Raw genomic sequence first — 144,179 nt, forward strand, 5'->3', positions numbered from 1 at the left:
ATACAGTGGCTCAGAAGGCAGTATCACACATGATAGGATTAGACACATTGGCTCAGCAGACAGTATCACACATGATTGGATTAGATATAGGGCCCAGCAGACAGTATCAAACATGATAGGATTAGATACAGTGGCTCAGCAGACAGTATCACACATGATAGGATTAGATACAGTGGCTCAGCAGACAGTATCACATGATAGGATTAGATACAGTGGCGCAGCAGACAGTATCACACATGATTGGATTAGATACAGTAGCTCAGCAGACAGTATCACACATGATAGGATTAGATATAGGGCCCAGCAGACAGTATCACACATGATCGGATTAGATACAGGACTCAGCTCGCTGACATTGCGGCACCAGCGCTGGACCCAGGAAAGGTAAGAATAATAATTTTGCTTCTTTATGTGTTACTGATTATTTTTGTGTGTTTTTACAGGTTCGGTTGTTGGACTTCGGATACGAGGACTTCAATGACGGCGTTTTTTTATTCTCAATAAAATGGTTAATGAGGGTTGTGTTTTTTTATTTCAATAATTTATTTTTTCTATGTGCTTGTATCTTTTTAAACTTTATTATCACCGCCTTAGTGATTGACAACCTCCATTACTAAGACGGGGCTTAATGTTAGCAGGTGCAGAGGCCAACACTAACCCCCATTATTACCCCGGTATCTACCGCCAACAGGGTTACTGGGAAGAGCCGGGTACGAACCAGTACCCGACCATCTGTAGTAACGGGCAGGCACCGGGGTGGCAGCAGGCTGGTAGTATTAGGCTGGGGAAGGCCAAAAACAGTGGCACCTACCACCCTGGTAATGTTGCCTGCTGCTACTGTGTTGTATCTGGCTGGTTATGAAAATTGGGTGGGACCCCACAACGTTCTTTCCAATTATTTTTTATTTTATTTTTTTAAATGACGTGCGGTCCCCCCTATTTTTCATAACCAGCCAGATACAATAAAGCAGCAGCAGCCTAGCATCACCAGGGTGGGCAGGGCCACTGTTTTTGGCCTTTCCCCTCCTGATAATACCAGCCTGCGGCCACCCCAGTGGCCGACCATCACTACAGATGGTCAAGTACTGGATGGTACCCGGCTCTTACCAGCACCCCTGGTGGCGGTGTGTACCGGGGTAATAAAGGGGGTTAGTGTTCGCCTCATCACTGGCTAACACTAAGCCCCGCCTTAGCAATGGATGCTGTCAATCTGCCGGCAGCCATTACTAAGGCGGTAGTAATATAATTTTAAAAAAACACAAAGACATAGAAAAAATATTTTATTGAAATAAAAAAAAAACCCACACAACCCTCATTAACCATTTTATTAATAATAAAAAAAAAGCCGTCATCGAAGTAGTCCTGGAATCCGACCTAGTCCAACGACCGAACCTGTAAGAAAACACACCAAAAAACTGACTAATAATACGTGTTAGGCTTAGATACAGGACCCATGTGTGATACTGTCTGTGGGACCCTGTATCTAAGCCTACCACAAGGTAGGCTTAGATACAGGGTCCAGCAGACAGTAATCTTATACAGTATAAGATTACTGTCTGCTAGGGCCCTGTATCTAAACCTAGTGTGGTAGGCTTATATACAGGGCCCAGCAGACAGGATCACACAATCTGTGATCCTGTCTTATGGGCCCTCTAAGCCTGCTACATCGTAGGCTTAAAGGGGTTGTGCAGTCCCTAAACATTGATGGCCTATCCTCAGCATAGGCCATCAATAGCTGATATGTCGGGGTCCCGGGAGACAATCAGCTGTTTTGAAGGGGCCGCAGCGCTCGTACGAGAGCTACTTCCCCCTTCATTTCACTACTCGCTCACACTGTGAATCGCTGACACCGATTCACAGTGTGACTGGAATGAAGTGACCGGAATGAAGGGGAAGCAGCTCTCGTACAAACACTGCGGCCCCTTCAAAACAGCTGATTGGCGGGTCCCGGGAGTCGGACCCCGCCAGTCAGGGCTACTAATCTTACCTTCCTCTTCAGCCGCGGCGGTAGTTCTGTCGTCGCGGCGCATAGCGCTGTGACGTCATGAGCTGCGCACAGCGCTTGACGTCAGGACCTCCACTGCGATCCGGAACCAGGAAGGTAAGTACAGTCTGTTACTATAGTAACAGGGGCCCGCGACCCGAGTTACTATAGTAACTTTTTATTGATGTGGTGCGGGGGGCTGTGGGCCCCCCTGGCTTCGGGGTCCGGTCGCAATTGCGACCCCTATAGCTACGCCAGTGTCGGTACCTATACCCAAAACCCCGGAGATTTGTCTGTTGGGATTGTTGCAGGAGGAGAGTTGGCCATTTCATACTCGAATATTTCTCAGAGAAACTTTATTTCTGGCTAGGAAAGTTATAGCCTTGAGATGGATGGCGGATCGGCCTCCCTCGCTTGCACAATGGAAATCCCTGGTTAATAATGTCATCCCGTTTGAGAGAGTAGCCTACAGTAATAGGAAATGTATCCACAAGTTTGGGAAGATTTGGGATGGATGGCTCTCCTCCTCTACGACCATAGATCCGGGAAATACTATGCATTCCTTATTGAACAGACTGACCGTGGAGGGTGGGGAGGGATAGATCTGTTGGGATAATGTCCTTGAGTGCTGTACTTTATTCTTTTTGCACTGTTCTTATGTATGTATGTATATGGAATTATATCAACTTATGTCATGCAACTGATTTGCCGAAATGTTACCTGGAACTATTGCCTGAAATGTGCTCTGTGTTGTGTATAAGGTGATCTGAATGGTATGTAATCAATCAACTGATGTATGATATACTGTAATATTGTATTTTCTTTATTGCAAGCTTTGAGTTCAAAAAAGAAACAGCAGAGTACAGCGCTTGGCTGTTTCCATCATTCTCAAAGACTTTGAATGGAGCGCGGATGCATGCCTGACCGCCGCTCAATTTAAGCTCCTCCTCACTGCTCGTGTGCAGTGAGGAGGATCTAGGGGTTCCCAGCAATCAGAAAATTATCTATACTGTGGATAGGTGATAATTTATGATGCCAGGAAAAGCCCTTTAAAGGAAACACAAAAAGCCTGAGGCATGGTACAACCCTACACCTAGGTGTGGTCACTTTAACAGTTTGGCAGTTACTGGTTCCAGAGCCCAATATATAGGTTCAGCACCCCTTGTGATGTAATCAGTCACCACAAGGGCCACCTGTGACACCACCACCTGTTCTGGTGTCTTTAAGAGGAGCCATCAGGCAATCTCAGACATTGCCCTTTATGAGGTCATCACTGTGACATCACCACATGCACTGGTTTTCTACAACGGACCCACCAAGCTATTCCCATGACAACCCCCCGTTGAAGTCATAAGTGGAGACATCACATAGGGAAGTGACATTTGCCCACCCTTCCAATGCCACACTGGTGCCCACTACGAAGCCTGAAAGGGGAATCACCACAACTCCAGCATTAGCTATCCCTGCTCCCATGTACAGCCCCCCTGGCTGTCTGGCAGCTGTGGGTCTGGGTGCTTAGTCTAATGGTTCGGCACCTTTTGTGACATCACGGCCCACCTGTGACGTCACCAGATTCTTACTCTATTGGTAATTTTTCCCTATTGATTTGAATTGCAGCAAGATAAAATGTGATACAGCTATCTACAGTATAAACAGATTGTCTTCAAAATGACGGTGTGACTGGTATCGTTACATAGAGTGATGTAGAAATAGAGGTTCACTCACAACCAAGATATGTGGAATGTCAGATTATATCCAGCAAAATATGATAGCTGGATCATAATAAAGTGTTTGTAATACACGTTACATTACATATGGTGGCATCACGTACAGCCATTGGAGGTTAGGTGGAGGGTCTGGGTATAGCATGAGGCCATCCTAACCGCATCCCTGGTCACATATCTTGCATTTTCACACTTGTTATATATGTTAGGCTACTTTATCACAATAATTTTGTATTGAAAATTTATTTTACCAGGCCACTGGTTTGTAGGATTTAGAATGACAAAGGGAGATCCATTTTAAGCTTCACAAGTCTTCATCTTTGAGATGCTCAGTAGTTTCCTCCAAGCTTAAAGAGCTTGTTCAGGATTAGAAAACCTTAGCTGCTTTCATCCAAAAACTCAGCTTTATTGACTTCAGTAGAGTCTAGCTACAATACCAGAAACAACCTGTGGATGGGCGTGGCGCTATTTCTGGAAAAAAGCAGCAATGTTTTTCAAATCCTGTACAACCACTCGAATTCTTGCCCTTTATAAAACCCAATCACAGTATTATTTTAATCTAGTGTAGTGTACCTTTGTTTTGGGTTCGCTTTGGTTCACTTTTGGATTTGGATGTACATTGAGAACACTGTGTTCCCAATCCCAGCTATTGGATTGCTTGATGGCTCCAGATTTGATTGACTCCAGATCAGACAATCAGAATACATTTCTGGATCACCGACCCATCTCCAGTATCTAGTCTAATCTAGTACATAAAATGTATAAACGCGGCAACATGTGGTAGAGCGTTACATAGTGTCACTGCTCTTACAGTAAAGAACCCCTTCTATGATGATGGTGAAGCCTGCTTTCCTCTAGATGTAGAGAATGCCCCCTTGTGATAGTTACACTCCTGGGTATAAATAAATCATTAGATCTCTGTATTGACCTCTGATTTATTTATACATAAATTATAAGGTCACCCCTAAGCCGCCTTTTCTACAGTCTAAATAAGCCCAATTTTCACAATATTTCCGAGTAATGCAGTCCACTTATTCTATGTATTTCTTTGGTTGCCCGCTCCAACTTTGCTATAGCTTTCCTGTACACTACTGCTTTATAATAGTGTACACAGTATTCCATGCATGGAAGGAGGGTTAAAGCTTAAAATATGCAGTCATGCTCTTTAACCAATGATTCAGGACTTCCCAGATAAAGTATGTTTTGTATGTTTTCTCCAAATCACGTTTAAAATGGATGTCAGGTCTTCTATTGGAGAGCAGCACCGACTAGATCACAGGCTTCAATGCTCAGGGATATATAGTTTTCTAGGATTTGATTTAGTATTTTCTTGTAAAAATTGGTTAAACTGCTATCAGGACTCTGAGAAAGCCTGTGAGTCCTGCTATCCCCACCCATTTATAGAGAAAGCCTGTGAGTCCTGCTATCCCCACCCATTTATAGAGAAAGCCTGAGAGTCCTGCTTCCCCCACCCATTTATAGAGAAAGCCTGTGAGTCCTGCTATCCCCGCCCATTTATAGAAAGCCTGTGAGTCCTGCTATCCCCACCCATTTATAGAGAAAGCCTGAGAGTCCTGCTTCCCCCACCCACACACAATGATTGACCGCTCTACATGTATATAAACTCATACAGGAAAAGTAGCCAGTGTGTGGGCGGGGATAGCAGGACTCACAGGCTTTCACTATGTGGGCGGGGAAAGTAGGACACACAGGCTTTGTGTCCTGGCAGAAGTTATATAGCTTTTTGCATGAAAATACTGAATCAAATCATAGAAAACTAGATATCCCCGAGCTCAGCGTCTTCCCCTCTATATTATACTAGATCAGATAGGAGCCCAGACAGATCCACTTTAAAGCAAACAAAATGTTTTCACTCAAGCAAACAAAATGATTACATAAAAACTCATCCAGTTATGCAAAATTCTCTTTATTTACATAAAATACAGTCTCTCTATAAGATGTTGGATACATTGAAGTACAGTAATCATATTACTGCTAGAAATCAGTCAAATGATACGGAAACCATATAAAGTTTTAAAAGCAAATGCTAAAACTTCAGCCATTGGGGCCTATTTAATAACATGGCAATGATATGCTGCAACGTATAGCAAACTTTTGGCTATAGAGTGACTTATGAGTTGGTAAGGTCTATAGCCCATTATCTGCTTGCCACATTATATTAAACAAGCCTTGTTGGTCAGGAGGAGGTCTCTGCTCGCCAAGTCAAACTTTAAAGGGGCTGTACGAGACTTGGAAAAAAAAAAAAGTCTCTTTTGTTAAAAACAGCGCCACATTTGTCCATGGACTGTGTCTGGTACTGCAATCACAGGCCATAGACAAGAGCGGTGCTGTTCTAGAAAAAAAATAAAAATAAAAGATATTTGTTTTTTAAATCTCAAAACAACTCCTTTAAATAACGGCGAATCTAGCAAATATAGTCAGTCGAATAATTATTATGGCCATTTAGGTGAAAAAAACCTCTACCTGCAGCTGTCCCCTCCTGTCACATTGTGAGATTATAGAAGACGATAACATACTTGAACCACAGGGGCTTCTAGGCCTTGGGCACATATAGGATTTTTGACCACTGTGTTGTATTACAGATATAGCAAATGGGCCGCTATTCCCACAATGGGGCAGATTTACTAGAATGTGTAAGAAAAAAAATAAAAAATAATAATTTTACTGCATTTCACGTTAGAATTTTCTTTTAAAGAAAAGGTTTCGCAAAAAGGGGCTTGGCTTAAAATGCGCCCAAGATCAGGCACAAAATTCTGTCTCAAATTAAGCCAAAATCAAAGTTGATAGAAGAATAGTGTCTAGCAAGATGCACCAAATTTATCATACAGGATGCACCACTGTGATTTATTTGGTGCATCTACTGACTGCCCGGTCTAAATTTACACTCTCTAAACTTACAATTTAGTAAATCTGGCCCACTGTGTTTTAAATCTGTCACATGCCAATGGCTGAGCAAGTAAACTTAGTTATTCCAATGGAACGAAGGCCACACGTGCCGCTTATTGCTGAAGGGGTCTTGACAGGTCCTCTTCGTTCAGAGGCAGTTCTTAGACTCCTCAACCACATCTAAATGAAGAACCCCTTTAATTTTGACTTCTTGTTCAACTCCCTCAAATGTGTTGTATCCTTTGATGGTGCCTGCACTGTCACTCCTCCCATGGTGGTCGGACCAGACTTTTTCCGTCACAAATCAGACTTCTCGCCTTAGCGACAAAGTGCAGTGACCATTTCCCAAATTCTATATGACTTTTTGGAAGGTACAGACTATGGGTTGAACTTTGGCACTAGAGTGATCGTTCTCTTCCTTCTGGAGAAGAGATTTTTTTGCTAGGGTAACTGACCAACCTAGACAGGCCCATTTAGCATCCTGAACTATCAATTTCATGTGATTGTCAAAAACCAACCAAGCATAAAAGTTGTCATAGGTCTTCTAAAACCAGGCCAGATCTTAAAGGGATTGGACAAATTCTGTTGAAATGCCCTAATAGAGCATGCTAGCCTCAATCAGAACCCCCTATTTTGGCAATAACTTGGCTTTCGTCTCATTTGGACCGCCGAGATACGGCAGCGGCTTGTAAAATTAGGATAGCAGCTGATCCCTGGGATCCCCAATGATCGTCCCATCAGTATGAAAAAGGGTCGTCCAGATCCATAAACCCAATCTCTAGGGCCATTCTGGTCTTGGATTCCCACCTCTATCTAGTATTTAATCCCAAACCGGATCATACTGCAGATACATTTTGACTCATGATCTATGGCGTTTGCATTTTATCAAACCTCCTTTTCTTATTTTTAACTTTTTTACTGAGATATAAAAACGAAACCATAAAATAATTTTCTATATCGCCACCAATCTTGATATCAGATTATGAAGAGATTAGAAAGGACACTTCAGTTTACAAGGGTCAAGGTGATCGCCTTCTGTGAATATTGCACTTAACCTTTGTTCACTAACAACATTGCATACAAAATATCACAGCTTGGAGCCATCATGAGTACACGGATGAATGAAGGTAAGAGGATCTGGAGTAAACATCTCATACATTGAAAAGAAAGAAAAAAAACATACAAATATATATCGATCAAGTACGACAGACACCCACCGCTCTTGTACAGGAAGAGGTAGGGGGCGCTGTAAATATGTGCAAAACTATTTTTTTTTCTTTTTGGTCAGCTTTTCCTTACCCAACACCCTTTTATCGTATGAGGCAGCTACATAGTTACATAGGCAAACACCCCGCTGCAAGGCTGTAAAACATTATTTTTTTCATTGAGAGGGTGCTTTAATACTAGGACTTTAAAAAGTGCTGTTGGCACCATGGAGGACACTATTGCCTGGGCAGTGGTTCATAGGAACATGCTGGCACAGCAGTTTTCTAAAATTCTTATTGCTTATTGTCGAAACTATGGGGCAAGTCCTGGAGACCCTGGTTGGTTCATACTAGAGAGACTCCTGGATATGTTTTATACTCACCCCAACAAGCGAAGGAACAGCAATGGATTTGTAATGAGCCGTATCTGCTATGCTGTCACCACTTGGCTCTTATAATCACTGATGTATTAAAGAGGTTGTCCGCGTTTTAGAATACAATCCGATTTTGTGAAAAATGTCCCTCAAAATATGCTGATCACAGGCTGTCCTGCCGCTGGGACCCCCAGTGATCAACTACAATCTGCAAGGGAACCCAGCAACAAGTGTTCAATTCCACTGCAGTGCCCCCACAGGGGAAATGAAGCATTGCATAGTGCCAATTGAAGGTGTAATCAACAGGATCCTTCTATTAGCTCAGGACTCCCTAATAGGGTATTTGCAAATAGGTTTTCTAAGCCGGACAATCCCTTTAATGTTAGTTACCTACATAAATGGGCTTTTTAAGCAATGTCACGAAAGTGCATCACTGGTTTGGAGGTATCGAGACAGATTTATTAGCGAGTTGCTTTATCTGTAAATCCTTAATATATACTCTCCTTAGCATAATTTCTCCTGAAGCAGTCTGGAGCTGGCTTGACAATAGCAGCTGCAGGGAAACCCAAGTCCCTGCAATTGCAATCACTCAATGGCGCCCTACTCTATGGTGGTCTATAGCTAGTAGCCTGTAGGAAAGGAAAACTATACACCATCAGTGGTCTCTGACTTTTTCAGACTCTAGCTGCACTGCCAGTGTAAAGTATATCAGACAGAATTTGCAATTATTTAATATCAGATTCTAGGAACCTCAAAGGTGCCATTTAGAGCCGTGTCCCCCCAACCTACGGCTTTACAGCTGTTGCAAAAGAACAACTCCCAGCATGCACTGTCAGCTGGCAAGACACAGGTTAGGTAACACTCATTTAGAGTAAACCCGTCGCTACGTAAGAATATATTCTGTGAGCTGGACCAATTCAAGAGAATGCCGCCTGACTTTAATATGAAGCAGCGATGTTGGCATCACTGAAACACATTAAGTGCCTCAATGATGCTCCGTGCCAGTCGATTGGCAGGATGCCAACCGTATCCTTGTGATAGCATACATCCTCATGAATATTGAATGGCACACATAAGATTCTTACACTGTGTGAATCGGACATGTTCACTTTAAAGCATAAAAGCCAAGTGCACACCAATTTATAATGCTTCACATTAACACCAAATATGCCAACAACCTTATAAAACGCTATATAATTATATTCACAAAATATTATCACGTGTGCCATGACTATGTTACCGGAGTACAAACAGTTGTTTTCTGCATTCCCTTACAACACAGCGTCTGGCTCCACGGGGCAGGAAGTCTGGTGTGCGCTGGAAAATTCCTTCCCCTATTATATCCTATTTCAGATTTTTAAACTACATAACACTTTGGGGCGACTAACGTGGCACATTATGTGGCACCCACTAGGTAGGCAATCACTGGCTGCAAAGAAAGAATGCAACTTGAAAATAACGCAACTCTTGTTAGATTTGGATGTGAGCGGTCAGTGGTGGGCAATATCAATTCTTTCAGGGATCAAACTAGAGAATACTGGTCATGAAACAAGACCATTGACGGTCGATGCCTTGGTCAAACAAGAAACGGTCAATCATGGCTTGGTCAGGAATAGACATCAGTTGTGTACTGGTCAGGAAATAGACGTCCATACCGGACAGCCATACTTAGGTCAGGCAGGGGGCTAAAAATAAAGTATGGGTCAGAAAAGACATGCCTTGGTCAGAAACCAGTATTCATTGCGTATAGGTCAGGCAAGAGACCACTGGTTATGCCTAGGAAGTTAGAAAAAAAAGACCATTGACAGTCATGCCGGAGTTAGGCAAGGGGGTTACAGCTATGCATTGGGGACGGTCAGTCATACCTCAGTCAGGCACGAGAGTCCGTTTTGTTTGCGTCAGGCAGAAGACCACTGGTCATGCCTTATCGGCTAGAAATTCGACCATTGAAGATCAATCGTGGGTTATTTACGTATGGGTCAGACAAGAGACGGAGTCATGAATTCATCAGGAAGGTGAATTAGTTGTACATGGGACAGGCAAGACACCCCTGATCGTGTCTAAGTAAAGGGACCATTAATGGTCATACTTGGGTTGGGCAAGGTGAAGAACGTCATGTTTGGTGGTCAGACATTTCTGACAGTCATACCTTGATGAGGAAAGAGCATTAGTTAAGGATCGGTCAAGTAAAAGACCACTGGTCATGACTGGGTCAGAAAAGAGACCATGTCTGGGTTACTAAAAATATTATTGATGGTCATGCCTAGGTGAGGTAATAGTCATAGAAGGTCAGGAAGGAGAATCAGGAAAGAGACCACTGGTCATACATGGGTCAGACCAGAGACCAACGTCTCAAAATTCAGACAGAAAGTCACCAGTTGGTCAAAAGGGAGACCATCATGCGTAATGGCCACCAGATTGTTTAGGCCGCACCATGATTAAGACTACACATAGCCCATGATTAACCTACAGCTAGCTGGAACGGATACTACACCAGCCAATACCAGATAGCTTTTTAGTTGAAGACCGACCCTCTATATAGAGTAACCATTTTGCGTTCAACATAATCAGGTTAGTACAGCCAAATTATCATGGTCATAGGGCTTCTACGAGGGTCACGTCCACCCACCCATTGCCCACCACTGGCTCAAACACCTTCAATTAGTTCAGTCTATTCTGAATACACTGCTGTGTCATAAAAAAAGAAAAGAAAAATCCACCCTAAACGGCTAAGAGAGTCTCTCGGATAGACAAAGTGTTAAAAAGTACTCTCTACAGTATTCAAAAGCCAAATATATAGCAGAGCTTTGCACGTCAGTAGGATGCTGCAAAATATTCCACAAGGGATAAGGATATCTTTCACATTATTATTTTTTTTCTTAGCCGGCAGCTACTATCCACATTCAGTAAAAATTATTTTTGGCAGAGTCGGTGAATTATAACTACCAAGTCTGATCTGAGATCACATGGATGCAGAAGCTGCTGAGCTATAAAGTAATACCGGTATGTACAGATCTACAACTTGCATTTATGGCACAGATTCTGCTTTTTAACCAAGTTGATGGCAAAATACTGGTTAAAAAGTTTATATCTTCTATGATTTAGACAGTACAGCTTATTTTCCTGTTTTTTTTCAAACATTTTTTTCTAGGTTTTCCATTTTTTCCCCCTCTCTCATATAAAACAAAAGTACTACACGTAAATGGAACAAGGCAAACCAGAATTGGTTATACATATATAAATGTATGTCTGTACATAGGAAAAAAAAAAAATCCCAAAAATCTGAATCCTGTGCCTAAATAAAACTTTCTAAGAAAGCAGTGTGGATTAGTTACTGCTGAAAAGTATAAAAAAAAACAAAAAAAAAAAAACCCAAAAACATCATAGTAGTGCCATTTTGCTAACATTAGTAAAGATAGAGCATTGTAGAAAAAAAACCAAAAACAAACACAGGTCATTCATTGCACATTACTGCCACATTTTGGCCAGCATGGACACTAGAAATGCATATATGTTTGATGCTACATGATAGGCGGTCGCTGTTGTTGTACTGAAAGGTGAAGTCGAATTGCACGTCAATGATCACATGCAAGACCTCAGGTCAGGTGACGGGTTATAGCGCGCAGGACATACAGAAGTTCCGCCTGCATACGGGCCTCCATGAGGAGCAGGTTAACGTGGACCTGAAAAAACACAGAGGAGCAGACATTAGGAGACGGTTGCAAGGTTAACAGTGATATAACAAATCAATATAGGCATACGATACAGCATATGCATTTATTATGATGTACAATGGGAGCTATATAAATTGTGTACAGACAGCTCCCCCTAGTGGTGGCTGCAGGCAGGTAGAATTTTATTATTTAAAGTGGTTTTTCCGGGACTGTATAAGCCTTAGGATAGGCCATCAATATCTGATCGGTGGAGGTCCAACGCTCAGCACCCCTGCCAATCAGCTGCGTGCAATTCCGTACATTTGGTTATGGCAGTGCCTGGTACTGCAGCACATTCCCATTAATTTTAATGATACTGAGTTGCTGTGCGCTGCCATACCAGGCACAGTCACAACCAAATAGACAGCGCTGTTCATGGGTAAACAAAGAAGGGGACACAGAACTCCAGCTGTGGCGCTCCACCCCTTCACGCGGAGCCCTACCGATCAGAGGTTGATGGCCTATCCTAAGGCTATTACAGTCCGATCTCTGGCAGCCCTTTGGAAATGAATGGAACAATGGCCGAGCATGCGCAGTAGCAGGGCACTGGCGGCAGTCATTCCCAGGATCGGTGAGGATCCCAGTGGTCGGGCCCCCACCGATCAGACATTTATCACCGATCCTATGGAAAGTTGATTCATTGTGATTATGAGAAAAACCTTTTAACCATCATTTAGTTGTGTCCTCTATAAAGATATTTTATAAAACAGAATATTGGACCTCCAGAATAATATCTGGTCTAAATTGGGGAAAAATTATGAAAACGGTTTATCAGCAAAACTATCTTTGGTGCCCATTCCAACCAATCACAGCTTTAATTTTTCAAGAGCACTATAAGAAATGAAAGCTGCGCTGTGATTGGTTGATATAGGCAACAAAGATAGTTTTGCGGTTAGAAAGTTTTCATGAATCTCCCACAAAATGCAGATCATGCTCTGTACACTTAAGGAGGCCATATACATTAGATCAATGTCGGCCAAACCTGCCGATTTTGGCGGGATCGGTTGACCATCTAATGTGTATGTGCCTCCAGCCATTCCCCCGATGGTAGGTGTTGGGGGACATGAGGATCAGGCAGTTGGATTTCAACATGCTGATCATTTTGTTCTCAGGGGAGATAAGCCGCCACCAGAGACCACAGACCGACAAATTTGTTATCACTTACTCCAGAATTTGGCGTAAACTATGGTACAAATCTACGGATACTGATAGCAGTCAGAATTTAAATTTCTGGCACACGGACAGAGGCGTGCGCCTTTTAACAAATATGGTGCATTGTACACTTCATAAGTTATGAAATGCCAATCTTAATAAATTCACCCCTTTGGGTTTCAATTCCTCACCATGTTTAAGATCTCTGCTTGTTGTTCGTGAACAGGAACATCTTGCTTACATCAAGTGGTGGAAAACCTGGACAGACCTAAGACTTCTAACCGCTGAGGGTTTGCTACAATCGTCTAGACAATCCTCCGTGCGCTAAATAAATCAGCAGACAAAAAAAGTCTGTCCTGTCCTGAACATTTGCTACAATGTATCGGTGCCGGTAACATGTTAGACTGGAGTCCATGCTGTTTACCTCAGAGAACTGCCTAGACTAGTTACAATTACTCCTGGAATTTTCCTTAACCTTTGGGTGTAAAACAAAACAATTCCCACTTACTGACAGCAAGCAGAGGTCTTGAAAAACAATATATATATATTTTTTAAAACTGTATATTAAAACCAAAAAAAACACAGACGTCTTCATTATACAAGTATAACATCCTGAATTGTATTTTGTCTAGCATCAGAGACGAGGAAGGCCTCAGCTTCAAGCAAACCTACCTTTTCAGAGTGCTTGAACTGGCGCCAGTACCCGTCATACATGCGTTTGGTGGCTCGTTCAGGGTAACAGGTCACAGTTTTAATGTAAACCTTAAGGCTTCTCTCGAGTAACTGATTAACTTCCCCGTAATCATAGTCATCGTACCTGGGGAAAATCAGGTCAGATAGAAAATTAATGACTTTGCTAATTTCTTGAGTGTACAAGTTCTGTATATAGCAGCTCTAGACAACTTTATTAATCATTACACGGCATCTACCTGCACAAGACACCCGCTCCCCTAATCCGGTGCCTGGGAAACGGCATTTAATGCAGATCTGTTCATTACACAGTTTCCACTGATGACAACCAGCGGCGTACGGAGGTTCCTTGGTCCCACCAGAAGAAATGATTCGGAGGTCCCACATATGCACAGGGCAATTCATCAGGAAGATCTAATAGGTTATTTGTAAATCATCCCGTAAGAAATAGACCCCGGTGACAGGTGGTTGGCTTCAACGTCCCCTCCAAAGGGGGTTATATTTTACTGGGCCTTTGGGACCCATTATTGTGTCAGAGACTGGGCCCAACAGAGGATCCTCTGGTTCTCTAGTAGTCCAGTCCGACCCTTATGATAACTTTCCTTCCACTGCTGTGGAAAATTGCTCTCATTAAGAACACAAAGTTAATATCAGACCTCTTAAAGGGGGTGAGATAGGTGTATGAGGCCTTGTTTTTTTGGAGAATAAATTGTAGTTTTATTTAGACCTCATATTGGGGTAAAACTATACACAATACACACAAACAAGGCTTTATATGCATCTCCACGTCCCTGGTCTCTAGATGGGGGGAGAAGTAAATCTTTTTCTGGGGACTATTAGTCTCCTGGCACTATTTGGACCATTAACTTCCATTTATTGCAGCAGCCGTAAAGCACACACACCCTGCTGCACTGGAAGAAAGTGTGTGTCTCCAACACGGCCGCCCCCAGAGAAGTTTTTCGTTTAAATATCTACATTTAAGAAAGAAAGAATGTAAACATTATTTCTCTTTTACAGACCGAAATCTAATTAAAGGGGTTATGCGGGGACCAAAAATTATTAGTAGTGTAGTCACTGCAGTATGTGAGTATACTCTCTAATAAACATTCCGCTACAAAGTCGTGCAGATTTAGAGATTTTAATAGCGGTGGCGGGGTACCGGTAGCCTAGTTGCAGTCTTCTTTGATGACGATACGACTCTTCATCAGGTTACCAACCCCGCTGTACTCTATGTATAAGCAGTAGTTCATCGATTACATAGAGTACAGCGGGCCCGGTCACATGATGAAAAGTCGTATCGTCATCAAAGAAGACTGTGCAACTATTCTACCGGTACCCCGCCACCGCCATGAATATCTCAGAATCAGCGTGACGGGGGACAGGAATGTAGATTAGCAGGTGTATCACATACTGAAGTGACTACACTGCTAATAATTTTTGGTCCCCACATCACCCCTTTAATGAAACTTAAATGACATACACGAGACATTCCTGTTAACAGGATTTTAAACAAAATTTCAATTGGATCTGCAACATAAAAAAGCATAAAAAAAAAAAAAAAAAGCAGGAACTACAAACCTGATTCCAAACATACAGTGAACATAGTTAAACAAGGCTCTTCTCAACATGGTGGTGTCTACGTCCTCATGAGTGGCCATGGTGTTGTAGGTGAGATTATAGACCATGCGAAACTTGTCGTCTAGTAGATGGCCAATGTCCGAGTAAAGTCTGTTCACCAGTGAGAAACCGTGATCCTCCCAGGAGTAGTCCTGTGCCGCATAGACAATGAAATAAGAACACACACAAATAAGTCGTGGACTTTATAAAAAAACTTTTTGCTTTGAATTGAACTACAATGGTCCGCTACTATGGGGCGTAAACCGGGAATGAAAAACCTGTGTAGTCAGACCTTAAAGTCACGTGATACCCCCTTCCAGCTCCACCCTATTCTACTGTTTGTAACTTAGGAAGAATGAGCGGAGTAACACATGGCTGCAGGATAAAACTACAGTCTTTGTTTGTAGTCCGTAACCATAGAGACACATAGCACTGCATAGGAGTTGCATACACAAAACGGTAGGATATATTTAATAAGAGCAATTTGCAAAGTTGCTCCATTTTTTTTATTCTAAAATCATTGTAGGAATTAAAAAAACGGTTGTTGCATCTATATACCTTTAAAAAGGGACACAAACACGTAAGTGACATCTAGTATATTATTTTTTCATGTGTATCCCTATAAAAGTATTTGAGGGGGTGGGGTTATCTAAGAGGTGTGGTGATGTCACAGTAATGGGGCGGATTTATCTGGGAAGGACCGATTGTATCAATGCGCATCTCAAGTTCTAGACCGCATTGACTGTAAAGTATCTCTCTCCTGCTGTGAAGAGAGGGGTGAAGACCATCTCCACTAAGTAAACAAAAAATGATACAACACAAAAATTTTTTTACTTCAATTCTCTTGTTTTTTTAATTTTTTATGTAATTAAAAAAAAATTCAAATTCTGGAATTATAAAGTGACCCTCATAAGGTGACCCTAGTCTAATGCTGTCGTGTGTAGGCAGGATCCCCAATAAAATTCCAACAAAGCCTAGGAAAATATTTATTGGCCTTGACAGAAAAAGCTAAACAACTTCATTGGCCTATTCTTCAGAATATCTATAACCTCCATAGTATCGTGTGATGGATCTGTGAATTTTTAACTAGGGAAACCAGATGAGCGCATGAACTTTGCTTTGCTTGGAGCAGGACTCGTCTGCACTGTACTTTATTGCCATGTCTATTGCTGTGGAGTGTTGATTCTGGCTTAGTAAATGTCCTTATAGTCAAACTGGCTGTTATGTAGTCTTGTCCTATGGCAGACTGGATACAGGTGGGTGCTACCACAAGCTCCGTGCAAACTGTCTGGTCGTATTTCTTCCTTAATCTGTATAGTGGTCAAAGATCAATCTTTATGACACAAAGCTCCAAAATCCCTACATAGACATGCAATTAAAGCGTAACATTCTAACTGCCTGTAGCAACCACTAGAGGGAGCTTAGGTTACGGTGTTATTATTCAATGTATCAACAGTATGCAGTAAGCTCCCTCTAGTGGTGGCTGCAGGCAGTCAGAATTGTAGCCGAGACCACTATACAGATATATTAGGAAATTAATCAGCACAGAATTTTTAACTCATTTCGATAAAAAAATAAAACGAAATTATGGACAATCAATTTAAAGTTGGTCGTAGATATAAAATGTAATTTTGTCGATCCAACAGAGAAATGAACAGTCAGTCCAATGGTATATACAAACAAAATAATAATATTCAACTAAGGCTCTATTCGCAAGACAGGATCTTGTCGGCCGATAAAAACTGCCATTTTGGTCCGTTCAGTTTACGTTCCGAGCCGTGTTTCCGTTTGTAACGGCCAATTTTGACCCGTTTTGCATCAGTTTTTTTTCCCCAGTCTGCTTTAAAAACAGATGAATTTCATTTGTCAATATTTTTTGCCACACACATCCCTCTGTAGATAATGCCACACACATCCCTCTGTAGATAATGCCACACACATCCCTCTGTAGATAATGCCACACACATCCCTCTGTAGATAATGCCACACACATCCCTCTGTAGATAATGCCACACAGCACCCGGTAAATATTGCCACAGAGCCCCCCTCTAGGTAGTGTCACAGAGCCCCCCGCTAGGTAGTGCCACAGAGCCCCCCGCTAGGTAGTGCCACAGAGCCCCCCGCTAGGTAGTGCCACAGAGCCCCCCGCTAGGTAGTGCCACAGAGCCCCCCGCTAGGTAGTGCCACAGAGCCCCCGCTAGGTAGTGCCACAGAGCCCTCTAGGTAGTGCCACAGAGCCCCCCTCTAGGTAGTGCCACAGAGCCCCCTCTAGGTAGTGCCACAGAGCCCCCTCTAGGTAGTGCCACAGAGCCCCCTCTAGGTAGTGCCACAGAGCCCCCCTCTAGGTAGTGCCACAGAGCCCCCCTCTAGGTAGTGCCACAGAGCCCCCCTCTAGGTAGTGCCACAGAGCCCCCCTCTAGGTAGTGCCACAGAGCCCCCCTCTAGGTAGTGCCACAGAGCCCCCCTCTAGGTAGTGCCACAGAGCCCCCTTGTACATAGCACCCTGGTAGATGCCCCACCCTTGTAGATGGGACCCCCCTCCCTCCCTGTAGATAGCACCACTGTAGGGGACCGCTCCAGAAGTCCCTGACTTTACTGTCCATATATGGCCAGTGATGTCATGGACTTCTCCTGGAGCGGTCCCCTGCTTCTGAAGCGGAATCCCCGGCCACAGTGGCCCATCGGCCGGTGATTCTGCTCCAGGAGAAGTCCCTGACTTCACTGTCCATATATGGACCGTGACATCAGGCACTTCTCCTGGAGCAGAATTCCCGGCCACAGCTTCGGCAACGCTGTGGCCAGAGATTAGGGATTCCGCTCCCACAGGGAGCAAAAAAATCTTCTACTCCTCACATGCACTTCGCTCTGTGAGGAGGAGGAGAAAAGAGTGAACGGCAGAAAGCACGGCCCTCACTCGGATCACATCCAAGTGGCATCCGTGCTTTACTTGGCCCCATAGACTTCTATGGGAGCCGTGTGAATAGCCCCATTTGGGGTCTATTGTTCCTACTGCGGCCGTGTGACGGTTGAGAATCCCTGTCGTGTGAATAGGGCCTTAGTCAATGAGTCTGATTATTTTTATACCTGTAGTGCCCCCTTCAGGAGAACCGATAACAATAACATTCTGTCCATAGTCCAGAACTGTGCGCTATACTATGAATAGCTTCAGCTTAGATATATATTCCACTAGAACAGCTTATTTTATAAGACACTTTATTGAAGGTTGCTGTTAATGTATTGAACTTTTGTCAAAACTTTTGCTCAGTTAAATATAGATGGAAAAATTGTGTTGTAACGTTCAAATCTATAGGTTGGAATATTAATTATGAACATTATGGCACAGACTGCAAACAAAGCCTCTAATACAGGGGTCAGCAACCTTCGTCATTCCAGCTGTTGCGAAACTACAATTGCCAGGATGCCCGCCTTTGGCTGGAATAAGGCGGCTTTTGGCTGTCAGGGCATGTTGGGAGTTGAAGCTACGCAACACCTGGAGTAACAAAGATTGTTGATCCCTGCCCTAACATAAAGACCTAGATCTTCTGTGCTTTTTAATCTGAATAGGTCTAAAATTATGCGCTGATTAATTTCTTCTTTTAACGGTTGGAGCCTAATTTTTCTGATACAGTGCTCCAAATCCATAACAATTTGCCACCACTAGGTGGAGCTGGTGAGTTTACTGCATACTGTTTATACATTAAACTCAGTGAGCTCCTAGTCTTCCCCTAGTGGTGGCAGAATTTTATAATTTAACTATGTCTATGCAAGAGATTTGTGGATCTGCATCAGAAAAATGGAGCTCCAACCACTATAAAAATAGCTGAAAAAAATAAAAGCACAGAATTTAAGACCTAAAAGCACTTTAAAATTGTGAGGTCACACTTAAAATTAGCAGTCAATGTAGACTGCAAGGGTTAATGTATGTATAGATAATGCATGCGTACATGTGCTCGGAATGTAGGCAGATGTTCTTCTCCTCGTCTTGCAAAATCTTTATATCCAAATCCAGGGTCTTCTATATAACGGGAGGCATTTGCCATTGAAACCACATCGTCATCAAAAGCTGATGAGAAAAAGTTACAAAAAAAAAGTTTTTATACAAAATAAGGTTTAGCAAATGTCAGCAATTTTACTTTTCTGCTGCAGAATATTTCCCCGCACTGTAGAATTGAGGTCAGATTTCACAAAACATAGAAAACCCAGTAGACACATGCTCATATAACAACTAGTGCAATATGTGTGAACGCGGGTCGGATAGGGTCAAATTGACACGTGACAGATTTCACTGACAGCAAGCAGAGATCTTTAAGTGGCAGAACTTACATAATTCAATAAATCAGCTTTTTTCACATACAGCTGGAAAACACCCTTAAAGGGGTATTCCCATCCGCATCTATGTCTAGAACCCCCCGACTCGAGTCCTACCTTGTCCCCAGCTCCCTGGACACTGTCTGACAAGGTTTCCATAATTCTCATAGAAGTGAATGGGAGTTATGGAAATAGTGTAGAAAAGTGAGCTGTTTCCATAGCTCCCGACCACCTTGTCAAACAAGAGCTGGACAAGGTAGGACGTGGGTCAGGGGGTCCCGTTCGAGAGATAGGTGTGGGTTCCAGAGGTGGGACCCGCATCTATCGGACATTTATAGCACATCTTGTGGATAAGTCATATATGTCCAAGTTGGGAAAACCACTTTTAGTTTAATTCCAGATCATTCATAGGTGTGAATCTCCAGATCCATGAGATATGTGGTCCCCCTTCTTAAAGAGTATGTCGGCGTTTGAACTCCATTTTACATATTGAATTTTTTTAACATAAAAAGTTAAGTAACTTATTAAATACATTACTTAAGTTATACTAATCCTGAGTTACATCCTGTATTATACTCCAGAGCTGCATTCACAATTCTGCAGGTGAAGTCACTGTATACATACATTACTTATCTTATACTGATCCTGAGTCACCGCCTGTATTATACTCCAAAACTGCATCAACAATTTGTCGGCTTCAGAGCTGAAATGTCCCAACATCTCTGCACAGAGATGAAACTTGATGTGCATTCTGGGGAGCGTAGTATTTACACCTGACACTGTTCAGCAATCTGATGCACAAAAAGCTAACTGTCCCCTACATTATAGGAGCTCAGCTGGGGTGTGTGTCAACAAGCTTGCCGACTGTTTCCATTAAAAACCAGCAGAATTATGAATGCAGCTCTGGATCAGACTAACTCAGGATCAGTACAAGATAAGTAATGCAATGTGGTTACAAAGTCTCACCTTTTTATGCAGAGTATATTTATATGCGATTGGTAAAGTGGTGCTCATAGGTGGACAAATCCTTTATGGCGTTGGGTGCACTGATCAATTACATGTCACTGAAAGGTCAGCTTTATGGACTGGTGTCTAGGTAGGTGACGTGCGATTGAAGCTGATGTGAATGTGGTGTTTGCAGTAGCCGGGCAATTCCCTAGAGTTCTAACAACGTGTTACTAAGCAAATAACGTTCCTTTATCTATAGAGAGCGTCCTTTATTCCTGAAGGGGCAGGTGGCTACATTGTGTAACTAACTTCCATGGAGTTAATTACCTCCTGGCTGACTGCATCTGACCTTGGTGGCGATGCTCAGACAGCTCCTCCGAACCGTGCAGAACATAGCGCCATATGGCCTCCGCTAGCTGCTAACAATCACGAGGGATGCGTCATGCCCTCTGCTTCATTAACCAATCAAAACACTATTCTGCAGCGGTTCGCTAGAAGGAAGAATATAAGGTCTATTAAATGAAAAACTTCATCTATCCTTGAAATCACCACTAAATATATGTCAAGTTACGTAAAATTATATTAAGTTATACCTGTAACCTGGGTGACAGCCAATATGGGCACGGTTACAGCGACTGTCCTGGTAGTCACCCATTTTTCTTAGAATGTAAAGACTCCCAAGTTAAAGGGACTGCCTGCTCCTTGTTACAAGGGCACCCTGAAACGCAGCTGTTCCCAGGTGGTCCTAATGCCAAGACCCCTAACAATATAATCCGTTGGGAAGCGTGGCAATAAGTGTTCAATTCTCCTGCAGAACAACCACTGGGGAAGCATTACATGGTGCCCATTGAAATCCTTGCAATGCATGTGGAGACGATCGTTGTAGCCATAGGGTTTGATTGCCGGAGGTTCCATATAATGGACTTCCCTGTCAACTCATAAGGCACTAATACGGTATTTCAAAATGGGTTTTCTGAACTAGACATCTCCTTTATGCCATAAGATGCCCCCACTGATCCCATAATGCTGCATTCTTATGCAGATGCGCTCTGCAGGGGTCTGTCCCCCATGTTAGAAGGAGGTATCTTTTGGCAGGTGCGTCTCTCTGTATGGTCAGCGGTAGTACTGTGTGAATGCTACGGTTGATCGTGCGTGGTGGGGTCATTGTGATGCCCCCTCCTTGCGCAGGGGAGGGAGCTGCGCCCTTGTGTCAGCCCTGGACTTACGAGTCTGCTACATGTATATATTATAGGGTAACTAAACCTTCAACAAACCTCTGAAATGTCATAGTGTCATGTCAGAAGTTTTGATCAGTGGGGGTGCGAGCACTGAGACCCCGACCGATCGCTAGAATGAAGAGGCAGAAGCGCTCGGATGAGCGATGAGCCGCTTGGTTTGTGATCGGCTTTTCTCGGAAAGCCGATGTAGCGGTGTACGGACTCAATAGAAAGTCTATGGGCCTGTACACTGCTATATCGGCTTTCCGAGAAAAGCAGATCAGAGACGGAGTGGCTCAGCGCTTCTGACTCTTCGTTCTAGCGATTGGTGGGGGTCTCAGTGCTCGGACCCCCACCAATCTAAACCTCTGACACGTCACTATGACATGTCAGAAGTTTGTTGAACGTTCAGTTACCCGTTAAAGGCATTGTGCAGTTTCAGTAAACGAATGTTATTCTTGTATAATAAAAAGTTATACAATTTTCCAATATACTTTCTGTATTAATTCCTCACGGTTTTCAAGATCTCTGCTTGCGGTTATTCATTAGGAACATTCATTGTTTTCGTTCAGTGAATAAAATTCTGTCCATGGTCATGTGATGGACACACAGATGCACGGCTCGGTACAAGACACAGCACTGAGACACCTACTGTAACGAGGCGTGCAGCTGTGTGTGCATCACATGACCATGGACAGAATTTTATCCACTGGAAGTAAACAATGACTGTTCCCACTGAACCTGAAACATCAGTCAACAGTATAAATCTACATCAAAGGTTACATTTTCTTCTCCATTTATGTCTATTCTGCTGGTTATCAGAGAACAGTGGATTGTGGGAGCTCAGAAAAGTTACACAGTTACAGCTCATCCCTGAATTACATGTCTGACAGCGTGACAGTCTGTTTCCAAGGGCAACCAGATGAAGTTTTATTATGGACACGTACATCATAGTCTGGAGGGGGGAGGGAATATGGAACGGACTGATGGGCTGAGCCTGCCCCATACATCGCGGGTGTCAGCCGTATATTACAGCTGACACCTCGCTCTAATGACCAATCTCAGCCATTTGACTGCTTAGATGCCAGTCAATAGCGACCGCGGCATCTAAGCAGTTAGAGGATGGGCCCCGTCTTTCATCCCATCGCCCCCCGTGAGGTGCACGTGGGGTGCAGATAGGCTCTCAGTTGTCACGACAACCTAATTAAGGCACCAGGTCTGCCATGTTGACGTTCCTATTAAGCCCCGCTAGAGGAATGGCTTCATAGGAGACTGCAAGAAGCACAATACACGGCAATACAGAAGTTCAAGTCCCCAAGTAGGACTAAGAAAATAATTAAAGTTTTCAGGAATATAAACTCCGTTTCACAAAACAAGGAGGGGTCCAACTTCTTCTCTGCTTCGTTAGGCCAGGGCTACACCGAGACTTTTTGTATCGCTAATGATTGATTTTCACTCTTGAGTGACAGCTGCAGTCCACAAGATTGCGTGTAACTCCATGTATTCATTTGGACTGCAGCTGTCACTTAAGAGTTAAAATCAAGAAGAAGCGCTACAAATAGTCTAGGTGTAGCCGTGGCCTAAATGTGTAGATCCACTGCCACCGATGAACTTGATATCTGACTGGATCGGACAGGACTTCCCAGTCAGGTTGTTGTCATTACATTACGAGTAATTACAGTGGGAAATCTGTATTGCTGTCCTTGGAGGCAGCCGTCAATGTTCTCTGAGGTGTTGACGTTTCATGTGCATGAAATACGTATCAGCGATGTGATCAGTAAACAGTGCTCGGAGTGAGGGTGTTAGCAGTAACCAGTTCTATCCTGACAAGACGGCGCTGTCAGCCGTGATCTCCGACTCCAGATAATATGACGATGCCAGCTGAAAACGCTGAGGCTTGATATCACGCCCGTGTGCCAGCTTTCTTAAAGTGGGCTTAACCCATGAGGTTATTTTCTCTACGTAATCCATATTGATTAGAATGCAAGTTATTATATGTATAGAGGGGGTCTCTGGGATTACACAAATAGGATTAGGTCAGTGGGAATGCTATAGCGGGTGCCGAGATAGAAGTCAAACAAGGACCCTGGTGCCACATAAGAAGAAACCAGTATTGGAAATTGCACATGGTAGATGGAGGTGCCAGGAGCTTCAAGTTATGCCTCTAGATTAGGTTGTGCCCCCTTTGTTGCGTCGTAATTTAAGGGAAAGGGGAGGACAAGAATCAGTTAAGTATCACAGATGTCGAGGAGGTATTTGACGTCTATGGAGAGTAGATGTGCCTCCACAGAGATGCCTTCGTCCGGCCTACTACGCTACTTTCCACGCAGTACCACCTCGGTGCCCAGCATTTAATTTGCACCAGAATCCATGGTAACCAATGAAATGATGGCGGATCATGTCTGGATTTTGTCACGGAATCTGCGCTTCAATTCAGACAGCATTTACAGCGTGTGAACATGGCCTTGCGTTGCTATGAGAATTTAGGTGCTCGGCAGGTTCCTTGAGACTGTATTCTAAGTGCTATTTACAGACTACAGACTTTTTTTTATATGTTCGGCTGTAGCATGCAAACAGACAGGCAAGAAATTTACTTTCCACTGGCAACCCTGCAGTCAATTTGGTTCACGCCCACAGAAAACGGGAGCAAATCAAACAAAAACATTAGAGATCAGGGAATTAAATATGCCCAAAAAGATACAGATATCACTTCCCCTTGTACCTGTGTCCAGGAAGCCATTTTTAGCGGCTATGGAGCTACTATTTAGTCACAGGGTCACCCAAACGTCATAAAAATGCAGAATCTTTGCTTTCCCTTCCCTCCAAATCTTTTGATGATCAACAATAGCCAGTAATATCTCCATATAAAGTAACGCAAACATGGAATTTCCTTCACAATGTGCAAGTCCCCCAATGATTGAAGAACTTTAACTAGGAGTAATTATATTGTAAGCCCTCATTTTATGCATTGGGGAATACTTTAGAAGATTTTGTCTGTTATTGCTCAATACGAACTGCAGCCGACCTGACGTTACATTTAAAAAAATAAAGTTGTTGAACTAGAAATTCCAGAAATACAAGTTTTCTTTAGTAAATAATAAGCTAAAAATGAAAATCATTACATAAAAACGAGAATAGCAAATAGCGATTTTTCAAGTGTTGACTTTTGCTATGAGCAAATATTCGTTATTACCTACATAAAGTGACAGCCCTGGTATTTTTTACCAAGGGGTACTTAAAAAGATCATATAGTTTTATATAAATACAAGTTGAATAACAGAGTTTATGTTAAGTTCATTTCTTTTTTATTTTACGAGTATGTGAGCTCTCCACAGAAGTTATATGAAAAGGTAAAAACTGAAAGAAGCAGCTCTTCCTCGCCCCCAGCAAGAAGTCACAGCACTCATTTCAAAAAGCAATCAACAGCTGAGTGACAAACACAACGGTGACAAACAGAAACCATTGGCACCGGATCAGTCACCATTAAAATCAATGGTGAGGTAACAGAAACCTATGGTTTCCATTAGGGTTCCGTTCTGACGGAAAAGCTCTCACGGACCGCCAGAACGGAGCCCTGACGCAGATGTGAATGAAGCCTAACCTATGTGCACCAGAGAGTTCATCCCGTCAGATATAACATTTGGGCAGTTGCTCCTGGCACACAGCTGATTTTGTGGGGGGGGGGGGGGGTGCCTTATCTGGCCAGACATTTCCCCTGTACTAGAGAGGAATGGCCGTCCATAGCGGGAGCCATTGTTATAGATCGGCTTTCCGTTCTGGCTCAGAGGGAGGTGCCAAGCGGTGCAACCACCTCTATGACATCCTTATGGCCTATTAGTCCTAATGAAAGATAACCTTTAAAGGAAGACTGGATCTAAAGGCTATGTTACCTCGAATTTGCTGTGCAGATGAATGCAGTCTATTGTTCTCTATTATCAGCAACTTCAGACTGGGGAGTGGCTGACTGCAGTGTTATTCACTGGGATTAGCCTTTACGTTATATTAATATTTAACCATTCATAAAATACATAATCTGAAGTACAATGTCTATGGTGACAGAAGTGTCGCTGCAGAAATCCACGAAGATCTGGGTGGCTTCTGCTGATTCCAAATGATGAAAATCTGTCTTTGGGAGTTATAAATTCTGCAGGAAAGCTGCTGGTTTATTTTGAAGTCAATAGCATTTGCCCCCTGAGCCACCTCCTCTCCTCAATGTCTTAACTGCTTTATTTGACATAATACGTATAATGGTGACTGCTCCTTACATAACTTAATGTATAACCAGTTCAGGGTCAGTCACTAGAGGCTCCATGCTCCACCTCTCAGATCTCTATCTTGCATTATATTCAGTTAAACAGAGGAAACAGCCATTTTGTGAACTGCAACACAGTTTAATGAAAACGCTGCCTAGCATGACGAGCGCTTTAAATCTATGGACACCTTTGACATGGAAAACATGATTTTTATATAGGTTAGTGGTTACATGTAGATAAAAATCCACATGCTGGATGTGAAGTCTATGTCCAGGATGCTGCTGCCTTCACTAGCTCTCATGCATCAGCAGTTTCATCACTGTACTGCTTTCCCCTTCAAATACAGCTCCTGTGTGATCTCCTCTCCCTGTGCATACGCTGACACTAATGCTGCCTGTGTGTGAGATCTCAGATTCTGGCATGAGTGCTCTTCTCCCCTTGCTGCTGGTATCTATAACACTGAGAGAAGAGGGGGGGCAGAGCAAATGACATCAGCCCTGAGCCGACAGCAGCCAAGAGCTGTGTGCCACTTTTCCCACTGAGGTCAATAGAGAGATGGCGCACGGCTATTTTTTAGAATTTCTATATGGAAATAAGCAAACCCGGGTCACGAGATCCTCGTTCTCCTGATAAGGGAGTGTTCCCGGAGGTGGGACCAACACATATCAAGCATTTATAGATTGGAATACCCGTTTAACGCTAGATTTTATTTATGTACAAAAACTATTATGGCTTTTGCCACAAAACCTGCCATTAGGGACAGACCCCCAAATTTCCTAAAGTTCTGAGAGATGTGTAGTCATATATCGATACATACTCCGCTGTATATCACCGGATTACTAGGCAGAATTACCATTCAAAAAGCTGGGTATTCTTTTTAATTTATATTTAAATGAGTTCCCTGTCCATATGCCCTACTAGGATAAAAACTGAGGGGGCCCAAGAGACAATCGTGGCCCCTTCCGTTTGCTGATGGGTGGAGGTCCCGGGGACATCATTTTGTATTTCTGAAAACCCCTTTATATCTATTATCTTGCTGTACTTGCCTCCGGAGACAACTAAAAGACTTTCCTTCTTTTCTTTCTCAAAACGTGTGGCCATCTCCTCCTGGGAGGCTTCTTCCTCCTCTCGTTCTTCTTGAAGTTTCTTCATTCTTTCCATCAAAACTTCTATCTCACTTTCATAGTCAGTATTCTGTGAATGATTCAAAATTATGCGTTTATAGTGCATTCAAAAAATGAAATTACAACCCATTCACAGGAGGTTTGCGATTATGGACCTTTCTTCTAGGTCAGTCATTAGTAAGAATCCATCAGCTTCAACACATGACTCAGGTCACAAACAATGGAGAGGCGGTCATGCAGACTGAGATAAGCAGCCGCCAGTTGCATATGGCGCCGCTGATCTCTGGGAAAAAACAATAGGCCTGAGCAGGTTGATATAAAACCTATATGATTTTCTCTGCCCATCAACAATAAGGGGCCCAACTTCTGCATCCCTACAGTTGTGGGTTTTATAGGGAGACTGAACCTAAACCCTATCTCATCTATGCTAGACAGAGGAGTGTAGTCTATTGTTCCCTGTTATCAATCACATCAGGATTGGATTCGGCTGACTGTGGTGTAGAACGACCGACCATGCAAAAAAAACGTACGGAACCCTTAAGCAAATGAGACACACAAAAACTATTTGCACCGGATGTGTCACCGTTAAAATCAATGGTGATTCAAACAGAAACCTATGGTTTCCGTTCATGGGTTCCCCTGACGAAAAGCTCAGACGAAACCCATGAACGGAGTCCCGACGCAGATGTGAACGAAGCCTTAGAAAGGAATGTGGCGCATCTGACCCCAAGAGATATTGGGGGTTGCTTTTCAGAAACTGATGTGGGTATTTTCTATATACCAATTATATAGGCATTATATACTTACAGCCCAATATACACAGGAGCAAAAACAGCCTCACCTCACATCCTAAATGACATAGAACATATGTAGCCCCATACCATGACCATACGTTTTGACAGAATCAATAGCGCAGTCAACGGAACCCTTGCACAACTGAGACAAACGGGAACCATTAGCATCGGATCCGTCCCCATTGACACCAATGGTTTCCGTTTGTGTCAGTCAGGGCTCCAGCCCGACGGAAAGCTCCGACATTCTATCGGAATGGAGCCCTGGCGCAGATGTGAACGACGCCTAAGTAGTACAGGGACTGGCAGATGGTCAATGGATCCAATAGGTTTTATATCAACCTGATAGGGCCTATTGTTTTCCCAGAGATAAGTGGCGCCATATGCAACTAACAGCTGATTATCTTTATCTCGCTAATTTTTCGTCCCAGCCAAACGTGCTTGTTTATAGGGGGCTGTCGTTTGCATTATCATTTATAGTGATCATAAGGGGGAGTCTGGAGACGGTCACCTATAGGGAGAGTCTCTCAGTTCAGATGATCAAATATGAATAATAATTAGACCGTATGGTTATGATGCCAGCCATGTTTACAGCACGATTGGCAATGATTTACCCACCACACATTCCTTAAAATCTGTAGATGTTAGAGAGATTGGAATAGAAAATCAGATTTGGTTCTCTTCACTGACCTCAGTGCTGTTGCCCATCAGGCCCGTGTTCTCTATACTGTTATCGTTGGCAAGATCACAAACGCAAAGCTTGTTTTTCACCACTAAGTGCAGTCCATTCGAAGTTTCGGGGTCCCTATCTGGATTTATTCCGCTGCCGAACACAAAACTTGCCAACGCGTGGTAATGAGCCAGCAGTACCACGGCATGCACCAGCTCAGCCAGCGACCAGTTGTTCTCTCCTGTTTTCACCAATTTCTAAAAGGGGAGAAATGAGAGCAAAAATACATTTGGAACCTTATATCAGATGAATATCTCTTATAATTAACGGTTCACCTGTGTCAGACATGACCAGATAGGTTATCGGCCTTGTGCAGGTTTCCATTCACTGACAGAAATCACAAGTCTTGATAAAGTTATGTGCCTTTCTAATCTTTAATTCCATAAAACCACTTAGAAGGAGATGTTTGGATTTAGACTAGAAAAACATAGCTGTTGTTTTCCAGATACAGCGCCATCTTTGTCCATGGGATGTTTGTGGTATTGCAGCTCAGCCACATTAAAGCGGATGGGGTTGAGCTGCAATACCAGACACAGCCTATGGACAAGTGTGGCACTGTTCCTGGATAACAGCTGTCATTTTTCTTTCATCTCATATAAACTCTTTAGGATGACCCAACTAAACGCGTTGCCTTGTGATGCCCGTAATGAATAATTTTACGTATGGGCAGTGTGAATGGATTGATAGGGAGGAAGTGCCCATGTATTTATACCCATTATAGTGGTTTACACTTTGGGTAGAACCATCTCTTACTGGGCGCAGCTGGTACCATTACCTGTATGTGATCTTTGGTTATTAACCAAGGTCTGTGTGCGAGGAGCTTGTTGATTTCGTTTAGATTTTTTAGCCTCTGTGGCACATATTGCAACCCGTTCAGCCACTCCGAGGATCCTCCTGTGTTCAGGAACTCATCCACATGCATGTTTATCAAGTACACACATTGGTGCCGGGCGGCTGCCTGGAAAGGGGGGAGAAAAACGACGTGGACGGTTACATATTACACAGATTTCATGATCTAATGTGCAATAGGTACTAAAATATACTGAGCCGATGCGGGACACATTACAGAATACGCAGATTTTGCTGAATTTATTTTTGAATTATGCGGTCCACGACCCCCATAAACTCAATACACAATCAGGTTAGCTGCAGAAGGTGGCGTCAGGTTGTGACTTTGCCTAGACTTACTAGACCAGTCACACCGCATAGGAGACAATGGACACACTAGTGCATGATTACTACTGAAACGTATGGGGATAATAGAAAGTTGTGCTACCACCATCATACAGCTCAAGGGCCCATCTATCCGCAGCCTACACAGAGCGGCCTAGAATATCTTTACCACATCAATAGGCCATTTCCATTGACGCGTATGAGGTTAATATATGTGAATATTATGTATTCTAATGTCAGAATCCATTGATTATACAGCTATGCACAGAGTTCCATTAGGCACTGCCAATATGTCATAGGTCACTGCTACTGGGAGTCCCACAATCTGTGCCAATGCGGCCGACACGTAATATATGGCTGCCGCAACAGAAAAGCTGACCCCGAAAAGTGTGCGGCTAGTACCTAAAACATCTAGACCCCAGAGCTAAAGCATTTGGCAACATCTTAGTACATTTACAGATGGACAATAAACCATTCTCTGTCCCAGGATTTATTATTATATTGCGATAAAAAGCAACAGAAAGTAACAGAACTCTGAACACATGGCGAGGAGTACTTGCCATGATGGCGATGTAGTGCCTGTAATGGTAAGGCAGGGGTCCGTCCATACGTAGCATATAGAACTGTGTGCGGAGGAAGGACTCCAGGTATTGCGGGTGGAGGCTCATGACTCGTGTGATGTTGTCCAGGCGGCCGGAAGTGCTGTACTTCTCCACCAGTCGGTTGACAAGTGTAACCACATCATTGGTTTGGCCAAACTAATTGAGAAAGAACAATAAATTAAGACCCTGGAAAGCAGACACTTCCTTAGATAAACAGAAATACAGATTTATATTTAGAAGATTATTAATATTTTTTTTTTTTTTGGAGACGATTGCTGACATTAAAACACCACGACAATGTTATAGAGTGCAGAAAAGAACAAACACGGCTTCACTTCAACATAGATATATATGGGAATTCCATCTACTTCTCTCCATATATATCCATCTACTTCTCTTCATATATATCCGTCTACTTCTCTCCATATATATCCATCTACTTCTCTCCATATCTATCCATCTACTTCTCTCCATATATATCCATCTACATCTCTCCATATATATCCATCCGCATCTCTCCATATATATCCATCTGCTTCTCTCCATATATATCCATCTGCTTCTCTCCATATATATCCATCTACTTCTCTCCATATCTATCCATCTACATCTCTCCATATATATCCATCTACTTCTCTCCATATATATCCATCTACTTCTCTCCATATATATCCATCTACATCTCTCCATATATATCCATCTACATCTCTCCATATATATCCATCTACTTCTCTCCATATATATCCATCTACATCTCTCCATATATATCCATCTCCTTCTCTCCATATATATCCATCTACATCTCTCCATATATATCCATCTACATCTCTCCATATATATCCATCTACTTCTCTCCATATATATCCATCTACTTCTCTCCATATATATCCATCTACTTCTCTCCATATATATCCATCTACTTCTCTCCATATATATCCATCTACTTCTCTCCATATATATCCATCTACTTCTCTCCATATATATCCATCTACTTCTCTCCATATATATCCATCTACTTCTCTCCATATATATCCATCTACATCTCTCCATATATATCCATCTACTTCTCTCCATATATATCCATCTACTTCTCTCCATATATATCCATCTCCTTCTCTCCATATATATCCATCTCCTTCTCTCCATATATATCCATCTACTTCTCTCCATATATATCCATCTCCTTCTCTCCATATATAGCCATCTACTTCTCTCCATATATATCCATCTACATCTCTCCATATATATCCATCTACTTCTCTCCATATATATCCATCTACATCTCTCCATATATATCCATCTACTTCTCTCCATATATATCCATCTCCTTCTCTCCATATATATCCATCTACTTCTCTCCATATATATCCATCTACTTCTCTCCATATATATCCATCTACTTCTCTCCATATATATCCATCTACTTCTCTCCATATATATCCATCTACTTCTCTCCATATATATCCATCTACTTCTCTCCATATATATCCATCTACTTCTCTCCATATATATCCATCTACTTCTCTCCATATATATCCATCTACTTCTCTCCATATATATCCATCTCCTTCTCTCCATATATATCCATCTACTTCTCTCCATATATATCCATCTACATCTCTCCATATATATCCATCTACTTCTCTCCATATATATCCATCTACATCTCTCCATATATATCCATCTACTTCTCTCCATATATATCTGTCTACTTATCTTCGTATCTGTCTCTCTCTCAAATCTATCTTTTCCATATCTATCTTTCATCTCATATCTATCTCTTTCGATCTCATATTAATCTATCAATTTATCTCACGCCTCTCTCATATTTATTGAACAAAAATGCTGACAGACCAAATTTGTTCTGCACTGAACACAGGTAAGGTATGATTTAATATCAGTATAAAATTTCCTGTCAATTATATCCCGATGCCACATGAGCCAGATTCCAAATATTAGGTACACACGTAGAAAATACCTTTAAACTGGCATAATGGAAAGTGATAGATGCCAGATTATCAAATGTTCTGGATTATCAGACAACCAAAGAAAAAAATATATATAAAGCTTACTTGTAAGAGTAGAAAACATCTAAAAAAATCAGCCTTAAAAAAAAACAAAGCGCCAACACACACTATGACTATTTAAATCAGGGGAGTCTCGCAAATTGGTTATTTTTGCTCAGCCCATTACTGGGGAAAGGGGAGGGGGAAGGGAGTGAGATCAGGGGAAGAGCGAGGAAAAGGCCCGGAATATGCCTTTATCCTGCTATGCCACACAGACTGAAATCTACGCCCGCCACACCGATTTTCTGTTGGTAATTATAATAAATTTGTTGTCTGGACTAAGCTCCTCCAATTTTCTCGCCACTTTCGTAAAGTATCGAGAAAAGTAGAAAGTCACAGTTTAGCGCAAATATGGTGTGCGCTAAAATCTGCGACTCCCCCATTGAGTATGATGAACCTGTCCAAATTCTCTGCTTCCCTTCACTCATGTTCCGGCTACCTGCAACCACCACAATCCGGAAAACTCTGCCCCCATGCGAACAACTTTATCTGACATATCTCCAGTTCAGTGAACTTCCAAAAATACATACTGTATATACATAGGCGGAACTGATAACAGCGGCACATACTTTTTTGTGGTGGTTTTTGGACGGCATATGAAACACACACACACACACACATACACACACAATTTTTTGAAAGAATGCAAGCACATATATTCTCCACCCGGCTTCAGATGCCAGCTCAGCGCTGTGTTCATTTTACCAGACAAACCCGCTGACCCTCATCACAAAGAAACTGGAGAACATGAAAGAGATGGATGAGAAGACAAGCCACGAGACCTCCCTAGACAACTGCTGTGCTTAAAGGGGCCGATGGCCACAAAACCCCTATTCAATGCTGCATACCTAATTTCACAGCACCGCCCATTTCATAGACCCCCGACATTTTTAATATGAGCATTAAATTGAATAAGAAGATCCTATGACAGACTCGGAGATCTTAAGAAGAGCGCCAAAAATCCTTTTTCTACAGACTGACGGGGGCCAAGAGGCCTAGATCCCAAGTCCCAAACCAAACATTTCACATTACTCCAGTTCCACAAGTGCAGTAATTTTTTTTTCTCTGGATTTGGTTGGATTTTTCCTTAAACTGACTTATAATGGGGGGGGGGGGGGGGGTCAGGTTAATGTTTGGGTTCCTGTATTTTTGATGGCAAGACTAGTACTGCAGACTGCGCTATTAATGCAGTCAAAATACCGGGAACTCTCATAGAATGGCAAAAATGCCAATGTGAACAGGACTTGTCATGTCCCCACACCAGGGAGTGCAGGGAACTGTGGTGAAGTCAATGAGGAGGAAGGTCCTGGCAGGTCTGTACCTAGATATTCTTATAATATCTGAGGCCTCATGAACACGTCCGTGCCTGTAATCACGTCCCGTGAAGACATGGCCCGTAAAAACGAAAAGTAGGACATGCTCCATAATTCCCGGCACGGTTAAACGGCACGGACACCTATCCGTAGCGATACAGAAAGGTGTCCGCAGCCAATAGAACCGGGCGGGTCCATAATTGCAGACCATATTACGATCCGCAATTCCGGAGATTTTTTTACGGTCGTGTGCATGGGGCCTGACCTGGGAGTGGAGAGTACTGCACAACGGCGCAAGCAAGCAGAAGTCACTGGGCTATTTGGGATCTGAAAACGCTATGAGGTTTAGGGTCTGTACTTCTTTTGGGGTCACGTCTAGGGTCTGAATACTATTTGGTGTGTGAGGCCCGTATTCATATTGAGGTCTGAATTCATTTTAGGGTGTGATGAAAGGGTCATACACATTACATGTTATTTAAAATTCTGGTAATCTTCCGTATGTCACTGATCAAATGTAGGCAAGTACGCTTTAAATACTGCGGTATGAAAAAACACCAAACGGGCGCTAAATTCTCAATGAACAAAGCTGTGAACCATTCCAACCATTTTCCCGAAGAACTAAACATAGGGAGACAAACCAACAATATAGAATGCCAAACACCCGCATAAAGCCTGTGGCTGCAGACACCCCACTGCTCAGGTGTCTGCCCCAATATATCCTTGGGGCTCATATGCTGTTCACCTATGTGACTACACTGGACTAGCGTGATGTCCTGGGGGTCTTACAGACGCACACACAATAATAATTGCATTTGGTTTTCCTTCATGCTCATCCTTTTCCTGTTTCCTATATCCATTTCCTTCCTTATACTCACTAGTGGTCATTGTAAAGGTTAAAAACAACTTATACATATATAAAATAAAAAAAACAACAGTAAAATGAACAGGACCCGATAGATGCCAGATTATTGGACATCTATTGATATTTCTCTCTCGCTCCTCTCTCTCTCATATCTCTCTCTCTCTCTCTCTCATATCTCTCTCTCTCTCTCATATCTCTCTCTCTCTCTCTCATATCTCTCTCTCTCTCTCTCATATCTCTCTCTCTCTCTCTCATATCTCTCTCTCTCTCTCATATCTCTCTCTCTCTCTCATATCTCTCTCTCTCTCTATCTCTCTCTCTCTCTCATATCTCTCTCTCTCTCTCTCATATCTCTCTCTCTCTCTCTCTCATATCTCTCTCTCTCTCTCATATCTCTCTCTCTCTCTCATATCTCTCTCTCTCTCTCTCATATCTCTCTCTCTCTCTCATATCTCTCTCTCTCTCTCATATCTCTCTCTCTCTCTCATATCTCTCTCTCTCTCATATCTCTCTCTCTCTCATATCTCTCTCTCTCATATCTCTCTCTCTCATATCTCTCCATCTAATATCTCTCCATCTAATATCTATGTATCCCTCTCATATCTATCCCATATCTATCCATCTATGTAAACACACACACTCACACAAGACGACAACAACGACTGACAGACAACAGCTTACATATATGGTGTCTATAGATTACAGATTCCTGTAGGTGTTATAATTATGTTACACAATTAGATATAATTATTTTAGAATTGATTGATTTTATCATTTAAATTTGACTATATAATTTAGGGTTGGATCACATCTAGAAAGCAAGGCCATGATATTAAAATCAGATTGAGTCTCATTATTGTATATGAAGCGTTTGAACGTATTTACCTCTTTTTCGGGTATAAAGGCACTTGGTCCTCTTGATGGTTGGGATATTATGATTTTCTTATCCTAAAATAAAATGGACAAAACGGCTTATAAAAGACTGGATAAAATAAAATATCTAATCTGACCTCTATGAAGGGATTCAGGATGTTACGTTGTGGGGATAAAATTCATGTGCCACCATATAGTGATACAGGTTTAAAGCAGGATTAATGAAGTAAAGCACATTTCCCCTAAGGACTTGTTCACACAGTGAAAAACATTTCATCAGGTTCTCGGAAAACTGGGTGACAAACAGTATGGCTGTCATTTCTCCTGACACCTCTGTTTTACTAGAATACATGAAACTATACTATATACTATACTAGTACACATGAAACAATTCTGGTAGGACGGGTCTCTGCCATTCCTCTGTTGTTCCTCCTGGAAAGGCATATTAAATCAACAACTGGGTGTTACAACTCTCCTTGTCAATAGTGTGTGTCCCTACACCGTATTACGCTGTCCAATATGTCGCATCTTGCTGACAAGGGAAATGGTAAGACGCAGTTGTTAATTTATTCATACCTTTCCAGGAGTAATAACAGAGGAATGCGACAATGCAGAGTTCTAAGAAAAGAGGATTGTGACTTCATGGGCATATAATTTTTAACAACTGAAGAGGAAATTAAGTTTTTGGATAGAAATGCTCTTTAAAAGGACTGTTGTAAAATCAAGAAAAAGGGTTTATAAATAACAATAAACTCGCCAATAGGTGGCGATGATAAGGTCAGAAGCGGAGGCTGCCTTTACAAAAGGGTATGGAAATCCTAAATAGAAGATGTTTTGGTTAGTGCAAAACGGAACTAATTTTTTAACCACCATTTAGAAGGGAAACAATACACAAAGCTGGAATACACGTGAAGTACTGCTTTACATTAACACGTGGTGAAATAAAAATTGTGGAGCACCTTTTCTTATGTTCCTCTATTATTCCTCCTGGAAATGTATGACTAAATAGAGGTTACCATTTCCTTGTCAATAGGGTGTGTGACACACAACCTTTAACAAGGGTAATGGTATAGCCCAGTTGTCAATTTATTAATACATTTCCAGGAGGAACAGCAAAGGAACGACAGCACAAAGTTAGAAGAAAAGATGCCCCAGAATTGTTCTTTTTAGGGGAATACAAGTATTTACTATAACAGACATATCAGGAACGTGGACAGGTCCTCTTTAAAGGGGTTCTTCAGTAATTCAGTATCCGGCTACTCTCTTGCAGTAAGCAATCCGGTATCCCAGGAACATATCTTATTTAGTGATGTTCGTACACGTACAGGGAATGATTGGCACCCCCTCACCATGGTAGGTGTCAGGCTTGCAGGTGCATTACTGGAGAACTAACTCCAAGCAGGACATATTTCTACGTGGAGACAATCAGCATTCAGGTACATAAACTAGCTCTAATGACATGTTTAATAATACAAAAAAACAACAACATACATAAAGCAACTTTTTGGATCAAAAGTTCACACTTCCCTATTCTCAAAAATAAACTTGAAAAGTCCCACAATTGGGGATTTAAACGTTAAGTATAGAAAGCTCCAACCTATTTATTTCCGAATGCATCTATAGCACCGACATATTCTGTAGCGCTGTACACAGACTATAGTCTCTCACATCAGTCCCCGTCCCCATTGAGCCCCACAGTCTATTTTCGCAATGCGGGCAATTTGATAGGAAACCTATTAACCCTTCAGTATGGTATTGGGTTGTGGGAGGAAACACGTAAATGCAGGGATAACAAACAACTCCACGCAGCGGTGGCCCCTGGTCGGATTGGAACCCAGGACCCCAAGGAAACCGTGATAACCGTGCTGCCCACATGTATTGACATTATACTTGCTACAAACTACCACATCAAGACGATAAAAGAACGAAAAGATAAAACCGCGCACATTACTTGCCAAGTCTAATCCTTTGATTCATACGGATTATTTGTTGACCTGGCATATTCTATCCCATTCAGTCCTACTGAGTAAACAGCAGCCATACAATTTACATGGCCTTTGGTGAACTCGATTTGGCATGGGTGACTCGACTAAGAGGCTTATCGAGTGGCAGAGGGAACGCAGAACATCAAGAGGCTTGAATGTCAAGATCATGAAAAATGCATCTACAACATGACGGGTGGATACAAATCGGAAAACAACGGCAAATCCGTTGGGAAGGTCCAAAGTAAAAAAAATCCCAAATCACTGTCCAAGGGTTTTGGGCACCAAGCATCATAGTCACTTCATCCTAGAAGTCTGTGGGGGTCCCAGTGCCAGGACCCAACAATGTTACTTTCTGATCCTACTAGATGACAAGCCAGACAATAAATTTAAAGGGGCGCTCCAGGCAAAACTGATACACTGTGTAATGCCTAGTGGAGAGGCTGAGGGGGCGGTGCATGACACCATGCATCAGTTTTTCCAGGAATGTTCCTTTAAAGAGGACCTATCACCTGCCTCTTGAGTAAATAAATGTATTTCCCATGGAATAACAATTCTGGAGCAGCTTTTCTTGTGCCGTTCCGCTGTTATTCCGATTAGAAATGGGGCGTGTCCCTACAGTCTCATTTTGTCAGCACTGATTGGACAGTGGCAGTCTGTGTAGGGACACACCCCCATCTGGTAACACCCAGGTGTTAATTTATTCATAAATTTCCTAGATGAACAACGGAGGAACAAAACATAAGAGCTCTGGAGTTTGTGGAGTGTTTGAGCTTAAACCTACTCAGATTTCCATTACTAACATATATATATATATACAATATATACACACACACACACATTTAATTATTTTTTATTCACAGAAAAATGTGTAAAACACAAAAACACAATGCCCATATTCAACTGCTCTGATTCTACTGTCTGTTAGGTAGAAGGTAGACACGGGACAACTAAGTTCCACCCAGCATAGGACAGGCTTAAAGAAAATCCCAAAACAAAAATGACAATTAAAAAAATTAGGGAGGATTTATAAAAACTTTTTGTTGAAAAACCCGTTTAAATGTGTTGTAGGAGATGAGAAAAAAAAAAAAAAACTCAGAAACTGAAACAGCTCCACTTATGTACACAGGTAGCTCAGCCCCATTCAAGTGAAGGCAATACCAAACATGGCCAGAGACAAAAGTGGTGGCGCTGTTTCTTTCTGAAAATAAAAAAAAGTGTATTAGGGCCTGTTCACATAAGCGTTGCCTTTCTGTTCCGCAGTTCCGTCTGAGGTTTCCGTCGGGTGAACCCCGCAACGGAAAGTCAAACTGAAACTACAGCTTCTCTTTCAGTCACCATCAATATCAATGGTGACGGAAACATTGCTAATGGTTTCCGTTCGTCACCATTACGGCAGATTTCCGTTATAATGACGGGATCAATAGCGGAGTCGACAACGCTATTGATTCTGTCGGAAAAACAGAAACCTGCCAGAATGGTGATGAACGGAAACCATTAGCAATGTTTCCGTCACCATTAATACCAATAGTGACGGAAACGGAAGCTGTGGTTTCAGTTTGACTTTCCGTTGCGGGGTTCACCCGACGGAAACCTCAGACGGAACCGCGGAATAGAAAGCCAACACTGATGTGAACAGGCAAGGCTATGTTTACATCTGCGTCGGAGGCTCTGTTGGGTGCCTCCGTCTCAGGTCCGGCAGTTTGCCGGAAACTATTTCGCAGCATGCTGCGCTATCGTGTCCTGTAAAATCACGGACACCGCGACGGAAAGCCGGCGGAACCCATTGAAGTCAATGGATTCCGTCGGCAACCGGCGGTATCCGTTGTGTGTTGGAACCGTCTGTTCCGTTATTTCGTTGTTCGGCTCCTCTGACGGAGCAGAACAGAACGTAGGTTGTGAACGCAGCCAAATATATATATTTTTTTTATTGTTTAAAAGCATTCATTTTCATTTTGTCATGTAGATCTATATAAAAATATGTATATATAAAAAACATGACGGTGCTTCCCAGTACACAGGTTACGCCTGCCGCCCTCGGCGTTGCACCCCAGTCCATGTGCTATTGGACGATACGGACACACCTTCCTGTTTATACGTGAGAGAAAAGTGCAGCGACCTGGAATGACCTTTGGCCCAGAACAATCTCACAATCTGCAGATCAGGTCGTTAGCAAGCGCCGGAGATAATAATGTGGTAACAGCGAGCGGTATGTGAGCACCTGTCATACGGGAGCTGTGAACGTGTCGCTGATAACACCCTCACCACAATGACTTTCAGAATTCTCTGCGATACAGGCAAACAGCACGGCGACTTGCACCCATCATACTGCTTTATTACATTTATCAATAATGTCCTATGAACAAACACATGGGATTTGCCGGATTATTAAACGCTCTGGACTATTGAATGGCCCAAGTATATATAACCTTACTTTAAAGGGGTTGTCCACTACCGGACAGCTGATGACCTATCCACCGGATAGGTCATCAGCATATGATCTGTGGGGGTCGGACACCTGGGCCCCGCACCTACCAGCTGTTTCGGCTGCCTGCGGGCACCGGATGTCATTGCACAGTATGCAATATACGGACCCCAGAAGCAGTTGGCTCCGTACATTGCATAGCGGCCGTGCTATAGAACTGCATCTCTGCTCCTATTCACTTGAACAGGAACAGTACTGCAGCTCGGCCTCTATTTCGTGACCGGCGCGATCTGCTTCCGGCATGGACATCCGATGCCCGGAGGAAGCTAGATCGGCTGATCGGTGATCAGACCCCCCACAGATCATATACTGATGACCTATCCGCTGGATAGGTCATCAGTTGTCCGGTAGTGGACAACCCCTTTAAGGATTAATTCACACAGCCATATTACGGCTTCATTTAACCTTTGAGTTGTACAGAGCTGTATTGTGGCGCCCATACAAGTGTTTTCGCCCTTACTGCGCCTCTGTATCCCTCCAATTTCATACAGATTTCTTTATTTTTCGGATTCCGTGGAAATAATGGGGCAGATTTACTTGGACTGGCGTTTCATACGCCATCCTTAGTCTGATGCCAAAAGGTGTAAAATGCCCCTCTCAAAAAATGTGTTGCATCTTCTGCTGTCCGTGCGCCAGAAAAGTGAGATCTACACCAGCTATGAGCTGGTGACGACTTCAGTTATAACTTGCGCCAGGAGTAAATTATAGTGAATTTGTCAAATCGTGGGTGGCCACGCCCCTTCTGATAAGCCCCACCCACTGTATTAAAGTGCCGTGAGTGGAGGAAAAGGGCAAGAAGTCACAAATTATTGCGCTAATATGGAGTACAATATGGCTAATTCTCCCTGACCGCCCCTACAAACATGCAAGCTCGGCCAAATACTCATGTTTATTTCAATGGGGAGAGGGGAATAAGCTGCTGCCAGACACTCGTCAAAAGTCTCGCTGGAACAAAGGATCGGGCATGTTGAAATCCAACAAAGACACATAGTTGGATCCTTCTTTCCCCCGACAGCAGAGACCCCCATACACATTACATAATCGGCCGATCACGCCAAAATCGGCGGGTTCTTCTGACTTTGCTTTAATGTGTATGTAGAGAAACACTGGTCTACATGGGTGGTCTCTTCGAAGAAGAAGTCCAATATACATGGGAAGCGGGTGCTTTTCTCAAAGAAAAAAATAAATAAATCGTATTTCCCCCAATATTAAAGGGGATGCCCACAATAAGAGGGTGTAGACGTACTATCGAGCCCAATCCAGTGTAGTTCTTAGCGGTGGTGAAATACCGTGGACATAGATGAAAAAAAGGTTGATGGCCACTGGTTTTACTGGGTCTATTGCAGAGAAAACCAACATTAACATTGCAGTTTCTGTCGGTCATGGGGTTTTCAGGAGATCGACCCACCACCATTACTACCACTCAAGATCAGTTAGACGCTCATAAAGCCGTCGATGTAAGGTCGAGTTATCCAAACTATGGAAACCCTTAATAAAAAAGAAAGAAAAAAAAATAGGTAATTATCCGCATACTTCTGCACTGAAAGAATGTTTGCCTGTATTTTATCATAGAGGATTCTGGGAGTGGAAACTTCTACAGGCAGCTTAGATTACAGCGGCAATCAAGTGACAAGTCAGGGATTTTTTTTCTTCTCCCTACAAAGAGTTGCATTTTGCGGTGATTGGAGTGGTTGTGGTAACAGAGAAGCTTTCACAATATAGATACGAGCGAAGATCTGGCCTCAGCAATATTCCTCATGACATCACTGGAGAAATGGGAGGCCTAAGCCGCATTACTTCCATGACCTTGGCCTTGTTCTTGTCAGAATTAACAGATACAACTCAGTGGCTTCTGGGGGTAATAGATCTTCCAGAGTAGTTTAACCCTTAAAAGTAGAGCAGAGTGAAAGATTACACGGACGTGAACTGGAAAATTGACGTTCGAATGTGCCGCACGGGTTGAGTCAAAAGTCAAGAACCACCTGAACTAACAGGGGTCATAGCAACCAATCAGACCTTTATGTTTGTATGACCTCATATGCATTATATATTTTTTTGTATTATTTTTTTTAAGTATCTTGCTGCCTGGAAACCATCAACAGGCTGCTTTTAACAGATTGGTTATTCCTTTTATATGTATTTAGGATGCTATTGTGAATGGAGTGTAAATCAGGTGGTCTCATTGACACATCAATACTTCCTGTAGCCCTGTTCAATTCCACATGAATACGCAGACTGGGTTTCCACACAATGCCATAATTACAATAATAATAAAAGACAAAAAGATCTATAAGCAGCACACATCCTACTTGCTGACCGTTTCCATGGAACATGAGATTTGTTTAGAAGCTGCACAACACAAAAACAAGATAAAAAACACGAACACTGCAAATTACGTCATGAAGGTATGTTGCTAGGTTTTGCATTTGTTGAATCAACAGTCAAAATGCTAATTAAAACACGTACAGATCATAATTGATCATACTAAAAAAAAAAAAAAAATATTCTAGAATTATGTATACACTAGCATTTGACATAGATCTCATATGGTTACACAGGATGCACCTGTGTTTCAGCAATGTACAGGCCAAAGTCAAGGTCTGTACCCAGTTTCTATTCTTAAACCACCCGCAGGGAAATAGACTGTACCCCTTTAAATGTGAGCGGGCTTAGAAGTGGTCTGCAGACGCATAGATCTACCCAGAAAACAATGGATTGTGCCGATATTCTGTACAAAAGGGAACCAAATGAAAAATGTCTAGTTAGGCCTCATTCACACGGCAGGGTTTCCCGTCCGGGTGCCGGCCGTTCATAAATCGGCCGGCACCCGGCTGCATTAGGAATGATAGACCCCTAATGGGGCTATTCACACGACCGATTTTTTGACGGCCGGAAAATCCGGCCGTCAAAAAATAGGACATGCTCTATCTTTGCCCGGACACCCGGCCCCCATAGAAGTCTATGGGGCCGGGTATTACACGGCCATCACCGGAATGTGTTCCGAGTGATGGCCGGGTTTCCCGGCGCTTGCGCTCTATCTCCTCCTCCTCACAGCGCAGAGTGCATGTGAGGAGGAGGAGTTGATGCCATTCTGACGAATGGCATCGCTGCACACTGTGTTGCAGGGCCGGGGTGTACAGCAGGTGGAGGGAGCGCTGCGCTGGCTCCCTTCCCCTGCTTGTTAAAAGCACCCTGGCTCGGCGACACCTTAGATGGCGCCGCTAGTAGCAGCAGCTGCTGCGGCTGCTACTACTGCAGCGACGCCACTATAGCAGAGCGGGGAGGTATCTCCCCGCTCTGCTATGTGCTAGCCGCACTTTAGCTCCTTGAAGGAGCGGAATCCCCGTGTGTTCGGGGATTCCGCTCCTGGACAGAGCGCTTGATGTCTCTGTCCATATCTGGGCAGTGACATCAGGGGAAACTCCTGAAGCGGAATCCCCGAACACATGGGGATTCCCCTTCAGGAGCTGCCGCTGATGTCACTGTCCGGATCTGCCCGGCCCGGCACGGATGCATAACTTTATGCAAACCGGCCGGGCAGAATGGCCGATTTTACCGGCCGGCACTCGGGCTCGGACCCGACCCGGTCGTGTGAATCCCGCCTTAATCTTTGCTACAAGCAGAAAAAAATTAAGTGTAACTAAACTTTTTTTTACATTTTGACATGGGATAGTGACGTCAGAAGTTTTGATTGGTGGGGTTCCAAGCAATGAGAGCCCCGCCGATCACTAAAGCGAAGCGCTTAGTCTCTGATCAGCCTCTGATCGGAGCAGTGTACACGCTCAGTAGAAAGTCTATGCGCACGCACTGACCGCCTCACTCAGATCGCTGCATCCTCATTCACGAGTAGTGAATGGCAGTACGTGGCTCATCTTGCTCCTGACCTAAAAATTGTAAACTCACCTGAAGCCTAAATGTAGAAAATGGACCTGTCCTAAACACATGAAGTGAGGTCAGGTGACTTAAAGGGGTTTTCCCATCACGGACATTTATGATATATCCACAGGATGTGTTATAAATGTCAGAAAGGTGCGGGTCCCAGATCGATTTCTAGAACGTGGCCCCCTAAACCCTGTTCTACCTCTGTGCTGTGGCTGAAGCTTGTGATTTCCGACAATGAATAAGAAAACAGCGTAGCGCAACTCGCATGATCCGCTGCTTCCGTAGCTAACATTCACTACTATGGGAGTTACAGAAACAGCGCAGATCAGCGAGCTACGCTGTTTTCTTCTTCATGGTCGCAAATCAGGCGGAACACAGAGGTAGAACAAGGTTCTGTGTATATGTCATAAATGTCCTTGATGGGAAAACCCCTTTAAGTAAGTCAGAACAACTTACCATTGCAAAGAGTCGACTGCGCTCCTGACTGACCGACGCAGGAGCATCATCATCAATACCGGCGAACATCACGCGCCTCACCACAGAGAAGCAGTTCCAGCCATCACATTAGGGGGAGTTAATTAAATGTTTGACCATCTATAGCAGGGTAATTTTTAATTTTGTAAGACCCGCGAATGATGTTATAAATATCCAAAAGGCCCTTGGCAGAAAAAAGGTTCCCCACCCCTGGTATAAATCATAAAAAATAATGTCGTCCCCCCCCCCATGTCCTCCACGTCCCCTCCCTCCCTTTTTTTCTCTCCCGTTGTGGTCTTCTCTTATCCTTTCTTTGGTGCACGTGTGTACGTGTTTCCCTTTAGGAGACGTTACGTATCCTTCAATGCGCCCACGCGTATTGAAGTGTGACACCATCTAAACTTGCTATGCTGTAACGGACCTTCGAATAATAGCCCTTGCCGTACCTCATCGTGAGACATTTAGATCTATAGGACTGGACCAATTCATTACATCTGTTATTATAAAACTATGACCTCTGACTTTCTCTTGTATGTCACTCTACCCATGAACGTCCTATGATTCCTAAGATCTTTATGCGTCACGTGCATCAAGATGAGTTATTTGCTTCAAGGTGTTTCTCGATGACATGGTTTCTCTTTTGTCTATGCTTTTATTACAACAAAATAAAAGTACTTGAATTGAAAAAAAAAAAAAATTACAAAATTTGCCATTTACATGGTGTCAAACAACAATCCTGTGAAGAGTTCTGACATTACTTACATAGTTTGGTGCCACCTGGTATTCATAAAGTACAGCAATGTGTACGTCCAACTACTGAGCTGAGTGTCCTGGACATGCATGTTCAGTCACTCTCCCTACAGCCAGGTCTCTGCAGAGAAGCCAATAGAAATAGCTTTCTGCCCTGCTTGTCAGGGAAGGAGCAGAGCCTCAGCAGTAGTCAGGGAAGGAGCGGCGCCTCAGTAGTAGGGAAAGTAAGGCATTATAGCTGCAGGGAAAGTAAGAAGGGACTATATGGTTAGCTGCCAGAGGAAAAAGGAGACCTAGTGTGCTCAGAGCTCCTCCACCATAAGCACAGATTAGCAGCAGTACCAAGGAAAGCACAGATTCATTTTTATTTTATTTTATGATAGAAACACTACAAATTACATTAAAATAGCGGTTAACATAATTTCTGGAATTTTTCGTATGAAAATAAAGGCGTTATCCCATGAATCAAGGTAAATTGTTGTTGCCCTGGAAATCAGATGACTTCCAGGTGAGCTACACAAACAGATCTGCAGTGTAAAGCATAGGGGTCAGGGGCAGAGAAGCAGTTTGATCCTTGCATGCAGTTTGTATGAGCCTCCTTTATTCCTGAAGGTACAGAAATGTCAACGTCTGCTTCTTATTAATCAAAAACCAACTGCACCATTATCAGCAAGCACGAAACCTGTGGTAGCGACAAGGTCGGCGGGTTTAACTCCTCTTCCGCTGAAGAGCTCATTAGAGTTCTTTCCTTCCAAAAACAAGATATAACTGTGATACTAAGGCTACATTCACACTAGCGTGACAGATTTACCCGCGTCAAAAACGCACGTAAATCTGTCCGTGCTTTGAATGTGGCATGTTTTTCATGCACTTTTTTTCAATGTAATTGATGCGCGAAACGCGGATGTGCGTCCATGTGCGGTCTGTGGTTTTCACGCACCAATGTAGGACATGCAGTGAGTTTCACGCAACAGACACTCGCTGCTTGTAAACACGCATGTGTGAATAGGCGCATTGAAATCGGACCGTGTGTTGTGCGTTGTCTCAACGCACAGCACACGGACGAGAATCACGCTCGTCTGAATGAGCCCTAAGAAAAAAAAAAACAATCCCTGGATTTCTGGCATCATTAGATCTGCGCTCTCCTCGTGATCACAATGCTGTTACCTGGAGGGTTCAGCTATGTAAATATTAACAAGGACGAAACATTAACCCCTTGCGTACCTTCGCCGTAATAGTACGTCGCTGGCCGCTTATTCCAGCGTACCTTCGACATACTATTACGGCGCAGGAATAAACTGTCACTATGTGAAATCACATAGTGACAGAACAGCGGCGGCAGCTGTCATTGACAGCTAACCGTCTCTGCTACCGGCCTGGGGACCAATTAGCAGTCCCCAATGCCGGCGATTGCTGTGATTGGTCAGTCTTCAGAGACTGACCAATCACAGCCGTCTGTGACGTCGTCTGCAGGAGAAAGCTCCTGTCACTTTCTCTGATCTCCTCACTTCTGTGAGATACGTGAGATCAGAGAAAGCGGTGTAAAAAAATATAATATACAGCCGACATCCCACTGCAACTACAGCGATCACTGTCCTCTCCGATCGCTGTAGTTTAACCCCTTAAATGCCGCTGTCAATAGCGACAGCGGCATTTAAGTGATTGATACAGAGGGAGGGGGCTCCCTCTGCACCCCATTGCCCCCCCCCCCCCGCGAAAAATCGCGGGGTTCTGATGGTTGCAATGGCAGGTACGGGAGCCTATTAGGTCATGCCCAAGGCAGGACGTAATAGGCTCAACTGTCAGTTGTAAAGTGACAGTTACAATACACTGCACTACATCAGTACATACAGAAGTAGTGCAGTGTATTGTGCAGGGGATCAGAAGATCAGATCTTCCAGTCCCCTAGTATGTGTAAAATAAAAAGTTAAAAAAAAAGTTAAAAATAAGTTTTAGATAAATAAATACATACAAGTTTTACGTAATAAAAACAATAATCGCCTTGTTTCCCTGATCAAGCCCTTTATAATTAGAAAAAAAATGAAAAAAAAGACAAAAACTAGACATAATAGGTATCGCCGCATTCGTATCGGCCTGACCTAAAAAAATATCATATTATTTATCCCGCACGGTGAACACCGTAATAAAAATACCATAAAAAACAATGGCAGAATTTCCTTTTTTGGTCACGTTGTTTCCAAAAAAATGGAATAAAAAGTGATCAAAAAGTCGCGCGTAGCCAAACATGGTACCAATAAAAACGACAGTGTGTCACGCAAAAAACAAGCCCTCACAAAGCTCCGTCGACAAAAAAATAAAAAAGTTATGGCTCTCAGGACATGGTGACACTAAAACATTTTATTTAGAAAAAAGTTTTTTTTTTTTGTAAAAGTAGTAAAACATAAAAACTATATAAATTTGGTATTGCCATAATCGTATCGAACCGCAGAATAAAGTAAACATGTTGTTTATACTGCACAGAGAACGCCGGTAAAAAATTATAAAAAAAATAGTGAAAGAATTTCTGTTTTTTGGTCTCCTCACCTCAGAAAAAATGGAATAAAAACTGATCACATTATCACATTTACCCCAAAATGATACTAATAAAAACGACAGCTCCTCCAATGAAAATCAAGCGCTCACATAGCTTGTCAACGGAAAAATAAAAAGTTCTGACTCTTGGAACGCTATAATGCAAAACGACGGCCCAGACTAATTTATGTGTGCAGCAGTTCTTCACCTAAAACCCCACGTCATCATTTGCAGCCCCCATTGGTAGACCCTATAAATGCAGCGAAAACGATGACATTTTGGGGTCTGTGCTACATGTGGGGCAAGTGAAGAAGTCAAAGATTAGGCAATACTGGAGTGCGGATATTTTGTACAACACCACGGACGCCCTTTAGAAGTGCGACTCCTGCACCCAATAATCCGGCCTGTGCATGAAGGATTGGTTCAAAGCGTACGTCACTATCCAGGGATAATTAATTTTATTATTCATTCTCCCCATTATTACATCATCCTATTATGACCTGTAGCACTCCGCACAGCTTACATATACCCTGATGTACTCCGCACAGCTTACATATACCCTGATGTACTCCGCACAGCTTACATATACCCTGATGTACTCCGCACAGCTTACATATACCCTGATGTACTCCGCACAGCTTACATATACCCTGATGTACTCCGCACAGATTACATATACCCTGATGTACTCCGCACAGATTACATATACCCTGATGTACTCCGCACAGATTACATATACCCTGATGTACTCCTCACAGATTACATATACCCTGATGTACTCCGCACAGCTTACATATACCCTGATGTACTCCGCACAGCTTACATATACCCTGATGTACTCCGCACAGCTTACATATACCCTGATGTACTCCGCACAGATTAGATATACCCTGATGTACTCCTCACAGCTTACATATACCCTGATGTACTCCTCACAGCTTACATATACCCTGATGTACTCCTCACAGTTTACATATACCCTGATGTACTCCTCACAGTTTACATATACCCTGATGTACTCCGCACAGCTTACATATGCCCTGATGTACTCCGCACAGCTTACATATGCCCTGATGTACTCCGCACAGCTTACATATACCCTGATGTACTCCACACAGCTTACATATACCCTGATGTACTCCGCCCAGCTTACATACACCCTGATGTACTCCGCACAGCTTACATATACCCTGATGTACTCCGCACTGCTTACATATACCCTGATGTACTCCTCACATATTACATATACCCTGATGTACTCCGCACAGTTTACATATACCCTGATGTACTCCGCACAGTTTACATATACCCTGATGTACTCCGCACTGCTTACATATACCCTGATGTACTCCTCACATATTACATATACCCTGATGTACTCCGCACAGTTTACATATACCGATACACTCCGCCCAGCTTACATATACCCTGATGTACTCTGCCCAACTTACATATACCCTGATGTACTCCGCACAGATTACATATGCCCCCACATTATAAACTGAAACACCAGTAAAACACTAAACAAAACTACTACCAAGCAAAATCTGCGCTCCAAAAGCCAAATGGCGCTCCTTCTGGGCCTGGCAGTGTGCCCAAACAGCGGTTTATGACCACATATGGGGTATTACCGTACTCTGGAGAACCGCTTAACAATTTATGGGGCGTATGTCTCCAGTGGTACAAGCTGGGCCCAACGCATTGGGCACTGAAATAGCATATATGTGGAAAATGTAAATTTTCAATCTGCAACATCCACTGTGCACTAATTTCTGCAAAACCTTTGGGGGTCAAAATGCTCACTACACTTCTAGATGAATTCCTTGAGGGGTGTAGTTTCCTAAATGGGGTCACTTCTCGGGATTTTTCACTGTACTGGTACCTCAGCGCAATGCAACATTGTGTCAAAAACAAATTTTGTAAAATCTCCACTCCAAAAACGAAATTGCACTTTTTCCGTTTAGACCCTTGCCGTATGTCCAAATAGCCGTTTACAACCACATATGGCGTATTTCCGTAATCAGGAGAAATTGTGTAACACATTTTGGGGTGTCTTTTCTCCTGTATTCCTTGTGGAAATGAAAAATTCTGAGCTAAAGCTACAGGTTATTGGAAAAAAAAAATGTTTTCATTTTCACGGAGCAATTCTAATAAAATCTATAAAACACCTGAGGGCTCAAAATGCTCACTACACCTCTAATTTAATTCTTTCAGGGTTATAGTCTCCAAATTGGGATCACATCTGGGGAATTTCTACTGTACTGGCACTTCAGGGACTCTGCAAATGCGACATGGCCCCCAGAAACCACTTCAGCAAAATCTGAGCTGCAAAATCCAAATGGTGCTCCATCCCTTCTGAGCCCTGCCATGGGTCCAAACAGCAGTTTATTATCACATATGGGGTATTACCGTAATCGGGAGAAATTGCTTTACAAATGTTGAGGTGCTTTTTCTCCTTTATTCCTTATAAAAATTAGAAAATTCTGTGTTTTTTCCAAAACAAAAGTCTCTTTTCATCTTCACAGACTAATTCCAATAAATTCAGCAAAAAACATGTGGGGTCAAAATGATAACTATACCACTAGAAAAATTCCTTGAGGGGTATAGTTTCCAAAATGGGGTCACTTTTGGGGGGATTCCAGTGTTTAGGTCCCTCCAGGGCGTTGCAAACGTGACACGCACTGAAAACCATTCCAGTAAAATCAGAGCTCCAAAATCCAAATGGGGGTCCTTCCCTTCTGAGCCCTGCTGTGGGTCCAAACAGCAGTTTATTATCACATATGGGGTATTTCCGTAACCGCGAGAAATTGCTTTACAAATGTTGGGGTGCTTTCTCTCCTTTATTTCTTGCAAAAATTAGAAATTTTTATGTTTTTCCAGAAAAAAAGTAGATTTTCATTTTCACAGACTAACTCCAGAAAATATAGCAAAATACCTGTGGGGTCAAAATGCTAACTATACCCCTAGATAAATTCCCTGAGGGGTGTAGTTTAAAAAATGGGGGTCACTTTTGGGGGTTTCCACTGTTTTGGCACCACAAGACCTCTTCAAACCGGACATGGTGCCTAAAATATATTCTGAAAAAAGGAGGCCCCAAAATCCAAGAGGTGCTCCTTTGCTTCTGAGGCCTGTGTTTCAGTCCATTATCACACTAGGGCCACATGGGGGATATTTCTAAAAACTGCAGAATCTGGGCAATAAATATTGAGTTGCGTTTCTCAGGTAAAACCTTCTGTGGTACAGAAGAAAATGTATTACATATGAATTTTGTAAAAAAAAATGAAATTTGAAAATTTCAGCTCTACTTTCCTTCAATTCCTGTAAAACGCCTAAAGGGTTGAAACACTTTCTGAATGCTGTTTTGGATACTTTGGAGGGGTGCAGTTTTCAAAATGGGGTGCTTTATGGGGGTTTCTAATATATAGGGCACTCAAAACCACTTCAGAACTGAACTCGTCCCTGAAAAAAAAATCGCTTTTTGAAATTTTCTTAAAAATATGAGAAATTGCTGCTAAAGTTCTAAGCCTTGTGAGGTCATAGAAAAATAAAAGGATGTTCAAAAAACGATGCAAACATAAAGTAGACATATGGGAGATGTTAATTGGTAACTATTTTGTGTGGTATTACCATCTGTTTTACAAGCAGATGCATTTAAAATTGGAAAAATCATAATTTCTTCATATTTTCATAAATGTTGGTGTTTTTCACAAATAAGCAATGAATTTATCGACAACATTTTTGCACTAAACTAAAGTACAATGTGTCACGAGAAAACAGTCTCAGAATCAATTGGATAGGTAAAAGCATTCCGGAGTTATTACCACATAAAGTGATACATGTCAGATTTGAAAAAATGGGTCTGGTCCTCAAGGCCAAAATGAGCTGGGTACTCAAGGGGTTAAGGTGTCTCCATGTAGATTATAGCCTATAAACAAATACAAAGCCTAGTGATTTTAAAGGGTTAATTATGAAAAAGTATATTAGGTTTCATATTGGTTAGAGTTAATGATGTGACCCAGATCTGAGACACATTATGCCTCAGGCCTCACCAGGTTGCACTAATAGGTGGGATTCGTAGGTCTGGACGAACTATAGCTACGGGGCACAGGTACTATCCAATGCTGCCAGGACGACCCGCCAGTTAATTTAGCAATAAATATTGTGTAGTCCCACAACATTGCCTCACTGAGCAACGGGCATTGTGTGGTTTATTAATAGTGTAACTAAAATATGAGGCACTTTATACCTCGGGCCTCACTGTATTGCACTGATAGGGAGCACTCCGTTGCAAGGACTAGTAGCGGGCACTCCTGCTAGATCAATCTACTTTTTGGTTTGCTTGTCCTGGCACTGTCCACCACCTTCTGGCCAGACCCGGCACTTCTCCTCTATCGGGAGCGTCATAAGGTGGTTGTAGAGACTCAAAGTTGGTGTCTAATATTTTATTGAAGGTACGTACGGACCTCTGAATCGGAGTGGAATATTTTCCTGGCTGTACTGTGCCTCATGGTGGAATCCCTGAGGAGAAAAGAGGCATCTACAGGTGGTTTGGGCGCCCCTGGCCGGCAACTACAGATAGGGGCAAATTCTTACAGTGAAAGAAATAAGTATTTGATCCCTTGCTGATTTTGTAAGTTTGCCCACTGTCAAAGAGATCAACAGTCTAGAATTTTTAGGCTAGGTTAATTTTACCAGTGAGAGAAAGATTATATATATATATATATATTATATATATATATATATATATATAAAAAAGAAAAAAAAAAGAAAATCACATTGTCAAAATTATATATATTTATTTGCATTGTGCACAGAGAAATAAGTATTTGATCCCTTTGGCAAACAAGACTTAATACTTGGTGGCAAAACCCTTGTTGGCAAGCACAGCAGTCAGACGTTTTTTGTAGTTGATGATGAGGTTTGCACACATGTTAGATGGAATTTTGGCCCACTCCTCTTTGCAGATCTGTAAATCATTAAGATTTCGAGGCTGTCGCTTGGCAACTCGGATCTTCAGCTCCCTCCATAAGTTTTCGATGGGATTAAGGTCTGGAGACTGGCTAGGCCACTCCATGACCTTAATGTGCTTCTTTTTGAGCCACTCCTTTGTTGCCTTGGCTGTATGTTTCGGGTCATTGACGTGCTGGAAGACCCAGCCACGAGCCATTTTTAATGTTATGGTGGAGGGAATGAGGTTGTCACTCAGGATTTGACGGTACATGGCTCCATCCATTCTCCCATTGATGCGGTGAAGTAGTCCTGTGCCCTTAGCAGAGAAACACCCCCAAAACATAATGTTTCCACCTCCATGCTTGACAGTGGGGACGGTGTTCTTTGGGTCATAGGCAGCATTTCTCTTCCTCCAAACACAGCGAGTTGAGTTAATGACAAAGAGCTCAATTTTAGTCTCATCTGACCACAGCACCTTCTCCCAATCACTCTCAGAATCATCCAGATGTTCATTTGCAAACTTCAGACGGGCCTGTACATGTGCCTTCTTGAGCAGGGGGACCTTGCGGGCACTGCAGGATTTTAATCCATTACGGCGTAATGTGTTACCAATGGTTTTCTTGGTGCCTGTGGTCCCAGCTGCCTTGAGATCATTAACAAGTTCCCCCCGTGTAGTTTTCGGCTGAGCGCTCACCTTCCTCAGGATCAAGGATACCCCACGAGGTGAGATTTTGCATGGAGCCCCAGATAGATGTCGATTGACAGTCATTTTGTATGTCTTCCATTTTCTTACTATTGCACCAACAGTTGTCTCCTTCTCACCCAGCGTCTTACTTATGGTTTTGTAGCCCATTCCAGCCTTGTGCAGGTCTATGATCTTGTCCCTGACATCCTTAGAAAGCTCTTTGGTCTTGCCCATGTTGTAGAGGTTAGAGTCAGACTGATTAATTGAGTCTGTGGACAGGAGTCTTTTATACAGGTGACCATGTAAGAGCTGTCTTTAATGCAGGCACCAAGTTGATTTGGAGCGTGTAACTGGTCTGGAGGAGGCTGAACTCTTAATGGTTGGTAGGGGAACAAATAAAATTAACCTAGCCTAAAAATTCAAGACTTTGACAGTGGGCAAACGTACAAAATCAGCAAGGGATCAAATACTTATTTCCTTCACTGTATGTGGACAGATAGCCACCAGATTTGGTAGCTCCAAGGACTCCCTCCATGCAATCTGTTTCGTGTATTGCTATGGGTTAGGATGTGGTTGTGTTTTTTTAATGATCCAGCAATACAATAGCTACTGTGTCCTAAACTTTTTTTTTGGGGGGGGAGGGTAAAGAGGGGAGGTGAAAGGTACGGAAATAGAAGTAAAGGTTACGGTCAAGTAGACAACAGGCCCCAGAAATCAGTTTCACTGATTGCTCACAGCTTGGCTTGGATAATATAAACTGTATCAATACGCCGTGTTATCAGGAAGTAGATTAGGCCGTATCGGTTATTTCCTGGTTGATAAATACAATGTAACATCCAGCCTCGACAGAGCTACAAATTAGGAGAATAGAACAGCTCAAAAAGACCTGATTTGGAAGTCAAGGAGAACATGGTCTGAACAGGTGGAGGGATGGGAGACATGCCTGATGCGACTACAAGGGGGATAACGTGTGATATGACACATTCATGAATACTGAACCATTGTTTGCTTATGAAACCTAATGAAACCCCCGATAATATCTGAAATAATTACTTTAGGTATTAACGTGTTGTTTATTAGTTTAACACGATTTGCTGTATTATACATCATCGAGTGGTTGAAAGCACAACCCTCAGGCTGCCCACACAACTATGTATATATTAATATGTGAATAGACACAAATGGGAGTGCGGATTTTAAAATATACGGATACGAAGACCCTGCCGTTATGTATTAGTCAAAACCCGGTAAAGGTTACATTAGTCACTTGCTGCTACTATATTTGACATGCATTTTGCAGGGTTGGTTATGAAAGGCCGGTTTCAGCTGGCTATAATATGGACATATTGTAGAGTCCACATTAGGGCCGCAACACCCGACATTAGGTAATGCTTCTGTCAAGATTTTGGAATTATAGTAATGTCCCAGGAGTTGAAGTTTTCCATTTATAGCGTATAATAGAATTGTATTATGGTCATGTCCAGTGGTCGGGTCCATGTTGGGGGTTGTAGCGTTGGGGGTTGTAGCTTTCTACGTATAGAGTATGATAGAATTGTATTATGGTCATGTCCAGTGGTCGGGTCCATGTTGGGGGTTGTAGCTTTCTACGTATAGAGTATGATAGAATTGTATTATGGTCATGTCCAGTGGTCGGGTCCATGTTGGGGGTTGTAGCGTTCTTCATATAGAGTATGATAGAATTGTATTATGGTCACGTCCAGTGGTTCCGTCATGTTGGGAGTTGTAGTGTCCTATGTACTAGTATAGCGTATAATAGAAGCGTGTGAAGGTCATGTTTGGGGTGTTGGGTCATAGTGAATTGATGTAGTGATCTCTGTATACTGTGCTATAGGGTACACTCAAACACAAGGTTTCTTGGCTCTAGTTTGTAAATGCTGGCACTTACGCAAAAACACACAATGTACGTAACAAACTATTTATATAGGTCTTCTAAATCCCATCTGGTTACTTAACTTCCCTTTATTAAGACCACATCTCCTTTTAACAGCACGTTGCTTCTGTTTTTAGCATTATGTGGGTAATCTTGAAATGCAGTATATATATGTGCATAAATTATGTAGACATACAGGACTGAGGAAAAACAAACAACCTAAAGCAACACAATATATATGCACATACACACACACATATATCAAGTGCAGAGTCAGCGCAGCGTCTATCAGGAAATTTCCCAGCACTTCATGCTTCCCTCTGCTGACAAGCTTTATGGAGATGTGGATTTCATTTTCCAGCAGAACTTGGCACCTGCCCGCACTGCCAAAACTACCAATACCTGGTGTAATAACCACAGTATCACTGCGCTTGATTGGCCAGCAAACTCACCTGACCTAAACTCCATAGAGAATCTATAGGTTATTGTTAAGAGGAAGATGAGACACCAGATCCAACAATGCAGACGAGCTGAAGGCCGCTATCAAAGCAACCTGGGCTTCCATAACACCTCAGCAGTGCCACAGGCTGATCGCCTCCATGCCACGCCGCATTGATACCACGTCAGCAGTGCCACAGGCTGATCGCCTCCATGCCACGCCGCATTTATAGTTACATAGTTAGTACGGCTGAAAAAAGACACATGTCCATCAAGTTCAACCAAGGGAAGGGAAAAGATACCACGTCAGCAGTGCCACAGGCTGATCGCCTCCATGCCACGCCTCATTGATGCAGCAATTCATGCAGAGTCGGAGGCCCGACCAAGTATTGAGGGCAGATACTGTACAGACTTTTCAGTAGGACGACATTTCAGTATAAAAATCATTTTTGAAATTGGGCTTATATAATATTCTAATTTTCAGTGACACTAAATTTGGAGTTTTCATTAACTGTTACCATAATCATCAACATTAAAAGAAAAAAAATGCTGTAAATAGATCACTGTGTGTAATGAATCTATATATGACTCACTTTTTGAATTGAATTACTGAAATAAATTAACTTTTTGATGATTCTCTGATTCATTGAGAAGGACTAGTGTATGTGGTGTGTGTGTCTAATATATATATATACACACACACACACACACACACACACACACACACACACACACACACGGCTGGGTTTACATCTGCATTCTGTTTTTAGTTGACTTTAAAGGGGTACTGCATGCATTTTAGATTGATGGGTTCTCCTTAGTATAGGCCATCAATATCAGATCGGTGGGTGTCCGACTCTTGGCACCCCTGATTGATGGGGCCGTGGGGTTTCTCGCCACAGGCTTTTCCCAGTTTACAGGCACAGTGCCGCACACTTTCGTAGCAGCTGTGCCTGGGATTACCATTCAAGTGAAGCTACTACAGATGTGTACAGTGCTGTGCCTGGTAAACACAGAAGAGGACATCATCTGTGTGGGAGTTGGGAGTCAGACCTCCGCCAATCTGATATTGATGGCCTATCCTAAAGAAAGGCAAGCTATATAAAATGCCTGGAGAACCCCTTTAATTGGTTCAGTTGGGTTTGTGTCATGGTGTACTTCGTTTAGTCTGGATTTTTGACCAGATCTGTGATGGCGGTTCCCAACGGAGCATCCAATGCAGATCTAATCATACCGTAAGAAGGATGAAAACACATTTTAAAAAAAAGGTTAGGCTCTGTTCCCGACCACATTCAGCATATGTCGTCGGAAATACTTCCAGCTCATATGCTGAAAGCGTCAATAGACCCGACAGATGCCGAAAGAGTCCCATAGGCATGAATGCAGAGGCCACATCACCAGGCAGGTGACCCAGTTCTGGAGATAGGTGCGGATGCCGGAACTGGGACCTGCATCTATCAGACATTTTATCCCGAGGATATGCCATAAATGTTTTAATTGGGAATACCCCTTTAATGGATGTCCACTTTATCGGTATTGTGATTAAAGCAGAACAGGATCTTTCGGTTCTTTCAGGTGTTGCATCAATTCACATTAAGAAGCTCTGGATTACGTGCTTCGACTCTTGGCTCTACTTAAATTTCCTTTCCGAGAGGGCATTTGGCATTTTTAAAAAGTTGGGACCATCATCAGAAGTTGGAAGAAATTCTGAGTTCATTAAAAACACATTTCCAAATGAGAATGTAGACAACAAAGGGACTGTATATATTCTGCACCAGGTTTGTTTTTGTAGAACGAAAACCTAATTGTGCAAAATGTTCTTGTACAAAGTTACCTTCACTTTTTGGTGCGGTTTGTCCTTGCACGGAAATGACTCAGCTACCCATCACCGGTAAAAACCCTCAAGACCCATCCAGTGTAGGAAAGGGTGCAAAGTGTTTTTGTTGTAGAGGAAATTAACTCCTAAGTTCTTAGTGATCCGATGGGCTTTATTATCTCTCCCTCCAAAAAAAAAACGCATATGGCACCAAGTAAAAAGCAGTTCTATATGCAGATAATGCTGATATATAGTATTATAGTAAAGATATCTTGTATCGTTGGTCAGGTCAAAGGACTTGAAAAGTGAAAACCTATCTTTCGAAAGAGAAATGTGTTCATAAAAGTTGTCACCTCCCTTCCCCCACTCCTTTAAAGAAATTATATATATAAATATATATATATATATATATATATATATATATATATACATACATACACACACACAGTGAAGGAAATAAGTATTTGATCCCTTGCTGATTTTGTAAGTTTGCCCACTGTCAAAGACATGAACAGTCTAGAATTCTTAGGCTAGGTTAATTTTACCAGTGAGAGATAGATTTTATATAAAAAAAAAAAAAAAATCACATTGTCAAAATGATATATATTTATTTGCATTGTGCACAGAGAAATAAGTATTTGATCCCCTACCAACCATTCAGAGTTCAGCCTCCTCCAGACCAGTTACACGCTCCAAATCAACTTGGTGCCTGCATTAAAGACAGCTGTCTTACATGGTCACCTGTATAAAAGACTCCTGTCCACAGACTCAATTAATCAGTCTGACTCTAACCTCTACCACATGGGCAAGACCAAAGAGCTTTCTAAGGATGTCAGGGACAAGATCATAGACCTGCACAAGGCTGGAATGGGCTACAAAACCATAAGTAAGACGCTGGGTGAGAAGGAGACAACTGTTGGTGCAATAGTAAGAAAATGGAAGACATACAAAATGACTGTCAATCGACATCGATCTGGGGCTCCATGCAAAATCTCACCTCGTGGGGTATCCTTGATCCTGAGGAAGGTGAGAGCTCAGCCGAAAACTACACGGGGGGAACTTGTTAATGATCTCAAGGCAGCTGGGACCACAGTCACCAAGAAAACCATTGGTAACACATTACGCCGTAATGGATTAAAATCCTGCAGTGCCCGCAAGGTCCCCCTGCTCAAGAAGGCACATGTACAGGCCCGTCTGAAGTTTGCAAATGAACATCTGGATGATTCTGAGAGTGATTGGGAGAAGGTGCTGTGGTCAGATGAGACTAAAATTGAGCTCTTTGGCATTAACTCAACTCGCCGTGTTTGGAGGAAGAGAAATGCTGCCTATGACCCAAAGAACACCGTCCCCTCTGTCAAGCATGGAGGTGGAAACATTATGTTTTGGGGGTGTTTCTCTGCTAAGGGCACAGGACTACTTCACCGCATCAATGGGAGAATGGATGGAGCCATGTACCGTCAAATCCTGAGTGACAATCTCCTTCCCTCCACCAGGACATTAAAAATGGCTCGTGGCTGGGTCTTCCAGCATGACAATGACCCGAAACATACAGCCAAGGCAACAAAGGAGTGGCTCAAAAAGAAGCACATTAAGGTCATGGAGTGGCCTAGCCAGTCTCCAGACCTTAATCCCATCGAAAACTTATGGAGGGAGCTGAAGATCCGAGTTGCCAAGCGACAGCCTCAAAATCTTAATGATTTACAGATGATCTGCAAAAAGGAGTGGGCCAAAATTCCATCTAACATGTGTGCAAACCTCATCATCAACTACAAAAAAAGTCTGACTGCTGTGCTTGCCAACAAGGGTTTTGCCACCAAGTATTAAGTCTTGTTTGCCAAAGGGATCAAATACTTATTTCTCTGTGCACAATGCAAATAAATATATATAATTTTGAAAATGTGATTTTCTGTTTTGTTTTTTTTCTATAATCTATCTCTCACTGGTAAAATTAACCTAGCCTAAAAATTCTAGACTGTTCATGTCTTTGACAGTGGGCAAACTTACAAAATCAGCAAGGGATCAAATACTTATTTCCTTCACTGTATATATATATATATATATATATATATATATATATATATATATATATATATATATATAAATATATACACACATACATATATATATATTGCACTAGACCGCATCCGAGTGGGTACTTTTCTTGTGGCACTTGGGTGAAGAAAGCAAGATCTTATGACATCTGTCACCATGACTATGGCCATCGCATGAGGACGTCACATGAGGCCGCGACTGAGACAAGCGGCACAGGACAGAGGAAGATTTTCAATTCACAAGTATCTTGTGAAGTTTATTGATTATAGCTCAGCTGTCCTGCATTGCTGGAGCCGTGATTGAATGTCCCATGACCAACAATGTACCCATGTGGGTTTCCTCTGCATTTTAGAGAAATTGGATTGGAAGCTTCTTTAGCGCAGGAACTGATGTGAAGGAATGAGTGACGGCGAGGTAATTAAGTTATTTTCAGGATATCAACTATAAAAACGTTGTTTTTTCTCTAGAAAGTAAAAAAACGAATGTCTAGAACACAGCGCATCAAACATATAAAATGTAACCACATGAGTATCTGTAGACATTGGCTGGATGAACCCACAGGGATTTTGCTCTTTAGGATTATCTAAGTAATCGCATCATATGAACTTTTAATATTACTCACTCTTTCTGCTATTTGAACTCTTGGCATTTTGGCACTTAACCCATTTGTCTACTAAGCAGAAGTTGATCAGTAGGACATTTTTAAAAGGACAAAAAACAGAACGTGTTACTGACGACCCTGAAAGAACTTTACATTTTATTTTTGTTTTTTTTAAACTTTTTGATCATGTTACATGTTGAAAACCCAACATGTAATATTGTAAACCATTTCCTGGAGACACTGACTGAGCTTCTCCCTTCATAGGAAGACATGGACATTCTGCCAGGAGAATCTCTGACTTTAATTGTGCGCCGAAAGAACTTTGGACCGACCGTTATCGCATGTGTTCAAAAAGTACTGGTACTAAAGGTTCTGGATCTTACCGATACAGTCCCGTTTACGAGTCACCTAATACCGATACTTGTGCAGCACAAAATTTATGTTGGTATTAAGCAAAAAAACATCAGCAGCATTTAGGAAGAGGAAAAAAAAAACCTGCTATTTGCAAAGACCGTAAAAACAAAAAATGCAGAAGCAGCTCTATTCACTTGTGTGGGTTTTCTCGACGGACTACTGAAGTCCTATAGCTACACAGTACCGTATATAGCAAGAACAAAGTTTACAGAGTAAATTGTATGTGAATCAAAGGTCATTACAATCTGCTAATCCATAGAAAACCACAACAAACTCAAGGTTGGACGCCCAACTGCAACTTCATTCCGAAACTATACATTTTTAAAGCTAATGGAAAAGGCAAACCAGCTCCAAATTCAGTTCTTGAGTGTGGATGTGAGGGACCTTGGCTGAACGAGGCCATGTTTACCTATAAACATATAGAAGTCCATATGGATGCAGTACATACACGATCTTTCTGTTTAAAACCAACACCACGACACATAGTTGGATCAGTCAGGAGGCAGATACCACCGGCACCCGACTGACTCCATTGACTAAGAAGATATCCCTCTTTTGACGAAATCTGCGATGGAGGCTCCGAATGGAGCCTACAACTCAGATGTGAACATAGCCTAAGAATATGGTCTATACACCATTGGTTGGACCACAGATCAAAGTACAAAAACCACTGACCTCTTTAGCTTGGGAAGGTGCCTTCTTACTTGACATGGTCACCAGATCAATTCATTCCAAAGTCATCTCCATGACTTCTGTAGAGAACTTCTCTCAATATTTACACAGGGAGATAACAATGGAAACCACCCAACAGAACAATGGGGAAATCCTTGAAAATAGGGTTTTTCTAAACGTCTATACACTTAAGTGAGGCTCTGTCACCACATTATAAGTGCCCTATCTTCTACATATGTAGATGGGCGCTGTAATGTAGGTGACAGTAATGCTTTTTATTTTGAAAAACGATCTATTTTAAACCACTTTGAGCGATTTTTAGATTTATGCTAATTAGTTTCTTAATGCTCAAGTGGGCGTGTTTTTACTTTAGACCAAGTGGGCGTTGTACAGAGGAGTGTATGACGCTGACCAATCAGCGTCATACACTTCTCTTCATTCATTTACACAGCAGCATCGTGTTCTTACTAGAACACGATGTGCAGCCACATACACACACATTAACGATAATCAAGCGTCCGGACAATGAATATACATTACCTCCAGCCAGGACGTCATGTGTATTCAGAATCCTGACACCTCCGAATCTTTTCTGTGGGATTTCCAGCAAGGCAAACGTAATCTCGTTTTAAATGACAGTTTACATTGTAATCTCGCGAGATTACGTTTGCCTTGCTGGAAATCTCATAGAAAAGTGTCAGGATTCTGAATACACATGACGTCCAGGCTGGAGGTAATGTATATTCATTTGTCAGGACACTTGATTAACGTTAATGTGTGTGTGTGCGTGGCTGCACATCGTGATCTAGTAAGAACACGATGCTGCTGTGTAAATGAATGGAGAGAAGTGTATGACGCTGATTGGTCACTGACTGGTCAGCGTCATACACTCCTCTGTACAACGCCCACTTGGTCTAAAGTAAAAACACGCCCACTTGGGCATTAAGAAACTAATTAGCATAAAGCTTCTAATGTGGTAAAAATAGATTGTTTTTCTAAATAAAAAGCACTGCTGTCACCTACATTATAGCGCCCATCTCCTTATGTAGGAGATAGGGCACTTATAATGTGGTGACAGAGCCTCTTTAACTATCTACGACATTGCTGATAATGGAATAGTGGGTTACTAAAAAAAAATTAACCTGAAGCTCAAAATATAATAACAGTATTTCACTTGCATCATTAATTTCTCGTAAAAGCTTCACTGGCATCTTGACAGATTAAAATAGTCAGCTTTAGAATGAGTACCATCCATCTTTTAATCTACACAGTATCTCATATGGTTATTCAGCAACTATAAAAGAGTTACAAAGACGAAATATCAGATGCATAGGGCAATAATAATAATGACCACATAAAATATGAGACATTCACCTAATCTTTCTGCTATTCACCATCTACATAGGTGGCCTCCAACTTGTTAAGGCTCATTGCCTTCATCCCTTCTATTAGACCGTGCTATTCTGGCCTGATGGAACGGACCCTTAACACCAGTGTAAACAGTCTTTTACCGGTTGGAATTGTAATAAGAATTAAAGGGGTACTCCGACCATTGCCATTACTGGCGTATTTTTAGGAAATGTTATAAATGCCTGAAAAATTACTGTGCGTTTAACTTTTTACCAACTGGGCGTTGTGAAGAGAAGTGTATGACGCTGACCAATCAGTGACCAAATCAGCGTCATACACTTCTCATTGTTCCAGCCCAGCTTTTTTTCACGGCACATGTCAATTACTCCCACATTAACATTACCGAAGTGTCTTGAGAGCGAATAGACATTGCCTCCAGCCAGGATGCGATGTCTATTCACACTCTGACATTTCAGTAAAGTTTCTGTGGGACTTACTCACACAGCACAGGGTGATCTCGATGTGCAGTGAAAGTAGCTGGGCTGGAATAATGAGAAGTGTATGATGCTGATTGGTCACTGTTTGGTCAGCGTCATACACTTCTCTTCACAACGCCCAGTTGGTAAAAAGTTAAAAAACACCCAGTTGTCTATTAAGAAACTCATTAGCATAAATCTAAAATTGTTCATAACTTGCTCAAAATTGATAGTTTTTCAAAATAAAAACCAGTTATCTACATTACAGCGCCGATCACATTATGAAGGAGATTGTCACTAGATTATAAATGCCCTGAGCTCCTTTAAGGTAATATTACACGGCCAGACGTGGGCCGTGTATACACACGCCGATCAACGAGACAGCTCGTTGATCGACGCTCATTTGCCCCTTTCTCAAGGAACTATGTATGGGAACGAGCGCTCGTTACTCTGATTGCTTGTCCCCATACATTTCTATCATATCAGAAGCAGGTCTCCCTGTTCAAACAGGGAGATGTGCTACCGACAACGATAATATTTTTGGCATTAAAATGATGCAATCAGCAGATGAACGAGCGTTTGCTCGTTCATTGGTTGATCATTGCCCTGTTTACACAGAACGCTCATTTGCCCAATAATTGGCCAGTGTAAAAGGGCCTCTACTGTGCTGGTCCAAGACCATAAACTTCACCAACGTGATCTTATCACATTTATCCATGACATATGAGTACACCAGACATTTAGGTCTTCATATACTGGATCCTATTTTGTTGTTATCTTCCTTGAAGTCCAACTTTTTGCAAATGGCAAAAAAAAAGAAGCAAAAGTCTACTGTGTTCTGGAGAGTAAAAACAAAAGTAAATCTAAACAAGAAATATGGTATTACTTTTGCGTTTAAAACTGGAAAAATACGGGAATTTCCACTTAACCGGCCAATGCTGAGAAATACATAGGTAAAAAAATAACACAGGAAGTTATTTGATTAATATATCTTCTATCTTTTGAAGCACAATCCTGATTTTAAATTTTTATAACCAGTATACAATCATTAAAATGAACGAAGTGGTGTAATCTGGCAAGTCCAAGCACCATTAGTACAATGCTTGTGCTAAGCATGGAGATGTCAGTGTATCCCCCTTGCGCTGTTCTACTGTTTATGGTGGGCCATTCCCTTGGAAGCTTAAAAAAAAAAAAAAAAGTTTAGTAATATTATATGATAGTTACTGCACTTATCCTAATGGGGCATGTTTGCACATACATTTACATGAATCTCCCCATAAGAGAGAACGCACAGATGCTGTACATGTCTCATCACACACATTCAGACAGTCCACAGATTAACACATATTAAGAACCTTTTATTGTGCTTTTATGGCTTGGTAAAAACCATTTATCACTGGTTTAGACATGTTTGTTATTGGTCATGCAGTAAAACTTTCTGTACTTTGTAGACAGTTTAGTATGGGACGCGCATTGTGATCAAACACAATATAAAAATTTTATAGAAAATAAACAATGCTAGGACCTGTGCGAAAATTAAAACATTTACAGGGTTTTCCAGCACGTTATTTACATGATACCTAGGACATAAATAACATCGCCAGAAGTCCAGTAACTGTGACAGCTACTGATGTCCTGAATAAAGTGGTCCCGCAATGGGTACAACACCAGACCCCTTTGCTTGGGATCAGTCTCGTGCAGGGTTTTAGAATAATAAATTAATTATTCAACATCAAAAAAGTTACAGCTCTGTACAATAATAGGGTGAAATTTAACTAAAATCTATTACGGAGACTTCGTGTGGCTGTTATTTCTTGCAGTCAGTAGTACAAGGTCAAAGCTGTAGTTAATCCCAGGTGACATGGCACTACACGTCAATATACACACTATTCTGCCACACAGTCTCCATGCCCAAAGGAAACAACTTAGAATTTCTCCTCTTTTTCTTGGTAGCATCAGTAAGAAATCAATGTATTCCTACATTGAGGCACAGGAATTTCAAGTTTTGTGTTATACTAAGTAACCTTTTTTTTTTTCACATATTGCCAATTATTATCTTGGATTGTTTTTGTACGGTTTTAACATTTTTTTTAACAAGGGGTTGTTCACGTTTTACAATCCCTTTTTAAGGATCCCCAGATGAAAAGCTGATCACAGGGTGTCCTGCTGCATGGATCTACAGCAATCAGCTGTAACCTATGGGTAGACCCAGCAGTGCCAACACCACAGGGGAAATGAGAATTACATAATGCCTATTGAAATCAATGGGATGTTCGTGTAATGTGCGGACGTGCTGGATCCTCCAGAAAGAGGGAGGCAATCCCATTTCAGTAATTTTCTGCTCTAGCTTATTTGTTGAGGTCTCTAACAAAGTACTCCCCTCTATTAATTCAAGGTGACTAAATGGGTTTTCAAAAGAAAGCTCTTTAAGTACATAGTTTGACTCCTCACAACGCAGGTTATCCAGATCACAGTAATTTGGTGCATTTTAATATTAAGCTGCTCCTCCTTGCAAATTATGTATTTATTATTATTAATAATTAAAATAGAAAAAAACAAAACGATGTCAACACATTATAGATCAAAATAATAAGCCGTTTTACAATTGCCCATTTTACAAAGGGGGAGTTGCTGCTATGGGCACTAGACAAACCCTGTAGGGATCCCTTTCGCAGAATTCTACAGGGAAGAAGAGAACAATTTATTAATAAGCCTACAGGGGTGCGAAAACATTAGAGTTGCTTCTGTTAAGATTCCAACAACACTATATTTGGAAAAGGTTCATAATGCAATTCCCTAAAATAAAATAAAAAATGGCTTCCAAATTAGAGTTTCACCTTGGCGACTAGGCCAGTAAAAATAAGTGGTTAATTATAAATTATGTGTTGCTAGAAATGTTTAATTTTTTTCAGTTAAACAATTAGTATTTACACATTACACATGGTTTTAATTTTTTCACCAGTCAGGAAATATTATAAAATTTCCATGTGCTGGCCACTAGAGGGAGCAGTTCCCAAAATTGCAGCATGATCACTGTGGTAAAGCAACCTCATTGATGTATGCTGCAAATTTGGGGTGGACACACTCTCCTATAGTGTCCTCACACAATCCCCCCTCCCTTCTTCTGGCTAGTGCCAGGAGAAGGAAGGGTTTCAATGTCTACAAACCTCCTACACTGTGTGCCGCCATTTTATGAGCGACTGCACAGTGCTAGGAGGATTAGATACAGGGCTCAGCAGACAGTATCACACGAACATAATACACACATCATACACGAACATAATACACACATCATACACGAACATAAATTACCTGCTCCTGCCACGCCTCCACTGGTCTACGCTCCTCTTCCTTGCGCCTTCGCTTCGTTGAACATATGGCCGGAAGCCGCGGCTGGAAGTAGTCATCTTACTGGCCGGCAGCGGCTTCCGGTCCACATGAAAATTGCGCCGGATTTCGCTTTACGAACGAGCTTAGTTTTGGTCTGTGTGGGAGCGGCGCAAGCTCCCACACGGCGCACGCAACGGAGAATGAAATGGCTCCCGTTTGCATTCTCTATGGGGATTATCTGCCGTATAGTATCTCTGTATGTGTCGTTAGTCGACACATACAGAGATGGAAAAAAAAATGGCAGCCCCCATAGAGAAGTAAAAGTCAGAATAAATTAAAAAGTAAAACATGAGAACACCATTCAATACAATTTTTGAAAATATAATATTAAAAGCAATATGATAAAAAAAAAAATTTAAAAAAAATCATGACACCTTCCATTTAAGAGACACAAGAATTAGGGTTCGGTGACAAAAACTGCAGTAAAATGTCTCCAGTTTTTCTCAAATCCACTGACTCTACAGCCCTATATAACCTGGTGATATTTCCTTATCTCGTAAACACGGATTGCGGAAAAGATTACAATCTCCCAGGCAGGAATTCAATTTGCAGTGTAAAGTCTGCTGTGAATTGCCAAATAAATACAAAGCACGGGAATTGTCACAAGTGCTAGATCAGATTTGTCTAAGTTTCCCCTCTACAAAAGGACTTGAGTATTTCTTAATGTCGTCTGCAAAGACATTTTATGGGCTATTGCCAAGAGAACGCAAACAATCAATCTGCAAGGATCTAGTGATAGCTGGGGTAGCAAGAAGTCCCAGCTGCAATGTAAAAGTATATATTGAAGGCTGCAAAACTCTCAAGAACCACGTAAGGGCCTGTTCACACCTCATTCGCAAATTTGAATGTAGTATAAATTTGGAGGATTCCTCGACCTCCAATGTATGCCAATATGGATGGCATACATCACCCATAGGCTCGCAGTCTCTTAAAAAAAAAAGCTTATACCACACAATATACGTTTATTTTCGGGGTACCGCTGTATAAATGAGTGAGTCGACTACACTATTCTAAACAGTTTAAAAATGTATATTGAGGTATACCCTCCTAATAGATGACAAAAGGCAATCTTTTGGCATCCATAGGGTGATTGGGATCCTATAGAAGCGATTAGTTTATACGCTGGGAGATTTCCAGGCAGAGACGCCAAAAGTACAATGTGAATAGACCATAACTCATAACTAAAAGATGACTGCTAGGAACCGTTTTCTACATATTTAGGGCCAGCCGAGGGCCCAATCACCACTCCATTGGGTGAGGAGCTTCGACTATAGAAGCTCACAGCACTAGACAACTGAATCTTCTCCTATTGAGCAGTTTTCCTTCCTTCAGACCATTTTTAGAGATAAGAAAAGAGCGGTCTATTGTAACCTAAAGTAAACAGAAGGGTGGTCCTCTTGTAATCGTTCTTCGGACGCGGCTCCTGGAGTGAGGGCGCGAATTGGAAGCAGCCATAAATGTGAATTGTATATACAATGAGGATATCATTAAATACAGGCTGCCTTTTTTATACAAATTGCAGATCTACTAAAGCTACAGTCACACAAAATGGGTGGGAGTCTGTACTCTGCTGACTGGCAGGACGTGAAAGCCTTAAGGTATTTGGATTTCCTCCCAGATCTATATGAAACTAATGTAATAGAAACATAATAAAGGAAAACCTAGACATTTCTAGATCCCTCCAAGTTTGGTGGAGCTGGTCAAGAATCGAACTACTCAAAACCTAAAAATGTATGAGTGACTATAGTGAAACCCATCCCACAAATAAAAAGATGAAAGCAGCACCAGTTGTCTCCGATATAGGCAAGGATGTAGAATGCATTAGACCGCCCCAGGGGAATAGTCCAGATCCACTATCACAGAGTCCAAGAAAGCAAAAGATGGCGTCAGTATATCATTTATTTTATATCCTTTATTGTAGATGCCCCATACAATACCAAAGTTTCGACTTCTAGAAAAGCCTTTCTTTGGAAACCAGTCCACGGCTTCTCTCCTACACTCTGATGTGCTTACAGCCTCCCACACGGCCGTTGCTCTCATCCTGGCCCTGTGTGTGCGCCGAACTTTGTAATGCGTGCCGACCCTTCTTAAAAGGGCCATTGTGCGCCAAATTCCACCCAGCTTTCCTGGGTACGAAAGGGTACCACCCATACTCTAGCTTGCTAGTGGTATCACCTTGGAGACTTGTATTTAGATTTTCTATTACCGACCCTGCCTGAACTTCTATAGACACAGAGAAAAACGACGGATTAAAAAAAAAAATCCACACAATAAAATGTAACTTTTACTTCATATTGATAAAAAAGGAGGTTGTCCTTTTAAAAAAAAGCAAAAAAGCAAAAAAAAAAAGCGGGTGGGTCAAAAAATGCTATAGGCAAAATAAATGGACGCTGTTAAACCCTACGGGGTCACCCTGCCTAATAAGGGCAACGCCTCTATTCACGGGATGGCCCTCAACCCCCAACCCTTTACCCTGATTTAATAGTCTAGACTCTAGAGCAATGATCCCCAACCACAGGACCGATACCGGGCCGTGGATCATTTGGGATCAGGCTGCGGTATCTGCCCCGATGGACACAGGGAATTCTGGGTGACAAACCGAACAAAATTGTGGTGCTTAACATTCAGCCGGCCAGTTGGCAGGCCAGCCTCCTGGGATGACATGAAGCATCATCCCAGGATGGCCAGCAGGACGGCCAGCCTGGAGGAAGAAACAAACTTCTGAGTAAGTAAAAGATTATATTGTTTTCCGAGTTGCGTTTTTTGCGGCTGAATCGCTGTGATTCCGCCGGAATAAACGCAACTGCTATTTGTTGTGGATTTTACTTCCCCATTGAATTCAATGGGGAAAACCCGCAACAAATAAGCAGAGTTTCCGCAAACACAATTGACATGCTGCGGAATAAAACTCTGCACCGCTCGTCAATTTGAGCGTTTTTTTCTGCTCATCATTTCCGCAGCGTGCGGATGAGATTTGTTCTCTCTCACTCACTTTGATGCTACTGTATTAGGCTGCGGATTTTTTTTATTACCGATAAGCAATGAAGGCGTTAACTTGCATGTTGAATCACAACACCTTAAATTGCTAAGCATCTAAGTAACATTACATTTGCTACATGTTTACAGAAAGGTATCAAATACTCGTATTTGGTCTTCCAATTATGTAAATGTAATATTAGACTAGCATGTTGTGTTCAATATCATAAACGATAGCGTATTAACCTGTTTCTATGATGACCCTTTCTGTGAATCTTGGCTGGCACACGTAGAATTAATTTCCTGAGAGTGTTCTCACGTGGGGTGGGTTTCCAAGTAGTTTAAATTTTGAACCGGGAGCTTTAGGAAGTCAGCTATGACTAAGAAAATGTTCGGTTCAAAATGCGTAAGCGTCCTTCCTGGGAAAGTTTTTATTCGGTTTTAAAGAGAATCTTTCTCCTCCCCATACATGTGCAGCAAGTAATGGGGAGGGCCGAACAAACCCTGGGGCACTTTACATTTTTTTTCTACCTCCCTCCGTTATTTAGAGATCTGTGCCGTTATATTTGGCGCCCGATATAACCCCCTGAACAGTCAACGGGGCTTGTACTGGCAAGGGGGCGTGATACTATGGCTGTGACACTGTCCAATCAGATATGGACAGTGTTACAGCAAGAGCGAGGAGAGAGAGAGGGGAGAGAGAGAGAGAGAGAGAGAGAGAGAGAGAGAGAGAGAGAGAGAGAGAGAGAGAGAGAGAGAGAGAGAGAGAGAGAGAGAGAGAGAGAGAGAGAGAGAGAGAGAGAGAGAGAGAGAGAGAGAGAGAGAGAGAGAGAGAGAGAGAGAGAGAGAGAGAGAGAGAGAGAGAGAGAGAGAGAGAGAGAGGAGAGAGAGAGAGGAGAGAGAGAGAGAGGAGAGAGAGAGAGAGGAGAGAGAGAGAGAGAGGAGAGAGAGAGAGAGGAGAGAGAGAGAGAGAGAGAGAGAGAGAGGAGGAGAGAGAGAGAGAGGAGAGAGAGAGGAGAGAGAGAGAGAGGAGAGAGAGAGAGGAGAGAGAGAGAGAGCGCACGCACTCTCAAGATTAGTCTTCTGCCGAACTGGCAAGGGGGCGTGTCTCTGCTACGGACAGTGTAAGCACTCCCCAGCTCTTACACTGTCCGTAGCAGTGACATGCCCCCTTGCTAGTTCGGCAGACAAAGTACAAGACTGGTCTCTCACAAGAGCGGTGAGTGCGCGCGCTCCTCTCCACAGCTCTTACACTGTGCGTAGCAGTGACACGCCCCCTTGCCAGTTCGGGTGAAAAGACTGCAATCGCACACTCTCCTCGCTCTTGCTGTGGCACTGTCCATATCTGATTGGACAGTGTTCACAGCCATAGTAACACACCCCCTTGCCAGTACACGCCCCTTTGACTGTTCAGGGGGTTATTTAAATATCGGGCGCCAAATATAACGGCACCGATAACTAAATAACGGAGGGAGGTAGAAGAAAAATGTAAAGTGCCCTATCGTTTGTGCAGCCCTCCCCATTACATGCTGCACATGTATGGGGAGGTGGAAGGTTCTCTTTAATCATTATGGATTAAGGTTTTCTTTCATTGGATTGAGTGCTGGACTATCTTTCACAGGGTTAGTTTGTTTTCCCTATAGCATTTTTTGACCCACCCTCTTTTTTAAAGGACAACCTCCTTGTTTATCAATATGAAGTAAAAAGTTACGGTACCTTTTATTGTGTCGTTTTTTTTTGATCAGTCGGTCTGTGACTATACGTTTCTCTTATATAACTGCTGGCTATCATCTGGCCTAATTTGTTTAGCTCTGTAAAAAAAACCTGCCTAAACTCGGCCTCATCTGTCTGCTGCCTGTTCTGACCTCTGGCTTTACTAAACCTGAATGAAAATCTGCCGCCTGCTCTGACCTATGCTAGTACTGGACCCTGCATCTTTACTGCTGTTCTTGTACCTCGCCTGCTCACGTTCAAATTTGCCAGCGGAGACTACCCTGGGGGTAGCGACCAGGGGATGCTGGCAGCCAAGTCCACACCTCTGTAAGGAGGTTAAAGGGTGAACACCTAGAAATCCCTTACACTCCACTCCCTAGTTTAGCCCAACACCATCCTCCGTAGGCCTCGTGACAGTTACTAATTCTACAGGCCCCATTACATGATTTCTTCTAGGTATTGAGTAGAGTAAGGGTAGTTTAACACTAAGATTTTTGGTGCGGATTTTGGCGTGGAAACCGCTTTGGAATCAGCACCAAAAAACATAGCCCAAATTGCAAAAAAATATGAAAAAAAAAAAAGTAGTGTCGAAACGGTGGCAATTCAAAATCGGCTTTAAAATTCTGAATTTTAAGGCAGATTTTTCTAATCCGTGAACTAGGGCTATGGCTCTCTCATTTTAGGCATCAGTGCGGGTCCCAGCAGTAAGGCCCCATTCACACGACTGTAAAAATCGCCTGTAATTGCGGACCCATTCACTTCTATTGTCCACGGACACCTTCCCCTTTATTTACAGGAAGGTGTCCGGGCCGTTTTAGTGTACCGCAAAAGATAGGACATATCCTGTATTTTGATTTTTACGGGCCGTGCTCCCATACTTTGCACGGGAGCACAGGCCAGAAATGTGCACGGCTGGCCGCGGCCGTCGCCCGCAATCACGGCCCGTGATTACGGACACGGCCGTGTGCAGGAGGCCTAAGACACTGATGGTTTATCTAATATGGCAGGAACACCCCTTTAAGCAATACCCGAATATATTCTGCATATATGAAAGTTGGGTTCTAGCTTTGTGTACAGAGAAACATCCTTCCTAAGTGTCCACGTGACTTGATGAACACAAATAAAATAAGGCGGCATGCAATGCCTGGAAGATTGATTGGCTTTCGGATTGCGTTACTAGTTATTAACATTTTAGTGTCTGTTGCCACTCGCAGAGTCTTGATGTTGTTCTCTCCCTCTGCATACATTAAAGTGTTTTCACAGAACTGCCTTATCACCTAAGTTGTGGTTAACGCAAACTCACTATGAATTGTTATGCAGCCACCTGTACTCCACGAGGCCTCAAGGGGCGCAACCGGTCATTTCCTTCTCTTCCAGCTACTGACTACACTTGTTCTTTCTTTTACTCTCTCAAGTTATTGACCACAATTTACAAATCTTGAAACCCACCCCCAGTGCTCTTCTTCGGTGGGGGACATAAAGACCATTGAGCGAGAACATACCTTATGCCATGCAGTTCAGAAAATTGCAGTCAAACAGATCAATTCTGTGAAGCAGGGGCAATCTCAGTCTTTTAAAGGGGTCCTATAACATGAATGCTTCCAGATACAGCGCCACTGTGTCTGTAGGCTGTGTCTGGTATTGCAGCTCAGCCTCATGCACTGGTAGCCCTACTGCAACTGCCAGTATTAGAGATTCTGGTAGCTAAATGGATTGTCTCATCACAGAAATCGAGCCCTGGCCAGCCAGACATATCAGATGAATGGCTGTCCATGTAAAAAAAAACAAAAAACATGGAGGGCTGAAGGGTGTCCCATGTGGTGGGGACTGGCATCACTGTAGAGTCAGGGCTATCTCGGGTAAAATGCGTGTTAGAGAATAGGAGTGGTATGCCCTTAAAAGGTGCCTATACATATTTCTTTGCAGACACAATATAGCGACATGCAAAGGTCCCTTTATATAAGAAAAAAAAAATGGGAAAAATAATTTTGGTAAGTAATTCAGAAATATTAAATGCCAAGTTATAAATCGCTTAAAAAAAAATTGTACACATAGAAAGTACAACTTACCCTGTAGAAACAAAAGAAAAAACAAAAACATTTGCATGGTCCCGAAAACGGTTTGGTCCTATAATGGGTTAATGATAGTTTACCTAACATTTGTATCCTTCAATGTTACCGAACCCGAGCATGAACTTCGCAATGACCGAGCTTTTTAAGGTCAAGTTGGTTGAAAGTCCTGCGCCCCGAGCGAGCAGCAGATGTCGGCAGAAGATTTCTGGCACGTTGTCTGTGTTTGTGTGTTTATGCGCACGTACAGTATCGTGTGTCACTGGGATACGTGCTGCTGTTTTCTCATGTGATGTATGGATCATGGTGTACGAAGCAGATAACAGCTCCTCTCCGCTTTTACAATCTCTTCTAGATGTTTTTGCTGCGCCAGTAATAATTGTAGATAGACACGAGATCATTATATTGTATCGTTATGACACCTTCCAGTTCATTAATCACTTCTGAGAACTTTATGAACTTTTGAATCCGTTTTTTATTTTCCCTTTAGCGCACTACAAACATGTGCATACTGGCCACAACTTTTATAAAATTCCCAGGTATACAATATTACTTCTGTATGGACTGCAGGTAACCCTACTGTAACAACTCATAGTGGACAAAGTATCAGTGTCCCCCACTGCTGGAACCCCTAGTGATCAGCTGTAATCACTGGTGGAAGCTAGTAGCAAGTTTTCATTTTCCCTGCAGCGCCACCACAGGTTGAAATGAAGAATTACACAGTGCCCATTGAAATCAATATGCTGTCCCTGTAATGCATGATGTGCTGGGTCCTCCAGAGTGAAAGCCTATCTTGGTAGCCACTCACTGCTTTAGAGAATAGATGCTGAAATCTAGGTCCCATCCATGGACTACAGACTAAAACTCTTAAGGAAACTGTGGGACCGCTAATTTCTCAGATATAACGGTGGCAGATAACATTTTATTAAGGTTTCTCTCCCTATTACCACAAACTAAGAGAGAGTAAAAAGAAGGCCAATATATTTTAGGGGACATTACGGATCATTACAGATCCAGGTGGTGTAACATTTAGGGATTTCCTCGCTGTCCACCAACTCTTAAAAAAAAAGTTTACTTCATTTGGTGCACATTTTTTGCGGCACAATACAACTTTGATACCAAGTTGCGCCTGACTGCAACTTTTTATTGACATATCACAGGCAAAGTCCTGCGGAAGTGAATGGTAATCAAGACATGTCTCATTACTTTCATTTACTTCTGCAACTTTGCGCAGCTCCCAATCAGGCTGTTAGGGGGAAAAAGTGAAGGGGCCCATGAAATTGACAGGGCACTGGGGCCCTTTACATTCTGTGCATTCAGACCCTAAGAATCAGAAGTAGATTATATATAATCATTATGCCATCAATGCATCATGGTAAAACTCCTTTATGGTGAAAAGTTCCACATAGGAGGAATCACGTGAATGTGCCAACGCGTTTCGCAGACCTCAATTCATTGTCTAGCACCGGCCTAATAAAAGTGCCATTCAGATAGGTCTCTAATCTGGGGCACATAGACCTGTTACCATGTCCTTTCCCTCCCAATAAAGGGGTAATGGCCTTAAGGTAGTATTACACGGGTCGACATCGGCCGTATAAACAAGCGCCGATCAATGAGGTGCGCTCATTTGATCCTTTCACAAGGAGCTAGTATGGGGACAAGCGCTCATTACTCCTATCGCTCGTCCCCATACATTTCTATCATGTCGGCAGCACGTCTTCCTGCTTACATAGAGAGAAGTGCTGCCGACAAAGATAAAAGTTTATGCGTTTAAACTATACAAAATCAGCCGATGAACGAGCGTTTGCTCGTTCATCGGCTGATCGTTGCCGTTTACACAGGGCAATTATCTTATCAGGAACGATCGGTTCACAGAAGGCTCGTTTGCCCGATAATTGGCCAGTGTAAAAGGGCCAGTTTGTTAGCTATGCAAAACAATAAAATCAGATATGGATGAGGGATTTACTGTGCAATAATCGAGGGGGGGGATCTCGTTACCGGTTATTGCAAAGTAGACAAAATCTGACTCCTGTGGCACATAACATCACGTTAAACCCAAAGCGGAGGACTATTCAGTTATAACATTTTTCGAAGGGGCAACCAAAAAAATTAAAAGATGTGGGGGGGGGGGGGGCGACCAAGTGATGACCTATTTGTGAAACTAAAATCTGACTTTTACTAGGTGAAAATAAAGCCAGCTTTGACTTTTTGGAATATATCAACATTTTATAATTTCCAGGGACTCTAAGCTGCTGAGTTGGTGACTCTGGTCACGTCACGAGTACCAATTTCTCTGCCAGCTGTAAAACACTAATACCTCGGTCATGTCAGGCCGAGTAAAAGTCATTATAAAGCTTTATGCCTCCTTTACACAACGCCCTTCCATAAATGCAAAAAAATGTAAAATAAAGTGGTTGTGATTTTATGGGCTATGCTGGAAGGGGTGGAGCTGGGAATAGTAAAACCCTAAAGAATACGTATTATAATTTTGAGGTCCCCGAAACCATTGTCGATTCCCTTCCGACACACAGCAATGCGGAACAAAAACTTGAAGCCCTACTGAAAAGCCGTCTTATTAATGGGCCTAATCCCACGGTCGAAACCTGTGTCTTTCTAGCTGTTGCGGAACCAGAACTCGCAGCATGACCTGACTACAAACAAGTTTGGTTTGTAGTCTGTATCCATGGAGATACAAAGGTCTGCATTGGAGCTGTAGACAAAACCGCAGGACATAATATATTCGGTTACAAAGATAGATATAGCCTTTAAAGCAGCTTTGTCACCAGATTATAAGAGCCCCATCTCCTACATAATCTGATCGGTGCTGTAATGTAAATAACAGTGGTTCTTATTTTGAAAAACGATCAATTTTGAGCAAGTTATGAGCAATTTTAGATTTATGCTAATTAGTTTCTTAATGACCAACTGGGCGTGTTTTTACTTTTTACCAACTGGGCGTTGTACAGAGGAGTGTACGAGGCTGACCAATCAGTGTCATACACTTCTCATTGTTTCAGCCCATTGTTACAGTGTGATTGTGCAGTGAAAGAAGCTGAGCTGGAACAATGAGGAGTGTATAACACTGATTGGTTACGGATTGGTCACTGATTGGTCAGCGTCAGACACTCCTCTGTACGACGCCTAGTTGGTAAAAAGTAAAAACACACCCAGTTGTCTGTTAAGAAACTAATTAGCATAAATCTAAAATTGTTCATAACTTGCTCAAAAATGATAGTTTTTCAAAATAAAAACCACTGCTGTTATCTGCATTGCAGCGCCGATCAGATTATGTAGGAGATAGGGCACTTATAATCTGGTGACAGAGCCTCTTTGAGAGAGACAGGAGTTTGTACAGTTTTGGAAGTACATGAAGTCCCGTGCAGTTTCCAACTGAGTGTTCTGCCGTACGATACTCCGTTGGATGCCATATTTTGGAGATTTTCTACTCTAAAGCAATTTTGAGGAAGAATAGTTCTGTAATATGGCTACTAATAGAGTAGTACAATATGTTTTAATTCCTCATCATTTAGAAAAAAAACAAACAAAAAACTTCCTTGTCAGTGAATGGAAACACGTAGTTACAGCTCAAGAAAAACAAACAGTTGACTAAACCTCTTGAAGTGATCAAGCACAAGGGGTGCAATATAATATGTTAAACTTTATTCGGAGAGGAGTAAGGCGAGCAATTACTTTTAGACTACTGCATTTCCTGATGCCCTGTGTGATGCCAGCGCCTGCAAGACTGCAACAAAGGGAGGGAAGAGCGGCGTTCATTCCCAGTGTCATCACTGGGCGCTTACCTGTTCTTGGAATCAATAATAGTAATTTATTAACTGGCATGCATCACTCCGTACATGTTTCCATCATAATATCAGATGGCAGACAAGTTGGCAGCAGACCAGATCCTAGTATCAGATGATATGTCTTTTTACTGTATTCTCAGCCTTAAAGTGTATGTCCAACAGATTGTTTTAAATCTAAATAGGTCTAAAATGATGTGCTAATTAAATTTTGTATAAATCTTTATAGCGGTCAGTGTTCTGTTTTTCTATTACAGTCCTCAAAATCCCCTGCATAGCCATAAAATAATAAAATTCTAGCTGCCTCCAGCCACCACTAGAGGGAGCCAAGGAGCTTACTGCATATGACATATATTGCACTTAAAAAGGCTCTGTCACCACATTATAAGTGGCCTATAATGTACATGACGTGATCGGCGCTGTAATGTAGATTACAGCAGTGTTTTTTATTTAGAAAAACGACCATTTTTGACGGAGTTATGACCTATATTAGCTTTATGCTAATGAGTTTCTTAATAGACAACTGGGCATGTTTTACTATATGGCCAAGTGGGCGTTGTGGAGAGAAGTGTATGGCGCTGACCAATCAGTGACCAATCAGCGTCACACACTTCTCTCCATTCATTTATACAGCACATAGCAATATAGCTATATCGCTATGTGCAGCCAAATAAACACTATAATGTTACTGAAGTGTCATGACAATGAATATACATTACCTCCAGCCAGGACGTGATGTGTATTCAGAATCCTGACACTTCGCTAATACAATCCCGACACTACAGCACAGGAAGCGTAATCTCGTTTTAAATGACAGTTTACAGCGTAATCTCGCGAGATTACGCTTCCTGTGCTGTAGTGTCGGGATTGTATTAGCGAAGTGTCAGGATTCTGAATACACATCCCGTCCTGGCTGGAGGTAATGTATATTCATTGTCATGACACTGCAGTAACGTTATAGTGTTTATGTGGCTGCACATAGCGATATAGATATATCGCTATCTGCAGTGTAAATGAATGGGGAGAAGTGTGTGACGCTGATTGGTCACTGATTGGTCAGCGCCATACACTTCTCTCCACAACGCCCACTTGGCCATATAGTAAAACACGCCCAGTTGTCTATTGAGAAACTCATTAGCATAAAGCTAATATAGGTCATAACTCCGTCAAAAATTATCGTTTTTCTAAATAAAAAACACTGCTGTAATCTACATTACAGCGCCAATCACGTCATGTACAATATAGGCCACTTATAATGTGGTGACAGAGACTCTTTAATAAAAAAGAAAAAACAGTATGCAGTAAGCTCCCTCTAGTGGCGGCTGGAGACAAACAATTTTTATCATCATGCAACTATGACTGAGGGAAGGGAATTGGAGCTCTGAATCCCCTAAAGATATATTATTAACTGAATCAGCATGGAATGTAGGACCCCGAAAAAATAAGGTGCTAAGGTCAGCATTAAAACTTTAAAGTGGAACTCTGCACTGGACCTAAGGAATTAAAGTAAAGGTGCACGGTCTGCCTTTGGAAAACCATTTTACATATATATGAGTAACTTTTTAAATACATTACATTACTTATTTTGCACCCATTATAGTCCAAAGCTGCATTCACAATTCTGCAGCCTTCAGAGCTGAAATCTGCCTGGCTAATAGAGTGGGACCTGAATGTAATAAAACATATGGTAGTGGATGCACAAAGCAGAAAACCCATATAAATCAACTGCGGTGTATATCTGGAGGGGGCCGACAGGGCAGGTGCTTGCGGTGAGGGGATGAAGAGAAGTCTACAAAATATTTTTGTTGTGGCTTTCACCTTAACAATCAGGTTAGGCAAGTACTTAAGGGGTTATTCCTACCTTAAACATTTATGCCATTTAGTAATTAGGTCGGAGATGCAATACCGGATACAGCCCAAGGACGAGTGTGGCGCCGTTTCTAGAAAAAAAAAAAGCAGAACCTATTTTCTAATCCCGGACTACCCCTTTAACATCAATAATACAGTAAACATGGTGGTAAATTAATCAGAAATCTAATTTCAAGAGAATAGATTAAGCAATACAATTTTTGTATTCCGAAAGTCACCCCCCACGTCTCAGAATGGCGCACAGGGGCTTCATATTTTCTTAAGGAGCTCCCGAACATTGCACATTTGCACATTTCATGTACCAGATTCCTTTAATCCAGCATCCTCGAGACGGAAATTCCAGATTAATAGACATTCAGATACAACAATCATACACACAGATCCATAGGTACATAAATGTATCTATACACATACCGGGGCCTCTACTACTACTATAAGCTTTCCATTGATGCCGGTCTTCTCTGGATTGACGTCACCACCAGCGCAGCAGAGTTTCATGCGTATTTCGGTGCCCGTATTCCACGTCGAAAAGAAGTGCGAAAATCGCTTACAAAAAACGCCCCATCGCTTTTAATAGGAAACTGCCCCGTCGTTAAGAAGTGAGTAGAATTGTCTACATGCGGAATTTTAAACCGCGCCATGGAAAAAAATAAAATAAATTTGTGACATGCCACTTCTTGACATGGTTTCTGCATGAAAAAGGTGCTGGCGGCCGCACGCATATTAGACCAATGTGTGTATCGCGGGTATTTAAAAAACAAAATTACGGTTGAAATCCGAGGGTAAACCGCACCTCAATGTCTGAATACACAGTTCATGGGATTTTAAGGGATATTCTGCAAGGCAATAGGGTCAGAGGTTAGTAAAGTGAACCTCATCTAATAGGAAAATGTTTACAGATAACCGGTCCCCAGTCGCTCGTCAGTCAGCGACATTCTCTGGGACGGACTGGTGAAAACCACCAGTAACTGGGCAGAGAATATTTTTTTTTTCAGTCTATTGTAAGCAGCGCTATCATGTCTGTAAAATCAGCGGTGTCAGCACAATATGACTTCTTGTATTATAAAAACACAGGAGGCTGCAGAGGGAGCGACACAGATACAATAATGATCTGCACTGCACAATGTCTTACGTAAGAGCCCGCTGACGGGCTGGAGGTTTCTGTGACAGAAAGCACTGACCTCAGCGAGATTGTGCGAGGAGATGGAGGGTCAGGCAGGGATACCTCTCCACGTACAGGATCAGATCAGAGTTGTAGTTGCGAAGATACAACTCCCAGCGAGTTGTCGTTTAGCTACAGTTATAGAGCCGAAGAGCAGACCACCGGTTTAGAGATGCTGGACATATTGCTGGAAGATTCCTTAGTATATAGAATTAAACTACATACAATGTTACTTATCTTGTGTGGATCTGGTGTTACATCCCTGTCTTATAGTTCAGTGCTGCATTCACAATTCTGCTGGCTTCAGAGCTGAAATCTCCTAACATTCCTTGCGGGCTAAGTGTCTGCTCTGGTGATTTGCATTCTGGGAAGCGTCATCTTTACACCAGGCATTGGTGTAAATGTACATATATTATATTACTTTTTTTGTACTGATCTGGAGTTACAGCATGTATTATACTCCAGAGCAGCATTCATAATTCTGCAGGCTTAGAGCTGTAATCTCCCAGCATTCCAATATGACACAGAGCTTGCTCTCATGACTTGCAACTAAACTGTTAGGGTATGTGCACACACACTAATTACGTCCGTAATTGACGGACGTATTTCGGCCGCAAGTAGTGGACCGAACTCAGTGCAGGGAGCCGGGCTCCTAGCATCATAGTTATATACGATGCTAGGAGTCCCTGCCTCTCCGTGGAACTACTGTCCCGTACTGAAAACATGATTACAGTACGGGACAGTTGTCCTGCAGCGAGGCAGGGACTCCTAGCATCGTACATAAGTATAATGCTAGGAGCCCGGCTCCCTGCACTGTGTTCGGTCCGGGACTTGCGGCCGAAATACGTCCGTCAATTACGGACGTAATTAGTGTGTGTGCACATACCCTTAGGGTTGCATCCGACAGCAAGCATGTTGACTGTTTCCAATGAATTGTGAATGCAGCTCTAGAGTAAAATACAAGCTGTAACTCGGGATCAGTACAGGATAAGTAATGTAATATATGTACGCCGTGCTCCACCAGCAGAATAGTGAGTGCAGCTCTGGCGTATAATACAGGATGTAACGCAGGATCAGTAAAGCACATTTACTCATCTTTTTATGTTGATTATACAGATCTGGCAGAGGTAAGCCTTATGTCTTGGGCAGCTTGCCCTATAGTTGCACCATATTGGACACAATACTGTGACTTCTGTTGCAAAACTACAATTCCCATCAGTCTCTGGCAGCTTCTGGTTGTCAGGGCATGCTGAGAGTTGTAGTTTATCAGCAGCTCGCGGACCAAAGATTGAGGACCACAACCCTATAGCTACATTGCTGTACTAGGACATAGATACAGTGTTTTTAGCTCTGCAGGTCACATCCACCATGTTGTTTATCTCCTCGTGTCGCCACTGACTTTATCCTATATGTATAACTTGAGACTCGACGTCAACATTGCTTGCCATTGAGCAATAAGCCCCGTGTGAGTCATTTTTATTTTTTTCCTTGACACACTTCAGCAGTGCCAGTCCCTCAAGCCTATTTCAGCAGGAACGCCTCCAGTGGTATGAATAGAAAGAATTCCTGAAGAGAAAAACAAGTCATAAAAATATGCTGCGAGAGGCCGGGGAGACAAGGGTTAAACAAAGACAGTCCACCCCCCTCCCCTCCCCCTGGACTGCTCAGTCCAATATGGGGTCCTTGAAAACATTATATGTAATCTGATCCCAAGAGCCAAGGCGAAGAAACCTCTTCATACACTGGCCTTTCATAGTGTTTCAAAAACATTCTTATTAGGTGTTTGTTTGTTTTTTTGGCCTTGGCGTCCACTCCCGGTTTCAGGGAAAAAAAATTGTAAAAAAAAAAAAAAAAAAAAGAAAAAAAGAACACGAAACCGCCTGCAATTTGCAAAGTCCTTCTATCTGCAACTGTTCACTTCAACAACAAGATCCTTTTACATAGAATCCAGCTGCCAAAGGCAGAGCAAGGCTTGACAAACAACTGCTGCTGGCTCCCGGCCAGGGCTCGACAAGAAAAACATTCCCCCCCCCCCCCAAACTCTTTCACAAAGAACTCAAAATCCAGATAGGGCTAGGAAGCTCGGGCCGTTACATTACTGTCCGGGGCTCCGCATTACTGTCCGGGACGACCAAAAACGCACACTTATATTATACAAAGTAAAGCAAAAATGACCCTTCCATTCTATGGTGCAAAACCGGCCCATGCAAGGGGCCATCTGCTACAATAGTCAACTGTAGGATACGCAAAGAGGCGTAACTTGAAGCTCCAAAATCGGTAACAGGGCCCCCACCGAACATGTGTTATTTACAATACTGAGCCCCTAAGGCCAGGGTGCAACTGCCACCTTTGCACCCCCAAAAGATACACCCCTGCAAACCCCCCCCCCCCCCAAAAAAAATATATCACCGGAAGATGTTAACAGTTGTATTCAGCCATTTCTCAGTTAAATCAGTTCCCTAGAAAGTTGGGTGACAACCGATATGGCCCACATTAGCATTAAACCCACATTAGCTTTCCTCTAACACTGAGGGGCAAATCTAGTCACGTATGATGATGAAACCTTACTCCAGTCGTTTTATTAGTTGTAACCGTTTCTCAGAAAGTAGGGTGATAATCAAAATGGGGTGTAACCTACGTATTCCATAGTGGCAGCCACATCTTTTCTTGACCTACCTAGTTATGCAAAAATGATGGCTTAAAGTCCATTTCGAGCACTATTTTAGTGTTCATATTTAATTATAATGTTTATATATCAAAGTGTATGTAAATACATTTCATGTACTGATCCTTAATTATAGTCTGCATTATGCTCCAGAGCTAAATTTAAAATTCTGCTGGTCTTCATTAGTAACTGACAACAAGCTTGTCGGCAGCCACGCCCCTCCTGAGACAGTTTGTGTTCGATTCATTAAATGACTGTCCAGCGCCTGGTGTAAAGACTACACATCCCAGAATGTAAGACATCAGAGTAAGCTCCATGTGTACAATTAGCCAGCAAAGAATGCTGAGGGATTTCAGCTCTGAAGTCTGCAGAATTATGAATGCAGCTCTGAAGTATATTAAATGCTGTAACTCAGGAACAGTACGAGATAAGTAATGTATTTAGAAAGTGACGTCGCTTTTATGCACAGTAATTCTATAAGTAATCTATAAATTAGTGTTTAAATGTGGGCCTGCCCTTTAAGAAGGAGAGACGGTATTAGTCATATGACGCTACATTAAACAGATTACACAGCTGGCCCTTCAAACACTAAAAGGGGATAATCTTTCTTTTCCAATAAGATTATGAAGGACGCTGGAATGTGGAGACTATGGGTGAATTAACCTTTTAAAGACCTTGGAGGTCACTATTTAAAGTCCTCGTAAGGCTGAACTACATTCTCCTCAGCCCCCACCTGTCACTCGCCCCCATGGAATACCATCTGATCTGGTGTCAGTACGTGACACAGAAACGTCTGTTCCAGCGCACATCCACCTAGTTGCAGTGAACCCGTCACAAGTGGAGGAATTCATTTTGTAATTGGACTAAGGGCAGCTACAGACTGGACTTTGTTTTGATGACCTTGATGGTTGATGGGGCATAAGTCTATCTTCAGACCACCTGTACTACTCTAGCAAAAAAAGGCCACGCCCCTTCTTTTTTATAAGAAGGAAGGATCATGTATATTGGAAAATAAGATTGGGTTGAAAGTATCAGACTGTGCATGGCTACAAAGAAGGCAGCACTATCAGATAGCTAGATACACTGGTTAGCATTGATAAAGACAAGACACTCATCAGAAAGTGGCTTATGCTTTACCTAACTTTTTGTGAAAAACATTTTTCATGTTTTTGGTGGTGTTATAGGTTATTTGGAGTATCCATGTAACACAAAATATTACACTTCTTATACTGACCACTAGATGTCAGTATAACTAGTGCAAAAAGCATCTCATTTTACAGCCTACAGTAAAAATGAATGTAGTCTAGATAAGAGCTTTAATGCTGACAATGGGCATTCGATATGTAAGAAAAGCTGACCAAAAAAAAAAAAAAAAATCACAAATAATTTAGATGACAACCAAGGCTCACATTCTCAGGATACTTAATGTATAGAAATTCCTTAATGCACTTCTACCTCCAGTGCCAAATGAAGGAAGACAATAGAAATTGGCAAAGCAATACCCAAGGCTCTGTTCACACCTACGTTCTTAATTTCCGTTGTTCTGCTCTGTATGCAGACCTCATTGACAGTAACGGAGTTCGTTAGGTTTCCGTCATTCTACATACCGTGCTATTTTGTCTGGTATTTTTACCAGATCGGCGACGGAGGCTCCTAGCATAGACTCCTTACCCGGACCATCTAGGCCACCCCCTACCCACTACAAAAATAGAAACCTGAGTATCTGACAGCCTGATAGGTTGTTGTAAATAGTGGAATTTGCAAGAACACAGTCTAAGGCTTCGTTCACATCTGCGTTGGGGTTCCGTCAGAGCTTTCCGTCCGAACGGGACCCTGAGCATACACAAACTGACACCGACACAGACCAGAGGTTTCCGTTTCCATCACCATTGATTTCAACGGTGACGTATCCGGTGCCCATGTTTCCCGTTTGTGTCTGTTGCGCACCGGACCCGTCGTTTTTCCGGAAGCAATAGCATAGTTGACTACGCTATTGCTTCCGGCAAAACAAAGAGTCCGATGCACAACAGACACACGGAAACCGCAGGCACCGGCTCGGTCACCATTGAAATCAATGGTGATGGAAACGGAAACCTCTGGTCTGCGTCGGTGTCAGTTTGTCTGCGCTCAGGGTCCCGTTCTGACGGAAACCTCAGACGGAACGTCAGAACGGGACTCCAACGCAGATGTGAACGAAGCCTAATACCTATGGGCAGCGAAAAGTAGACACTTTGGGTAAAGCAAAAAACTCACAGGATAAGCAGCAGCCATATACTATGGTGCTGCTTATCTCCCTATTTTCCCATTGAATAGGACTAAAGACCTGGGCATATGACAGTCTATATATGAATTTCCCAGTAGAGACAGGCGACTCTTCCCTTTCCATGTATTCAAAGAAGGTACCTAGAACCAAGAGAGCAAAAAACTCTCCGAACTGACCCAGTACATCTATAAAGTATCATCTTCTGTATACAAAACAATGTACAATGCTCCCGATACCATGTAATGTCTTGTTAGGTGCGGAAAGAAAAAAGAACGATAGAGTAACTTATATTTCATAAACAGCAGCGCGGAGCAGACATTTCAGTCTACAAGATTCAGCAGGACTCGCTGTATAACGACGTGCCGGTGGACGACCACAAACATCTCCACCACAGAAGCCACGAACCACAATGAGCGTTGCCATACAAAACCTGCGTCCAACATTCTAGTCGTGGGGCTCGGCCTCCCAGCGACATTCACTGGTCTGGACTTTGAGATACTAATCACAATGCAGTAAATATTTCTGCACAGCTGCCCTAGAAAGAGCAAATGGAAAAACCCTGCATGTTCGAAGAATATACCTCTACCCAGACCGAGCGATGCCACCCAAAAAATTCAAAACCCGGCATCAACTAGAAGTCCTTGCATTTCCCTCCTCTGTCAAGTTGTTACAGGGGAAATTACAGTGTCCATTGTAATAATCCTTTAGGGTAATCCCACTTTTTTTTTGGTGCGGCCTGCTATGCAGTGACCCAAATGGGCCATGGGGATGGGACAGTGGCAGTCACTATGATGGTCGCCAGCTTACCCACAGATCTAAATCGCGAATCAGCCTAGATAAGGCTTTGTTCACAACCGCGCCAGGGCTCCGTTCAGGCGTTCCATCTGAGCTTTCCGGCAGAACGAAATCCTGACTGAAACACGTGGAAACAATAGGTTTTCGGTTGCATCACCATTGATTTCAATGGTGACGGATCCGGTATAAACGGTTTCCGTTTGTCTCCGTTGTGCAAGGGTTCCGTCGTTTTGGAATCAAAACCGTAGTCGACTGCGCTATTCATTCAGTCAAAACGTCAGAAACCTTACACAATGGAGACAAAGGGAAACCATTTGCACCGGATCCGTCACCATTGAAATCAATGGTGATGCAACCGGAAACCTATGGTTTCCACTTGCTTCAGTCAGGATTCCGTTCTGACGGAAAGCTCAGACGGAATGCCTGAACGGAGCCCTGATGCAGATGTGAACGAAGCCTAAAAAGTAATACATTGCCTACCAGCACCCTGCTACATAACTAGCCAAACTTGCTCTACAAGAGCCTGGGAAGGCTTGGTGGTAACCTCAATAGAAGGTGTACAAGTAATAACCATCTTCCAAAAACAGCTAAAAAAAACCTTTGTAAAATGACTGGAGGACAACGCAAGGACTTTTATGAGGCCATGATCACGAGGACAGTTTTAGCGCGTTTTTTTTTTTAGCTACACACAGGAGTGTACACAAAAGTAAGGAGATGCGTCTTTCCTTTATACCTGTCCTTCCTTCAGGATCCACTTCTGGCTTTGGCTAAAAATACCGCACCAAAAACTGCATCAAATCTGTGTGTGTGATCCTGGCACAAATGGGCAAATTCTGAACTTTTAGGCTATGTTCACACGGGGTATTTTGCAGAGTTTTTTGACGCGGAAACCGCGTCGCAAAACTCGGCAAAAACGGCCCGAGAACGCCTCCCATTGATTTCAATGGGAGGCGTCGGCGTCTTTTTCCCGCGAGCAGTAAAACTGCCTCGCGGGAAAAAGAAGCGACATGCCCTATCTTCGGGCGCTTCCGCCTCTGACCTCCCATTGACTTCAATGGGAGGCAGGAGAAAGCGTATTTCTCGCTGTTTTATGCCCGCGGCGTTCAATGGCCGCGGGCGAAAAACGGCGCGATAATCGCCGCGAAAATCGGCGTGCAGGGAGAGGAATATCTGCCTCAAAGTTCCAAACGGAATTTTGAGGCAGATATTCCTCCCCCAAAATACTCTGTGTGAACATAGCCTTAGGTGGAATTGATCCTTAATCTGTAGTAGGCGCCTGGATTGGAGTTGTCCTCAGTAGTAACCCCCATCATGTATGATCCTGCAACTCGTTCAGATCCATAATCCAGTCTATAGTAGAAGTAAAAATTCACTGTAGTTTCGATATATGATGTCGTTCATAAACATTAATTAGTAGATTCACCGCCTGAAAGAACGATTAAAATATTTTTATTATCAATTTGTTAAAAATGGCTCAACCAGCCACTACTTCCAAGAAAACAGGCATAAGCAAGTGCTAGACGAAAAGGGAAGTGTCCAGGGTAATGGTATGTTTCAAAACACCCAGGACTAACTCTCCCTATTTATGATATATTGATTCGCTACACTCTTGCCAAAAATGTCAATGTATCAAGATCCTACGCGTTTCAGCATTGTCACTACCTATGTTTATCAATCCCTGATGAGGTATTGCTTTAGTGACAATGCTGAAACGCGTAGGATCTTGATACATTGACATTTTTGGCAAGAGTGTAGCGAATCAATATATCATAAATAGGGAGAGTTAGTCCTGGGTGTTTTGAAACATACCATTACCCTGGACACTTCCCTTTTCGTCTAGCACTTGCTTATGCCTGTTTTCTTGGAAGTAGTGGCTGGTTGAGCCATTTTTAACAAATTGATAATAAAAATATTCTATAGTAGAAGTATTTTGCTTTTCACGCCCATGGCTGAACGGGCCAGAGATAAAACAAAATGGGCCGCAAATGGGCTCAGCAGTCGTTACTTTTCTTCCTCCGCCCCTACCAGCAACTCACGCAAAAGCGCATTACTCAGCAGGGGGCGACACTGCGCGTAGGAGAAAGCTCCTCCCAGGGTCTGTGCTTCATCCTGGGGGGAACTAGACCAATTAAGGTAAAAACTATTTACATTTAATCTAATAATACAAGACCGAGGACGACCATTTAGGCGTTATAAATCAATACACGGTAACGATCATTTTAATTCCTGGTCTATCAATTTTCACCAAGGTTTTGCGCATCTTTACTGGGCAATCATCGTTAGGAAAGTTTAGAATCACTATAATCTATGATTTGTCTGTCGACGGGCCTAAAGCCATAATAGAGCACATGCTTATAAAGTAATTATGTAGGGGTGTAATCTGCTACTCTGTGATCCATCAACCGCTACAAATAAACGCGCGCAGACAGTACGAGAAACATCTGCTGGCGAGAGGTTTAGAAAGAAAAACAGAAGGATAAGTCAGAGACTCCCGGGCATGGTTATATATCAGACCGTGGTAAACAATGAGTGCATTATCAGTAACCCGGCTGACCTCAAGTGCTGGACTCAAGGGTCTGTGCAGGATCTCAACAGGCACACCATCTTTCAAAAGACGCCTAAGACCATCTTGACTTCCTGCTGATTGCATGAAAATGTAATAGAAGGTGGCTTCAATCCTTTAAGGGGTTGTCCAGGAATAGAAAAACATGGTTTCGTCCAAAAACAGCACCACTCCTATCCGCAGGTTGTGTGTGGTATTGCAGCTTAACCCAATTCAGATCAATTGAGCGGAGCTGCAATACCAGACACAAGACTTGGACAGCTGCGTATTTGGAAGAGTGCAGCCACGTTTTTCCAATCTTGGACAACTCCTTTAAGCTGCCCATATGCTTTACATGTCAGCAACTCAGCTAAGCAGATATCCCCCCCCCCCCCCATATACACGCATGCCGATCCTCCTTCCCCGAGTTGGAACGCCACCATACACGACACAGTGAACTGGTCCCGCCGAAATTGCCGGGTTCGTCCGACCTTTAACGAATTTGTAGGAGCGCCTTTACAATGAGTTCTTCCATCAGCATACCCACTAATCATCCATGAAAACATTATGGCGGATGACAATCTTCTCAACCTCTAGAGTATTAAAAGCAAACTCTAGAGAAACCTGGAGTTACTGGGCAACAGGCTGAGCCACCAGAGGTGACCACATTGGATGTCCATGATCTTGTGAAGACCAACATGGTGGCCTGTGATACTCCAGCAGGGCTGCTTTCACACCAAAAAAATGTCCGCTCTTCAGTCAAATTCATTCTTGAGGGAGATTTATCTAAACTGGTGCAAAGGAAAAGTGGAGCATTTACCCATAGCAACCAATCAGTATGCTGCTTTCATTTTCCAAAGGGCCTCTGAAAAATGAAAGGTGGACCAGGATTGGTTGCCATGGACAACTACTCCACTTTTCCTCTGCCTTAGTTTGGATAAGGCCCCATGCACACGACCGTAAAAACGCCCGTAGTTATGGACACATGGACTTCTATTGGCCACGGGTACCTTCCCGTTTGCATACGGGAAGGTGCCCGGGCCGATGAAAAATATAGAACATGTCCTATTTCAGGCCGTAATTACGGCACAGGCAGGCCCATAGAAGTCTATGGGGCTCCCGTAATTACAGGAGCGTTGCTAGGTGACGTCAGGGGATTTCAATTTTTGAATAAATAGAAGCAGAGAAAATGGCATCTAAGCGATCATGTGACCTTTCCAGCTCCCTTTTTTAACGGGTTCGTAAATACGGGTGGAATACGGATGAAAAACGTGTGACCAAGGACCCATATTTAGAGCAGGGAAAAAATACGGTCGTGTGCACGGGGCCTAAATTGCCTACACCAAGGGCGAATGTCTGGACTAGTGGGGACTATGGCCTTAACTGCCCGGTTACACGTACTGACCGGACCGAAACAAACATCAGCTCTGAAGCCAACTTATTACAAAGGAAGCAATAGTGATTTAGTAAAAAAAATCCACACAGCCATGTTCCTAAGTGGTTATTTGGCGGGAGTTGTCTGATGGTAACCATATATGTTAGGCTATGTGCACATCATGTTTTTGGCCTACGCTTATCATATACATCGGGAAAAGCTCCCAACATATACATCAAATGTAGGCTGTAACGGACGGCATCCGTCACCATAGAGTTTTATGGTGTACATTAAATGTATACGATATGAACTTGTTCATGACATATATGCTAAACGGATACCATTACAACCTATGGCTGTCTATTTAACGCGTACGTCACCCATAGACTATAACAGTATCCGTTTAGCGTATACGTCATGAAAAGCGATAGCTCGTGACGTGAAACGTACACCTGTAACTTATGCCATAAAATAAGTCACCTGTAGGATCCCGTGTTGAAAAAAAAACGCACAGCCCGTGGTATACATTTTTCAACAGCATCCCCCAGGATGGAAAAGCGTAGTCTATATCCTACAAAATAAGGTATGCCGACGTTCAACAGATGGACGGAGGCCATAAGGACAATCTTTCGGCCCTTGTCGAGCTAAAATAGCCCTAAGGAAACGTTAGCGTGTATGCCGGGAGCTTTCCCAACGTACACGCTAAACCAGTTAATGGTCTTCCAATGTCTATGCTACAATGGGTGGCTTAGTGGTCACCAATGGGGCCATATACCCCCCCCCCCCCCTCGGAGTTTGCAGGTCTCCCCATGGTCATGTGGGCTTCCTCTGGATTGTCAGGTTTCCTTTCACACATCAAAAATAAGCCTAAATAAATTGGCTGCTCATGAACCCGGCCCTAGAGACTGTCCAAGCTGGAGACCGGGAAATCAGATTACGAGCGCTACCGGGGACAGACGCCGATGCCAAGTGCTTTCTCCGCACAGCTCCTCTCAATGTGTTGGTAATAAAAACATATAACGGGTTATAATGAATTCATTTAATTATAAAAAAAATATATCATTTCGATAACAGCTAGATCAGGCTTGAAAAAAACCCACGTATGTGACGTCTGTCAATATAGGGGACGATTCAGGCTAAAATGTTAAATCAACAACGTGTAAATTTTCATGGTGACTAATGAGACATCAGAAATTAATGAAGGTAATTAGGATGTGTCTGAGCAAGTACCACAGATGTAAACAAATCCGAATCCTGCGCCCGCGTGTGCAGGAATGTTCTGCCGCTGAGGGCCTAGTGTGTATGAGGCTCCCCGGCCCCTCGTAGGGTTAATAGACGGCACTCGAGGAGGGGGGTTGTTTGCGTAAACTTTATGCACTTAACCACAAGGGTGAAAAACGACCTTTTTTTGCTGTGCAGTCACTAAAAGAAGCATACAAAACCAATACACCCAAAACATTAAATCTGCTTGCTGTCAGTGAACGGGTGATTTCTTAAATCCACACAGACCTAATACATCTCACAGCTGACAATTTGCTACAAAATGAGTCTATCCAGTCCCCTGTGAACTAAACAGCCTGGACTCCAGATGGGTTACACTTCAACTGCACTGATACATTGTTGCAAACTACAGCACAGGAGATTTGTATTAGCTGACAGATAATAAACTAGGTTTGTATACAAATTGTACAAAACTCTCAGCCGTGAGAAGTATTCGGAATTTACAGGTTTTAGCCTCTGGATGTAAACAAGAGCAGTGCCATTCACTGGCAGCAAGCCGGGAACTTGAAAACGGTGAGGGACTGAAACACTGAAAGGAACTGAAAGTATGCTAGTCGAAAAAACGTTTCATCATACAATGATCAAGCGTTACAAAAAAAGTGGACAAACCCTTTAAGTATTTAAAGGGGAAGTCCACCTGTGTGTTTAGACATGTCATCGGCTCTCAGAACAAAAGGTTGTCACAACAATGTATGAAAATGTAATGAACTTGCAAGCTCCGTAGAATTCAATGGGGCAACGCACTTCTTGAACGCACTGGTGTCGGTGAGGAACCAGCTCCAAGACCCCCAGCCTTATGTCAGAAAATACTAAAACTGTCCTCGAATTGCCCGTTTCTTGTATCTGGTGAAGTTGGGTGACAACCAATATGGCAGTCACCAACTTCAGGGGTTGTGACCGACTTTTCCTGGAGTCCTGAAGGACAAATCTAATTATTCCGGTCATATACCCCCCGTCCTTATACCCCAGCACATTTAGGCCGAGTTATTGGAAAAGTCAGGTGTCAAAACTCCTACGTGATGAGGTTTTTTTTTTGCATTTTTTTATTTTAGCATATGTAGAAGGTAAGCAAAGTATATAAGGAAAAATGCTGACACTACATATAAAACATAATCCGATTAGGTACTAACAACGGGAATGCAAACCACAAGTGACAAGAATGTGTCAGGCACTTAGACGAGCAGGATAATGGACGGACGCAGATGAATGGGATGGTGCCCGGGTATTTTACCTGGCACCTGCACCTTCCTTATGCCCGAAATGAGCCAGTGACATAAAAAAACAACAAGCTTCAACCTCACACTAACAATCCGCTAATCAAAGAAACAACAACAACCCCCACAGCAATCACACTACAGATGTAGCAGAGCTGAATGTGTCATTTAACCCTTCCTTCTGTGCACTGCGACAACTGTAGTACCCCACAAGATGAGATGTACCAAACAACTAACTCAGCTCTGCTACATCTCACACAGCGGATTAAAGCGTGACCATTGCATATCTGAAACAAACCACAGTAATAAACACAGAGCTCTGGCTTAGATACATGCAAAAAGAAAATCATACGAACTGGAATGGCTGAGGAAACCGGTTCAAATCACATTGGTGACCTTGGGCAAGCCAATGAAAACTAGATTGCAAGCTCCGAAGCATCCGCGACATAACCATATGTAATACAAGTACCAAACAGTATAAAAATAAAATTGTGATTTAAAGGGGCGCAACCAAAATACAGAACATAACAGTATAATACATCTCTGTGCCCCCCAACATACTAACCTCTGCCCAAAACCCCTTCTCCGTTATTTTATTTCTGGGAAAAATACAAAACATACTCCCCGTATAATGTAAATATAATAATGTATGGCGCAATCAAAGAAAATTAACCCCATCTATGCTGGAGTTATGGGTCTATCTGGTCCAAAGCGAGACCGGGGCATATCTATTCATTGCCCACAAGGTGCCAACCAGGCATCGACATGGGCAATTGATACGGATTTGTTTGGTTTATTGGTGGTGGATATAGGAGGGGGGGGGGTAGTTTGGAAGAGGGAAGATGTTTTTTTACATAGCAACAGGATGGCGTTACACAGAAACAACATATAATATACCGCAGCTATAGAGCGGACCATAGACGCACGGATAAATAGCGGTTACGGCGATCATCGTGGCGTCTATGGCAATTCTTTTCGACCAATCAATCTTTTGTATATCTTTTTGTCACCATCGTAGAGTTAAATGATAACCCTCGAAAAAATTTCCATGTGGGGATTCTGCCGTCAGTCAATCGCCATTACTAACGGTTACAGTCGGGTCGGGATTTTTCAGAATTAAGGAAAAATATTGGCGCACTCGTCTTGCGTCTTTGGACGGTGTTTGCAATCAGCCAATCATTTCAATATTTTTCCCAAATGTTCGACCCTAGACATTTTGCTACAGTCAATTTATCAATGAAACGCGATCCGATCGTTGCGAAAATGATCGCACCTGAACATTTGCATTGTCCCAAATGGGAAATTCTCAACCAATAGTTGTTAAGCGGCGACAAAAATTTGCATACGATAGTCTTGGTATCAATTATTGGTTGTATCGGTGAATTATTAGCCCGATCCTGCATCAGAAATGTCAAGTAGACAATGTTGGACTACAATTCCCAGCATGCCCTTGCAGGAATATGCCAGGACATGTAGTGCAGCTATAGCTGGGCAGGCAGAAGTTGTTTAGGACAGTTAAACGGAGGTTCTGCTGCTTTGCAAGACTTTCAGGGTGTTGGGCGCTCACCTTCCTCAGCACTTTGTGGCAGTTGCTGCAGATCACATAGTCGGTGCTCTCTGTGCTGTTCATGTTGTCACCTCCCCGTCCGGTGCTCCAGCTCTGGCTCGGGCTCGGGGAGAAAGAGAGAAGCCGGCAAGCTGTGCACTGCGGGCCGACCCGAGAGCACAGACCGGGCACAGGAGGAGGAGCAGACTGAGTGACAGAGACTGGAGGGGACGGACCGACCTGCCCCTGGCCACGCCCACAAAGCCGCCAAACTTAAAGCCTATGGTATGACCACGCCCTTTACACGCCTTATTCGGAAATAACCACGCCTGCACAGCGGAGGACTTTTCACGTTGGAGATAACCGCGCCCATTTTTAAGAGATAACCCCGCCCACGTAGATGTTCAAGCTCAGGTTCTGTCATTCTGACACAAAACAACCCTCTCGTCTTCACGTTCTGTTCAGCCAATCACAGGTGAGCCGCTACTTGCGTCACGCCCCTTGGTAACTGCTCGAGGTGGCCAATCAGAGGACGAGAAAAGAGAACGGCGGCTTGACCAATAAGAAAAACTCGAAAACAGGCATGGCCACGCCCACCGGAGCTTTTAAGCTTTACTTTCAGGACAAAGAGAACAGTGATTAAAAGGGGCGCAGTGCTGGAGGGGAGGAGGAGGGGAGTGCAGCTAATGGGGAGGTGTTCAGAATAACATCAGTGACTGAAAAGTTTTAGTAAACAAGAGTGAATTGGGATTAATGACAGCTGAAACGGTGGGGAAGAAAATATCCCTTTAAATAAAAAAAAATTAAAAATATCCACAATCCAGTCATTATTTATAATCCTCACATTTGTCAAAATAATATTTTGACAATACGGAATACGAACAGGATGATTAGGTTTACTAGAGATTGATTTTTAGAAGGACTGGCTATTTAAAGGGGTTTTCCACTCCTTAAAAAAATTAAATAATTGAATAAAGGTTAAAATAACAAAAAATGTTGTATTAACCTTTTAGATCGCCCGCCGCTCCCATGGCAATGGCCAATAGCCAATGACTGCCAGCCGCATGTGAGGACGGCACGTGATCGTTGTGACCAGTGATTGAAAACTATTCTTAGCCTTTTTTTATGCATTTTTTTATATATACTTTATTTTTTAGCCTTGGTTGTCAGACATGTCCCAAGTTTATTGGTAAATCCTGCAGTTGCATGCTTCACCTATAGGAGGTGCTGTGTCAATAAGATGCCTCGATTCTAATACACAAGAAATGCAAGCCATGATATTACCTGTATACATCAGCGCTGATAATACCTCATATGGGAGATACCATGTAGATCATTTGCGGTGTGACATCTGTACGGGTTGCTTCACTCACCCTTGTTGAATGGTTCACCACAGTGGGCAAGACACCTGACGCTTGTGAACACTTGAAATCTTAAAATGTTTGTTGTTTTGTTTGTAAAAATATTGTTTTTGTATGTCCTTTTTTTTAAAATATTGGATATGTGTAATTTGGTGAAATGACAATGCTGGAGATGATGCTTTATGTAATAAATGATCTTGATACTTGGTACTTTACTTACTTCCTTTTGTATCCAGGGTGTTTTGAATGTACATATATGTATATTGATTTTGCAATCTTTGTTTTTTGCTTTTGTGATCTCTTATCTTTGTAAAAACTCAAGAAGTCTGTTTATTTTTGTATAATTTTGAAAACCTTTCAATAAAAAATGTGTCTCAAAGAAATCTTAAAATGTATTCAATAGCAGTTTAATTTGTATGGAGCTGTTATTTGAGTACTGTATGGTGGTATTATTTGAGTACTGTATGGTGGTATTATTTGAGTACTGTATGGTGGTATTATTTGAGCACTGTATGGTGGTATTATATGAGCACTGTATGGTGGTATTATTTTAGCACTGTATGTTAGTATTATTTGAGCACTGTATGGTGGTATTATTTGAGCACCCCATGCTGGTATTATCTGAGCACTGTATGTTAGTATTATTTGAGCTCTGTATGCTGGTATTATTTGAGCACTGTATGGTGGTATTATATGAGCACTGTATGGTGATATATGAGCACTGTATGGTGGTATTATTTGAGTACTGTATGGTGGTATTATTTTAGCACTGTATGTTAGTATTATATGAGCACTGTATGGTGGTATTATTTGAGTACTGTATGGTGGTATTATTTGAGTACTGTATGGTGGTATTATTTGAGTACTGTATGGTGGTATTATTTTAGCACTGTATGTTAGTATTATATGAGCACTGTATGGTGGTATTATTTGAGTACTGTATGGTGGTATTATTTGAGTACTGTATGGTGGTATTATTTTAGCACTGTATGTTAGTATTATATGAGTACTGTATGGTGGTATTATTTGAGTACTGTATGGTGGTATTATTTGAGTACTGTATGGTGGTATTATTTGAGCACTGTATGGTGGTATTATATGAGCACTGTATGGTGATATATGAGCACTATGGTGGTATTATTTGAGCTCTGTATGGTGGTATTATTTGAGCTCTGTATGGTGGTATTATTTGAGCACCCCATGCTGGTATTATCTGAGCACTGTATGTTAGTATTATTTGAGCTCTGTATGCTGGTATTATTTGAGCACTGTATGGTGGTATTATATGAGCACTGTATGGTGATATATGAGCACTGTATGGTGGTATTATTTGAGTACTGTATGGTGGTATTATTTTAGCACTGTATGTTAGTATTATATGAGCACTGTATGGTGGTATTATTTGAGTACTGTATGGTGGTATTATTTGAGTACTGTATGGTGGTATTATTTGAGTACTGTATGGTGGTATTATTTGAGTACTGTATGGTGGTATTATTTGAGTACTGTATGGTGGTATTATTTTAGCACTGTATGTTAGTATTATATGAGTACTGTATGGTGGTATTATTTGAGTACTGTATGGTGGTATTATTTGAGTACTGTATGGTGGTATTATTTGAGTACTGTATGGTGGTATTATTTGAGCACTGTATGGTGGTATTATATGAGCACTGTATGGTGATATATGAGCACTATGGTGGTATTATTTGAGCTCTGTATGGTGGTATTATTTGAGCTCTGTATGGTGGTATTATTTGAGCACTGTATGGTGGTATTATATGAGCACTGTATGGTGATATATGAGTACTGTATGGTGGTATTATTTGAGTACTGTATGGTGGTATTATTTGAGTACTGTATGGTGGTATTATTTGAGTACTGTATGGTGGTATTATTTGAGTACTGTATGGTAGTATTATTTGAGTACTGTATGGTGGTATTATTTTAGCACTGTATGTTAGTATTATATGAGCACTGTATGGTGGTATTATTTGAGTACTGTATGGTGGTATTATTTGAGTACTGTATGGTGGTATTATTTGAGCACTGTATGGTGATATATGAGCACTGTATGGTGGTATTATTTGAGCTCTGTATGTTAGTATTATTTGAGCTCTGTATGCTGGTATTATTTGAGCACTGTATGGTGGTATTATATGAGCACTGTATGGTGATATATGAGCACTGTATGGTGGTATTATTTTAGCACTGTATGTTAGTATTATATGAGCACTGTATGGTGGTATTATTTGAGTACTGTATGGTGGTATTATTTGAGTACTGTATGGTAGTATTATTTGAGTACTGTATGGTGGTATTATTTTAGCACTGTATGTTAGTATTATATGAGCACTGTATGGTGGTATTATTTGAGTACTGTATGGTGGTATTATTTGAGCACTGTATGGTGGTATTATATGAGCACTGTATGGTGATATATGAGCACCGTATGGTGGTATTATTTGAGCTCTGTATGGTGGTATTATTTGAGCTCTGTATGGTGGTATTATTTGAGCACTGTATGGTGGTATTATATGAGCACTGTATGGTGATATATGAGTACTGTATGGTGGTATTATTTGAGTACTGTATGGTGGTATTATTTGAGTACTGTATGGTGGTATTATTTGAGTACTGTATGGTGGTATTATTTGAGTACTGTATGGTAGTTTTATTTGAGTACTGTATGGTGGTATTATTTTAGCACTGTATGTTAGTATTATATGAGCACTGTATGGTGGTATTATTTGAGTACTGTATGGTGGTATTATTTGAGCACTGTATGGTGATATATGAGCACTGTATGGTGGTATTATTTGAGCTCTGTATGTTAGTATTATTTGAGCTCTGTATGCTGGTATTATTTGAGCACTGTATGGTGGTATTATATGAGCACTGTATGGTGATATATGAGCACTGTATGGTGGTATTATTTTAGCACTGTATGTTAGTATTATATGAGCACTGTATGGTGGTATTATTTGAGTACTGTATGGTGGTATTATTTGAGTACTGTATGGTGGTATTATTTGAGCACTGTATGGTGGTATTATATGAGCACTGTATGGTGATATATGAGCACTGTATGGTGGTATTATTTGAGCTCTGTATGGTGGTATTATTTGAGCTCTGTATGGTGGTATTATTTGAGCACTGTATGGTGGTATTATATGAGCACTGTATGGTGATATATGAGCACTGTATGGTGGTATTATTTGAGCTCTGTATGGTGGTATTATTTGAGCTCTGTATGGTGGTATTATTTGAGCTCTGTATGGTGGTATTATTTGAGCTCTGTATGGTGGTATTATTTGAGTACTGTATGGTGGTATTATTTGAGTACTGTATGGTGGTATTATTTGAGTACTGTATGGTGGTATTATTTGAGCACTGTATGGTGGTATTATTTGAGCTCTGTATGGTGGTATTATTTGAGCACTGTATGGTGGTATTATATGAGCACTGTATGGTGATATATGAGCACTGTATGGTGGTATTATTTGAGTACTGTATGGTGGTATTATTTGAGTACTGTATGGTGGTATTATTTGAGTACTGTATGGTGGTATTATTTTAGCACTGTATGTTAGTATTATATGAGCACTGTATGGTGGTATTATTTGAGTACTGCATGGTGGTATTATTTGAGTACTGTATGGTGGTATTATTTTAGCACTGTATGTTAGTATTATATGAGCACTGTATGGTGGTATTATTTGAGCACTGTATGCTGGTATTATCTGAGCACTGTATGTTAGTATTATTTGAGCTCTGTATGCTGGTGGTATTATTTGAGCACTGTATGGTGGTATTATATGAGCACTGTATGGTGATATATGAGCACTGTATGGTGGTATTATTTGAGCTCTGTATGGTGGTATTATTTGAGCTCTGTATGGTGGTATTATTTGAGCACTGTATGGTGGTATTATATGAGCACTGTATGGTCATATATGAGTACTGTATGGTGGTATTATTTGAGTACTGTATGGTGGTATTATTTGAGTACTGTATGGTGGTATTATTTGAGTACTGTATGGTGGTATTATTTTAGCACTGTATGTTAGTATTATATGAGCACTGTATGGTGGTATTATTTGAGTACTGTATGGTGGTATTATTTGAGTACTGTATGGTGGTATTATTTTAGCACTGTATGTTAGTATTATATGAGTACTGTATGGTGGTATTATTTGAGCACTGTATGGTGGTATTATTTGAGCTCTGTATGGTGGTATTATTTGAGCACTGTATGGTGGTATTATATGAGCACTGTATGGTGATATATGAGCACTGTATGGTGGTATTATTTGAGTACTGTATGGTGGTATTATTTGAGTACTGTATGGTGGTATTATTTGAGTACTGTATGGTGGTATTATTTTATCACTCTATGTTAGTATTATATGAGCACTGTATGGTGGTATTATTTGAGTACTGTATGGTGGTATTATTTGAGTACTGTATGGTGGTATTATTTTAGCACTGTATGTTAGTATTATATGAGTACTGTATGGTGGTATTATTTGAGCACTGTATGGTGGTATTATTTGAGTACTGTATGGTGGTATTATTTTAGCACTGTATGTTAGTATTATATGAGCACTGTATGGTTGTATTATTTGAGCACTGTACGGTGGTATTATTTTAGCACTGTATGTTAGTATTATTTGATCACTGTATGGTATTATTTGATCACTGTATGGTATTATTTGCGCACTGTCAACCACGTATATTTTATGCAGCTGCCACTACAGAAGAGATGTGGTATTACACCTTGTCTTGTCAATATCGCCTGATCACTGATTCTTGATCCCACTGATAGAAAAGGGGGATGTTGACCCATGAAATGTAGACAGTTATAACACACACAGTTAGAACATAATAACTAAACTCTGCTGTCCTTCTACTGAGAAAATAATTCCCAAGCTGTTCTACAAAGCACTACCTACCCTCTTTAGATCCTGACTGTATTTCGGTTCACACCATTAAAAGCAACGCTCTATCAGCAAGAACAGTGTAATTACCTTCCACATAAACTAATGTATAACGACGGTGAGACAGCCATCAGGTGCCACAGGCTATAGAACAAAGCTGTTGGGTCTAGTGAACAACAACTATGACTGGATTTATTTAATGGAAATAATACACTGTGAAATACTGCAGTCATTATAAAGCCAAAAGGGCCTCATGTATAAAGACGAGTGCAGACAAAATGTGTCAGTCACAGGCTTCACTTGAAGCTCCTGGGCCCAAATGCAAAATCTGTTACAGGACCCACCTACCATGTGCTATCTGGTTCTTCTTATGTGGCAGACTAGTCTTTGGGCCCCCTCATGCACCAGGGTCCATATGTGGCAGCTGCCTCTGCACTCACTATAGTCAGTGTTGTCAATACCAAGCGATCAGGTCATTTTTCGGAAGGGCTTTTTCCGATTCTATGTAAATAAAGTTTAAACCCATTTGTGTTTATTTTTTTTAATATAAATTTGTCCAAATTTCTGCACTTCTTAATTGATTAATATTTGTTTATAACAGCCAGAGCTCCCTCTTTCTAATACAGAGCTCCAAATCCCCTGCACAGACATAGAGTTAAAAGATAACATTCTAGCTACCTGCAGTCACCACTAGAGGGCGCTTAAGAGCTTACTGCATACTGTTTATACATTGAACTCAATAATAACAAAGTATGGGGTTACCCCCTTAGTGACCACCAATACGCCTTTTCATGGCGGTCACTAAGGGGCCTTAGGCTAGGTCGCCGCCTTTTCACTGCGGCCGTGTCTAAGTCCTGCACGGGTGTCCCTTGCAGGCTGGAGCGGGTGCCCGGCTGTCTGATGACAGCTGGGCTACTGCTTCAATGGTAGCGAATTAACTTTACTTAGATCGTGGCCGTTTAACCCCTTAAATGCTGCGGTCAGTAGCGACCGCAACATTTAAAGTGTAGCTTTAAAGCACTGAGCACTGAGACCCCCACCAATCTCTAGAGCGAAGCAGCTGAAGTGCTCGTGTGAGCGCATAGCCGCTTTGTGTCTGTTCGGCTTTTTCCGGAAAGTCGATGTATCGGAGTACGGGCTCATAGACTTTCTATTGAGTCCGTACACCAATACATTTATTTCCAGAAACAGCCAAATAGACACGAAGCAGCTGAGCGCTCACACGAACACTTCAGCTGCTTCGTTCTAGCGATTGGTGGGGGTCTCAGTGCTCGGACCCCCACCAATCCAAACTTCTGACATCTCATCATGACATGTCAGAAGTTTGTCAAACGTTTAGCTACACTTTAAGTTGTTTACAGCGGGAGGGGGCTCACTCTTTCACCCATCGGCGGTCCGCAAATGCAATCGCAGGCCTCCGATGGGGTGTCATGGCAGCCCTGGCTATATGCTTGTTAGGCCGTGCTCTGGTATACTATGTATACCAGAGCATTATATAAGCGATCAGAAGATCGCATAGTGAAGTCCCCTAGTGGGACAAAAAAAGAAATAATAAATGTTAAATAAAAAATATTAATAAAGATTACAGATTAAAGTGTAAAAAAAAAATAAAAGTACACATATATGGTATCGCTGCGACCATAATGACAAAACAATAAAATGAACATGTAATTTAAACCGCAAGGTGAACACCGTAAAAAAAAACCGCAAAAAACAATGGCGAAATTGCTATTTTTTTCCATTGCCCCCAAAAAGTCATAATAAAAGTTAATGAATAAGTCCCGTTTACCCCAAAAAAGTACCAATGAAAACTACGTCTCATCCCGCAAAAAACAAGCCTACATATCATATATTAACGGAAAAATAAAAAAGTTACAGCTCTTGGAAAGCAATGATGCAAAAACACATAATTTTAGTTTAAATGGAATGTGTCGCTAGTTAAACAGTTAGTGTATACATGATTAGACATTGTTATCATTTTTTTAAATTAGATTCTAATTTATAACATTTCCATGTGCTGGTCACTAGAGGGAGCAATTCCCAAAATTGCAGCATTGGCATGTGGTAAAGCAACCACATTGCTTTATGCTGCAAATTTGGTGTAAACACACACACTCTAGTGAGCTCACAGAATCCCCCCTCCCTTATCCTGGCTAGTGCCAGGAGAAAGGAGGGGATTGAACGATCAAACCTCCTACACTGTGTGTCGCCATTTTTTGAGCGAATACACAGTGTAGTAGGCTTACATACAGTGGTAATCACACACTAAAACACGAACATACACAGACATAACTTACCTGCTCCTGCCGCCGCCGCTCCCTCCGGTCCGTACGCTCCGTCTGCTCCCTCCGCTCGTAGTGCTTGCTTCAGAACACATGTCCGGAAGCCGCGACCGGAAGTAGTCCTCTTACTGTCCGGCCGCGGCTTCCGGTCCACAAGAAAATGGCGCCGGATGTTGCTCGGCCGAAGACCTTCCATTTGGACTGTGTGGGAGCGGCGCATGCGCCGTTCCCACACAGACGGCGTACAGCATAGTGAATGGAACGGGCCCCGCATTCTCTATGGGGCTGTATGTGCCATATTCCATGACTGTATGTGTCGTTAATCGACACATACAGAGATGAAAAAAAAAATGGCAACCCCCATAGACAAGAAAAAGTTTAAAAAAAAAAAAAGTAAAACACAAACACACAAATAAATATATATTTTTTTAATAGAACACTAAAAGCAAATTTATCTAAAAAATATTTTTTTCGCAACACCCTTCCTTTAAATGACTTTTTATTGTGCAAAAGTCGTAAAACATAAAACACCTCTACATATGTGGTATCGTCGTAATCGTACTGACCCATAGAATAAAGGTAACTTGTTATTTACACCGGTGTGAATTTAAATACATAGAACAATGGCGGAATTTCCGGTTTTTTTCTGCCCCCCCCCAAAAAAAAAAGCTAATAAAAGTTAATCAAAAAAGGGTGCCATTAAAAAGTACGACTAATCCCACAAAAAACAAGTCCTCATACAGCTATGTCGACGGAAAAATAAAACAGTTATAGCTCTTTGAATGCGACTATAGAAAAACAAAAAAATAGCTTAGTCATTAGGGCCTAAAATAGGCTGGTCACTAATGGGTTAAGCACCCTCTAGTGGTTGCTGCAGGTAGCCAGAATCTTATCTTTTAACTCTGTGGGGGGAGTTTATTACCTTTTTTTTTTTTTTAGGGAAGTCTCAAATGGCACAAAACCCGGAACTTGCTGTAAAAATTGCGAATTTTGTGCTGTTTTCACCACTCACACCACATTTCTATAAAAAGTGGTTGGGGCTTAGCGGACAGGATAGCATAATTCACACCAGAACCTAGCGTAAGTTATAGTGCCAATCTACGCCAGCCCGTCCCCAAAGTCGTCAAATTCTCATGTCTATACCCGGCTTTAAACCCAGGTTACATTAAAATACATTGCACCCTGCGGCTATTCCTTACTCCCGGAAATCTTTCCTGGTGGATGTTCTTTTGGTCTCCGCTCCTGGCTGTCAATCATCAGATGCACTTCCTGTATTGGTGACCACTGTGTCGGTACATGTGATACACACAATATCTGTGGTCACCGGTAGCTATTCTATGATCACAACAGACAAGCCGCTGAGTCTCCAGACAGGTAATAGAAAACACATGCTCAGGCTTTCCTTAATCGACCAACCCCCGAACAGCTCAGTTATTTCTACCCACTGGCCTCAAAATACCATCTTATTGATGACTATACATATATAACCAAAGGAGGCCATAGCATCTGTTCCAAGGTGGGACATTTACTGGACATGCTTGTCTTGGTAGCTAGTCGTAATCACTACTAATGTGTCTATGGCATGCACATGACCGGATTACGGCTCCATTCAACTCTATTGGATGCCATATGTACGGAGGTATAGAAATATTCTAGGGGAAGAACAGCTCCTTACATAGCATTCGAAGGAGCCTCCACGGCAGCACACGGAAACTGTACGGCTCAGTACTAGGAAACCGTACAGCTTCCGTGTGCTGGTGTACAGGATCCGTGCACAGGAACCATGTGCATTAGACGTAACAACAGACTCCTAATAATTTTCCACGTGGAGCAATGCAAACATTGAATTGTATCCATACGACCACCGGCGATCAGACTCTTATGACACATCCTATAAATGTTTAATTTGGGACAACCCCTTTAAGTATACGTAAGATATTCAGATATATGCTCTTAAGGCCCCACGTCATTGGTCAAGATTCGTAGTGACATTTAAATTACAATAATTTTTGTTGTTGTGAGTCGTGCTGTAGCCAACAGTGACACCCCCTGCCAGGCCGCAACGCAACTCCGCCTTTCCGGCAGAGAGGATCATAATGATAGAAATGTCCATCCGATCTTCGGTCGTTCGTCGCCAATTTGAATAGTCTGGTTTGAAAGGGTCCTTTAACCCCTTCCCGACATTTGCCATATGGATACGTCATGGAAAGCCAGTGCTTCCCGCATTTTGCCGTATCCATACGACAAATGCATTGCACCGGCTCAGAAGCTGAGTCGGTGCCATCATCGCCGGATGTCAGCGGTATAGTACAGCTGACATCCGACTCTAATGGCGGGGACCGAAATTAGCTTTGATCCCCGCCATTAACCCCTTAAATGCAGTGATCACTGCATTTAAGTTGTTGGCAGCTCATCGGCACCCCAGCAATGAAATTGCAGGGGTTCCGGTGGTTGCAATGGCAACCGGAGGCCTAATACTGGCCTCCCGGTGTGCCTAGCACGGAAACCTTCCAGGACCCATCTGGAGGTGGGGCCTGAAAGGCTTCTGTAGCCGACGGCAAGATGGCGCCGGCTCAGAAGCTGAGCCGGTGTCATCAGCGGTGGATGTCAGCTGTATGTTACAGCTGACAACCACCTGTAAAGGCAGGAACCGATGATAGCACAGATTCCTGCCATTGACCTCTTAGATAAAGCGATCGAAAGTGATCTCTGCATCTTAGAGGTTGCTAGCAGATCGGCAGCCCTGCCATGCAATCAGGGCTGCCGACTGCTGCTATGGCAACAGGAGGCCTAACAATGGCCTCCTGCTCTGCCATTACGGAAGCCGATTAGGCTCCCAGGAGGCGAAGCCTAATCGGCTTGCTGTCAGTGAATGACTGACAGATCTTATACATTGCACTACATAAGTAGTGCAATGTATTAGAAAAAAAATAAATCAGACAGTTGGACCTTCAAGTCTTGAAAAAAAGTTTCAAGTAATAAAATCAAACCCTATCGCCCTTTTTCCCTTATCAAGTCCTTTATTATTGAAAAAAATAAAATAAACCATACATATTTGGTATCGCCGCCACCGTAATGGCCTGAGCTATAAAAATATTTTTATTTATTCCATGCGGTGAACAGCGTAAAAAAAACCGTAAAAAACTATACCAGAATTTCAGTTTTTTTGTCAATTTGCCCTACAAATATTGGAATAAAAAGTGATAAAAAAAGTTGCATGTATCCAAAAATGGTACCTATGTAGACTACAGCTCGTCTCGCAAAAAACAAGCCCTCATACAGCTCCGTTGATGAAAAAATGAAAACTTTATGGTTCTCACAAAATGGCGACAGAAAAAATACATTCTTTTTACAAAAGCAATTTTATTGTGCAAAAAGTAAAACATAAAAAAGTGCTATAAATTAGGTATCGCTGGAATCGGACTGACCGGCAAAATAAAAGTAACATGTAGTTTATAACGCATGGTGAACGATGTATAAAAAAAACTAAATAACTATACCAGAATTGCTGTTTTTTGGTCACCTTGCCTCCCAAAAAATAGGATCAAAAGTGATCAAAAAGTCGCATCTACCCCAAAATGCGACTAAACTACAGCACGTCCCGCGAAAAAACACTCCTCATACCACTACGTCTATGGAAAAATAAAATTAGTTAAGGCTCCAATAAGTCAGGAAATAACAAATATACAGTTGTGCCGGCCCGAGGGGAACATTTCTTCTGTTTCAAGAGGCGATTTATCAAGGCCCTAAAATTAGGGAACCGGGTAGGGCCCAAACATATCTGCTAGAAGGGAGGGCGCCCGTATTATACCAACACTTCTCAGCAAAATTCCCCAAACTGCAAAGATGCCAAGTGTGGACCAAAAGGGGGATAAGGAAGGACATTTATCAGTGCGACACCGGCCTGTGCAGAAAGGATTGTGCGTAACACACATCTATGGATTATTTTACTGTTTTTTAATAACCCAATTATTATACCATCTGACTATGCCCCTGAATTATTATACCACCTGACTATGCCCAGAAACCAATCCAGCAAAATCTGCACTCCAAAACCAAATGGTGCTCCTTCTCTTCTGAGCCCTACTCTGTGCCCAAACAGCAGTTTATGAAATAAAAGGGGTATTGCCGTACTCGGGAGAAATTGCTTTACAAATGTTGGTTTTCTTTTTTTCCTTTATTTGTTGAGAAAATGAAAAATTTTGAGCTAAAGCTACGTCTTATTGAAGAAAAAGTATTGTTTTTATTTTCACTGCCCAATTCTAATAAATTCTATAAAAAACCTGTAGGGTCAAAATGCTTACTACACCCCTAGATGAAGTCCTCAAGGGGTGTAGTTTCCTAAATGGAGTCACTTTTTGGCTGTTTTCATTGTTTTGTCCCCTCAGGGGCTTTGCAAATGCGACATGGCCTCCGCAAACCATTCCTGCTAAATGTGATCTCCAAAAGCCAAATAGCGCTCTTTCCCTTCTAACCCCTGCCGTGTGTCCTAACAGCCGTTTATGACCAAACGTAGGGTAATTTTTTTACTCAGGAGAAATTGCTTTACAAATTTTGCAGTCCTTTTCCTCTTTTAGTCCTTGTGGGAATGATAATTAGCTAAACCTACATTTTCTTTGAAAAAATGTAGATTTTAAATTTTACGGCCTACTTCCAAAAATTTCTGCAATAAACCTGTGGGGTCAAAATGCTCACTATACCCCTAGATAATTTCCTTGAGGTATGTAGTTTCCCAAATGGGGTCACTTTTGGGGGGTTTCCACTATTTTGGCAGAGCAAGAGCCCTCCAAACCTGACATGGTGCCTAAAATATATTGTAATAAAAAGAAGGCCCCAAAATCCTCTAGGTGCTCCTTTGCTTCTGAGGCCGGTGCTTCAACCCATTAGTACACAAGGGCCACATGTGGGATATTTCCTAAATCTGCAGAACCTGGGCAATAAATATTGAGTTGCATTTCTCTGGTACAACTTTCTGTGTTACAAAAAAAATGGATTAAAAATGAATTTCTGCAAAAAAAAATAAATTACATTTTTTACATTTCACCTCTACTTTGCTTTAATTCCTGTGAAACGTCTAAATGATTAAGCATCTTTCTAAATGCTGATTTGAATACTTTGAGGGGTGAAGTTTTTAAAATGGGGTGACTTATTGGGGGTTTCTAATATATAAGGCCCTCAAAGCCACTTCACAACTGAACTGGCCCCTGTACAAATAGCCTTTTGAACTTTTCTTGAAAATGTGAGAAATTGCAGCTAAATTTCTAAGCCTTGTAACATCCTAGAAAAATAAAAGAATGTTCAGAAAATTATGCCAATCTAAAGTAGACATATGGGGGATGTTAGTTAGAAACTATTTTGTGTGGTATAATTTTGGTGTTTTTCACAATTAAATACTGAATGTTTCGAGCAAATTTTGCCGGTAACATAAAGTCCAATATGTCACGAGAAAATAATCTCAGAATAACTTGGATAGGTGAAAGCATTCCGAAGTTATTACCACATAAAGTGAAACATGTCAGATTTGAAAAATGAGGCTCTGTCAGGAAGGTCAAAAGTGGCCAAAGAGGGAAGGGGTTAAGCTCTAATTCAGATCACAGGATGCAACACAAATTACATATGTCAACAATGCAAAGTATTTTTCAGTTCTTACTGTTTTGTTCGTAGTAACAAGACTCTGTATTCATCATCGTTCTCACTTAAATTCGAATTATCTGGAATTTTGCCGCTCTTCTTATTTCTGATATGCTTGTATGTAATATCAGATTGTTATTTGCACAGAATCGAATCTGTACAAAAATTTTTAAAAAATAAGGAAAGGCTACAATCGAGGATCCAGTTCGGGGCTGGGGCTACAGACACTTTATTGTATGACAGCTCCAACATCTACTGTTGTGCGGCAGCTTCAATAAAGACTGTTGAGTTATTTTCTTGCAATTTTTTTTCACCGCCATATCTATCTCAGGCTACTGCTCCACTGCGACACAGCGCTGCCCACAAGCCACAATAAAATTGCGGGATGACCGAGAAATGACCTCATTGTTTCTCAGTGAAAAAAAGTCACAACAACCCTGCAGCCACAATAGTCATGGTCGTATTTTTATAAAAAGGACTTTTCTTTACATAGGAAATATTAAAGTTGTAGCACAGTCACGATAAACCTACAATTTTATAAGGACGCTGTGTTCATGTTGAGCCCTAGCCTTAAGTTCTAGTCACATACGTATGTGCCAATTTACCCGGCAAATGTCAAAAGGGTGTTATTTTGGCATATGCCGGGTCGGCATACATTTCTTTTTTTCTGTATAGAATAACTTAGTAGACTGCCATGGAAATGTAGTATTACATGGCAGCCATAGAGATGATACATAGACGGCCCAAGTCCGGCAAACACCTGATGTTGCCTTGGAAGCCTTGTGTTTCCCTGTGGCTGTTGCACGGAAAATGTAGTATTACGTGGCGGCCATTTAGTTGATTCATGGACAGCTCGGGTCCGCCTCTGCGTTCTGGCTTATAGAGAGAGGTCCCTCATATATAGGGTGTGAGTGCGAACCTGGTCAACAGTTGTTGGTTGCAATGCAAAATATCCACCTCAAGAACTGGCACTTTTTTCTTTGTTACCCTTTGCCAAGTATCACAGTGAAACATTTGTTTTTGGATAAAAGTTTTTGGATTATTTTTTTGCATTCTTTTTCTATTGGCTATTTGAGGTGTATTATAGTGAGAAGGTGAAGACAATAACAGCAGACATGGGCAATAAAGTAATGACTAATTCCGGAGAACTCTAGTTTATCTGGAACGTTAGGCTAAAATTGGTGCCCAGAGACACCATTGTGTACAAGACATCTGGCTATACAGCTGAGTAGTTGTTGGTGGATCCATAAATGTAGGTGAAGAACGCCTTTATATGAGAACCATTGGGTACATTAAAGTCACTTCTGGAAGGGTAATAGTTCACTGGAACAAGAAAACTTGGCAAGAAGACATTGGAAATAGTTAACTAGTAAAGTAACTAATCCGTTCCACAAATTTAAAAAAATGCAGCCTTACAGTGGACAGAAGAAATATGGAGGGATAGTTGGTAGGGGCACTAAAAATGTTTTCAGAAATGTACCACTGATGGGAGGTCGATGATCTGCAGCTGCAACCGGGATGAAGAGGACACGTACATGGATCCAGGACAGGTCAGTTTATTATATATAGACTGTGTGGTCACCAATATTGGAAGAGGCACTAATTATTGGCATGTGTGCCATCTTTATTTTCATGGAGGTCTAATGACTGGTTGACTTGGACCACATTTCATACAGAACTTAAAGCCAGGACTACATATAGATTCTTAGGTCACTGACAATTGGGTGAGCTTTATAAGGTGGATCATCCAGTTGCAGAATAAAGTCCTTGTTAACTAGGAGACCTCCAGATTTTGTACGCTCACTTGAAGTCACCTGTGGAGAAATGTTACATAGACTAGTAAATCCCAGGAAAAAGCAGGAGACAATGACAGGATCTTTCTCTGTGTCTGAGAGTTGGGTCTATATAATTTACGAATCATAGGTGAAGCTGGGTTGGTCTTCTTCCGGTTGGCTTTTAGGCTGTAACTGGATGTGTGCCCAGCATGGGCCTGACGTACCAACGACATTTTCCACTGGTGCGTGATTTGTCGCCGTTATAGTGATGGCATTGAAAGAGTTGGAAAGGTTGACTTTCATACCTAAGAGTAAGGGTTACTAAGGTTACTGTGCAGCCTTTTTTTTACGGCTGGTCACAAACCATCTCAAGGTTTAAGTAGCATCTTGTAGATATTTTTGGTAGTCCAATGTTGAAATAATGAAAAGTAAGCATTAAAAACTTCTAAAAACGTATGACTGGTTCCGGGCAAGTCCGGCCATGTCCCCCTTGTTTTCTTTTTAAGCCAACTCTTAGAAAGTGTTAATTTTATTTGAGAATTGTTTCTATTTTTTATTTTTTTTTGCCACACCAGAAAAAAATATAATTGTGCAAATGTCCAACCCACAAGGAATAAGAGGCATTATGTGACTTAGTTGCCCTCTGACCGGTCCATTATAATGTTGTATGGTTTGTCAGTGGACCAAAGTGAGTAGAATTTCACAATGGACTAGTGTATAACTGTAAAGGATTTGCCAGACACAGCTTCTGTGTCAACGCCCGTGGGCAATCAGTCTGCACCTGCTCCTATGTCTGTGAGACTGACTCCATCTTCCACCACTCAGGATGGCAGGCTTAGGAGTGGGAGAGCCTATCACAGCCTGGCCAGACGGAGCTAGTTCCCGCCCACTGTCTATTTATACCTGCCTTTCCTGTTCCTCCTTTGCCTGTGACTCTTCTATGCTTGTTTCCTGGCTTGCTGCTGCTGCTTGTACTACTCATCCTCTGCTTGTTATTGACCTTGGCTTTCTACCACTCTCCTGCTCAGCGTTTTGTACCTCGCTCTCTCCTGGTTTGACTCGGCTCGTTCACTACTCTTGTTGCTCACAGTGTCTCCGTGGGCTGCTTCCCCCTTTTCCCTAGCTTCTGTGTACCCTTGTCTGTTTTGTCTGTCTTGCACTTACTGAGCGTAGGGACCGTCGCCCAGTTGTACCCCGTCGCTTAGGACGGGTCGTTGCAAGTAGGCAGGGACTGAGTGGCGGGTAGATTAGGGCTCACCTGTCTGTCATTACAATAACTACTTGTGACCACGGATTATCTGTCTATTACCAGTTTAGTCCCGCCTGATACCTGGGGAAAGAACCAATCCCGATGGCAAAATTCACCTAGACTCCCCTTTGCCATTACTGAGGTTTGGGTCGAGGTACTCAGCTGGCCCCTGGACTTCGGTTGCCTAAGCTAGTCCGGTGTTTGAGTCCTTGAATAACGTCTGGTGTTGGTGGAACGAGAATACAAGAAAATATGGAGGGATAGTTGGTAGGGGCAGCGACAACTAAAAATGTTTTAAAAAATGTACCACTGATGGGAGGTCGATGATCTGCAGTGGCCACCAGGACGAAGAGGACACGTAGACGGATTCCAAACAGGTAATATTATTATTTATAGACTGTATGGTCACCAATATTGGAAGAGGCACTAATGATTGACACATTGGAGTCATTGGATGAAGGACAAGGGAACATCATTACAAGAAAAAGCATAAATACAGGTTTCCCGTAACTATTCTAATAGTACAAATGTATTTTTACAAGCGGAGTTAGGCTTTGAATATTATTTACACCATAGCCAGTAATGATATAGAACAATCACTTTCATTGCTTCCATCAACCTAACGGCTATTAACTCGAATACTTTTAGTGGTTTGGGGAGGGTTTCAAGAAGTAATTAATAGAAGTTATCACTACATTAAAGCCGCATTAATTTCAACATTAAAAATTTACGCGATCCCATCCCTTTGATGCTGCTAATACTCCGCATTGAGTTGAAGAGCATTATAAGCCTATGTGTGTAATAACATGTTCTGCCTGGAGGGACTGACGTGACACATGGTCATAAACAACATGTTGTGAAATACTTGTCATAATTAAGGATCATACATGATGGCGGATTAGGCCCATCCTGACCCTGATTTATTTCGTATGGACTGTTTGTTAAATGCCTTATTATTTGGTCATTACATTTGGGTTGTACCATGTATTAGTAAACTCACCACACAAATGCCCCTATTAAAATATATCTACATTATTGGGGGAAATTTGTATATGAAAAGTTGTCTATCTTAAGATAAGTGTGTGTTTGATTGAGTCTTAATAATGAAAGGAGCAATTATATCCAACGACACAATTTTTTTTTTTACGACAGTTTCCCCCCCCCAAAATATATATATATATCTTAAGTAAAGATAAGTTCTTAACATGTCATCTTTTGTTAAGTTGTTAAAAATGAGACTCAGCAGTTTCCTAGTTATGTATTTCTGGGATAACTGAGTGACAACCAGTACGACCATCATTACGGCTCTCACAGGGATTGTCACCCAGATTAAAAGGGTTGTCTGACGGTTAAAAAAAAAATTTCAAAAATCCCACAAAACACTATTAAAAAGATTCTCTCATAGTAAAAACTTATTTACAATAATTAACCCTTCTTCTGGGCTTACTTACCGTACCCCAATATAGCAGGACACACTGTCTTCAATTTCCGCTTCTAAGGAGGGACTCTATAAGTCCCGGCACCCCCTTCTCTATTCTCATCAAATGAGTCCCTGCCCCCCTTGCCTCAGTAACTGCAGTCATGGAACGGGGCAGTCACAGTGCCAGCCCATTACGGTCACGAGCTTGATGACGCGCCGATACAAACGGGAGCAGTAGGCAGCCCTCACGTTACGTGGGGCTGTGTCGCCGCGCCATCAAGTAAGAGGAAACTACAGCACTGCCGACACCACGGAACTGGGTTTTTGTATTTCAAAATTAAAGTATATTGGTAAGTGACTTTTTTCCAGATAAGAGTGATTACCATTTTAAGGTCCCTGGATAACCCTTATACTCCGGTGACATAAAAATCATAGCCTATCCCCAGGCTAAGCTATCAATATCTGATCGGTGGGGTTTCATTCTCAACACCCCCCGCTGATCAGCTGTATGAAGGGGCACAGTATTAGGGTCAGTTCACATGTTGCGTAAATACTGAGGTTTTTCCGCAACGGAATTCGTTGCATAAAATCCACATCAGAATACAGTAGCAGCAGAGTGGATGAGATAAAACAAATCTCATCCACACGCTGCGTAAATACAGAGCGGAAAAAACGCTCAGACATTGACCTGCGGTGCGGAATTTCATTCCTCAGCATGTCAATTGTATTTGCGTAAACGCTGCTTATTTGTTGCAGGTTTCCCCATTGAATAAAATGGGGAGGTAAAACCCGATACAAATAGCAGTTGTTGCGTTTTTTTGTTGGCAGCATATCCGCCCCGTGTGAACTCAGCCTTACAGATTCCTCCTATTTACTTGCCATGAATTTCAGATTTATTAGGCATTATTTTGAAGTTTGTATAAGTTAGCATTTTATATGTATGTTTTTTTAATTTAATGGTATAATGCAAAAGAAAAGACATGGGGGTCGCGGGACGGGGCAGTCGGCCTGCCACCATACAGATAGATTCATAGCACCTCGATGACTTGTTTATGTGGTTGTATTATGTGCAATGGGGTAAATGCTGGGGGAATTTTCATGCCACTCAGATGAACTGAGGCGGCCACTTGAATGAATTTTTAATGCCTTAAGTCGTAAAAAATCTTTTTGATTTATAAATGATGAATGAACAATTATTAGGTGTGTCACTAAGTACAGTAAAACTCTTTAAATCCGGCTTCTGATAATACAGAAAGTCTAAAAAATCGGGCACAGAACTGCCATAAATAATTTCTCAGATTAAAAAAGTTGTTACAGCACCAGATTTTTCTGTTGACATTTTTTAGGTTCTCTAGTTTATACTTTTCTATGCCCATTCTACACTCAGAATCCTATTAAAGCTAATTATTACTGTACATCTATAAGTTATGTGATCGTTCTAGCTCATATTGGATTAGGCGTGTGCGCCTATTTTTGTGTAATTCCAGTTTATAGAATAATTCATCAATTCAACGTGACTAGTCTGTGACTGGAGTCGTGCATACGGCACTTTTTTTTGTGATCATCATTTGTCCTACAAATACCAATTAATGAATTTTGGGGTTACGGCAGGGTAACTATATCCAACTGAGCGGAACAATCCACCATGTAGCTAATTTTCTAAATCAGACAAACCCTTTAGTTTGATGCTTTGTTAATACTTTCATGTTTATTCAACCTATTGTAGACACATGACGAGTATGTTTATCATGAGCGACAGGATGTAGCGATCAGGAGAGGGTCAATACACAACCACGGCCCAGAGAAACCTCTTCTTCTCCGTTGTTTAACCCCCATGTATCAAGACTAATAACACCGGTGCCCAATGGACCCTGTTGAGGGCCTGTGATTTGGACAGGACAAATAACACTAATTGGCAAAATCTTAGACACAGGTTCCTAATGGAGACTCGGCCGCAGATGTGAACGGAGACTTATATGGACGGATTTAGTTTCCCCACAACTGTAACCTGTACAATAATCTATAGCATCCTTTATGACATATTGTTATGCTGCTGTTCCTACGCAGTTGGAAGTGCGGCTGTTTCTGGGAAAGAATGCTAAAGTTGCCCTATGTTTTAGGGATCAGTAAGAGTCAGTGATAGGTAGCCTCATCTCACTTGTAATATATTGTTGTTTTTATTACAAAATTTTCACAGCAAGCAAAAATTTTTTATCCTTCTGCTACTTCACGGTTTAAAAGGAAAGTCTGAAGGAAAATTTCTTCAGCTGGGCCTGGGAAATTCACATGACAGGCTGAACGACAGAATAAGTTAATGTGTGTTTAGTTTGTCTCACAACCACAAATTCACAGAGCAAAAAACATAAATCTGCTGTCTCGGTGGTGCCGCTTTCCAGCATTATTGGACCCTGAGCAGACGCAACAAGAATACATTTTTTTCAAATAAATTCTCTGTTTATTAACATATAACAAAGATTCACAACACAGTGAAAGACAATGGAGTATACAACAAATTATGTCGATCAACCATAATGTAAATCGTTATGCAGTGCAATCAGCGAAGTAGTCCATTCAGACTGTACTAGACGAAACCTCCAGGGGAAAGAGGGGAAGGGGATGAGGGTGGGGAAGAAGGGCATTCCTCAAGTACCCCCTAACAGGAGCGTAACTAGGAAAGACTGGGCCCCATAGCAAACTCTTGACTGGGGCCCCCCAGGTGCCACACGCAGCCCCCCTTATAGATAGCGCCCCCTGTAGATTGTGCCATACAGCCCCCCTGTACACAGTGCTATACAGCCCCGCATATAGACAGTGTCACACCCCACTTGTAGATAGCACCCCCAACCTCCCCCTTGTAGATAGTGCCATACAGCCCCCCTGTAGAAATATCACCATAAAGCCCCCTGTATGTAGCGCTATACAGCTCCCACTGTATATAGTGCCACACAGTTCCCCTTAGTAGATAGTGCCACACAGCCCTCTGTAGATAGAGCCACAGCCCTCCCCCTTGTAAATAGTGCCATACAGCCCCCTAGTAGATAGTGCCACAAAGCCCCCCTTAGTAGTGCCACACAGCCCCTTGTATATAGGGCCACACAGCTCCCCCATGTGTATAGTGCCACACAGCTCCCCCATGTGTATAGTGCCACACAGCTCCCCCTTGTGTATAGTGCCACACAGTCTCCCTTGTGTATTGTGCCACACAGCCCCCCCCCTTGTGTATAGTGCCACACAGCCCCCCAAGTAGTACAAGACAATGGCGCATCCGAGAAAGTTGCATCAGCCAGGGGGATGTCAATCAAACATGGAAAGGTGGGTTTGAAGGCAGGACTGTGTGACTCTTCGGGATATCCGCACCACCCCATGACCCTTTAATGAGTAATTAGCATATAGTGTGCGCCGTTTTAAAAGTAAATTTTAAATATTTTTCTGCATCTGAAAAAACATACATTTGCAAATATTGTCAGGTCATGTATTACCGCATGGTGGCGGTTCAAGGGGTTAAAACTACCAGACAGCATCAGAACCAAGATCAGTATATATATACAGCACCACAACAAATACAGCTCAATTTAATGCAACCCCTGCCGTATAGGTTTGTACAGCGTAAAACTACAGCTCCCAGCATGGCCCAAACAATGGTAAGGATATGCTGGGAGATGCTGTTTCACAAAAAAAATCATACCACCCATCATATCGCTCCAGATCATACAGTTACTACAGTACTGATTAGAGGCAGAATAAATATTTACATTAAGTGACTCACTGGTGACGTCTCAGATTCTAGATCTTTTCTTCTCCCTCTGGTCCAGACAACTATGATGGATTTCTCCCGGCCACGACCCATTTCTGCAGTTTTCCGATCAATGTCTTCAGCTTCTCACTTTTAAAACATTTCTGCACCTATAAATGAAGTTAAAATTCTCAACACCTCTAAATATAATAAAGCACCATACACTGCACCACTAACTATAATAGCACCATACACTGTGTCCCTGATTATAATAGTACCGTACACTGTAACACACACACACACACACACACACACACACACCGTGCCCCCTGTAGATAGTGCCCCCATAGCCCCCTGTAGATAGTGACCCCCATAGAGCCTCTGTAGATAGTGCCCTACATAGAAGCCCCTGTAGATAGTGCCCCACATACAGCCCTCTGTAGATAGTGCCCACATATGGACTCCAGAGCTGCAAGGCAATAGTGCTAACCACTGAGCCACCATGCTGCCTTACATATAGCTTCCCCTATAGATAGTGCCTCACATATATCCCACCCCTGTAGACAGTGCCCTACTTATAGCCCCCATGTAGATAGTGTCCCACAGGTAACCCACCCCTGTATATAGTCTCCCACATATAGCCCACCCCTGTAGATAGTGCCCTACAAATAGCTCCCCCTATAGATAGTGCTCCACATATAGCCCACCTCTGTAGATAGTACCTCACATATAGCTACCCCTGTATATAGTGTCCCACATATAGCCCACCCCTGTAGACAGTGCCTGTACATATAGCCCCCCTGTAGCCAGTGCCCCACAGGTAACCCACCCCTATATATAGTGTCCCACATGCAGCCCACCCCTATAGATAGTGCGCTACAAATAGCTCCACTCTAGATAGTGCTCTACATATAGCCCACCCCTGTATATAGTGCCCCACATATAGCTCCCCCTGTATATAGTGCCCCACATATAGACCCCCCTGTAGATAGTGCCCCACATCCCTACATATAGACCCCCCTGTAGATAGTGTCCCACATCCCCACGTATCGACCCCCCTGTAGATAGTGCCCCATATCCCCACATATAGACCCCCCTGTAGATAGTGCCCCACATCCCCACATATAGATCCCCCTGTATATAGTGCCCCACATCCCCACATATAGACCCCCCTGTAGATAGTTCCCCACAACCCCATATATAGAACCCCCTGTATATAGTGGCCCACATCCACACATATAGACCCCTCTGTAGATAGTGCCCCACATATAGACCCCCTGTATACAGTGGCCCACATCCCCACATATAGACGACCCCCCTTATAGATAGAGCACCCCTGTAGATAATGCCAGTCGCAGTTTTATTAGAAAAAAACAAAAACTTTACATACTCACATGAGCCCGTTCCTGCTCCGTCCGGTGGCAATGCAGACCTGCTCTCTTCTGAGCAGGTCTTCTAGAGCTGAACGACGCGTCGTTCAAAGGCGCTGATTGGCAGGGCAGAATGACTTACCCCGTCAATCAGCGCCTTTCAAGCACGGAAGCGTCGTTGAAAGGCGCTGATTGGCGGGGCAAGTCATTTTTCCCCGCCAATCAGCGTCATTGTAAGGCGCTGAATGGTCGGAACATGCCCAGCCATTCAGTGCTAATGCATGTATTTGTACCTGCGTACTATAGACGCAGGTACAATTACTGCAAGAGGGGGTGGCTGTCGCTAGCACGAGGGCCCCCTCCGGTGCTAGCAACGCACCCAGGCATGAGAGGGCCTGTGTGGCCCGGTCAATACATGTTAGAGGCTCGGCGGCGCAGGCCCCGTAGTAGCGTCGCTACCGCTGTAGCAACCATAACGGCTGCTAGCTGCGTCAGAGGGTATATGGGGGTGTGTGTCGGCTAGTAGCATGGGCCCCCTTATGTCGCGGGCCAAGTAGCAGCCGCTATGGCTGCTACAGCGGTAGTTGCACAACTGCCCCCTAAGAAGCAGTTGCCTTGAATTGGGAAGGACTTTAGGACAAAATGGAAATATATTCAGAGGAGTTCTCAAAACTCACTCGGTGATACCAAGAACGCATGAATTTGTCATGTGTGTCTCGTAGGAATGCCGTGAGCACCTCCATGCATTTCACCTCCTGGATCTTCTGAAACCAAAGGTCTATTGTAGGTGGGTCTACTTGTTTCCACAAGGCCGGGATACAGGCTTGGGCTGTGTTCACTAAGTGACGCACCACCGATTTCTTGTAAGTGGAGAGAGGGATGTCACACAGACGAAGCAGGAAAAAGTCAGGCGACTTGGGGAGTGTGAAGTCGGTAAATTTGGAAGTGACGCGCCAAACATTGTCCCAGAAGACTGTCAACTTGGGGCAACTCCAGAAAGTATGCGAGAGATCACCAACCTGGGTACCACATCTCCAGCACAGGGGGGAGACCTTGGGGTAAAAACTGTGGAGTTTTGAGGGGACGCTGTACCATCTTGTCAGAATCTTAAAGCCCACTTCCTGTATTCTTCTCGATATTGAGGACTGGTGTGTCATGGTGTATAACCGGTTATGGTGGTCCGCGGTCAAGGTAAGATTAAGGTCTGTCACCCATTTGGACAAGTACGGGGGGTGTGAGTCGAGGGTGTGTCGCAAGTGCCCCCTCGTGCATAAGGTTTTAAATGCTGTAGTGGTATGGGAAAACTGTGTGGAGGGGGGTAGGGACAACAAAAAATGACGGAGCTGGGTGGCCTGCCAGTGAGGGAGACGTCCCGGGTCAGTGTTGTCAGTTAATTGTGAGACCGTTTTCCATTGGTCATTGACGACAAGAAGACATTTTACTTCTGTGGAAGGAAAAAAAACCCACCCAAAACCGTAAATGTCTCCCACAGCATAAATTACCCAACATGAAGAGCCTTACTGGAATACTGATCCTCCGTGGGGATAACCGGCAGGAACGTGGGGAGTCTTCAGGCAACCCTTCCTGAGAATAGTATGCAAATAGCTCTCCGCCAGAAGGAAGAAGAGTGTTTCCAAGATTCTCCTTACATGGCTTCTTGAAAGTCAGTGGATGGCTCCAGAAGTCGTCTTAGGCTGGATTTTTGGTGGCATTTTTAATTTGTATGGGTTTTTTTTCTCCAAAAAAGCCGCAGCCAGATGTCCAGATGTTAGTTTAAAGTCCATAGTGAAATATGAGAAAGCCAACATACAAAGCGTTTTTTTTTTTTCCAAACGCACCATACTCTAGGTACGGCTTTTGTTTTTTTGGCATTTTCTCCATAGACTTCTCTATAGGACTTTAGAAAAACGCATCTAAAAGCACCATTAGGCCTGGATCACACTCACGGTTTGTACTAATGCAAGGGTCAGAATTTGGTGCGAGCAACAAGAATCGATGAACCCTTCCTTTCAAGTGTGAACAGTTCAGGCTGGTGGAGGAGAAGTAACAGTGCAGGGAATGTTTTCTTGGCACCGCTGATTTATTTCTGTTACTTATATAGCGCCAACATATTCCACAACGTTGTACATAGGTCCTCGCTTAATGTCCCGATGGGGGCTCACAATCTAAATCCCCTATCAGTATGTTTTTGGGGTGTGGGAGGAAACTCATGGAAACACAGGGAGAACATTCAAACTCCATGCAGATGTTGTCCTTTTTCTTGGATTTGAACCCAGGAAACCAGTGCTGTTAACCACTGTGCAACCGTGCTGCCCTGTGGGTGGATGTTTGAACAGTAGGGCTTACCTAAACATTGTGGCCGATCAAGTTCATCCCTTTATGGCGGCTGTTTACCCTACAGCTGAAGGACACTTCAGCGGCAACTGCAAGACGCTATTCTGTCCACGTGGGCCAATATTCCTGCAGAACGATTTCAACACCTACTGGAATCTTGATTTTAGTTCTTCACAGAACTGCTCTAAAATATTTTGCTGCTAAACATCACCAAAGTTCATTCATATAAGTTGGGGCATTTTCTGCTTTTCAGGATTCTTATAATTCCAAGCACATTCAGTGATATTGATATTTTCGGCCTAAGGTGACCACTTCATGGTTCTGAGGATGCCAGCAACTTCTTGGTTTGATAAGTTCATCTTGATCACAGTAGTTTCTTTGGGTTATTATCTCTCTACAGAAATATTTTTGTTCCCAACCAAACATTTTCCAGCCAGTATCACATGATGTATTATCCATGAACATTTATGATGCCTTCAGTCAAAAACAAGTCACCAACTCCAGATGTTCCCCTAAGGCTGTACTGCTCGTCCATCATGCATCACTGATGGTTGTAGACCTGGTGTGAAGGGTCTTTCATGGCTTTGGCAGCCTACATACTGACTTCTGTTATGTCTAAAGATCTTAGATTTAGACTGCTCAGTCCATAAAACCTTCTTCCTTGTGAATCTATTTATCAAAGAGGTGAGCATTAAAAACTTTTTATCCAAGGGTGTCAACCGAGTTGTTAAATATTATTCTTTTCTTTTTTTTACAGCATTTAATGATGAAACCTTGAAGGACATCTTTTATTGGAAGGACGCAGCTGTAACACAATTTTAAAGAAGGCCACCAGTGGAAATCTTAGATTTCTCCAGCTTTCTCTTCCTCTCTGCTTTGCTATCAACCCCATGATGCTTCAGCAAAGTATCACATGACCAGCTAAAGACCATACCATTTCTGCATGCTGGGGGACATTGTGATTATCGTTCTCTCTATATTCTCATAAGTATACAGACAGGGAAGCTGCACTATATTCTTCTACTATATATGAGTGTGACAGGAACCTGTCTAAGTATCAGTGGCAGCTGATGATAGAAGTTTCTGTCCCCCCCTGTGTATAATTAGTCTGGTACGGGAACTGCTGAAGCCTGTGATGGGTGACACATAGATCTCCATAGACTCAAGTAGAGAAAGTGTCACCGAGCCGGATTCACACTGCTGCTACGCAACCGTCCCAGTCTGATATATAGTGATAGAAGCAGCAAGAAAAATAACAGCTGAAAGACTGACACATGGAATACCAGAATGGTGCACATGGGAATGTTTAGTTTTGGCTGGAGTGTCCCTTTAAGATTGGAAGGATGAAGAGATTAAGTGGCAGTAGGGTGCAAAAAAGTAGTGTGGAGAAATTAAAGGGGCTATTTTACTTTTCTAAAAAGTATATACTGAATTTTGAGAGGAAGCAGTTCTCAGGTCAGGTTCTGCTAGTTTTGTGGGATCAGTGCACCGTTTTCAGCATTGTAATATACCTTTTTTGAGACATATTGTTACTGTTAGGGATCTGCCAGGTACTTCATCTAGCTATACTCCTGGGATTAATCAATCCACACCTGAGGCCAGACCTGTTCGACTGACACCATCTCCCACCAACCAGGGTGGCAGGCTCAGGAGTGGGAGAGCCTATCGCGGCCTGGTCTCTCGGAGTTAGCTCCGCCCCCTGCCCTTTATTACCTGCCCTGTGCTCTCCCTCAGTGCTTGTAATTCTTTTGGATTCCTGGCCCCACTGCTGCTTGCTCCAGCCTGCTTCTGCCGTGCTTCTGCCTTGCTGCAGTTCTGCTTGACCTGCTTGCTTGCCCTGGCTTGCTTCTGTCTCCGTGCCCGCTCGGGTGTACTCTCTTCGTCCTGGTCCTGACTGTTCGTTCGCCGCCCCGTTTCCTCGTGGCGTTCCGTGGCTACTGCCCCTTCCCTTGCGTGTTCCCTGTTTGTCTTCCAGTGCACTTAGCCAGCGTAGGGACCGCCGCCCAGTTGTACCTCGTCGCCTAGGGCGGGTCGTTGCAAGTAGGCAGGGACAGGGCGGTGGGTAGATTAGGGCTCACTTTCCCTTCACCTCCTTCCTGCCACTACATAATTACAAGCCGTGCCAAGCTTCCTAAGGGTAGGATATTTAATCTTTCATGTCCTGAACGTGAAGCTATGAGGGTGTATATCCAAGAATGCCTGGCCAAGGGTTTCATTCGCCCCTCGACTTCTCCTGTAGGTGCTGGCTTCTTCTTCGTGGGGAAGAAGGATGGTGATCTTAGGCCGTGCATTGATTATCGTAACCTGAATAAGGTCACCGTAAGGAACCAGTACCCACTTCCTTTGATTCCGGATCTTTTTAATCAGGTTCAGGGAGCCCAGTGGTTTTCCAAGTTCGATCTACGGGGGGCATATAACCTTATCCGCATCAAAGAGGGGGATGAGTGGAAAACTGCGTTCAACACACCCGAGGGTCATTTCGAATACCTGGTCATGCCCTTTGGGTTGTGTAATGCCCCTGCTGTCTTCCAGAATTTTATTAATGAAATCCTGAGAGATTACCTGGGGATATTTCTTGTTGTGTACCTTGATGACATACTGGTGTTTTCCAAGGACTGGTCCTCCCACGTGGAGCATGTCAGGAAGGTGCTCCAGGTCCTTCGGGAGAATAATCTGTTTGCTAAGACTGAAAAATGTGTCTTTGGGGTACAGGAGATACCATTTTTAGGGCAAATCCTCACTCCTCATGAATTCCGCATGGACCCTGCCAAGGTTCAAGCTGTGGCGGAATGGGTCCAACCTGCCTCCCTTAAGGCGTTACAGTGTTTTTTGGGGTTCGCCAACTATTACAGGAGATTTATTGCCAACTTCTCGGTCGTCGCTAAGCCTCTTACGGACCTCACCCGCAAGGGTGCCGATGTCCTCCATTGGCCCCCTGAGGCCGTCCAGGCCTTTGAGACTCTCAAGAAGTGCTTTATCTCGGCCCCCGTGCTGATTCAGCCCAACCAAGAGGAGCCATTTATTGTGGAGGTTGACGCTTCCGAGGTGGGAGTGGGGGCCGTCTTGTCCCAGGGTACCAGCTCCCTCACCCATCTCCGCCCCTGTGCTTACTTCTCTAGGAAGTTTTCGCCCACGGAGAGTAGCTATGATATTGGCAACCGCGAACTTCTAGCCATTAAATGGGCGTTTGAGGAGTGGCGGCACTTCCTGGAGGGGGCCAGACACCAGGTAACGGTCCTTACGGATCACAAGAATCTGGTTTTCCTAGAATCGGCCCGGAGGCTTAATCCTAGACAAGCTCGGTGGGCACTATTCTTTACCAGATTTAATTTCTTGGTTACCTATAGGGCTGGGTCCAAGAATATTAAGGCTGACGCTCTGTCACGTAGTTTCATGGCCAATCCTCCTTCCGAGAAGGATCCCGCTTGTATTTTACCCCCTGGTATAATCGTCTCTGCCACGGATTCTGATTTAGCTTCTGATATCGCGGCTGATCAGGGTGCAGCTCCCGGGAACGTCCCTGGGGACAAACTGTTTGTTCCCCTGCAATACCGGCTGAGGGTACTCAGGGAAAACCATGACTCCGCTCTATCTGGTCATCCTGGCATCTTGGGCACCAAACACCTCATTACCAGAAACTATTGGTGGCCTGGGTTGCCTAAAGATGTTAGGGCTTACGTCGCCGCTTGTGAGGTTTGCGCTAGGTCCAAAACCCCTAGGTCCCGACCTGCGGGCCTACTACGTTCCTTGCCCATTCCCCAGAGACCTTGGACCCATATCTCCATGGATTTTATCACCGATTTGCCTCCATCTCAGGGCAAGTCGGTGGTGTGGGTGGTAGTCGACCGCTTCAGCAAGATGTGCCACTTTGTGCCCCTTAAGAAGCTACCTAACGCCAAGACGTTAGCTTCTTTGTTCGTGAAACACATCCTGCGTCTCCATGGGGCCCCAGTCAATATCGTTTCTGACAGAGGGGTACAATTTGTTTCCTTATTTTGGAGAGCTTTTTGTAAAAAGTTGGAGATTGATCTGTCCTTCTCCTCCGCCTTCCATCCCGAAACTAATGGCCAAACGGAAAGGACCAACCAATCCCTGGAACAATATTTAAGGTGTTTCATCTCGGACTGTCAATTCGATTGGGTCTCATTCCTTCCCCTTGCTGAATTTTCCCTGAATAACCGGGTCAGTAACTCGTCAGGGGTCTCCCCATTTTTCTGTAATTTCGGGTTTAACCCAAGGTTCTCCTCTGTCTCCCCTGGTTGTTCCAATAATCCTGAGGTAGAGGAGGTTCATCGGGAACTGTGCACTGTCTGGGCCCAGGTTCAGAAGAACCTAGAGGCGTCCCAGAGCGCACAAAAGATTCAGGCGGATAGTAGACGTTCTGCTAACCCCCGGTTTGTCGTCGGGGATTTGGTCTGGTTGTCGTCCAGGAACTTGCGCCTTAAGGTCCCGTCCAGGAAGTTTGCTCCCCGATTCATTGGACCTTATAAGATCATTGAAGTCCTCAACCCTGTATCCTTCCGTCTTGAGCTCCCCCCATCCTTTCGCATACATGACGTCTTCCATGCCTCCCTCCTTAAACGCTGCTCCCCGTCCTGGTCCCCCTCGAGGATACCTCCTGTTCCCGTTCTCACCCCTGAGGGGGTGGAATTCGAGGTGGCCAAGATTATGGACAGTAGGATGGTCCAGGGCTCCCTCCAGTACCTGGTCCATTGGAAAGGATACGGGCCGGAGGAGAGGACTTGGGTACCTGCCCGTGATGTTCACGCTGGGGTATTGATCAGGAGGTTCCACCTCCTCTTCCCCACTAAACCGGGTCCCCTTAGTAAGGGTCCGGTGGCCCCTCATAAAAGGGGGAGTACTGTTAGGGATCTGCCAGGTACTTCATCTAGCTATACTCCTGGGATTAATCAATCCACACCTGAGGCCAGACCTGTTCGACTGACACCATCTCCCACCAACCAGGGTGGCAGGCTCAGGAGTGGGAGAGCCTATCGCGGCCTGGTCTCTCGGAGTTAGCTCCGCCCCCTGCCCTTTATTACCTGCCCTGTGCTCTCCCTCAGTGCTTGTAATTCTTTTGGATTCCTGGCCCCACTGCTGCTTGCTCCAGCCTGCTTCTGCCGTGCTTCTGCCTTGCTGCAGTTCTGCTTGACCTGCTTGCTTGCCCTGGCTTGCTTCTGTCTCCGTGCCCGCTCGGGTGTACTCTCTTCGTCCTGGTCCTGACTGTTCGTTCGCCGCCCCGTTTCCTCGTGGCGTTCCGTGGCTACTGCCCCTTCCCTTGCGTGTTCCCTGTTTGTCTTCCAGTGCACTTAGCCAGCGTAGGGACCGCCGCCCAGTTGTACCTCGTCGCCTAGGGCGGGTCGTTGCAAGTAGGCAGGGACAGGGCGGTGGGTAGATTAGGGCTCACTTTCCCTTCACCTCCTTCCTGCCACTACAGTTACGTCTATGGCCGGGGGTCGTCGTTCAGACTTACCTCTTGACGGCCCCGGCCATGGACATCTCCCTTCACGGCGTCTGCTCCCTCCAGGGAGACGCCGGCACTCACTTACGGGTCCTCGTACTTAAAGGGCCAGTACGCGTCCAGCTGTCACCCATCAATTATTACCCCAAATGGCTGCTGGACTATAAAAAGGGGCTCTGCCCACTGGTTCCTTGCCTGAGCGTTGTTGTATACCTAAGTTTGTCTTGCAAATGGTCTCCCAGTGTTTTCCAGTTCCCAGTGTTACCCTTTCCTGCTGCCTGTACCCTGTATCCCGTGCTATCGTATCTACAAGTGAAAGTCAAGTCGTGCCTTCCGCTGCACCCACGGTCCCACCTGCTGTCAAAGTCAAGTTGTGTCTTCCCGCTGCATCCACGGTGCCACCTGCTGTGAAAGTCAAGTCGTGCTCCCGCTACTGTCTACATTGCCTCAGGTACCCGTTCTGAACTATAGACATTGTTTTGTACCTTGTTGGCCAGCTGCTACTCCGCTACGCGGTACGGCCCAGTGGGTCCACACCCCGCTCTGTGACACATATATGATATATATATAATGTGTTACAGAGTATACTGTGTTACTATAACACATGCAGTATGTGTGTGACGATGACAGTGCTGCTGGCTCAGAAATTAGCAGAAAAGAATGCACATATAGCAGTAGCAAGAAATGTAGTGACATATTGTAAAAAACAATGTACAGTAGGTGTTGTGTAATTCAGGAAGCGCAGAGGAGAGGGGGTTGATAGTGTGAGAAGAGTTGCCCCATTTTCACTCTGCTGTAGAACCCTCCCTCCTAAATATATACCATACTTGCCAACTCTGCAGTTGGCAGCCACCACTAGAGGGAGCTTTCAGATAAGTCAACTCTCCCAATTTTAGCAGGATTCACCCTATTTTTAAGCCTTCGTCACCCAGTAAAATAGTTTTCACCTGGTGGTCGGAGAGGGGACGCAGCATTCACAAAAAATTAAAAATCAATCATTATCTATTCAGTGAATCCAATAAATAGCAACCTGTATAGTTTCCCTCCTCACTTCCGGCTCTTGCTCGGCTCCAGGTGCCGATGTGACGGTGTCAGAGCCCAGTAAAGCGGCACCCAAAGCTGAACAAGAGCCGGGAGTGAGGAGAGTAAGTATATAGTCTGGTCTGGGGTCTGAATATTTTTTTTTAGTATGCTCTTGGGTCTGAATTAAGTTATGGGTCTGGCACTGTGATTTATTGGGGACACTCTTCTGGCACTGTATATATGTGACACTTTGTTGACACTATGATTTATTGTAGGCACACTGCTGACACTGTTGATGTGCGATACTTTGCTGGTACTATGATTTATTGGGGCACTCTGCTGGCTCTATTTATGTGGGACACTGCTGGCATTATGATTTATTGGGGGCACTCTGCTGGCAATGTTTATGTAGGACACTTTGCTGGCTTTATAATTTATTGGAGCTACTCTGCTGGCACTGTGATTTATTGGGGTTAGGCCCCATGCACACGACCATACCCATACTCACAGTCCATGATTACGTGCACGGGCGGACGCGGACAGTCACCCGCATTCGCGGGCCGTGCTCCCATTATAAAGTGTGGGAACACGGTCCGTAAAATAAAAAAATAGGACATGTCCTATTTTTTACGGAAGCTTTCTACGGCCCGGACACCTCCTCATAAATATACGGTAAGGTGTCTGTTAGCCATAGAAATGAATGGGTCCATAGTTACGGACCGTAATTATGGATAAAATCTACAGTCGTGTGCATGGGGCCTTACTCTGCTGGCATTGATTATGTGGGACACACTTCTGGCACTATGATTTATTGGGGGCACTCTGCTGGCACTGTTGATGTTTGACACGTTTATGGCACTATGATTTATTGGGGGCATTTTGCTGGCACTGTTGATTTTTGACACTTTGCTGGCAATATGACTTATTAGGGGCACTCTGCTGGCACATTTTATGTGTGACACTTTGCTGGCACTATGATTTTTTGGAGGTACTCTGCTGCCACTTTTTATGTGTGACACTTTGCTGGCACTGTGATCTATTGGGGACACTCTGCTGGCCCTGTTTGTGTGTGACACTCGGTAGCGGACAATTTAGTCTCCAGAAGTAGTTCTTTTTGTGATAACTGATATTGAATTGTAACGTGCACCCACCGTTCTCCTCTATAGAGGCGCTCACCTTATTTACAAGTTGTTGTTAAGCAATCCTGCGCTATTATATTGCTCCGTGAGTCATCCTTGAGTCATTATGTAAAAAGCTCAGTAAACAAGAATAAGACGTCCAGATATCCTTTTCAAAATGAACAATGCCAGTTTGTTGAAAGCAGCCACACATGTGTTTTGCTTTATTTTCCTCAGGTAAAAGGTTATATACGTAGTAGAGGTCACTTCAGGCTATAATGATGATACATACGGTACAGAGGCCATGAGTCTGAACACGCCAGCACCCACACAATTGGATGTTTATTTGCCATTCTTATAAGGGCCCTATAGTATTAGAGGAACACTCCAGGCAAAATGGATGTATGTGATGTGCCTGAAGGGGCGGTGCTTGACACCAGGGTTCTCTTTTTGGTGTCTTATGAATCCCTATGTCATGCTCCACCGCCTAATGCCCTGCAATAGGCATATCACAGAATATAATTTATTCCTGGAGTGTTCCTTTAAAAAGCATCTCTCCCATTGTGTGTTTCCCCCGAGCAAATACAATGCCCATAGCTCACCACTAAACTCCCGTTCCCTCAGATTTGACAGTGAAATGGAGATTATGTAGTATCGTAATACTTACAGTACTAAGGATCTTGGGACTGAGTCAGGACCTGGGACAAGTCAAAAGCAGAAACACCCCCTCACCCAAGTTTCACATCCTACACGTTTATAGCATATCGACAGGATAGGTGCAGGTCCCAACTCTGGGACCCTCATCTCCCTGGAGAATGGGGTACCTGTGACTCTCCGTTCGACGATTCAAAGTACCCACTTCTTTCGATGAAGCCAGTGGCTGGCGTGCATTTCCACTGAAGGCTATGGGAGTTGTGGAGTTGTGGATATGTCATAAATGTGTAAGATGGGAATAAACCCTTTATTCCCTGTTAATTCCAGAAATGTAATTTCCATTAACTCAACAGATTAAACAACAGTGGTGTGGATTGCCTCTGTGGAAAGTACAACCAATATCACCAATATATATGATGTGCAGTGATGTAGCTATAACGGTTGCAGCACTCACAGTTGTGACCGCCCCCGAAGCCATGGGGCCCGCCAATCCAAGGTGAACCATTGTACCAGGTTGTCCGGACATTTTTTACTTATAGCCTATCCTTCGGATAGATCATCAATATGAGAGCGGTGGCGGTCCGACTCCCAGGACCCCCCTCTGATCAGCTGACTGAAGGGTTTGTGGCATTCGTTGCAGCGGTCTCTTCAGTGTTTACCAGGCACAGTCGCTCCGGATGTGTACAGCGCTGTGCCTGTAAACTGGTAAAAGGTCACGGCGACGAACGCTGCGGCCCCTTCAGTCTGGCCATCAATAAAAATTTCCCCTTTAATAATATTTTCCTTGTCAGAATGAAGAAGAAGGAAACCTACATCTCCTTCAAACAAAACAATAATTTTCTCTTAAAGAATCCCTAATGAATAATTATTAATGATCGCGGGAGAGTTTCATTCTTGGGGGGCTTTCAATTTAAATAGATGGAGGTCCCAAAATACAAGATAGGATATAAAGTACGTGATGTCGTGAAGTAATGCGCTGTCGGTATTTCACACAATGCCCATTTGCTCACTCTTCCATTAGTCTAAAGTCAGATTTTGGAGTGTTCATGTGTCAATCATCTCCACCCTGAGTAAAGTAACATACGCGTGTGAGTGAGCATTTTGCTCAGAATAACACAACCGCAGGGTAGTAAAAATGTAGCAGCATACTGTGAGATGAAATAGCACGCTGGGGCAAAAAGAGTGCACGAAAATATTTTGCGTAGAAGAAATCCACAAAATGTCAGAGCTGAAGACTAACAACAGATTTGGAAAAACATGAAAAGGGATGTGGAAATTTCCATTAGGCGTCATGTATACGACCATATTACTGATACGTGCTACAGATCTGTAATACAATATGGGCCCAAACTGTACCTCCGCGTGCCTCCGATATTAGACAGAGGCATGAAAGGTTTGTTTTCTTATTGATTACCTATGAATTCATGGGGTTTTGCACTTTTCAACATTAAATATCGTTTTGATATGCCATCAATGTCTGATTGGGTTTGAGTCTACTGGGGACCACGCATTTAGAAAAGCTCCAAGGTCCCTTCCCAGTTTTGCAATGCACAACGCCACTCTCGTCTATGCATTGTACCTGGTATCGCAGCTCAGCTCCATTCAAGTCAATCAGTCTAATCTGCAATGCACGGACCACTTATTGTTGATACAGCCAGTTTAGCAAAGAAGATCATTCTGTGTAAATGGACGATGTATTTGTTACTTTCTGTCAGAAAAAAGGAATCTCCCCAACTGAAATTCATCAGGAACTTGAAGCTACAGTATATGTGGTACTGAAGTTAGGACACTGCTACATTTGAGGAAATGGCACCATCATTTAGTGATCGCCGGATAAGTGTAATGGATGAACAAAGGAGTGGGAATCCATTCATGTTAGTTGATTGTGTTCAAGAAAATCAAGGAGACTGATAAAAAAGAACATGGTATATGCAGAGGCGTAGCTAGGTTCTCCAGCACCCGGGTCAAAGATTCAGTTTGGCGCCCCCTCCCCCCCCCCCCCAACCTCTTTCCCGACATCTCTTTCCCCCTCGCCATGTTTGTTTTCCCTACCTGACTACAGTACTGATTAGAGGCAGAATAAACATTTACATTAAGTGACTCACCGGTGACGTCTCAGATTCTAGTTCTTTTTCTCCATCCGGTCCAGACCTCTATGATGGATTTCTCCCGGTCACAGCCCACTTCTGCAGTTTGCCACTCAGATGTCTTCAGCTTCTCACTTTTCAAACATTTCTACACCTATAAACAAAAATAAAGTTCTCATTATACCACACACTACGCCCCTAAATATAATAGTGCCATACACTGCACCTCTAATTATAATAGCACCATACACCGTGTCCCACACACACACTGTGCCCCCTGTAGATAGTGCCTGCCATAGAGCCCCCTGTAGATAGTGCCCCTTTAGAGCCCCCTGTAGATAGTGCCCCCCATATAGCCCACCCCTGTATATAGTGTCCCACATATAGCTCTCCCTATAGTGCTCCACAGATAGCCCACCCCTGCATATAGCCCCCCTGTAGATATAGCCCACCCCTGTATATAGTGCTCCACATATAGCCCACCCATGTATATAGTGCTCCACAGATAGCCAACCCCTGTATATAGCCCCCCGTAGATATAGCCCACTCCTATACATAGTGCTCCACATGTAGCCCATCCCTGTATATAGTGCTCCACATATAGCCCATCCCAGTATATAGCCCCCTGTAGATAGAGCCCCCCATAGATAAAGCCCCCCGTAGATAAAGCCCCCCTGTAGATAAAGCCCCCCTTGTAGATAAGGCCCCCCTGTAGATAAAGCCCCCATCGTAGATAATGCCACACACTTTTTTATTAGGATAAAAAAACAAACTAAACAAACTCTCCTTAATCCCGTTCCAGCGCCGTCCGACGGCAATGGAGACCTGCTCTCTTCTGCGCAGGTCTCCTGGAATTGAACGACACAAGCAGTGCGATGACTTGATCACGCCGCTTGCGTCTACGAAAGGCGCTGGTTGGCAGGGCAAAATAACTTTCCCTGTCAATCAGTGGGATATACCCACGGCCGCCTGGGACAGTGGGACACCGCACGGAATCCGGGACTGTCCGGCTGAATCCGGGACGGTTGGGAGGTATGAGATAGATAACAGATAGATATGAGATGGATGGATAGATAGATAGATAGATGTATGGATGGATAGATAGATAGATATTAGATAGATAGATAGATAGATAGATAGATAGATAGTGTAATGTCGGGGTAGGGAAACAGACAAGTGAGCCCTAACCTACCCGCCACTCAGTCCCTGCCTACTTGCAATGACCCGCCCTAGGCGACGGGGTACAACTGGGCGACGGTCCCTACACTCAATAGGTGCACGACAGACAAACAGACAAGGGAACAAAAAAGCCAGGGAAATGGGGAAGTTGCCCACGGGAACACCGTGAGCAACAAGCGAGGTGAACGAGCCGAGTCAAACCAGGAGATGAGCGAGGTACAAAAACGCAGAGCAGAAGAGTGGTCAGAAAAGCCAAGGTCAATCACAAGCAGAGGATCAGTAGTTCAAGAAGCTGCAGCAGGGCCAGGAAACAAACAGAGAAGAATCACAAGCAAAGGAGGAACAGGAAAAGCAGGTATAAATAGACAGGGGGCGGGAGCTAGCTCCGTCTGGCCAGGCTGTGATAGGCTCTCCCACTCCTAAGCCTGCCATCCTGGGTGGTGGAAGATGGAGTCAGTCTCACAGACATAGAAGCAGGTGCAGACTGATTACCTATGGGCGTATACACAGAAGTTGTGTCTGGCAGATCCTTTACAGATAGATAGATAGATAGATAGATAGATAGATAGATAGATAGATAGATAGATAGATAGATAGATAGATAGATAGATAGATAGATAGATAGATAGATAGATGATAGATAGATAGATAGATAGATAGATAGATAGATAGATAGATAGATAGATAGATAGACAAATGGATCCAGCAGCACCAGTATAGCGTGGGTGCAAGCCCAAGGGATAGACCAAAATCCCAGTTATATAGAAAGCAAAAATCAGGCAGCACTCCGTTTATGAAGGTGAAAAAAGAGTGTACTTTTATTGTCCCATAGGCAACGTTTCAGCTCCTTCCCCTGGAGCCTTTCTCAAGCCTAGATAGATTAGATAGATAGATAGATAGATAGATAGATAGATAGATAGATAGATAGATAGATAGATAGATAGATAGATAGATAGATAGATAGATAGATAGATAGATAGATAGATAGATATGAGATAGATAAATAGATAGATAGATAGATAGATAGATAGATAGATAGATAGATAGATAGATAGATATGTTTAATGGAGAAATGTGTTTTTTTTATGACCACTATTACTATTACTATTCTCCCTCTTCTGCCAGAAGGGGGAAAAGTTACAGCAGTCGCGTGAGGGGGAGGGCAAGGGGGGAGAGCGAGAGGATGGGTCGCGAGGGGGGGGGGGGGCGGGAGCCGCAAAAAGAATGTGCCTGGAGACACAAGAGTTTCTAAAATCATAAAACAATGTCATGTGTTCCCAGGCACTAAATTGTTTACACTGTGTACTCACCACTGTCCTGTGTCCTCTGCAGTTCTCTGCTCCGGTGTGTCTGCTCCCTCTCTCCAGGCAGACTGCTGCGTCATGGACGGTGTGGTGCTGGCGCCCCCCTCTAAGTTGCGCCCGGGGCAGGTGTAAATTGCTCTCAGCAGTGTTGGACTGGGGGGCCCACCAAGTGGGCCCATTTCCTTGGGTCTACCAGAGGAGATGGGGCCACCCTCCATCCTTACAGAACATGTGCTCGGCCTCTTTTAATTAGATTTTAATCTTTCTTGCTATCATTGTACACACAGGACATATCATCAATAAGGTCTAGTAGGTTATTATTAAAGGGTAACTAAATGTATAACAAACTTCTGACAGGTTATAGTGACATGTCAGAAGTTTAGATCGCTGGGGGACTGAGCAGTGAGACCCTCACCAATCGCTAAAAGGGTACCCTGTTAAAGTTGTATATAAGAAAGTTTGTTACAATGTATCAGTCAATCATCTGTGAGCTAAACGCAGCAACAGCACAAACCCCTCTCCTGTGCTGGACTCCAGGCAGATGGCTCTTATCTACACTAATACATTGTAACAAAACCATCAGCTGTGAAAGTAATAAGCCAGGACTGGTTTTAATGTTCTCATTCACCGACAGCAGGCAGAGATCTTGAAAATCATGAGGAATTGAAGCAGGAAGACAGAAAGCTGCAGAATGTCATTATACAATAGGCTGGGGTGCTGCACCACTCGCAGGGAATTTATACGTGTAAGGCTATGTTCACACGGAGTATTCTGACGAGTTTTTTGACGCGGAAACCGCGTCGCAAAACTCGTCAAAAACGGCCCGAAAATGCCTCCCATTGATTTCAATGGGAGGCGTCGACGCGTTTTCTCGCGAGCAGTAAAATGGGGGCCCAGAAAATTTAGCTGTATGGGGCCCTGAAATTCCTGATGGCGGACCTGCTCACACGAGCGCTTCTGCCACTTCATTTTAGCGATTGGTAGGGTTCACAGTGCTCAGACACCCACCAATCAAAACTTCTGACATGTCACTATGACTATTGAACGTTTAGTTACCCTTTAAATCATCCCATAAGAAATAGTCCCTAGTGGAGGGTGTTTGGTTCCAAAGACACCTCCGAATGGGGTTGTCTGTAGCTGGACCTACGGGGCCATTCATGTGTCAGAGACTGGGCCCTCCAGTACTATAGTGGGCGAGTCCGACCCTTGTGTTCTATACTGCTTTTTTTTTTTTTAAGATGAAGAGACACCTCTCAGGATTACTCTTCCAAAAAAGTACAAAAAAATAGCTTTTTTGAGTAGGATTAATCTATTTACCAGCAAGGATTTGTTTCAATGGTTTTCCACAAGACTCAAAGAACAATGAGATTATATTGAAAAATAGAAAAGCTATGTGTTTGACCTCATAATGTATTATTATTGGTATAGGCAGCATGGGGGGTCAGTGGTTAGCGCTGTAACTTGCAGAACTGGGGTCCAGAGTTTGTATCAAACCAAGGGCAAAATCTCCATAAAGTTTGTATGTTCTCCCCATGTTTGCATGGGTTTTTTATACGTGAACGCTGGTTTCCTTCCTGACTCCAAAAAACATACTGATAGGTTCATTTGCTTAATATGAAATTTGACCTAATATGTATCTGCGTGTTTGATTCAGGGAAATAAGATGTGACTGACGTGAGTGAGGGAATATGTTGGTTCTACAGTAAAAAAATATATAGATGTGATACCAGTACCCTCTAAACATAACTCTATCTATCTGTCTGTCTGTGTCTATCTATCTCATATCAAATGAATATTGTCTTATAAATAGGTTCCTTAATCGGGTTTTCCCATCTTGGATAATTATGGCATATCCACAGGATATGCCATGAATTCCCGATAGATGTGGCTCCCACCTCTGGGACCCGCACCTATCTCTAGAATGGGGCCTCCTAAACCCCGTTATAGCTTATTTGGCTCCCGCTGTCTCCCGGCCACATCCTGGTTAGGTGGTAGGGAGTTATGGAAACAGCCGAACTCACTGTGCTACGCTGTTTCCGGAAACAGCCAAACTCACTGAGCTGCGCTGTTTCCGTAACTCCCATAGAAGTGAATGGGAGTAACTGAAACAGCGTAGCACGGCAAGCTACGCTGTTTCCGCTGTGCTACGCAGTTTCTGTAACTCCCATTCACTTCTATGGGAGTTACGGAAACAGCGCAGCTCAGTGAGTTTGGCTGTTTCCGTAACTCCCTACTACCTAACCAGGATGTGGCCGTGAGGCCAAATAAGCTAGAACGGGGTTTAGGGGGCCCCGTTCTAGAGATAGGTGCGGGTCCTAACAGTGGGACCTGCATCTATCGGACTTTTATGGCATATCCTGTGGATATGCCATAAATGTCCAAGATGGGAAAACTTTATTAAGCTGCTGTACAATCCATGGAGTGGTTATAGTAAGGCTGAGTTCACATCTGCGTTGTAAATACCGTTTTTCTGTTCCGTCATAGCAGCAGAAAAACCGAATTCAAGCTGTGGCGGATTCATCAGGCAATGAATTATAATGCAGTCTGTCCAGTTTTGTTGCGGTGTCTATTGTTTTGATAGGAGGAGTAGCGCTGCATGCTGCGCTGTTTTTGTTAAATATGACAAAATATGCAACGCTGGCTCCGATGCAGATGTGAACAGAGTCTAAGTCCTTTGTGTTCTACAGAATACACACACATAAAAAATAAAAAATAAAAACAGATGGAAATCAAAATGTTCTCATTATTGGATTTTTCTTGAACAACAACACTCTTGCAGGAACTTCTTTCCGCTCTCCTGGATAAAGAAACTTTATACTGGAAGGATCCTTGTTGTGAGAACTGGACTGTAAATATCATTAATTCCTGACAACGCCAAGAAAATAATTTACTCTTCCCATGATCATTTTGCAATTTATTCTGTTTGTGGAGTCCATGACTCTCAGCCTACTCCCTCCTGGTATATAAACGCTTTGGTGGGGCCATTCTGCTACCTCCACCATCATATCATTTCATTAGTGATCCAATTCATGTGACATATTGTTACAGGGCATGTGGATTATGAGACTGTCACGAGGGCCTGCTGTGGATGGTGTGAACCCACTTTGTCACCAAGGCATTTGACGCAGGCCTAACCAGGGATCAGTGTCTAAGGGGACCCTAGGTATTCACCCTTTAATTCCTATACAGGGATCTGGACTTCGCCCAGGTCGCTGACCCCAGTGTAGTCCGCCTTGGTGACAGCCGAAGTAAACAGGCATAACACTAAAATCGCAGACAGCATGCAGAGTCAGGTGTAGCACAGATCAGGGCAGGCGGCAAACGGGCACTCATGGTTGGTCAAACAAAAGGTCAGGGCAGGCGGCAGAGGTTCGTCACAGGTCACTAGCAAAAAGTCAGGGCAGGCCGCATGCCACTATGTCAGTTTTGCAGATGCACATGTGGTGGGGATACACAATGTCCGTGAGTAAGGTCGAAATAAAATGCCTGCTGCACAGTATATATGATTGGCTGGCTATGTGGTCTTTGTACCTGCACCGGATTTGTTGGTGGGTGCTGATATTTGGAGTGTCGAAGTATCACTGAATCCAAGTTTGGCTATGTTGCCATTATTAAAGGAAGCCGTAATACAAAATATATACACCCCGCTCTGCAATCTTCTTATGTCTAGGGGTAAAACTCTCGTTAAACTTCCAATAACTATGGACCCTCAAGCTGTTGGTCCCATACACTAGTTCTTCATTCACTTCTAGTGTCACAGTAACTATTGAGCTCATGATGTTTGTTGTTTATTTTCTTACTTACTATTTTAGGATATCATACATAAATAATCTCTTTTTTCTATAGCGATCTTAGTGCTTATTATAGTCCAATATCTTTATGGTTTTTGTCATAGATTCTTTCTTGGGATGTGGTGCACCATACACTAATTTATTGTACTATGAGCGATCCGTGGGGTTTATATCACTTTGGCATGGTTTTTGGTCATATCGTTATAGTGGTTTGAACTTTTTGTCTCATAACAAGCTTAAAGAAGACCTCCAGTGGTAACACCACCTTCCATGTCTGCACCCGCCACCTGACTTTATACCACACTCTACACTTCTTTTATGTACTCTGTACTTACTTTTTGAACTTCTGTCTTGTCTGTTCTTTAAAAAAAAACTTTATCTTGATTCTCCGATTTTCCCAGCTTTCTCTTCCTCTCTGATTTGTTATCAATCACATGATGCTGCAGCACAACATCACATGACCAGCTAAAGACCATACCATTTCTGCATGCTGGGGGACACTGTGATTATCATTCTCTCTATATTCTCCTAAATAAGCTGAGAAACCATAAGTATACAGACAGGGAGGGTGCTCTATATTCTTCCACATTATACCGTGTGTCAGGAACCTGTCTAAGTATCAGTGGTTTCTGATGATAGAAGTTTCTGTCAGCCCCCCCCTCCGTGTATAACTAGTGTGGAACGGGAACTGCTGAAGCCTGTGATGGGTGACACATAGAGCTCCATAGACTCAAGTAGAGAAAGTGTCACCGAGCCGGATTCACACTGCTGTTAAGCAACCATCCCAGTCTGATATATAGAGATAGAAGCAGCAAGAAAAAGAACAGCTGAAAGACTGACACATGGAATACCAGAATGGTGCACATGGAAATGTTTTGTTTTGGCCAGAGTGTCCCTTTAAAGAGGCTCTGTCACCAGATTTTGCAACCCCTATCTGCTATTGCAGCAGATCGGCGCTGCAATGTAGATTACAGTAACGTTTTTATTTTTAAAAAACGAGCATTTTTGGCCAAGTTATGACCATTTTTGTATTTATGCAAATGAGGCTTGCAAAAGTACAAGTGGGCGTGTTTAAAGTAAAAGTCCAAGTGGGCGTGTATTATGTGCGTACATCGGGGCGTTTTTATTACTTTTACTAGCTGGGTGTTCTGACGAGAAGTATCATCCACTTCTCTTCAGAACGCCCAGCTTCTGGCAGTGCAGACACACAGCGTGTTCTCGAGAGATCACGCTGTGACGTCACTCACTTCCTGCCCCAGGTCCTGCATCGTGTCGGCCACATCGGCACCAGAGGCTACAGTTGATTCTGCAGCAGCATCAGCATTTGCAGGTAAGTAGCTACATCGACTTACCTGCAAACGCCGATGCTGCTGCAGAATCAACTGTAGCCTCTGGTGCCTATGTGTCCTCGCTCGTCCGACACGATGCAGGACCTGTGAGTGACGACACAGCGTGATCTCTCGAGAACACGGCTGTGTCTGCACTGCCAGAAGCTGGGCGTTCTGAAGAGAAGTGGATGATACTTCTCGTCAGAACGCCCAGCTAGTAAAAGTAGTAAAAACGCCCCGATGTACGCACATAATACACGCCCACTTGGACTTTTACTGTAAACACGCCCAGTTGGACTTTTGCAAGCCTCATTTGCATAAAATGGTCATAACTTGGTCAAAAATGCAAGTTTTTTAAAAATAAAAACGTTACTGTAATCTACATTGCAGCGCCTATCTGCTGCAATAGCAGATAGGGGTTGCAAAATCTGGTGACAGAGCCTCTTTAATGTCCCTGTGCAAAGTCAGAGTTAACTGATAAGATTCTGGCTACCTGCTGCTGCCACAAGAGGGAGCTTGGGAGAACACTTCATATATTGTATATATTTGATTCAATAATACTAATAATATTAATAATAATAATAATAATACTACATTATGCTATAAGCTCCTATGTGCCCCCTAATGGTAGATGACAGCCAAACGATTGTCATTTAAAGGGTTATTCCCATCTTGCTACATATTTATTTTTTTGGCCAGCACACATGTATGATCAAAAATAACCATATTGAATTTATCCATTCAGATTTCCTACCAGGATTTGATCCTCAATCCTCCTCTTTTCCCTGCTGCTCGTTCCTATGCTTGTGCAGATTTGTGGGCGGTACGCGGTGAGACACGTGCTGCAGAAGCAATCTCAAACACAAAGTGCTTGTTCTAAACTAAACACTGTTATCTCTATATGTAGATACAGAAATAACAGTGCTTTAAAGAGGCTCTGTCACCACATTATAAGTGCCAAAAACGATAATTTTTGAGCAAGTTATGAACAATTTTAGATTTATGCTAATTACTTTCTTAATGCCCAACTGGGTGTTTTTTAACTTTTGACCAAGTGGGCGTTGTAAAGAGAAGTGTATGACGCTAGCCAATCAGCGTCATACACTTCTCTCCATTCATGTCCATTTGTATTCACAGCACAACGTGATCTCACGAGATCACTCTGTGCTGTCACATACACCCACATTAACTTTACTGAAGTGTCTTGAGAGTGAATAGACATTGCCTCCAGCCAGGACGCGATGTCTATTCACACTCCCGATACTTCGGTAAAGTTTGTGTGGGAACTTAATCACAGCACATCGTGATCTCGCGAGATCACGCTGTGAATGACAGCACAGGGTGATCTCGCAAGTTCACGCTGTGCTATGTGAGTAAGTCCCACACAAACTTTACCGAAGTGTCGGGAGTGTGAATAGACATCGCGTCCTGGCTGGAGGCAATGTCTATTCACTCTCAAGACACTTCAGTAAAGTTAATGTGGGTGTATGTGACAGCACATCGTGATCTCGCGGGATCACGCTGTGCTGAGTACAAATGGACATGACTGAAGAGAAGTGTATGACGCTGATTAGTCACTGATTGGTCAGCGTCAGACACTTCTCTTTACAACACCCACTTGGTAAAAAGGTAAAAAACGCCCAGTTGGTCATTAAGAAACTCATTAGCATAAATCCAAAATTGTTCATAACTTGCTAAAAAATGATCGTTTTTCAAAATAAAAACCACTGCTGTTATCTACATTACAGCGCCGATCAGATTATGTAGGAGATAATTATAATGTGGTGACAGAGCCTCTTTAAAGAAAGAACAAAAACCAGCCCGGATAAGGGCTCTAGAGCTGCGTGAGGAGTTTAGAAAACTTAGATGGCTCCAGGGCTACTGCGCATGCCTGGGAGCCGTCCTATTCACTTTGATTAGCGCAGGAGTGAGGTAGCCGGACTGAGAGCTACTGCACACACCAGAGGACCTGGCCAGCGTATTAGGGAAATTCACAGAAGAAACTGCACAAGGGCAGCCACTGCTGCAGGACCCTAGCGGTGGCCGTAACAATTGGAAACCATTTCCAAACAAACCAAAAGACATGGGGTTGACGGATGGATTATCTTCTGAATGCCACAAAATTTTAAAAAGAAGGTATATATTTCCATAAGCAACAATGATCATTGAGGTGGGAATGCCCCTTTAACTATGTCTATGCATGGGGTATTTGGAGCTCTGTAACACATACACAAATTCCATCTGTGTATTTGTCGTGAAGAGACACATACACAGATGAAATAAAAATGACAGCCCCCAGGAGAGTAAAAAGGTGTAAATAACAAAAACATTCTGAGAGAAAAAAAAATAAAGTAAATATAATATTTTATTAAATAAAAACACATAAATTAATTACAAAAAATTAAAAAACCTTTCCTTTAAGCCCATGACAAAATAAGCTAAATATCTTTAAGGCACTAGGTGTTATAATACTCCCACATACATAAGAAGATGGGTTGGAAAAGGGTATTTTTTACTATCTGTACAGAGTTGCTGTTTAATTGCGTAATAATCCCTGAGATGCAAATGTTCCCTCCCTATATCAATAAAGCGACAATCCAGCTTCACCTAAATATACTTACCTTTGCTGGGGAATACAGAGTTAATTTACCTGATGTCCTCAGTTTTTCTTGTTGTGCCACCGATCGTCGATTCCCGGGCCCCCTCTTCTGTCATTCAAGATGGCCGCAATGCTTCTCAGACACCCAATGCACACTCTGCTTCGGTAGTCCAAGAAATTCTCCCCTGCTATCTAATTGGCTAGCGCTCCTCACGAGAGCAGCACTAGCACAACAGTGGCAGGAACACATTTAGGCACAGTAAGGCCTGGATCACACACAGAGTTTTGATGCAGTTTTTGTGGCAGTTTTTGGCTCCGTTTCTTTGCGCTAAAGTCAGTAGTGGATCCAAAAGGAAGTAGGGATATAAAGAAAAGACTGATGCATCTTTTTCCTTTTGTGTCCACAAAATTTTTTATCAAAAACTACACCAAAAACTGCATCGAAACTGTGTGTGTAATCCTGGCCGATGCGCACACTGCATAGTATACATGTCAAAAATTTTACGTCCAAGTTAAAGGGCAGCTAAACGTTTGAAAAATTTTTGACATGTCATAGTGACATGTCAGAAGTTTTGATTGGTGGGGTTCTGATCACTGAGACCCACACCAATTTCTATAACGTGTGAGCGCTCAGCCGCTTTGATTCTATTCGGCTTTTTCCGGAAATCCGATGTAGCAGAGTACGAACTTATAGACTTTCTATTGAGCCTCCACTTAATTTTTCATAAAACAGTGTTTCAATTTGCTTGGTGCAACTTCCTAATTCCGTTTTATTAAAAAAACCTTTTTACTTTTTGAGCTACAGCTGCTTTGTATCCTGTTTACAGAGCAGCTGTATCTAGCACTAAAACGTGAATCCGTTATGAACTTAGATGTGATCGGTAACAGGTGGATCCTGCGTTTCAGAGACACGCAGGAGCCGCTGACACTCAACTCGTCAGTGCTGCTGACTCAATGGATACAGAATACAAAGCAGCTGTATCTCAAAAAGTAAAAATCTTTTTTAATAAAAAGTAATTAGAAAGCTGCACCAAACACACTGATTGTTTTATTAAAAAAATTTAAAAAAAAATAAAGTTTTCTAAGGGCCTGTTCACATCAGTGTTGTGTTTCCAATGAGGGGTTCCGTCTGAGGTTTCCGTCGGGGGAACCTCTCAACGTAAACACAAACGTTAACCATAGCTTCCGTCTGCATCACCATTGATCTCAATGGTGACAGATACTTTGCTAATGGTTTCCATTGACTGCGCTATTGATTGCGTCTAAAAAACGGAACCCTTTCACAACGGTGACAAATGGAAACCGTTAGCAAAGTATCCGTCACCATTAAGAATAATGGTGATGCAAACAGAAGCTATGGTTGAGGGGTTCCCCTGACGTAAGGCTCAGACGGAACACCTCAGCTGAAAGACAACGCTGATGTGAACAGGCCTTAAGGTATACATAACCTTTTAAATATATAGCAAAATAAAACTTCGGGACTAGGATCTAGAGAGCCTCTGGACAACAATTAGATAAGGGTGATGTATAGAACGTGAGTGGAGGGGGCATCAGCCTAAGAGAGATGTGCGGGGGGATACAAGCTGGACGGCTGGTCCCCTTTTCTGACATACTCGGGCAACTACAAAGGTTGGTCAGGGTGGACCAGGGGTTGCTGGGGGGGAACCAGTGGAGGTGGACGGGCACCGCTGGCTCCTAGTCCGTGGGATGGCGGGGACACATGAGGTGCCGCAATCAGTCAGGTTCACCTAACTAAGCTGTATATTGTGTTGTAAATAAATAGTGGTTAGTGCCACAAATTTATTTGCCACAATGTTGTTGTTGTGGGATTATTTGTGTTAGATGAGTGGGGGTTTAACATGTGCATTACTTATAAAACAGGGACCAAGCAGTGTCCCATTGTGGGGAAAAACGGCATATTGTCTATTGCTATACAACGCCTAAATAATACTGCTATACAATTTATATTGGGATTTGTGGTGTACACAAAGATGTGGCCTCCCCTTCAGCAGAGGCAACGGATATGCCCTGTGACCCCCTAAGGCCGGGTTCCTACGGGTCAGATACGCTGCGTAAAACTACGCAGCGTATCCGATCTGCGATGGGTAGTACATTTTGTCAGAAAAACAATACCGGATTGTGGTGCATTTTGTCAGGCGGAATTGCCACTGCGGAAAGCAGCGGTAGAAAAAAAACAACAACTTTCATACGTGCCCGGCTATTGTTAAGGATGCGTCCTTTCTTTGCCGTCCAATCCGGCCTCCCCGGATGATGCTGCAGCCTATGTGACCGCTGCAGCCTGTGAGTGGGATAAAACATCATCCCACGATGCCGGAATGGAGGAAGAAGCAGGGAGTTTTGGGTAAGTATAAACTTTTTTTTTCAGAGTTGTGATTTTTGCGGCGGAATTGCTGTGATTCTGCCGCAAAAGTCGTAACACTTGGCTAGTTCAACTCATCAACATGTTTGCTGCGGTTTTTTTCCGCAGAGTGGGCATGAGATTTTCAAAATCTCTTCCACTTTGCTGCTACTGTAAATGCTGCAGAATTTCCACACACAATTCCGTTGTGGAAATTCCACTGAGTTTTTGCTGAGCATATTACTGCGGAGACGCAGCGGTTTTAAATGCGGACTTAGTGTTCAACATTGACTATAGAAAAGTGTTTGTGCACCTGCGGATTTCCAGCAGTTTTTACTGTGTTTCTGCTGTGTAAATGCTCTAAAATCCGCAACAAAATAAATCTGTTGTGGAAATTATTCTCCCGATTTAAGTTTATGGGCCAAACACGCAGTATCTCCACCCAGAACCCGTAGCGTAAATTGACTTGAAAGTCGCACCGCAGAACTCTTTCCGCACGACCGTTCTGCATTTATTTTTTCACAACGTAAGCATCAGGTTATTGTGAATCTCATCCACTTTGCTGCTACTGTAAATGCTGCGGAATTTCCGCACAGAATCCCGTTGCCGAAATGACACAACGTTTACGCTACGTGGGAACCCGGCCTAGGGCTTTCCTTTATATATTTCTTCTGCTTAGATTCCGTTTCTGGTTTTGGCTTCAAACATACATGCAAAATGTGCAGCAAATCTGTACTGCAACTAATAGGGTAGGGACCCACTTATCAGAGGTCGCCGTGAAGTGGTAAGGGGGCTTATACAATTTGATCAAAATGTTAACTAAGAACCTCATGATCATGTTCATTGATTAATATTGTGGATGTGCGCTCCTTGTTTCTCCTCTTCAACCAGTATATGTAAATCTGCACTGTGGTGACCCAGCTTACGGATTTGTCCACACGTAACGGAATTGATGCAGAAAATTTCCGCAGCATTTACGCATCAACTAGCAGACAATCCGTTGCGGGAAATCCACACAATTTTATACGTTTTTTACTGCTGAAAATAGTGCGGATTTTTCGTGCGTTTTTTTCAAGGACTGTGTGATGGTGATATTTCTTCTTCCTGTGATGTCATTTCCACCCTGTGTAAGAAATTCTGCAGCGTTTCCGCAGCAAATTACGTAGTACATCAAGAAAATGCAGGAAATCAGGCCACAGCATGTCAATTATTGCTGCGGAAATAAAATGATGCACTGCAGGTGAATTTCTGGACTGAATTTTTCCGCAGCGTGTGGATGACATTTGTTAAATCTCACCCACTTTGCTGCTACTGTGTTCAGCTGCGTGTTTTCCGGCCGCAATTCCAGATGGAAAATACACAGCAATTCCGTTACGTGTGGACAAGCCCTAAGACTAGCCCTGAGGGCATGCTGGGACTAGTAACTTCACAACAGTTGGCTCGCC

At 42.9% G+C, this 144,179-nt stretch overlaps 1 protein-coding gene across 4 annotated transcripts; it reads right to left on the minus strand.

The window, feature by feature from the left end:
- Positions 1–5,616: 5,616 nt before the first annotated feature.
- Positions 5,617–94,005, minus strand: SESN3 (sestrin 3). Of its 4 annotated transcripts, XM_075851497.1 has the most exons (11): positions 93,758–94,005; positions 78,886–78,964; positions 35,639–35,701; positions 30,467–30,668; positions 29,513–29,691; positions 28,698–28,934; positions 27,139–27,286; positions 19,311–19,429; positions 15,328–15,518; positions 13,732–13,876; positions 5,617–11,877 (listed from the first exon to the last, which is right to left on the minus strand). In XM_075851497.1, exons 2-11 carry the CDS (start codon positions 78,892–78,894, stop codon positions 11,791–11,793), a joined length of 1,380 nt encoding a protein of 459 aa, XP_075707612.1. In that variant the 5' UTR covers positions 78,895–78,964; positions 93,758–94,005; the 3' UTR covers positions 5,617–11,790. The 4 variants fall into 4 exon arrangements, with proteins under 4 accessions (XP_075707612.1, XP_075707611.1, XP_075707614.1 ...); XM_075851496.1 differs by lacking the exon at positions 78,886–78,964; XM_075851499.1 differs by lacking the exons at positions 78,886–78,964; positions 93,758–94,005 and adding an exon at positions 88,333–88,390.
- Between the last annotated feature and the right edge of the window lie 50,174 nt (positions 94,006–144,179).

Source organism: Rhinoderma darwinii, chromosome 2, assembly GCF_050947455.1.
Source record: "Rhinoderma darwinii isolate aRhiDar2 chromosome 2, aRhiDar2.hap1, whole genome shotgun sequence".
Lineage (NCBI taxonomy): Eukaryota > Metazoa > Chordata > Amphibia > Anura > Rhinodermatidae > Rhinoderma > Rhinoderma darwinii.

What these genes read in the sequence shown, in the direction of transcription:
- SESN3 (XM_075851496.1), bottom strand. Translation starts at nt 93,820, where the DNA reads ATGAACAGCACAGAGAGCACCGACTATGTGATCTGCAGCAACTGCCAC. An exon ending in CTACATCGCCATCATGGCAA is followed by an intron (nt 29,692 to 30,466) that starts GTACTCCTCGCC and finishes CTTTCCAGGCAG; the next exon opens with CCGCCCGGCACCAATGTGTG. An exon ending in TGATGGGCAACAGCACTGAG is followed by an intron (nt 27,287 to 28,697) that starts GTCAGTGAAGAG and finishes AATCATTCACAG; the next exon opens with AATACTGACTATGAAAGTGA.